At 41.9% G+C, this 144,179-nt stretch overlaps 1 protein-coding gene across 1 annotated transcript; it reads right to left on the bottom strand.

The window, feature by feature from the left end:
- Positions 1–72,815: 72,815 nt before the first annotated feature.
- EEF1AKMT3 (EEF1A lysine methyltransferase 3) lies at positions 72,816–138,300 on the bottom strand. Its single transcript, XM_044063991.1, has 2 exons — positions 138,147–138,300; positions 72,816–74,296 (listed from the first exon to the last, which is right to left on the bottom strand). The coding sequence occupies exon 2, from the start codon at positions 73,520–73,522 to the stop codon at positions 72,827–72,829; it is 696 nt and encodes a 231-aa protein (XP_043919926.1). The 5' UTR covers positions 73,523–74,296; positions 138,147–138,300; the 3' UTR covers positions 72,816–72,826.
- Positions 138,301–144,179: the final 5,879 nt, after the last annotated feature.

Raw genomic sequence — 144,179 nt, 5'->3', positions numbered from 1 at the left:
TTTGAATGGCATACCCCTAGAGATTCACTCAGAGGAGGAAGAAAAGGCTGTAGTTTATTTTGTACATCTTGGCAACTATGTTTTGAATACTGGGGATGTTCCTCAAACCTAGAAACAAGCAAATTATTTCAATGATTACAGATCGTTCACAAACATTCTGACAAACAGGCTAGCTAGATTTATTCCAGATATGATATTTCTGGATCAAATTGATTTTGTTGCTGGCTGATCTGCTTCTGATAACTTAAGTAAAATATCTGTATTAATACAAAATGCAAACAGTTCATCTTGTCAGTTTTTGCTGGCAAGCCTGGATGTGGAAAAGACATTCAACCAAGCGAACTGGAATTATCCTCTTGTACCATTAGACTTTATTACAGTCCCCTCTGGGTTTATAGTCCTGACTAAATCATTATATATTGAGTCATCTTAAAAAAATAAAGTTGGGGTGAGGTTTTCTCCTTAAATTATTCTAATCAGATATCCCAAAGACATGCTGTAGGTGGATTGGACACTAAATTGGCCCTAGGCATGAGTATGTGCGTGTGTGTGCCTTCTGTGGAAGGCTGGCAAGTCAACACCGTAAAACTCTACTGCCAATCATGAGCAGACAGGTGCTCTGCTGTGGCGACCCCTAACTGGGAAAAACTGAAAGAAAAAGAAGGGGGACAAGGCAGTGATGCTTCCTTTCTCTTCATTTTTCTGTTTTCAGCATCTGACAGTTCAACTAAACAATGTCTCTTTTAGGGGACCTTTAGTATGAGGCACTCAATATAAGATTTTTTTTCTATGTAGATGATCTCATAGTTTCTCCAAGCCAGGTGCAAACATTCAAACTATCTTTCAGGAACTACAGAAGTTTGGTAGATTGGCATGTTATAAAATTAATCTAATCAGAATGAAAGTAATCAGGGTACGCTATCAAGTTCAGCAACAGCTATTCCTTTCTTAGAAAGCTCAACCAAATGATATATTTGGGAATAAAATTAACTTTTTTTTACCTTAGCTGAGTTAGCCTATTGAGAAATTTTAGCAAGGCATATATTTTTTAATGAGATGAAAAGGTATTTACTTAGACCATATGCAAAGGACTAAGGCTTTGAAAAGTTTGTTTTGCCAATGGTGTTTAATGCAAAACAGGGTTTACCTGTCCCTCCTCACAAGCACTATGCAAATCTATTCTGTTGGTTCAGACAAGTGGTCTGCAAAGATTGTTTAGTAAGTTATCAAAGAAATGCAAAAAGCAGTGCAAACTAAATTCTTTACTAGGAATGCATTTATTGAACAAAGTGAGCTATTTGTCAAAGAAACAGACACTCTCAAAATGACTGGAGAAGTTATTGCCAGCAAAATATTTCAGTTTTGGACAGTTCAATCCTACAAAGCATCTAGGTTGCTTGGAAAGCTTCCGTAACTTAAGTTTGGGAGAAACTGATAGAGAACAGAATAAAACTACATGGCAGAGATGTATGCATAAATTTGGTATTACTGGAAATTATATTTTCTATCAACTGACACGTAGGATGTAAAAAAAGCTTATAGTTTGCATAAGAAAATAGAAGGCTTGGCCACTCTGGAATGCCTGGATAATGGTGACACAAGGTGACTCATATCCTGAGCATGGGATTAGCATAACTTTTTATAAAGTACTGACTAGTCCAAGACAAAAGGACTTCCATAAATATAAGTTAATGTACAAGAGAGAGATTTAAATAGGAAAATATATTAGGTCTGGAGTAGACTACTACTAACTTCTAGGTATACCACGGGGCTGAGAATGTTAAGGTTTTTTGGATGGTAATGCTTATTGATTTTTATATTCCCCTGACTAGCTGGAATACTTTCCAAACACAAGCAGGTGCCCGTAGAACCTTTGCACGGCCAAAAAGAACTTGAAAAAACGAAAAAGCCAGCAAGTGTTGGCAAATGCCACATCCAAAAATGGTTTATTACCATAGGGAAAATCAATTCCCCTATGTGTGTGAAATTGTAACAAACAATTTACAAGACCTTCAGACCGGTTTCGGCTCCTAAGAGCCTTCTTCAATGATACAAAAAAGAAAAAACTTTTAGGTATCAGTATACATACATATATATGGTTCAACCACACAAAAGAACCAATCAAAACATTACATTTACAATTGGTCATTAAGACCAGGTGAAAACAAAGCTCCCAGTTTAATGATCCATTTTCTTTCCTTTAAACTAAGCAATTCATTCCAATGATGTTTATCTTTGCATTTTCCTTTTATGCAGTCAATAGTAACAAATTTGAAACATGCAGATGCATGTTTCAAGCTATGTTTATAGAGTGCGTTACTGATACTGGGAGCTTTGTTTTCACCTGGTCTTAATGACCAATTGTAAATGTAATGTTTTGATTGGTTCTTTTGTGTGGTTGAACCATATATATGTATATATACTGATACCTAAAAGTTTTTTCTTTTTTGTATCATTGAAGAAGGCTCTTAGGAGCCGAAACCGGTCTGAAGGTCTTGTAAATTGTTTGTTACAATTTCACACACATAGGGGAATTGATTTTCCCTATGGTAATAAACCATTTTTAGATGTGGCATTTGCCAACACTTGCTGGCTTTTTCGTTTTTTCAAGTTATTTTTGGCCGTGCTAAGGTTCTACGGGCACCTGCTTGTGTTTGGATGTTTTTTTCCAGTTGCTGTGAACTGTTGTTGGCAGGTGCGCTACTTATGTCAAGGTTCACTATTATTGTGACTTTTTATGACTTTCAACATTATTACTTCGTGGTATTGGTTTCATACTTTGGGTTCCAGCCATCGTGTTGAAGAGCTCCATTTGATCTACATCGGGTCCGTTTTTTTCAAACAGACTGTATAGACAATTGTTTTTGTATGTTAACATCTTCTATGCCAGGCATTCATGAATATCATGAATATCACAGCATTTAAGTTATTGTATCTTGGCTGACCGTTTTTTATAAGGTTACGCTTTGTATATTACGTAACCCAACTTCCGGTTGGTTAATCGGTGAATACTGCCAGCGTTTGGAAGAGTACAACACACTCATTTGTATTATGTCCATTTTTTTTGAGCGGACGGAATGTATTTTTGTTTGCATAGTTCTGGCTTCTAATGGGGATTTGATTCGGACCAGCTATTTTTCACTGATATGGGTGTCGACACATACCAAGGTATGTTGAGGTCAGCTTATGGTTTATTGTTCTGATTGAATAATAAAAATATTTTTCTCATCAGGATATTAGTTTAATGTGATATGGCTATGTTAAAAGTTCTTGAACCTAGCTGTATTTTTTGTATTTAACAGAGTAATATTGTTCGCGTTTTGTTAAACGCCATTTTTTTGAATTTTGCATCCGTTTTTTTTCAAACGGATTCAATAGATGCTTGTTTTGACTAAGGGCTGACTATAAGTGAGTGTTTTTACATTTGTGGTCATTTTGGTATGATTGTCGACACACATATTAGTTATACTTAGGAGTATTTAATGTCTAATTTTTGAACTATTTTGTTTTTTTTTTTTTTTTTTTTTTATATATATATATTTTTGGGTATATGCTGGTTTGGATTTATTTTTAGTCCACTTTTCGAAGTGGTCTGAATGGCTATTTGTACTATTTGGGCCAGCTCTTTACAATAGCAACTACAGTTGGTCTGTTACGATATTTATACTGACATATTTTGAGGGTGTTCTCAATGAGCCTGTTGCTCACTTTGTTTGATCAAGTAATTTAATTACTTAGTGTGGCATCAGTTTATGTGATATGGTCATGGCATAATAGATGTATGTGGCTAGTTTCATTCTTGTTTGTTTTTTATTTCATGTTTGCTTTTTCATTTTTTCAGGGTCCGTTTTTTTATGCGGATTCAGGTACATGCAGTTTGCATGATCTTGATATTCAGGACAGCTATATTGCTTATATTCTGGGTTATTTTGCGTTCATATTAGATATTATTTTTGTATTGTTTTGGATGTAGTTTTATATGTTTGATTAATGGTGAATTATTATTCTAGATTAATCCGGTTTTTAGGAGGTTTTGCATTCTAATTTTTTTGATTGTTATTACTATGCAGGTTGATGCACACACATTTTGGTCCTAAACAGGGCTTTGAGGTTTATATGTTACATTTTTGATGATTATAAAAAAGGCATCATTATTGATGCTTATGGCTTTGGTTCCCAGTTACATTTTTTATTATTCAGGTTGGGTGAATATTGTTATATATTGTTAATACCATTTGGTGACACAAATCATTTGGTTTAGTCAATTATACTGAGGTTTTTGAGATATATACCACGATTTTTTGACTCATGGATTTTTTGGGAGACAACCATACCATTTTGCAATGTGTCCAAGTGTGTTATGAATATTGGTGTTGCTAATTGACACTGACACTTTATATTGTTTTTTAAAAAAAATTTTTCTTGATTTTGTTATTATATTAGGTGGTTCCAGGCTGATACATAGATATGGACATTGTTGTAACACCTTACAAGGATGGGTATTGCTTTATTGGTTTCAAAGATTGACCAATACGCAGCACGACGACTTTAGTGGGTTGTCAGTTCATCTTGGCTGTTTATTGTATTGGTTGACATATGGAATTTTGATCCACAAGACTTATACACATACCAAGTTATATTATATATTTTTTTGTTGGTATTTTTGTGTATAATGGTCTTGCTTTGGATCCATCCAATTTTTTGTGGAATTCTCATCTATGCCATATCTTTTGTGTACAGGCTGGATAATATTTGATATACATATTTGGTGTCAGTGTATGTACTAGCATATATTCAACATTGGTTTCTCTATTGAGTGATATATTTGTTCACACTTGTTGATATATTCTATTTGGTTTGGTAGTGCTTGGTTTTGAGGTTTGGAATATGTCACTTTCACCCATTATACAGGGTTTATTCTCTGACGTGGATGATTTATCTGTGTTTGGTTTGGACAAACATGGATTGTCATCCACTTCTGTGTCTGTGGGATCTGATTTGGATACACAATGTGAGTTATTTTTTGCCAGGTTGGGCAAAAATATGAAGATTGTTAGGACCAATGTGTGGCATTTGCGTTTATTCAAAGCATATCAGGAGAAACATATCACTCCACGGGGCCTTAGGGTTAAGATACAGCCTTTGGTCTCTAATATTGATGACCAACTCAGTGAGGATTGGGGTCATATTCAACAATTAGCCTCCTCTAAATTTGTGGATGCTTTAGCTAATTTTTATGAACGTAAGGTGCAAAAAGGTGTCAAAGACTTGGAAATTGTTTGTTTAGAGTCCAACAAATTTGAAGCCTGTGATTCTTTTTCTACACAGGTTAAAAAACTTACCACTGATTTGTCCAAGATGTAAGCTACCTTAAAGGACAGGAAACTTAAAAAATTTCTTAGGGATGTGGGTGATTATGAGAGGGGTAAACCATTTGATACATCTAAAAATGTTTCTTTTAGGTTACCCAGAGATGATAATAAGCATGATAAGAGATCATCCACTCCCAAAAGAAAAAGGCCAAAATCTATTCTAAAGAAAAATTTTGTTTTTTCTAGTGGTACCTCTGGTGAGGATACTTCTTCCAACACGGAAGGTGAGTTGGAAGAATATTCCAGTGAGGGGGCACCCAAGGCCAAAAGGGATAACTGTCCATACCCTCCCAATTTAGATACAGACGAGGGGGGCGGAAGCATAGGAAAAGAAACTTCCAAACAGAGTTTGGAGACATTGTTGAAAATTATGACACAACATTAACCTCTAATTCCAATGTCCATAATATCTCTTCTGTTGAACTGACTAATGGTCAACTCAGATTGTTAAACAAAGGGCTTAATTTTGTTCCTGGGTTCTTTGTTTCTGAACAATCTTTGGCCCAGGATGTGATAAATTTTTGTCGCATTTTGAATTTGAAGGTGTTTTTTGAGAATAATGTTTGTGATATATCTCAGGATTTCAAGTTTAAGAAATCCACATTCAATCCACCGATGGCACATTTAGTGGGGGTGTTTCAAAAAAATGTCCTACAGGACTTACATTGTCATCTTAAGGATCTACCTGTCTCTTATAATAATTTGTCTACTGAAGAAATACATAGTTTGGATAAGCTTGTTAACAATAAAGATTTGGTCATCATTCAAGCTGATAAGGGTGGAGCAGTGGTGGTATTGGATAAGGCTATGTATGACAATGAGGCTTTGAGGCAATTGGGTGACAAAGAATATTATAGACAGATGCCTTTGGATCCCTCATCTCATTTTAAGGGTCAAATTGATCAGTTTTTGACTGAGGCGGTGGAGGAGGGCATCATTACACAATCTACGAAAGAACAATTAATGGTTGTTTCACCTATGAAACAATATTTATATTTGTTACCCAAGATCCATAAAGATGTTACTAATCCACCAGGTTGGCCCATTGTATCTGGACATGGGTCTCTCACTGAACCATTGTCTGAATATTTAACCCAATACTTGAAACCATTATTGGTATTTATTAGAGCTAGAATCCAAGATACCACCCAATTCTTGGATATTATTAACAACACCCAACTTGAATCACATTGGCTATTATGCACTCTGGACATCACCTCTCTTTATACCAACATTCCACATTGGGCAGGTCTACAGGCATTGGACTATTGGTTGACTAGATCAGGTTTATATCGACCAGGTTTTAACACATTCTTGGTATGTCTTACTGAGCTTGTTTTGTCCAGTAATGTTTTTTATTTCCAAAAGAATTGCTATTGGCAAATTAAAGGTACTGCTATGGGTGCATCTTTTGCACCCATATATGCAGATCTTTTCATGGCATATATAGAAGAAATTATGATTTATGATTATAATCATAATATCTATATGTGCGAGATGGACATTTGGCGTCGGTATCTGGATGATTGTTGGTTGTTGTGGAAAGCTGATGAACTTTATCTTATGGAGTTTCTTGAATATCTCAATAACAATATTTGGGGAATAGAATTCAAGTTGACTTATACATCTAGGATAGTATTTCTTGATGTTGAAGTTACTAGAAATGATGACAATACTTTATCAACTAGGATGTTTAGAAAATTCCCTGAATTTGATTCATTACTACATGCTACCAGCTTCCACCCACAACATATCATCCAGAACATACCCAAATCTCAGTTTATAAGAGCTAGAAGAATCTGTTCTAGTCAGCAGTCCTTTGTTGAGGCCCGGGATGATTTGGTACATAGATTCATCAGGAGGGGTTATCGTCCAGGTTCTGTGCATTTAACCAAAAGATGGGCATCCAACTTAAACAGAGAAGATTTATTATCATATAGAGATAGGAACAAACATTTAAACTCACAGACCCTGCGTTTGGTGACCACATATGGACGTAACACACAGGGCTTTAAAAACATCATATATAGACATTGGAATGTGCTTAAAGCTGATCCAAAATTGAACTCTTTTCTTCCAGAGAGATGTTCTTTTTCATTTAGAAGGGGACAGACCATTGGCTCTAAATTCAGTCATTATAAGAGAGTGGGTTCTGATTCTTTTGCTTCTGTCCAGTTGTCCCTTTTAGGTAAACGCATTGTTGGGTGCTCACCTTGTGGGCATTGTTCTTTCTGTATTAGGGTTTCACATACTTGTGAATTTAGTAGTAAAAATACTTCACAAGTCTTTGACATCAAATTTTGGGCCAATTGTAGTACTGAATGGGTCATCTATTTGGTGACCTGTAATTGTTCTGCTTTCTATGTTGGAAAGACTTCCAGGTCTTTTCGTCTTAGAATTTGTGAACACTTGAGTGATATCAAAAATAAACGTATCAGTAACGCACTCTATAAACATAGCTTGAAACATGCATCTGCATGTTTCAAATTTGTTACTATTGACTGCATAAAAGGAAAATGCAAAGATAAACATCATTGGAATGAATTGCTTAGTTTAAAGGAGAGAAAATGGATCATTAAACTGGGAGCTTTGTTTTCACCTGGTCTTAATGACCAATTGTAAATGTAATGTTTTGATTGGTTCTTTTGTGTGGTTGAACCATATATATGTATGTATACTGATACCTAAAAGTTTTTTCTTTTTTGTATCATTGAAGAAGGCTCTTAGGAGCCGAAACCGGTCTGAAGGTCTTGTAAATTGTTTGTTACAATTTCACACACATAGGGGAATTGATTTTCCCTACGGTAATAAACCATTTTTGGATGTGGCATTTGCCAACACTTGCTGGCTTTTTCGTTTTTTCTAGCTGGAATACTTGTCATAACTTTTGGCCATTGCTGGAGATATTATGGGAAGAAACTTGCTGACTGGATGCTTGTTCTCATAGGCTGCTCAGCCTGACTTTATATAAACAAGACTTACAAGTACAACATGCTTTCACCAAATCAGAGTGAAGTAACTCGTGCTGTTGTAACTTGCATGTGATATTTCTTCACTGGGTAAATCGGGCAGGACTTTGCTTGTTCTCTTCAGTGGCAAAAAATACATTACTCATAAATGGAAGCAGAGAAGTCCTTCTAATAGGAAGGTCCTTAATGAAGTCAAGAAGGACTGTTATAACCTTGATGTGTCTACGGAAGATCTAAGTCTAAAGGAGAAAACATTAAATAAATAAATGTCTTGGACTATATACAATCAATAATATATTTTGTATTTAAAAATGTCATTGTGATAGTGTAAAAGAATATGTGTAATATGTCTGCTATATTTTTAAACTTGTGGAACACTGGGTGGACCTCGTTTCTTTTTATTATTGTTGGTGGACTAGTTTTACAACTGAGGTCTAGATTAGATAATTGTAGGCATCCTTTCATTACAATCCCTATTACAGAGACACCATTTAAAAGTACTGCTGTGGACATTATTGGGCCATTAGTAAAAGCAAGCAATGGGTTTCAATACATTCTAGCTATTATGGACTATGCAACTAGCATCTGAGGCTATTCACTTCATAAGGTTAATACAAGATCTACAGATAGGGAGCTATTTTTATTTACCCCTGGCACCTAAGAAACCACTCTCTGACCACGTGACTCCATTTATGTCTAGAATAATGAAAGTGCTCGGCCAATATTTTAAGGTCAAACATAATTAAATACCCCAGTACACCACCCCCGGATAAATGGATTATTTGATCATTTCAATTGAACATTTAAGTCCATGCTGAGAAAAATTACTAAGGAAAATGGCAAAAACTGGGAGCAGTTAATACCATACCTCCTGTTCACCATTTTAGAAATGCCACAATCTTCAACAAGGCTCAGTCCTTTTGAGTTATTATATAGCAGGCACTCTCACAGACTGTGATATACTGCCAGAGAAGTCTTGGAAGAAAACATTATTTAAAAGTGTCATGGAGCACTATTTCAAGTTACAAGATAAGATGAAAGTGGTGATGCCCATAGTCTGAGAACTCTTGGAAAGATGCAAAGCCACACAAGGGGTGTAAAATAGAAATGCAAGAGCCAGGGAATTTAAAGCTGGAGATAAGGTGCTAGTTTTAGTCCCCTCAACAGAAAATATTATTTGGAGGATAAAAAGAATGGTTCATTTAACTAATGGAAAAACTAAATGAGATAAACTACAGAGTTAGGCAGACTGGCAAGAGAAGACCAGAATAGATATACCATATCAACATTCAGAAGTAATGCAAGAAAGGACAAACCCCTGTATATAGTTTAGTAGCAGAGACAAACAACTATAGTGAAGAAAGAAAACTAGTCTCAGCACTTCAGTTCAGATAAATAGTTCACTCTTTAAGCCACAAAAAACAAGAAATAAAAGTTACTGTTAAGGAACAAGGAAGTGTTTTAGAGCTGCCAGGCAGAACACATTTGATTCAACACCATATCCAAACCACTCCAGGAGACAATGTTAATGCAAAACCTTTATAAAATACCAGAGTCTCAAAGAAAGGCAGTACAACAGGAGGCACACAAGATGCTTAAGATGGGAGTAATAGGAGATTCAAACAGTGAATAGAACAACCCTATAGTATCAGTCCCCAAACTCTATGGAATCATCAGATTCTGTAATTATGTTAGGAAGCTGAACAGCATCCCAACATTCAGTAGATACCCAATACTTTGAGAGATGAATGCATTAGAAAGGTTGTGCAGGGCAAAGTTCCTGACTACACTAGACCTCATTAAGGTGTATTGGCAACTCCCTCTAACAATTGAAGATGAAGGAAAATGACTTTTTTAACTTCCAAAGGATTAAAGTATACTGTCCTTTTGGGGTTGCATGTTGCTCCTGCAACCTTTCAGCAACTTATAGACTAAGTCCTAAAGCTCCATGGTTAATATACTGCTGCCTACTTGAAGGAAGTCATCACCTACTATGAGAATTGCCACTACCTTCTGATCACAATATAAGCTGTATTTGATGTTTTAAAATAAGCTGGGACAATGTGTAATGCTCACAAGAGCACAACAGGCATGACAAAGGTTAAACACCTAAGATACCTAAAAGGAAAATGGACCATTAAAACCCAATAAGAAAAGGTGGGACTAAAGAAAATATTGGCATATACTGGAGACTAAGAAACAAGTGAGGGTGTTCTTGGGATTAGTTAAATTTGCAACAAAACATTCCCAGTCACAGAACTTCCAAGGGAAAAAGGCCCTCAAAGTAAAGTGGTCAGTGGAAGCCAAGGCTGATTTGAAGTAGTTAAAGAAAACAGAACCTGTGTCAGCATCTCCTAATTTTGGCAAACAGGTTATAGTGACCCATCAGAAATGGTCATAGGGGGAAGTGCTACAACAGAATGTTGATGGGGAGCATCCATTGTGTTTTCTAAGCTGCAAACTAAGCAAGGCAGAAGCTAAGAATTCTCACCTGAGAGAGAAAGCCTAGCTATTATAGGTTCATAGGTAGGTACTAGGCTATCGGCCCGAGGGCCTACGTAAGCCTAGCCAACAAGGTTCCCTGGCTTACGCCACCCAAGAAAGTTATTTTCCTGTGCCACTGTCGAGCAAAGACACAGAAGTGATCCCCGGGGTGTATTTCCTATTTCCCATCCACTCATCAATCTTTTTCTTGAAGAGTGCTACTGAAGAACTTTGCTTGACATAGATGGGTAGCCTGTTACAGAGTATGGGAAGTCTCTGGGACAGGAATCTATCCCTCCAGCATGTCCTGTTTATTGTGGTGACAAGGTTTAGATCCCTAGAGCATGTAGCTTGGAGGGATTGGGATTTCTTTAGGTATAGCATGTCCAACAGCTCTGGGTTTGACACAGCTTTATATGTTAGGCACAAATCACCTTGGAGTAGGCGATATGCTATGGAGTAAAGCTGGAGTTTTTTGAGATGGTCAGTGTAGGGCATCTGTTTGAGGCCAGTAATCCTCTTTGTGAGGTACTTCTGTGGCCTTTCCAGCTGCTGCAGATGTCTTGTGAGGTACATTCCAAAAGGGGCATTGTACTCTATAATGGGTCTAATGAGTGTCGAGTAGAGGGGAACAATGACTTCTTTTTTCCTGGATGAGAACCCTTTTATGATGAGGTGTGCCACGTAGAAGGACTTCCTGACTACTGTGGCGATGTGACTATCAAAGGACAGACTACTGTCCACCTGGGTCCCAAGATCTCATCACACATTCGGTGTTAAGTAGACTGCTGTCTATGTAATAGTTCATGGGTACAGAGTTTTTTCCAAAGGGGATGACAATGCACTTTTTGGCATTGAGCTTGAGGCCATGTCTCTGACACCAGGCATCTGTCTTAGCGAGGCCCTTCTGTAGGATTTCCACATCATTTGGAGACTTGACTATGACTCCTAGTTTGCAGTCATCTGTGAACTTCGTTAGCCAGAGGCCTTCTGTGTTAGCCTGTACTTCACAGAAGTAGATACCAAACAGGAGTGGTCCCAGGACTTAACCCTGCGGTACTCCACTTGTCACTGGTTTGAGGTCAGATTTGGAGTTTGCAACTTTCACAGTGTGGGTTCTGTCAGTGAGCCAGTTGGCAACCCATCTTGTGACATAGGGATTTATACCTAGTTTAGCGAGTTTAGCTATAATTCCAGAATGGGGGTTGGTGTTGAAAGCCTTGGCGAGGTCAAGATAGGCTGTGTGAACCACCTTACCCTCATATGCGGCTTTGGTGACTGCCTCAAAGAAGTTGATCAGATTATAATTCCCAGGATCAGTATTGGCTCCCCCTTTGTGGAGTGGGATAACTGTTGTTGTATGCCATTCAGTGGGCACAAAGCCTGATGTGAGGCTATGATTGAACATGGTGCTTAGGTGGGGAGCCAGTTCATTCTGAAGTTTGTGTAAAATGCAGTCTGGGATGTTGTCCAGTCCCATTGATGCTGTGTTTTTGGCTTTAGAGAGTGCAGCTTTTACCTGTGTAGTTGTGATTACAGGGACTCTGTCTTCTTCCTGTATAGATATGTGCCCTTTAGGGGGTAAAGTTAGCACTGAACCTATCTGCCAGGATGTTGGCAATATCAGTTGGTTCTGTAATTTTTGTGCCATTGTACTGTAACTCAGAGCAGATATGGGTGTTGCCATTGAGATTCTTGACATAGCTATAGAATGCTTTGTGGTTGTCCTTAGAATCAGTGGCAATTTTTTCGTAGTTAGCTTTGGAGGATCTTACTGAGGCTGACCAGGGAGCTCCTCCACTCATGGGATTTTACTCTCTTTTGCAACAATTTCATCCTTCTGTTGTACAGTTTGTTTATGGCAGGGGACCACCAGATTGGCTTCCTTTTTTGGAGGATAGTGTCTTGGTTCTGTTTGGGATAGCACAATCCATGCACTATTGTAAGTGCTTATAGAGTGCATTTGTGTAGGATTCAGCAGTCGTAACTGTATTGTCCATCTGCATGGGTGTCATGAAGTTCACGTCTTCTGTCTTAAGAAGCATGAAGTTGGCTTTGGAGAATTTTTTTACCGTGGTTTCCTTAATGGGGTCTGGGGGCGGGATGTGGATATTAAGGGGGATTAGCTTATGGTCAGATCGGACCAACGAGGAGTTGACTTCAGGTGTGGAACATCGGTCACTCATGTTGGTAATGACTAGGTCTAGGATATTGTTGCCCCTGGTGGGGGTGTGGATAAGTTGATCCAGGGCATTGGAGTTTATGAATTCCAGAAAGTGTTGTGTGAAGGAGTTGGTACACGAGTAGTTTTCCCAGTTAATGGTGGGGTATTTGAAATCGCCCATTATTAGGGTGTTTGGTTGAACCCTAATATTTTCCAGTACATCAAGAAAAGAGGAGTGGGAATCCTGGGGCATGGTGGGGGATCTGTAGCAAGCTACAATTTGGATTGCAGTTTTGCCCAGAGTTAGTTGCACTTGGATAACTTTGGATGCATTATGCTGAGCAACTAGCCTGGAGGTGTGGATATCCTTAATGAATATGGACACAAGGCCGAAAAGTGTGGTATGAGTTATAGACTGGTAGTGCAGGGGTGCTCTCTGGAGCCTTGAACCAGGTGTCAGTCACTGCACAGATATCAATGTTCTCCATTTTAAGGAGTGCCTCCAGTGAGTGCATTTTGAAATTTAGACTTCTAGCATTGAGTAGTATTACCCTCAGTTTTTGCTTGCCTGTTCCTGTTATGGTGGTGAATTTGTCATTTGAACCTTGCCTAAAAAAGGCACTATAGGGGTGGCAAGAGTCTTAGCCAGTATCTGGAATCCCAGGGGTGACAGGTGCACGCCATCTATGGCAAAGCATCATGGTCTGTCGACCATGTCATCCCAAGCAGACAGATGCTGGATCCCCTTAGAATGACACCAGAAGCTTAGCCAATTGTTGAAGTCAATCTTTTTGTCCTTGTACTGTGGTATCATTCTGGGTGATTGCAGAATGCTACTCAGGGCTAGGGTCATACCTGCCTGGGCTGCAAAATCAGAGAGCTCTTCCATATCTCTTTTTATGTAGTCCAGGGAGGTATGTCTCAGGTCATTCACACCAACATGGACAATGACAGAGTCATATTGTCATATTTGTACTTGTTGTGGAGTGACTTGAGTGCGTGGGTTATGTGGCGGATCCTGGCACCTGATAGGCAGCTGACAATAACCTTCTCCTTGTTTAGCCTGGTGAGTGGGACATCAGTGTGCCTGACTATAGAGTCACCTATGACTAGTGTATTGGATACGTTGTTTTGCCTTATTGGCTGTGGTTGAGTGGCATACTGAGTCTGTGGGCTATGTGCCATTTGGGTTGTGTTGGGGGGGGTGGAAGTTCCTTGCGTTTCTGCTTTGGAGGTCTCTGTTGCTTGGGAAGATTATTACTGAGAGCCTCTGTGAATGTTTTTGTGTTTCTATGTGTGTATTTTGGTGGTGTAGATTTAGTGAGACTATGTGATAACTGTGGTGTGGTGCAAGTGTTTACCTTCTCCTCTTGAATGTCAAGTTCAGTCTTCATTATGGAACTCATTAACAAAGACATTGGGAACCTCCAAACACTTGACCTGACCCAGTTCGGCTTTGTTAAGGGCAGATCATGCCTACTAAACCTGGTTGACTTCTTCGAGACAGTCACCAAGGCCATAGATGAGGGGAAGGTGGTTCACAAAGCCTACCTTGACCTCGCCAAGGCTTTTGACACCATTCCCCACTCGAGAATTATAGAAAAACTCACCAGCCTGAACATAAACCCCAATGTCACGAGATGGGTTGCCAACTGGCTTACAGACAGAACTCTCACAGTAAGAATAGCGGGCTCCAGGTCCGACTCTAAACCAGTCACAAGTGGTGTCCCACAAGGCTCGGTCCTGGGACCCCTACTGTTCAGCATATACTTCTCAGAAGTACAGGCAAACACAGGAGGACTATGGCTAACCAAGTTCGCTGATGACTGCAAACTGGGAGCCATAACTGACTCTCTGGCTGACATGGACATTCTCCAAATGGGCCTTACTGAGACGGACACCTGGTGTCAAAGTCATGGTCTCAAGCTAAATGCCAAAAAATGCATAGTCATCCCTTTTGGGAAAAACAAAACACCCATGAATTACCACATAGATGGCAGTCCCCTTAATACAAAAGAGGTAATAAGAGAGCTGGGGACCCAGGTAGATAGTAATCTCTCCTTTGACAATCATATTACCAAAGTAGTTAGGAAATCCTTCTATGTAGCCCATCTAATTACTAAAGGGTTTGCATCTAGAAATAAAGAGGTTATAGTGCCCCTCTACTCATCACTCATCATAGAGTACAATGCCCCATTTGGGATGTACCTCACAAGACACTTCCAACAGTTGGAAAGACCACAAAAGTACCTCACCAAGAGGATTCTTGGCCTCAAACATATGTCCTATGCAGCCCGACTGGAAAAACTCCGGTTGTACTCAGTGGCATATCGCTTACTCAGAGGTGATCTCTGCCTGACTTACAAAGCCGTGTCCAACTCAGAATTGATGGACATGCTCCACCTAAAGAAATCCAAGTCACTGCGAGCCACTCGTTCTAGTGAGCTAAACTTTGCCACAACAATATGCTAGAGGATAGATTCCTGTCACAGAGACTCCCCATGCTTTGGAACAAAATTCCTAACTACATTAGGCAGAGCCCCTCACTAACACTTTTCAAGAAAAACTTTGACGAGTGGATGGGTAACAGAAAATACACCCCTGGGATCACTTTATTGGCTCTTCTTGACAGAGACTCAATTAATTAATCAATGGGGCGGTGAAAGCTGACACACTCTGGCTAGGCGTATAAATGCCCTCGGGCAGATAGCCTAGTACCTACCTATGAGCCTATCTCTAATGTAAAGGATATGAAACTGGATGAATTAACAGCTAACAAAATTCAAACAAATTAAGAAAAGCTCCTAAATGGAAAAAAAAAACAGTCCCAAAAGCAGTATCTAACTTTTGGCTAAAGGTATTAACATATTTACACAAAGATTTAGACCTGAGTAAGAATTACTTGTATGTCCCTCCCAGAGCACGCAGCAACCTGGTTAACAACAGGAAAAATGAAACTACTGCTTAAGAGTGAACTTGCAAACCATCCTAAGAACTATATACTGATAACCTGCCTTCCAACCTACAAACTGATGACAATATACAAATTATATACTAGAAATGATGGTGACAAAGTTTATAGTCATTTAAAAAAACATATATGGCAACAGAACAAAAAGGTAATACAAGAAAGTCATGTGGAACAAAGATCATTTGTTGCTAAACAAGCCATAATAATTGTAAAAAGGGGAAAAACTCTTAAGTATGACGGATACACTGCAAAAAATAAACAGTATTCCACATTCATTGATAATGGAATGCTTACAGGTGTAGAAGATATACCTGAAATTGATCAGGTACATTGCAGTGACTACAAAACAGTAACAACTGGCAATTCACTCTGCAGAATTACTATCCCAGATATAAAAAATTCAAAGGGAGATATTCCAAGGCAATTCATTGTTAATGCAGTTGTTTTGTTTTACCTTTAATCCATTAAAATGTTTACTTAACAGAATAGGTTATGTTTACAGTTTAACTCAGAAAACAACCTTGTTTAAAGATATCTCATCTACTTTTTGTAATTGATTTAAAACTATATAGTTCATCAGATAAGGAGCTTAAATGAACAACTACAAATGGTTAATTTTTTCTCAGGTGATATAAGAATTAAATTTGGCTTGATAAAATGTGCAAAAGCAACATTTTAAAAAAGGAAAGCTGCAGCACCAAGAAAATAACTTGGGATAGGAAAGTGACATAAAGGAACTTGAACAGAAGACAGTATATAAATATATGGGAATACATGAAGGGTAAGTAATAAAACATTTGCAAATGAAAATAAAACTCAGTAAGGAATACATCTGAAGTTGAAAGTTATTACTGAAAATTGCAATAACATCAAGAAATAAAGTCAAAGCTATACATCAGTTTGCCCTCTCTGTTCTAACTTATAGCTGTGGAGTGTGTGACTGGTCCCAAAAGATATTGAATCAGTTGGTCACAAAAACAAGAAAACTGCTTCATGCTTATCAAATAATATATAAAAAAACAGTGTATACCAATATTACATAGACCCTCACTTTGAAGGCGGTATGGTCCTCCTCGAAGTTGACTACATGTACAGATCTGCAGTTGTGGGACTGCACACCTATCTGCTGACATCATCAGCATTAGGAAAATAAGTCTAAGATGACATCTGCTTAGTTTAGCAGAAGAATTTTGCAATACAGTGGGGATGGAAATCAAACCAGAAGTAAGGCAAAAATCAAGACAGCTGATGAAAAATGCCAAAAAACAAAAAAAAAGCGTATACGGATATAAGAAAAAGGATCAGGTGGGAAGGAAAGAAAACTGAAAAATCCATATGAAGGGGCAATTCTGAACACATTACAGATGCTAAGAAGAGCACTCTTGGCTAACATCAAAGACTGAAACAATACTAATTTCATATACTGTAACCATACCCCGAATTAGGAATGGGGCCCATTCCATTCATAGTATAGAAACCCAAACCACTTAGAGAAATTAAATTGTGAATTGCTGGCATCACATAGCTAATCATCTCCTTGTGCAGGCTGGGCATCAGCTGGTGACAGCTCAGTTATGAGCATGCTCACTTCTACTGCAGACAATGCTATGAACTACACCCTTGCTAAAAATTCAGCTCTGCCTACAGAAATCCCACTTAGGCTCATAGGTGTGTACTAGGCTAATGGCCCTGGAGCTTTTACAAGCCTAGCCCATAGGATTATCCTGGCATCGTGCCACCCAACCTTAGTTCCTAGTGCCTCTGTCGAGAAGAGCCACTGGAGTGATCTCCGGGGTAAATTTTATATTTCCCATCCACAAATCAAAATTTCTCTTGAAGAGGGCCAGTGAGGTGCTTTGCTTGACATGCATGGGAAGTCTATTCCACAGCATGGGCAGTCTCTGGGTTATGAACCTGTCCCGCCAACATGTTCTGTTGATTGTAGTAATGAGGTTGAGGTCTCCGGAGTGTGTGGTGTGTAGGGATTGGGATTTCTTTAGATGTAGCATTTCTAACAGAGCTGGGTCAGACATGGCTTTGTAAGTCAAGTAGAGACCGCCCCTAAGTAGGCGATATGAGACAGACAATAGTTGGAGTTTTTTTAGTCTGTCCATATAGGACAAGTGTTTAAGGCCTAGGATCCTCTTTGTGAGGTACTTTTGTGGCCTCTCCAGTTATTGCAGGTGTCTAGTGAGGTACATGTCAAATGGGGCATTGTACTAGATGATTGGCCTAATGAGGGAAGAGTAGAGGGAGACAATGACCTCTTTCTTCCTGGATGCAAAAAGTACAGTTGTGTACACTTACCATAAATGTAGATGTTCGAGAGTATTCACTGTTGCAGTCCTCACATATGGGTTATCCGGCTCCCGGTAGCCCTCAGTCGGCCCGAATACCAGAGTCCTTGGTATATGACGTCGGCTGCCACCGGTTGTAAAACTGATGTTGGAATGTCAGGTATAAAGGGAGGCTGCCGATGCCATTTCCTCAGTTTTTCTTGCCTTAATTGTCAGGAGCCCCCAAAAGAAGGCTAACCCAGGAAGGTAGCACCCTGGACACATGTCATACAAAAAAATAAAAATATATAATCTGTGCCTTAGGAAAAAAGGGGGAAGGGAGGGTGGGAAACCAGGACTGCAACAGTGAATACACTCCAACATCTACATTTATGGTAAGTGTACACAACTATACTATGTTCTTCGTGTTTCACTGTTGCAGTCCTCACATATGGGCTGATTCCCAAAGCCCAGGAAAAAGACAAAAAGGGTGAAGGAAGGATCACAGATTAAGGGTTGGTAAGAAGGCCCTGCAAAACTGCAGAGGCAAAACCAGCCCTGGATTTTGAAAACAAAGGTAGATTGCAATGCTTTGTGAAAGTATGGACAGAAGACCAAGTAGCTGCACTACTTCTACACTGTCCTTAGTAGGCACACCTCTCAGAAAGGCTGCAGAGGTAGGGGCTGCTCAAGTAGAATGGGTCCTAATACCCTGAAGGGGAACCATTCCATGCTGCAGGTAACAAAAGTGAATACAATGAGCAATCCATTTGGAGATGTTTTGAAATAGCTTTACCCTGAGCCCCAGGAGCAAAACTAACCAACTGTTCAGATTTTTGAAAGGATTTAGTTCTAAGTAAAATCTCAGCTGTCCGTGCACATCAAGAGAGTGCAGAATCCTTTCCCCTTTATTTTGGGGATTGTTGAAAAATGTAGGCAGGTGAATATATTGGTTAAGGGTTAAACTGGAAACTACCTTAGACATAAAGGAGGGATTAGTTCTCAGAGAAACACGATCTGATTGAAAAATAATGAAAGGTTCTACTGCATTAAGGCTTGCAGCTCAGATACCCTTCTAGCTGAAGTAATAGCTAAAAGGAAAGCAGTCTTCCAGGATAGAAACTTCAAATCTGCAGAGGCAGCTGCTTCAAGGGGAGGCAGAGTAAGTTTTTCCAGGACAAAATTAAGATCCCAAGCAGGAGTAGGAGCTCTTCTGGGAGATCTAAGATTACTAGCTCCCCACAGGAACTGTTTCATCAAGGGGTGAGAAAAAATGGGTTGCTCAAAAGAACAATGGGCCGAAATTGCGGAAGCGTGAATTTTGATTGAAGAAAAGGAAAGTCCACCATTAAGCAGTCCTGCTAGGTAGTCAAGAATGAGGGAAAGAGAAGGATGAGAAGAGTCTTCTCCTTTAGCCTGCATCCAAGAGCAAAATCTCTTCCATTTATCCGCATAAGATTTTCTGGTGCTAGGCTCCTGGCCTCATGAAGAACTTCAATTACCTTTTGGGAAAGATTTAAAGTATTAGCCAGGCAGTTAAATGCAGAGTTTGAAGATGAGGATGAAGGAACTTTCCCCCTCCCTGAACCAAGAGATCTGGTACCAGGGGAAGATGCCAAGGCTGAGCCTGTGAAAGGCTGAGAAGGAGGGGATACCAATGCTGCCTGGGCCAATCTGGTGCTATCAGAATAGCCTTTGTTTTTTTGTCCCTTATCTTTAGCAGCACTCTGGGAAGAAGACGCAGAAGAGGGAATGCATAAACTGAGATGTGTCCATGGGAAGGACAACATATCCACCCTCCAAGATTTTCTGTGAAATTCCCTGGTGCAGAAGGTTGGAAGGAGATGACTGGTGTGAGAGGAGAAAAGATCCACTTGTGGGGTGCCCCAATGATGAGTGATGAAATGGAAAATATCCTTGTTTAGTTGCCACTCGTGAGGATCTAGAACATGTCTGCTCAAATGATCCGCCAAGGAGTTTACCCTCCCTGGAAGATACTGGGCTATTAGATGTAAGCCCATGGATGTTGCTATGGACCATAGTCTCATGCTTTTCTGCACAAGGGGGTAAGAGCGAGTCCCTCCCTGCTTGTTGATGTACCACATGACTGTGGTATTGTCTGTCCTGATCAGCAGAGTTCCAGGGTAGAGTAGGTTCTTGAAAGTCAGCAAGGCCTGCTGCACTACCATCAATTCTTTTAAGTTTATGTACAGATGAATCTGCTGGCTGCTCCAAGTCCCCTGTATGCCCCTGCCTTCCAGATGAGCCCCCCATGCAACATCTGAGGTGTCTGTGGTGAGAGTCTGTCTGGCAGGTGGTGGGCGGAAAGGCAGACCCTTGTTCTGAGAACAGGCTGTCGCCCACCAGAGGAACTCCATTTGTAGACAGGGAATCAGGGAAGAATCAAGTCTAAGTCCTGTGTGTGTTGACACCAAAGATTCTTGAGGTACCATTGAAGTTTTCTCATATGCAGCTATGCATATGGGTTCATCAAAATACATGAAGCCATGAACCCCAGTGCTTGCAGGAATTGCCTTGCAGAGAGCTGGGTCATGCTTGCCAAGTTCATGAAGTAAGCCAAAAGATCTTCTTGCTTCTGTTCAGGGAGGAATACCACCTGGGAGGCTGTATTCAGACTCATTCCCATGAAAACAATCTCCCTTGTAGGAACCAAGTTTGACCTCTTTTCGTTGAGAGTGTAACCCAAAGAGGTGAGTGTGTTCTTCATGAAATCCAAATCCTTTTCTATTTGCTCTGGGGAGTTTGCTTGAAAGAGACAGTCATCCAGGTAAGGATAAATTTGAACACGTCTCTGCCTGCAAACAGCAATGGCTGGAGCCAGGCACTTGGTAAAATTCTGGGAGCAGTAGATAAGCCAAAGGGCAATGCAGGGAATTGAAAGTGTCCCAGCTCTGCAGTGAAGTAACTGCCTGCACCTTTCCCTTATTGGGATGTGCAAATAAGCCTCCTTGAGATCTAAAGTTACCAGCCATGAATCCTTGCCAGCACTGGTAGTAACTGTTGACGGGTGAGCATCTTGAATTTGGGAATCACCAGAAAAGTGTTTAGAATAGACAGATCCATAACAGGTCGCCATGTGCCCCCTTTCTTGGGTACCAGAAAAAGTGTTTAATTAAAATCTAGGCTTGCATGATTTGCATGAACTGGCTCTATAGCCCCCATAGTCAGTAAATAAGAAATTTAAGTTTCTACCTCTGTCCTGAGAGTTCTGGGTATGTTTGGGTACCCTTGTAAAACAGGGAAGGTGTGAAAGTAAAACTTGTAACCTTGGTTTACTATATTGAGCACCCATTTGTCATCTGTGATGGTAGACCATACCTCTGCGAACCTGGCTAACCTTCCCCCCCAAAGGAAACCCAGGGCCCACAGAGGTAGGCGCAAGAAGGTCGGAGTCACTGAAAATGTTTGCATTAGGAAGCTGGCTTAGAACTCCCCAATTTAGCAGAAGAAGAATGCCATTGTTTAGCCCTTTGAGGGACAGAAGCCTGTCCTCTGGAAGATCTGAAACCCCTAGGCCTAGAGCAACCCTGCTTGCCAGGATCAGGGAAAGACCAATTCTTGGAAGGATAATGCCTACTAAACCGGGGAGGCTGAACCTGAAGGAAATATTTTACAGCTTGCATAGATTTTGCCTTATCCTCCAACTTCTTCAGTACCTCCTCAACCTTATTACCAAAAAGATTGTCCTTGTGCAAAGGACCATCCAGCAATTTAGATTTAACAGGCTCAGAAAGAGGCTGCTCCCTGAGCCAAGCATGCCTTCTAATTACAGAACCAGTGGCTGCTGCTCTGCAGGAAGCCTCCAAAGTGTCAAAACCGCAATGAAGTGAATGCTTATTAACTAAAGTGACATAATTCAGTAAGGCTTGTAAATCTTTGTTCTCCGTCATGGAAGGAATACCTCCAAGTTTAGCCTTAAGTATACTGCTGATACTTAAGCATGTGAAAAAGACAGTTCATGGATCTAATGGCACAGGGTTTTTAGCAATAGTAGCCTTAACACCCTTGGAGCCTTGAGAAATAATTTCTGGATCAGCAGTAGGGTTTTGAAAAAGGAATTGATGAGATTCAGGAACCCTATAATACCTATCTGGTTTTCTGGGGGCAGGAGGAACAGAATTAGGAGTTAAAGAATTTTGCATGAAAACATCATCCACAACTTACAAAACTGGAGGTATAGCCAGAGGCTTATGCTGTGGCAAATCTAAAAATTCCCTGATTCTTTTATTAGACTGTGGAAAATCCTGACATTCCCATTTAAAATGTTACCTAAGAGTATACAAAGTATCCCCAAAGGAAACATCTTCTCGAGGGGAATCAGAAAGGATAGAGTCCTCAGCATCAGAATCCTCAAAGCCAGAAAAAAGTTGAGAATTTCCTTTTTCACCTGCAGACATACTGGAAATCTCAGAATCTGAGACAGGCAAAACATCAGGAGATAATTCCCTAGCCCTCTTTGAAGGGGGGAGATAAGAGCCCCTAATCAGGAAAAGAAGATCACCAGCCATCTTTACCAACTGGGACTAAGGCACAGGAGGGGAGGCCGACGCCTGCTTGTGAGTAGGTTTATGGCTGGAAGGTTTACTAGCAATCTGGAGGCCTAGCAACTGCAGAAGTCTGAACTAAGGTAGTCTGTCTGGTTCTGGTCTCATGTCGAAAAGAAGAGGCGTCAGAAGCTGGTGCCTGCAAAACGTCTCCAGACCCATCTGAGGCGGTGACAGGCGGACGGTCTGAAGATGAAATAGCAGCCTGTGGCATGGAGGACTCCATAAAGGTCTCGGCAGAGGCTTGCAGCTGAAAATCTGCTGACTGCAGGGGCTGTGAAAGCACCTCACTGACTAACGCTGTACTGACAACCAATTTCACTGGTGTGTCATCAGCAGATTTAACCCTAGGTCTGTCGTGGTCCTTGTCTTTGCGTTTCCTAGATATATCCGAAGTCGGGAGACCAAAAGCCGCCATACCGACGAACTTAGGCCAGACTCCGAAATTATTATACAAAATCTTAGCTCTACAGTGAATGGTACATGGGTTAAAGGAAGCACTGAGATCACAGTTAGGGATGTCGTGCTCAAGGCCCAAACAAGTTATACAATAGGAATGGAAATCAGGGTGCAAAATCTGTTTTTCACAGGCAAGACAGTTATTAACTTTATCTGACATTCATTAAAGCAAGAAAAGAGGATCCCCAACGGGGTACTTATCTGAAGGCGTCTTCAACTTGGTAGTTGGAAAGCAAAATGAAGGTAAATGGCTGACCAGCACTAGTGCGAATTGCATCTGCTTCGGGCTCCATGGCAAGAAAGACTGAGGAAATGGCGTAGGCTGCCTCCCTTTATACCTGATGTTCGACTTCAGTTTTACAACCAGCGGCAGCTGACATCATATACCAAGGACTCTGGTATTCCGGCCGACTGAGGGCTACCGGGAGCCGGATAACCCATATGTGAGGACTGCAACAGTGAAACACGAAGAACATCCCTTAGTAATGAGATGTGCCACATAGAAGGACTTTCTGGCTACAATGGCAATGTGGTGGTCAAAAGGAAGGTTGCTTTTAGCCTGCGTTCCCAGATCTCTTGTAATGCCTTCTGTGTTCAGTGGACTGCCATCAATGTGGTAATTCAAGGGAATTGGGTTTTTCCCAAAGGGGATGAAGACACATTTTTTGGCATTGAGCTTAAAGCCATGGTTCTGACACCAGACATTGGTCTCATTGAGGCCTTTCTGTAGGACGTCAACACCACTTGCAATCATCTGTGAACTTTGTCAGCCAGAGTCCCTTCATGTTGGCCTGGACTTCAGAGAAGTGGATACCAAACAGGAGAAGACCCAGGACCGAACCCTGTGAGACTCCACTCATGACTGGTTGGCAGTCTGACTTGGAGACAGCTACTTTCACACTGTGGGTTCTATCTGTGAACCAGTTTGCAACCCACCTAGTTATATAGGGGTTGATGCCTAGCTTAGTAAGTTTTTCTACGATTCCGGAGTGGGGAATGGTATCAAAGGGCTTCGCCAGATCAAGGTAGGCTGTATGAACCACCTTACCTTCATCCACAGCTTTGGTGACGGACTCAAAAAAGTTGAGCAAGTTGAGCAGGCATGATCTACCCTTCATAGAACCAAACTGTGCAGGATCCAGAGTTTGGAGCTTCCCTATATTCTTGTTTATTAGGTCCATGATGATGCGTTCCATAGCTTTACATATCAGGCTCATCAGACTAATGGGGTGATAGTTCCTGGGGTCTGTAGTCACTCCTCCTTTGTGGAGAGGGATGACTGTAGAAGTGCGCCATTTGGTAGGGATAAAGCCTGAGGTGAGGCTGTGATTGACAGGGCACACAAGTGAGGTGCCAGTTCACTCTGTAGTTCATGTAGAACACAGTCAGGGATACTGTCAGGTCCCATAGAAGCTTTATTTTTGGCCTTGAACAGTGCTGTTTTAACCTGTGCAGCAGTAATACTGGGTGCCTGGCAATCTACTGGTATTGTGATTGGTCCTTTCAGGGGGGGAGAGGGATAAAGTTAGCACTGAATCTGTATGCCAGTATATTTGCAATATCTGTTGGCTTGGTATAGGAGGTACCATTGTGCAGTAGCTCAGAGCAAATCTGGGTATTGCCATGGAGATTCTTTACATAACTATAGAAGGCCTTGTGGTTGTCTTTACTATCTGCTGCAATTCTGTTTTCATAGCTAGCTTTACAGGATTTGATAAGGGATCTCAACCTTTTGTTGAGGCTGATAAGCGAGTTTTTCCAATCTTGGGACTTCACCTTATTCCGCATCAGTTTCCTTCTTCTGTTATAGAGTTTGTTTATGGCAGGGGACCACCAGATTGGCTTCTTTTTTTTGAGGAGTGCATCTTAGTTCTATTGGGTATGGCAAGATCCATGCATTTGTGTACGTGTTCGTACAGTGCACTGATGTATGAGTTGGCAGTCATGCAACTATTCTCCATTTGCATGGGTGCCGTGAAGTTAGCCACCTCTGTTTTTAGGAGCCCAAATTTAGCTTTGGAGATGTTTTTCATGGTGGTTACCTTTGTTGGGGGGTGGGTGGGTGGGAGGGATGTGGATTTCCAAGGTGATTAGCTTGTGATCGAATCTAATGAATCTAATCATTGGTGTGATTAATTCATGTGCATAATTGAATGGCTATTTAAGGGTTTAATTTATTGCTTAAAACTTGTTTATTCTGATGAAGACTTGTTTGTGGTCGAAAACGTACATATTGGTCTGGCGTTATTGTGACTTTTAATAAAGAAACCTTCTCCTGGTTTCCGACCTTTATTTGGATCCTCCTGGCAAGTCTAAAGTATAACATGGTTTATGGGACTCACCTTTGGTGAATGAACTTTTACAAGTATTTCACTTTTCCCTTATTACACAATATTTTTAAAATAATTTTTAACATTTGTTTATAATGTGTGTTATTTATTTATTTATTCATCAAACATTTTTATTTTGCTTTGCAAGGTTTAAAATATGTTTTAACATGTTAGGGTTTAACCACCTTTTTACATTCTTGGTTAGTAGCACTGAATTTCATTGGTGTGATTAATTCATGTGCATAATTGAATGGCTATTTAAGGGTTTAATTTATTGCTTAAAACTTATTTATTCTGATGACTTGTTTGTGGTCTAAAACGTTACATATTGGTCTGGCGTTATTGTGACTTTTAATAAAGAAACCTTCTCCTGGTTTCTGACCTTTATTTGGATCCTCCTGGCAAGTCTAAAGTATTGGTTTTGATATAGGAGGTACCATTGTGCAGTAGCTCAGAGCAAATCTGGGTATTGCCATGGAGATTCTTTACATAACTATAGAAGGCCTTGTGGTTGTCTTTACTATCTGCTGCAATTCTGTTTTCATAGCTAGCTTTACAGGATTTGACGAGGGATCTCAACCTTTTGTTGAGGCTGATAAGTGAGTTTTTCCAATCTTGGGACTTCACCTTATTCTACATCAGTTTCCTCCTTCTGTTATAGAGTTTGTTTATGGCAGGGGACCACCAGATTGGCTTCCTTTTTTGAGGAGAGCATCTTAGTTCTATTGGGTATGGCAAGATCCATGCATTTGTGTATGTGTTCGTACAGTGCACTGATGTATGAGTTGGCAGTCATGCAACTATTCTCCATTTGCATGGGTGCCGTGAAGTTAGCCACCTCTGTTTTTAGGAGCCCAAATTTAGCTTTGGATATGTTTTTCATTGTGGTTACCTTTGTTGGGGGTGGGGGGGGGTGTGGATTTCCAAGGTGATTAGCTTGAGATCAAATCTAACCAGGGAGAAGTTTACTATTTGTGTAGAGCAACGGTTACCCATGTTAGCAATGACCAGGTCAAGGATGTTGCTACCTCTTGTGGGGGTAAGAATGAGCTGGTCCAGGGCATTGGAATTAATGAATTCCAGAAAGCATTGGGCAAGTGTACTGGTACATGAGTGGTTTTCCCAGTTAATGGAGGGGTAGTTGAAATTACCCAGTATGAGTGTTAGGTTGGACCCAAATATTCTCCAGGGTGCTTAGGAATGTGGAGTGTGAATCTTGGGACATTGTTGGGGACCTATAGCAGGCTACGACCTGAATCGCTGTCTTACCCAATGTTAGCTGCACCTGAAGTATCTCAGATGCGTTATGTCTGGAGGTGTGCACATCCTTTATGAATATGGAAACATCACCACCTTTGGAGCTTTGGTTCAAGTTCTGGAGCCAAAAGGTGTGGAATGAGTTGTAGCCTGGTAGTGCAGGGGTGCTTTGTGCTACCTTGAACTAGGTCTGTTACAGCACAAATGCCGATGTTCTCCATTTTAAGGAGTACTTCGAGTGAGTGCATTTTGAGATTTAGACTTCTAGTGTTGAGCAGCATGACCCTCAAATTGCATTTGTTTGTAGCTGTTATGGTGGTAATTTGGTCTTTAGAACACCTCCTAAAAAAGGCACTATAGGGGTGGCAAGAGCCTTGGCCAGTATCCGTAAGCTCAGGGGTGACAGATGCAGGTCATCTTTGGCAAAGCATTGAGGTCTGTCAATCATGTCATACCAGGCAGACAGATACCAAATCCCCTTAGAATGGCACCAGAAACTTAGCCAATTGTTGAATTTAATCATGTTCTGCTTGTACTGTGGTATCATTCTGGGTGATGGTAAGATGCTGCTCAGGGCTACATAATCCGAGAGCTCCTCCATGTCTCTTTTCATGTAGTCCAGGGAAGTACGTCTCAGGTCATTCACATCCACATGTACAATGACAGAGTCATATTTGTACCTGTTGTTGAGGGGCCTGAGTGCGTGCGTTATGTGGTGGATACTGGCGCCTGACAGGCAGCTGTTACTTTCTCCTTACTCAACCTAGTGAGTGGGACTTCAGTGTGCCTCACTATCAAGTCACCTATGACTAGTGTGTTGGGCAGTTTTGCCTCAGGGGCTTTGGTTGAGTGGCACACTGTTTAGAAGAGTTATGTGTCTCGTGATTAGTGTTGTGGTGGTTGAGTGCGTTTCTGCCTTGGAGGTCTCTGCTGTTTGGTTAGATTTTTAATGAGAGCCTCCGTGAAGGTGGGTGTGTGGTTTTTGTTTTTATGTGAAGGCAGTGCTGGTGTGTGTTCTGGAGGGCTATGTGTTCCATGTGGTGTGGTGCATGTGTGACCTTCTCTTCTTGACCAGCTATTCCGGTCTTGGCTGTAGAGTGTGTGGCTTCCAATTTGGATAAATAAGTGCATCTATCACAAGTCTGAGTGTTGGGGGATAAGAGGAGAGGGTTGTCAGTGTACATGAGGCAGTTGCGACATTGCCTCAGGATGCCCAAGTTCACCAGGTTAATAGGAGAAAGCACAGGGAACTGACCTTTAGACATGTCTGGAGGGGTGAGCATTAATAAGTACTGGAGCTGTTTCCTTGCAGAACATTTAGTGCTGGTAGCACTTTTGTGTACTACAATAATTGCTACAAGAAGTCTGGTAAAGTACTAAACTAACAAGCTAGTAAAAGTGCAGGAGAGGAGAGAACTAGCAGACCTAAGGGAAAAAATTGAAGAGCAGACTTTGGCACTGCTCAGAAGCTTACAAACAGTCCTGGATACAGCAAATCTGTATCTGGACTAGATTAGTTACAGGAAAGGTGGGAAACAAGCACAAACATGGGCTTTTAAACCAGAAAGTTGAAAGAGATGGAAAAACTGCCCAAATGGTCAAACTACAAACCACTTTTAATTCCTTATAAGTATGCAGCATCCTTCTGCTATATTAGAGCATTGTGTACAAGGTACTGAATGCATATGATTGCTTGTGCACTTTTTAATTTGCACATGGTATCTACGGGTTCATAAGTATATAATATGCTAAAGACCACCGGGGCCTTTATAATTTCTGGGTATATGCTTTATGCCTGTTGCTTGTTGAGGTAGGCTCTGACCCCTCTAACCCTAACAAGGATGATATGGTTATTAGAAAATAAAAGCATATGCTCTTCTGATTCTGGTCCCCATTTCTTCAAATCTTGTACAGTACAGTTTTAAGAACACAATATAAATGTAGATGTTGAAGTACATTCACTGTTACAGTTATCTGTGGCATATCCTGCCTGCAAGTTGCAAGTGCCCAACTTCCACAACTTTACCTTCCAACAAAGGCTTTGGCTGACTCCCTTCTAGTCTCATGTAAGAAAAAAAAGTATGTGAATAGTTTTGATTTAAAGTAGTATCCATTATTAGTTTTGACATGGAAGATCTGGTGTAATGAGACAGTCTGTTCTGATGCAAAACCCAAAAAAATGTTCACCGCACATCAGCACTTGTAAATGAAATCCTTTTGAGAAATGTGAAAGCCACGAAGAACAGTGTTGTCCCAGATAAAATGTGTAGGGGGCTCAAGCAGCTGTCTCAAAGAGGGACTAGGGTTAGCTTTTGTGAAACAAAGTTAAGATCCCATGGTAGAAAGATGTAATTTCTTAGTGGGTCTAAGATACAGTATCCTTTTCAGAAATTGTTTCACTGATACTCCTAAATACAAGGAGGGTCCACTGCAAGGCAGACTGTAATGAGAGTGTGCAGACCTTTAAAGAACCATAAAAGAGGCAAGTCTTGGAAAGAACTACTAGTCCAGGGCCAGTAACACATATGGTGTGTTCGGGTCTTGGTCCCAGGACAGACACTAGAGGAAGAATTGTTTCTATTTTGTTAGGTAGCATTTCCTTTTGTTTGGTTTCCTAGCCTTCCTTGCAGTACTAAGCATGTCCTTTGAATACATGTACCTGGTTGAGATTAAAGTCAAACTGTAGCTGCCAACCCTAGAGTGGTCAGATTGGGCTGCAAAAGGGACCCTTTGTTCTGAGTTGAGGAGGTCCTTATGCTAAGACAAGTATTGGTCTTTCCCTTGTTAGGCTTAAGAAGGTAACAGAACCAGTGGTATCTGGTCCAAGAAGGAGCTCTCAAGATGGCTTCTGGTCTGTCCTTTTTGATATTTTGTAATTCTTTGAGGATCACAGGTACAGGAGGGAAAGTGCTTAGAAACTGTCCTGCCATTTGGGAAAGAAGGCATTTATCTTCTGTTCAGCTAGAGATGCAGTCCTAGAGACAGCTGCCTGTACTGTGGTGAGTCAAAAAGTCTACTTCTAGACCACTCTAATCTTTGGCCAGAGCCAAGAAAATATTTCTACTTGACATGCCTTTGTGTGGTTCTACAATATGCTCAGTCTACCACTAAGTTTTCTTTGGTGGGAATGCATGCTGCTGAAAGGATCATGCCTGCCTCTCGGGCAATATTCTTTACTTATACTGCCAGTCTGCACAGTATGTAGGACTGGATTCCTCTCTGTTTCTTGATTTACCATGTCCCTGTGGTATAGCGTGTAAGAGTTTAAAGGACGCCTTTTACCCATGTCTGCCTGAATGGTCTTAGAAACAGTATCACAACCATTTTTTCTTCTTTCTTTCACATCTGGCTTTCCTTATGCCTTATGTTTTGATCTAATGTGCCCTGCAATTTCTGTGGCCTCACAGTCTCCCCAAGCTAGATTGGAGGAATATGTGGTCAGGTTCTGGGTAGTTTGTGGTGATCTGTAGGGCATCCCCACACTTTGGTGTAGCTGCCCTATCTGTTCCTTAGATACCAGTGTAATTTCCTCATATACAATCAGGTCACCCTCAGAATGCAAGAAACAATGTTGCCCGGCACTCTAAGAAATTCACTTGCTGTTATTACTTCCTTCTCCAGGACATTCTGCAATAAGAGGGTCAAAAATATGAAAGCTTTCTGAAGGTTTTGGTTCAACGGAACCATAGGAAGTTTCTTTGTTATGGTTAAACTGAGCTTTCTCATATTGATGGGAGAGTCCACACTCCCTGAGGAAATTCAGGGTAAAGGCCAGAGCCTTGTGAATCTCCTCTAGGGAATCTGTTTGAGGAACAGTTGTCCAGGTATGGGCAAATGTGGAAGCCCTTTGTCTTGCAAAAGGCTATTACTAGAGCCAGGGATTTGGTTAAGAACATGAGTGTAGCAGACAAGCCAAAAGGCAAGAATTTAATTGGTAATACTGTCTCCCCTACTATGAAAAGTTGAAACTTTCTGTGGACCCTGGCAATGCAAATATGCAGATTGGCACCTTTCAGGTCCACAGGGACTATGAATGCTTGAGGGGGAAAAATGGGGAGGCCTTGAAAGTCCAACCTCTGCAGCTATGGAATGACAATGAATTTGTTTAATCTTGCTAGATCTTCTATGGATCTCCATGTGCCTTTTTTATTTCTGGGCATGAGGATTAGGTAAAAGTCTTTTTTTTTCTTCTGACTTGGGTAGCCTCGTTATGGCTCCCTGATCTACTTTCAGTTAATCTCCTGGTATGGATGGTATGCCCCTGCACTTTTGGAGACTTAGAAACTGTGGTCTATAACTCTGCTGCGGAATCTTCATAACCCACTGGTCCTGGGCTATGTTTTTCCAACGCTGTACAAAAAAAGCTAGCAATTCTCCAATCAGATCTGGAGAAGGGAAGGTAAGTAGCTAGCCTGAGTAATGACTGATCACTATGAGAGTCATGGCTCAGGTGGCTCCCCGGCTTCTTCAATGGTTTCACATTATTTTCCAAGCCTGTCCTTTTTCCCTTTATCAGTCTTATTTGTGACCTGTACTGGGAACAAAAAAAAAGAAGTCATGTACTCACCATAATGTTCCATCAGAGTAGTTCTTTTTCATTGGTCTTCAACCTGTGGGTACCGGAACCATATGCACAATTTAAACCCAAATCATCATGGTTCTGATTCCACTCGTTTGGATTTACACGATTACCACGAGTTTCCTCAGTTGTTGCGTTCCAACTTTGCTGACAACGCCGATGAACAGAACACACGTAATTCCAGCAACAGGGCTGAAGGAACTGGTGCGCAAGGTGACTTTTCAAATTCTTCTCGTAATTTTAATTACAGTGACTTTATTAAGAAGAATTACACAATAAATTCCAACCATTCGGATGTTAATGTTCAGGACAAAGGTTCTAGGACTTATAAGGAGAGTTTGGATTTCTTACAATTTTATATGGACAAATATAAACGCTTGGGTTGTGACAATGTTTTTTTGAAAGAATGTTTAAACAGAAATATAGTTCCTAAGGGCTTGCGAGTTTGCAAGTTTCCGAATCGTGTGGTTGAAGGTTCTACTTTTCACACTGAACTTATTAAAATTTTTGACAAGTGTGGTTTGGAGGTTGTAGAGGCTATTGTTACTGAGAATGAGAGAATGAGGGTAACATTGCTGGACAAAATGGAAGCTGTTAATTCCAACATTATTCAGGACCTCTTGTTTAATGTAGAGTCAGAAAAATCTTTGTATTTCAATATTTTTAAACAAATTGATTTGGATTGTCACAACAATATGAAGCGTAAACAAGGAAAACTAAAAAGGGATATCAGGGAATACGAGGAGGGTACAGCATATCCTAAACCCAGGACTTTTAATGTTGATACTAATGAACGATACATAGGTACACACAACAGGTCTAGGGCACATCCATATGTTCCAGATGAAGCCTTCTATGATGATTTCCCTGCAATTGATCAAAATGACCCTTTAGATCTCCCTCCCCCTCCCTTATGGAGGTCCAACAGGATACGGAAGAAGAAACCAGTATATTACAACAACTATTACAATCACAGGGGAAATCCCAGATATTAGTCAATCATAATCAAAATGTAGGTAGTGAAATTGTTCAGAAAGGTAATATTTTAGAGTATAAGAACTATAACATTTTCAATTACAGTGTGGTACCCATTACTTTAGGTCACTTTGAATTATTTAGTAAAGGTTTTAAATTTATTCCTGTAAGGAAAGCGAGTACTGCTAAATCCCTTGTAGATATGAAGTTATTTTTAAGAAAGAAAAATTTGGCTTTGATGTTTGCAGGTTCTGACAATATATCTGCACAACCAGTTTTTAAGAAAAAAAGTACTTTCAACCCCCAGTTGCATCCACAGCTTAAGAATTTGGAGTTAATATTGGAGAGGGAGATTAGAAATACTATTAATGTACATAGGGTTAATTCTAACCTATCCAAAAATGAAAAATTATTATTGAATGAACTGATGAACAACAAAGCTGTGAGAATTATACAACCTGACAAAGGGGGTGGAACTGTGCTTATGGACTACATTTTGTATGAATCAAAAATGAAATATATGTTGTCCAATGATAGTAAATATTCTAAATCATTGTTAAATAAAAAATCAGAATTCAATACACAGGAGGTTCAGATTCAAAAGTTTACTAGTGTACACCAGGAGGCAAAAAACCATACAAGTACAGAATTTTGTCTGACATGATGTAGGAAGTACAGAATATTTTATAGTGTTTGCATTCAAGTTATGCCCACCTTACTGACGTGGTTAGTCACAAGGCATCTACATCACTTTTACTAACAGTATTCTATTCATCTAATAATGCTGATGCAGTACATTTAAAAAAAACTTTTCCTTTAGATACAATACGGCCTTGCTATCCAGCTGGTCAGTCATAATGTCTTTCTGTAAAGTTACTTCTTAAAGGTCTCATATCAGTTCGAATACAATAGCAGCTTCAGTCTTTTAATGCATGTCTTTGTTCTGTTACACTTTCTCACACAGCTGTGTTTTTATCTTACAAGGGCAAGTTACTCCATCAGGAAAGGAAGATTTCATTATTTACAAGGACAAGTTATCTTATCAGGAAGGAGCGGAAGATTTACACATTTAATTTCCTGACCCAGCAGATAATCACTTATGAAAAGAATAAACATTAAAACTTGCTAAGCTAGCATTCTGTCAGGGTCAGGGATCAGCTTTTGCTTCAAGCCACACTGCAGTTTCAAAACTACTTCACATTTAGACATGAATTAATTTTACTACTATATGATTAATAGAATAAAATGCATTAAATACTACTTTACTTTCAAACTAGCATTTCTCATGTATTCAAATACACATTTTTCTAACATTTTCCCCTATTAATACTTTTTATTCTATTTTGAAGTATGCATAGTGTTATTTCATCTCCTAGCCTTTTCCGCTCTGGATTTTCAGCTAGGTGAGTCATTTAATCTATACTTCAGAAAAAGCATCATCTGAAATCAATCTTTCAATTTCAATATCTTGGTAGAAAGTTTCAGTAACAGATACATCAACGAAATCTTTGATTAATCTTTTCATGCAGGGAATTCCACAGCAAACACATGCTGCTATTAGGAGTATACCCACACAAATAGCAATTAGAATGTTCATTAGGATGGAACCCCACCCCCCAAACAGATTCTGGAAAAAGTCCATCAGTGGGTTTGGGCCTGGTTCAGTCATGGCTGATACTTGCTGAATTACCTCTAGGTGATTATTTATCTCGTGGCGATTGTCAGGGATGAAAGCACAGCCTTCTTCTTTGATAAGCGCGTACGTACCACCTCTCGCCGCTAGGGTGAAGTCAAGAGCCATCCAATTTTGTAGCACAACAGTTCTCATTGCATTCAGTTCATCAGTCACCAATTCTAGGGTGGAAAAAGTTGCATTACTCATTACTTCGAGAAGTTTCGACAACTTCCTCAGCTCCCAAATCGATTTGACTGCTCCATAGGCTGGTAATATTCCTGCCCAGGATATAACACTGTCACTCAAGTCCATATGAGTCAATTCACTTTTGTCTTTTACTGAATTATGGTCTTTTTCAACCAGCTTCGATCTTCCCAACTGGATTCACAGGTTTCTTAACTGGACCTTCAGATTTTCGAGCTGTTTCTCTTACGTTCCGTATCTTACCTAAAGGTAATTCTGCAGTATGTCTTATTGCTGAAACCAGATAACCCAAAAAACAACTGCCGGACCAATTCTTAGGTAACCATTTATATGCCTTTTTCCCCACAAATAAAATAACAGTTTTCTACTTTAGTACTAATACGCATTAGCCCTGCATGAAACATTTTTTGATCTATAACTGACAATTGTTTAAACAAAACTGGATTTTTTTGAATGTCACTCATAGTCATTTTCAATGAGTTTAAATATGAGTCATAATTAGTATTGCAAAAAGTATTGCCATTACTATTCTTAATATAACATCGGTAAGATATGGTTATATTGCAATTGCTCCAGCCTACCTGGAGGGTGTCATTTTTGTAGAAACATACAACTCCTTTTTGTGTGACAGGTAAAAATAAAGCTATTTTGTCCTGTGATCTCACAGTTCCTGTGTCGAAAAGTAAATTCTCCCAAGTCTCATTTACCCCCAAAGGGACAGCGGACATTATGAGTCCTCCATATGCTGTTGGTATAGCTGTACAAACCCAGCAATTTGAAATGTTCATAGTCTCTGCATACACATGTTTCATGGCCAGGTATGTGTTAAAATTTGGATGCCAGTCTATAGACGTTTCATCACACCTTCCCACTTTCACTTGTGTGGTTGTGTGTAGGATGAACCACAGCAAGAGGAAAATTGTCACAATTACAGTTAATAAATGTACACACAACAAAATGATTATGCAACATCTCTGGGGTTGATCTAAACTTCTATTCGCTTTGTTTTTGGCCATCTCGGTCTGGTTGTGTATCAGTCTCAAAGTTTTTATCAAGTTGAAAGTTCTTTACCGGTTTACAATGTGTCAAATGAACCCAGGACTTCCTCTCAGCTACTCTGACTGCAGTAGGTGTTGCCAACAGAACCTGGTACGGACTTTCCCACTTTGGACTCGCCCAGTTTTTCCTTTTCATCACTTTCAGCCAAACCCACGATCCTGGGGCCAAGACTGCTTCCACCGGTCTGGTCTGTTCCTTATCTGAAAAAGAGTTAAACTGCAAAACAGATTTATTCCTTAACAATTTCTTCATATATTCTGCTAACGAACTGTCAGCCTCTTGCTCTGCAGGCATGAGAGCTTTCCACTGAGGCACATAATATGCTCTCCCAAAAACCATTTCGAAGGGAGTCAAACCCTTTACATTTGGAACCGTTCTCATACTCAGCAATGCTAAAGGCAGACAGTATATCCAATTCTTTTGGGTCTCCTCTACTAGCTTCCTAAGTTTATTTTTTAGGGTACCATTGTACCTTTCCACCAGTCCTGCTGACTGTGGGTGGTAGGCACAATGGTTCTTTAAGGGGATACCAAAAAATCTCCCAAGCTGGTGAATCGTTTGATTCACAAAATGTGTGCCGTTGTCACTATAAATCCTTTCCGGAATGCCAAATCTAGGGATTACTTCTTTTATCAGGGCTTTCGCCACTGTTTCTGCATCCGGGTTTTTGGTTGGAAAAGCTTCTACCCATTTAGAAAACATGTCTACAATAACTAAACAAAACTTCTTCCCTTCACATTTATTCAATTCTATGAAATCCATGCAAATAGTATGGAATGGGTATGGTGGTATAGGAAAACTTCCTTGCTTGGTTTTAAATGCTCCTTGTGCATGGTGCTTGTTACAAGTATGACAAGCTGCACAAAATTTTTTTGTGTAGTTTATGTATCCATATGTTTGGAGTATTCGATTTACTAACTGTACCATCCCCCCTGTTGAGACATGGCTCTGCCCATGGCTCAACAAAGCTGCATATCTAAATAAATTAGACGGCAATATTGTTTTTTTTCTCTTTGAAATGTACAGTCCATTCTCAAGAATTGCACCTCGTTTTACCCATTTTTGTTTTTCTGCTTTTGTAGTAAGCATCTGCATTGTTTTTAACATGTCTAAATCTAAAATCTCAGAGGGTTGTAATTCCTCATTCAAAAATAAAGTTTCTGAGTCTGAGGCTGCTTGCTTTGCAGCCGCATCAGCTCGTGCATTGCCTTTTGAAATCTTATCCTGTTGTTTTGTATGAGCTACACATTTACAAATAGCTACTTTGGTAGGTAACTGAATAGATTCTAATAGCTCCAAAATAAATTGCGCATGATTAATAGGTTTTCCACTGGATGTTATCATTCCTCTATTTTTCCATTGTTGTGCAAATACATGTACTGTAGAAAAAGCATACTGACTGTCAGTATATATGTTTACACACTTGTTTTCTGCTAAAGTACATGCTCTCGTCAAAGCTATTAACTCTGCTGCTTGTGCAGATAAGTTGTGTGGTAAGGATTGAGCTTCTAAAATTTCAGTGTCTGTAACTACTGCATATCCCACCAGATTCTTCCCTGTAGGACCCCTTCTGCATGAGCCATCCATGTAATATGTCACCTCGGCATTATCCAAGGGCATATCTGTAAGATCTTGTCTAGGTAAAGCTAACTGTTCAATTTCCTGCAGGCAGCTGTGTGGTGTGCCCTCCGCAGGAGTTGGAAGTAATGTTGACGGATTCAATGTCGTACATCATTCAATTGTCATATGAGGTTGGCTCAGCAGTATAGTCATACATGAAAGATGTCTAGCAGGAGAAAGGTATGCCATTTTCTCTTGCAGTAAAATTATTGCAACTGCATGAGGCACTCTCAATGTGAGAGGGTGGAATAACACCACTGAGGCCGAAGCCTGCACTGCCTTTGCGGCTGCAACTACTGCTTGTACACAGTGAGGCAAAGATCACACCACTGGGTCTAACTGTGATGAATAGTAGGCTATGGGGCGTTGCTTGTCCCCATGTTGTTGCGTCAATACTGACGTCATATACCCTTGCTTACAATCTACGGTCTGAAAGAATCGTTTGTGATCATTTGAAAGTCCTAAAACTTATGAAGAAGCTATCAACTGCTTCAACCTGCAGAAAGCTGTTTCTGCTTCAGTTGTCCATTGCAAGAAATCTATGCTGCCATTGGTGTCTTATATATCAAATCAGTCAGTGGAGCAGATTCTAAAGCATAATTTGGTATCCAGCTCCGACAAAAATTAGTTGTAACTAAGAAAGACATCATTTCTTTCTTGGTTGTTGGTTTGAGTGCTTGCAAAATCGCTGTTTTTCTTTCCTCATCTGGTATTCTACCTTCATTGGATATTACATATCCCAAGTATCTAACTTGTTTTCTCCAAAGTTGTAACTTACTTTTGTTTAATTTGTGCCCTTGTATTGCTAAAAATTTCAATAATGCTACAGTATCCTCCCTGCACTGCTGCTGGGTGGGGGCTGCTAGCAAGATGTCATCTACATAAAGTAGAATTTGACTACCTCCCAGTGGGGTAAATCCTGCCAGGTTGCTAGCCATTTCTTGTGCAAAAATTGTTGGGCTCTCACAATATCCCTGTGGTAGTCGAGTATATGTATACCTTTTACCCTGAAATGTAAATGCAAACCAATATTGACTATCAGGATGTATAGGTATTGAAAAGAAAGCATTGCTAATATCTACCACAGAGAAATACTTCTGTTGCGGTTCTAAATCATTTAACAAGGTATGTGGGTCTGGCACCGTAGGTGCTCTAGGTATTACTGCATTATTTACAGCTTGTAAATCTTGTACCATCCGCCATTCCCCGTTTGCTTTTTAACAGGAAATAGGGGTGTATTACATGGTGAATCAGGAGATTCTACCAGTACTCCTTCTTTGAGTAATGCTGCTATTATAGGCTTAATTCCTATTTCTGCAGCCTTTCTCAAAGGGTATTGTCTTTTCTGTGGTCTGAAAGCTGACTTTGGGGTAATTGTAACTGGTCCTGCTGTTCGAATAAGTTCTACATCTGACTTGCCTGTTGACCAAAGAGTTGTTGGAATTTCACATAAGGCCTTTTCTTCTTCTTCTAATAAAAATGCTAATCAGCTGTCCTCGCTAGATTGCAAGTGTACAGCTGGATGTGTCTGTGTCAACCAATTCAGTTTTTGTATCACTTGTTCTGACAGTTCTAAATCAGTCTGTTTCTCCCATCTTGTTACTTTTTCTCCTAAATCTGCCCATTTAACACTTTTATTCTTTGTCAAGCTGACATGTGGCAACCGATTTGATTTATACAATGCAAGGAATTCTTGAGGTAATGCACAGCTGACTACACTGTTCCCTTTAGTATCCCAGTACAAAGTACGCAAAACCAATCTAGTTGCACGATTTCTGAACAATTCTTGCTCATATTCTCTATCAGGTCCTGGTGTGCTACAGTAGTATAGAGTACAGTGTAACAAATGCTGTCGATCAGTGTCAAGGGAGGGGGCTTTACTGATGGCTATGTTCATCAGTTCCTCGGTTACTGCCCCTGGACCAGTCATGACTAGGTCCGGGCTGTACCAATAAAAGGTTTCACCCTCCGATCGCACTACAAAGGTATCCATTTGTCTCTGTGCCTCCATACCTTGTACAGTTGGAACTACTGCTATGCCAAATATCTGCATAAGGTCCCTGCCCAATAGGTTTACTGGACACTTTGCAGACACAACTATTTTACTTCTCTGGGTCATACCTGAAACAGGGTCAGTTATTGCTATATCATGGGAAAGTGGTTCCCTGTATAGCTGTCCATTTGCTGCTTTTACTAATATATAATCAGGTGATTCAGAGTGTTCTGGTAACTTAGAAGGATGTATCAAAGTCTGTGGCGCTCCTGAGTCACACAGGAATTTGACTTCCCTTCACTCCACCAGAAATGTCACTTCCGGTTTTGTATCTGCTAGGTAGAGCTCCAGGCTCAACAATGCTAAATCTAAAATTTCATTTCCATTTTCGTCTAAGTCAATTTGTACTTCCTCTGTCCCTTCTACTACATTTACATTTGCTTTCTGTTTATTAACTTTTCCTGATGATTTCTGACTTTTACTTGATGTATCCTCACTATCATATAGTCAGTCCTCTTCTCCTTTATCTTCCGTCGTTGCTTTCTTATTTTGTTTACAGTCCCTAGCTAGATGCCCTTTCTTTCCGCACTTGAAGCATTCACCTCTCTTTTTCCTTTCTTCAAAATCTTCTGATCATTTATCAAACTGTTTGTTTCCCTGGGCATTCTTTTTTCTTGCCCTTTTTACCCGACTGTAATATAAATACTTCAGCTCCGTCTTCAGCAGTGAAGACTTGCGCCTTCTTTTTCTTTTTGCTATTAAAATGTCTCTCAGCATGTCTAGCGTATTCGAGTAAGGCTTGTAGCCTCCCTGTTCGATGATCTATCATATGCTTCGTAATGAAGCTACTAATAGGTGAAATGCAACCTTTCAAAAATGCATTTTTTAATTGTTGTTCATATGGGGAATCATTCGTTTGGTTCTCAGGAACCGACATACCGCTATGATTATTAAAACATTCTAATAATCTAGCATAATATCCATCTATTGTCTCATTTTCCTGTTGCATGCATTGATTAATGCAAGTCCAGTGTGCTCTAGGTTTCCATTTCTCAGAGATTCGGTCTGTCAGACCTTTTACTCTGTTGTCTAATTCTGCGTCGCTATGTGGGAGTGGCCTAAGTTCTGCATTACGAGGATTTCAGGTGCCACAAATCATGTGCCAATCTGGACCTATAATTTGTCTTACTACTTTTTCTATTTCTTCCCCATTCAAGTGGTAACTTAACCTCATGCCTTGTAAATCTTCTAAAAATTTCGTAAAATTAACTTTCGGATGGGGGATTCCCTCAGTAGCCTTCTGGATGTCTTCCGGTGTCCATGGTCTATATACGAAGAGTGTTGGGTCTTGCCCTTCCTGTCCTGCTTGAGGATTTGGAACTTCTATAAGTGGGCATATTTCTTCCTCACTCTCATCCTGTAGATTCCTCTCTATCTGGTATGATTCTGTGTCCCTATGTGTTTTACGTGTTCGAGACCTAGTCTCAATAGGATCTCTAACAAATGGTTGTGGTCTTACTGAAACTTCAGGATAACGCGGAGGTGGACCAGCCTGTCCACTCGCTTCATATCCTGAAAAGGGTAAGGGAGGGGGCAAGGGAGGAGGAGGAGCTGTAGCTATTACCAAGTTATTATCCTCTTTGTCTAAAAATAATGTTTTTGAATTTTTAAGCTTCTGTTCTCTACGATTTGCTTCCTCAATCCACCTGTGTGCTTGAGGTATGACTAGTTGGCGTTGCTTTTTTGCCTGACCTCCTGCATCAGATTTAAGCTGTTTAAGGAGTTTAACTAGTGAAAGTTTATCTAGTTTACCATCAAATTCATATTTGTTAACCCATTTCGTATAATACCTAACATTATCAGCACACTGTAATTGCATGTATTTTGCGTCTTCGGTTAGGGGCGGATCTCGCGAGGTTTTAGTGCACTGATTACCCATTTCAAAGAAAATGTTACGTAACCCTTTTTTTATCACGTGATGTCAATTTCTTAGTTCCTGTTTACAGTTTATCTAGAATAACTATCTACCTTATTCTGTTACCCTGATCTATGACAAAATATACAGTACTTCCTTTTGTCCCTGATCTGCAAAAACAAATCTTGACAACAATATACTGTAACCTAGTCCCTGATCTAAAACAGAAAAAAGGCAAATTCTTCCTACCTGAGCCTCCTGGTTTTGAAAAAATGTTCAAATTCCGCTCTTCGGCCACAGATCAGAAAAGTGGCCAGCCTCTTTACACACGACAATTCAGTCGGAGGTCTTTTCATTCAAGAAGAACCATTTCGGTAACTTCTCCTGCGCAGTATTCAACCACCGATACACTCTGATCTGCAGCTTACCAAGGGAATTCCGTCTCGAAAGGACCAAACTGTTAAATAAAAAATCAGAATTCAATACACAGGAGGTTCAGATTCAAAAGTTTACTAGTGTACACCAGGAGGCAAAAAAACATACAAGTACAGAATTTTGTCTGACATGATGCAGGAAGTACAGAATATTTTATAGTGTTTGCATTCAAGTTATGCCCACCTTACTGACGTGGTTAGTCACAAGGCATCTACATCACTTTTACTAACAGTATTCTATTCATCTAATAATGCTGATGCAGTACATTTAAAAACAACTTTTCCTTTAGATACAATATGGCCTTGCTATCCAGCTGGTCAGTCATAATGTCTTTCTGTAAAGTTACTTCGAAGTTACTTGTATCAGTTCGAATACAATAGCAGCTTCAGTCTTTTAATGCATGCCTTTGTTCTGTTACACTTTCTCACACAGCTGTGTTTTTATCTTACAAGGGCAAGTTACTCCATCAGGAAAGGAAGATTTCATTATTTACAAGGACAAGTTATCTTATCAGGAAGGAGCGGAAGATTTACACATTTAATTTCCTGACCCAGCAGATAAACACTTATGAAAAGCATAAACATTAAAACTTGCTAAGCTAGCATTCTGTCAGGGTCAGGGATCAGCTTTTGCTTCAAGCCACACTGCAGTTTCAAAACTACTTCACATTTAGACATGAATTAATTTTACTACTATATGATTAATAGAATAAAATGCATTAAATACTACTTTGCTTTCAAACTAGCATTTCTCATGTATTCAAATACACATTTTTCTAACAATCATCTTTGAATGAAGTTAATATAGCTTATTCTAAAATTAATGTTCTTTTAAATGATTTGTTGTTAGAAGGATCTATTGACTTAGACATTTATAATTTTTTGTTTAACAAATATCCCAGGACACCATCAGTATTTGGCATTCCAAAGGTCCACAAGGACCCCGTGGATCCACCCTTAAGACTCATTGTTTCCTCTGAGGGTTCCATTACTACCTCTCTAGCAAAATATGTAGATGTTAAGTTGAAAACACTCTCAAGTGAGGGAGTTACTGTTTTAAAGGATTCCTGGGACTTTCTTAGGCAGGTAAAACCTGAATTATTTCATCCTAATATACTTTTCATAACTTTGGATATTGTTGACCTATTTGGTTGTATTCCTCATGAAATTGGTTTATTATGGCTTGAGGAAAGTATGAGAGATAGTGGTAAATTTAGTTCGCAGGACTTTACGACATGCCTGTTATTAATGGAAATGGTTCTTAAGAACAATTTTATGTTCTTTGAAGGGGAATTTTATAAGCAAGAAAGAGGGGTTGCTATGGGGGCAAAATATGCCCCCACTTATGCAAATATAGTTTTGTCTAGGTGGGAAAAATTATTTGTCACTGATTCAGAGTTTTCCAATTGTTGGTGTTTTTACAAACGCTTTCTTGATGACATTTGTATTTTTTGGAATTATTCTCAAGAAAGATTTTTTGAACTTCTTTCCTATTTGAAAGGTACCACAGTATTTTTGGACTTTACCTACCATTTTGATACTCAACAACGGATTTATTTGGATATTTCTTTGACTAAATTAGATCATTCCTTTTCTTCCAAAGTCAGTAGAAAAGGAACCTTTTCCAACTCATATCTCCACTTCAATAGTGGGCATCCGTTCTTTCAAAAAAAAAAAACATACTCAAAGGACAGTAAGTTAGAATAAGTTGTATGACTTCCGAAGATACTGAATTTTTAAAGGAATGTGACTTTGTTACCCAAATGTTCAGAGACCGATGTTACCCTGAAAATCTGATTTGTGAAGTTAGTAAAGAAGTGAATGAAGGTAGGAAAGAGAGGTTTGCCCCCATTTTGGGTTGTGATGAAGGACCTAACTCTTGTCATAATTCTAATACTTCTACTAATGATTGGGATGAGACATACGTTATGGATTTTACAGGTGATTCAGGGTATATAAAACAAACCGTCTCTAGAGAATGGGAATGTTTTAAACAAATATCAGAACTCAAACAAATTCATAGTCAACCCTTAAAATTTACTTATAGAAGGGATACTAACTTTAGGTTATTTGAGTTTGGAGGTGGTTCAAGGTACATCTAAAAGATTGGGGACCTTTAAATGTGGTTCATGTTCCCAATGTTCACATATTAATGCTTTCAGTATCTATATTCCTAGCAGGAACAAACACATTAAAAGCTATTCTTTTTCTAACTGTAACACCAATGGTGTGGTTTATTTAGCTCTTTGCTCAATCTGTGGATCATTTTATGTTGGTAAAACAGAGAGAAAGCTCAAATTAAGAATATATGAACACTTTTATGAAATTAGTAAGCATAACATGAACAATGCACTTTTTAAACATATTTTAACTTGCCCACAAGCCTCCTTTATTTTTTTCGTAATCGAAACAGTGGCTAGAGAAATTAGCGGGGGAATGTGGGAGACTAAACTTGAATATAGAGAGTTATTACGGCAAATTATATTGGAAGCCAATAGAAACCCCGGTTTAAATGATATGATATCTATCCTTCCAGTTTTAAAATTAAGGAGTGCTAAACTATAAACTTCCACTAGAGGGTAGCATAGGATTATAAATGGTTTAAAATGACCTTCAAAATGTTTTTAATTAAATTTTATGGGTACAAAACAGATTTTATATTAAACATCTATTTTATGGTAAAGATTTTAGTATTTAAATATAAACTTTTATTTTTACAAACTTGTGTATTATTGTTGTTGAAGTGACACGGAAATTATATTTGAAAAGTTTTTAACTTTTAATTAATTCACATTTTTAATTGAATCATTGATTTGTTTAATTGTTATGAATTCATTGGTGCATTCATGCAAACAAATGTATTTATTGTAATGTTACCTAGGCTTGGTGTTTGCTATCTGATGAAGATTTTCAAAAACGTACTTTCTGTGTGTAAAGCATTTGTATCAAGCGTTTCTTGTGTGTCCAGTGCTTTTGGAACATTAAATATTTTATTTTTGACTGCAGTCTCGGTCTGGACCCTCATTTGGTTCTCTACAGCGAACGTTTTTGTGTGCTTCTTTAATGGTTTCACATTATTTTCCAAGCCTGTCCTTTTTCCCTTTATCAGTCTTATTTGTGAACTGTACTGGGAACAAAAAAAAGAAGTTATGTACTCACCATAATGTTCCATCAGAGTAGTTCTTTTTCATTTGTCTTCAACCTGTGGGTACCGGAGCCATATCGGATCCGAGCCGGCAAGTTCACTAGCATCTGCTTTGAGCTCCAAGCCCCTCCCCTTACCCATAATACACCTCAAGTACCTTCCAACCCCCAGATCGAGTTTGCTGCCACTTATACTGAGAACCCAACCTGTAAAATCACTTTACGTACCTAAAACTTCAGCCAAACAGGCTGTCCATATGGTAAGGCCAGGGGGATGGTTGAAGACAAATGAAGTAGAACTACTCAGATGGAACGTTATGGTGAGTACATAACTTCTTTATCTGACGTAGTTTACTTTATTTGATCTTCAACCTGTGGGACAGAGTCCCCAGCTACTAAACTCCTGGGTGGCCCTCATGGAAGGATATTCTGGAGCACCACGGAACCAAAGGATGCTCTCCTTCTAGAAAATAAATCCAATTTGTAGTGAGAAATAAAGGTTTGAGATAAGGACCAAGTAGCTGCAGAACAAATATAATCCAATAAGACTCTCAACCAAAAGGTCGCAGAAGTAGCCATTGACCAAGTTGAATGAGCTTTCACCTGATCTGGAGGAGACAAACCTTTATCCTTATAGACCTGAAGGATGCACAAGGAAATCCACCTACTGATAGTGACCTTAGAGATAGGTTTACCCAAAAAGGGTTTAGAGAAGGACACAAACAAGTGATCAGATTTACGAAAGGTTCTAGTCCTGTGTAAATAAAATTGTAATGGTCTATGAACATCCAACAAGTGGAGTCTGTATTCCATTTTGTTAGCAAAATTTGGAAAAAATAGGTAAATTAATGGTATGATTGATGTTAACTTGTGATGTCACCTTGGGAAGAAAGGGCGGATTGGAATGAAGGGAAACCCTGTCCTTATGGAAAATCATGTATGGAACTTTAATAGACAACGCTTGCAGTTCTATAACCCTTTTAGCAGAGGTGATAGCCACTAGAAACGTTTTCCAAGACAAAAACTTTCCGTGGTTGCTGTAGGTTCAAATGGCTTCACGACCAAAGCTTGAAGAACCATAGTAAGGTCCCATGGGGGAACAGGATCCTTGACCGGGGGACATAATAGGAAACTACCTTTAATAAAGGCTTTACACAGTCTGGAAGAGGCTAGAGAAGCAGAATTCTCACCCACATGAAAATGAGAGATGGCAGCTAAATGAACTTTGATAGTAAAAGAACTTGCTCCTTGTCAAAAATATTTGCTAAAAAATTGAAAATAGCAGGAACAGGAGCCGTAAAAAGGTCTAAACTCCTTTGAGAAGCCCAAAAGGAAAAATGTTTCCATTTGCTACGGTAAATCTTCCTGGTGAAGACTTATGAGCTGCCACCAGAATAGACCTGACTAAAGAGGATAATCCAGGAGTCCTAGCAATTAGGGGAACTGGAGCAGCCAAGCAGTGAGCTTCAAACTGTCCAGGCTCGGATGAGGAACCCTCAAGGGGTGTGAAATAAGATCCTGAATGGGATCCAAGATTCAAGGTGGAGCCAGAAGATGAGACTAAAGGAAGGGAAACCATACCTGGCGAGGCCAAAACTGGGCAATGAGGATCACTTTGCTCCCCAGTCGACAAGCTTTCTGTAGAAACTTCGAATTAAGAGGTACTGGAGGGTAGGCATACAGAAGACCAGGAGGCCAAGCATGGACTAGAGCATCTCTGGGGGATTCCCCCGGCTGGGAGTTCAGAAGAACTCCTCACTGCACTTCGCGTTGGAAGGAGATGCAAAGAGATCGCAGCAAGGCTGATCCCACTCCCAAAAGATCTGCTCCTCTCCTGAAGGATTCAGAGACCACTCGTAAGGCATCAGTATAGTCCGACTTAACCTGTCCGCCAGGATGTTGGACTATCCAGGAATGTGCCTTGCTATCAGAAAGCGACCGGTGGAGATCGCCCATTCCCAAACTCTCATGGCCTTGCGACAGAGGGGTTAAGATCTGGTCTCTCCTTGTTTGTTGACATACCAGACCACTGACATGTTGTCTGACTGAACTGCAGTGGTTCCCAGAAGAAGAAAGGCATGAAGAGCCTGTAACACCTAAAGGACTGCCCTCATCTCCAGAATGTTTATATGCAAACTGGTCTCGACAGGGGACCACAAGCCTTGGACTGTCCTGCCCAAACAATGCCCCCCCCACCCAAGTTAGGAGGCATCCGTGGTCACTGTGGCTTGGACATGGGCTGGAACAAAAGGTTGTCCCGCCAGGATTTCCAGAGAGTACATCCACCAAAGAAGGGACGACCTGCAGACTCGACTGAGGTGTGTTGGATAAGATAATGGAAGATCCAACAGGGACCATTGCACTGCTAGAGTCAACTGTAGTACTCGCATGTGTAACTGGGCACATGGAAGAAGCATTATGGTGTCTGCCATAGAACCTAGGGCCCTCAAAACAGATTCTGCCGATGGAAGGTGAGAATGGTAGATCAGGGAAACATGCATCCTCAGGTTTTGAACTCTGTCCATGGTCAGGAAGATTTTGCACTGTAGAGTGTCTATCCATGCTCAATGTAGTCTATCACCTGAACAGGATCCAGAAGAGATTTGGATGCGTTGATTGTAATCCCCAAGTGAAGTGCAAGCTTTAGGAAATGATCCCTGGTTTGACAAAGTAGATGCGTGGTGGGAGCAGTGAGGAGCCAATCGTTCAGGTATGGGTAGACCTGAATCCCCTGAAGCCTCAGGTTAGCTGCTACTACTGCCATCACTTTGCTGAACACGCTGGGGGCTGTGGTAAGACCAAAGGGTAGGGCTCGAAATTGGTAATGATTGACTCCTAGATGGAAGCGGAGGAACCTCCCGGAGCTTCTGTGCATCTTTATGTGATAGGAGGCATCCTGGAGGTCTAATGAGCACATCCAGTTGCTCTCTTACAGGTACGGCATGATGGACTGTAAGGTGACCATCTGGAATTTTTCTTTGGCAATGGACAGGTTCAGGGTAGATGGGCCCAGAATGGGCCTTAAGTCCCCAATTTTGTTTGGCACCAAAAAGAACCTGGAGTAGATACCCAATCTGGACTGATCTGGGGGAACGGGTTTGATGGCTTGGTTCTCTAGCAGCTTGGAAATTTCCAGTGCTGCTGCCTCCCTTTGCATGGATGAGATGTCCGTGAGGTGTTTGAGAGGTTTGGGAGGAACCACAGAAGGGAGTGAGTATCCTCTGAATATAATCTGAATCACCCAGCGGTCTGATGTTACAGACTCCCATGCCACTAGGTGCAATGACAATCGACCCCCAACTGCCTCCAGAGTACAGCAGTCGGGGAACCCCTGAGGGTTACTGCCCTGGCCTGTCCGAGAATGGTTCTCAAGACCCAAAATTCCTTGGACCCCCTCTGCCTCTGGACTGGTATCTATTCTGTGCCCCTCTGCCTCCGAGGGAAGAAGAGCCCTGAGTGTCCTGGGAATACTGAGACTTCTGGAACCACATCTTCTTTTGCCCTCACAGATTCCGGGAAAAGGATCTTTGTGAGTTCGAGAAGCGGATCCCGACGGCAGACAGTGTCTTCCCATCTTTCTCACTCTGGACCAAGGTCTCTTTGACGGTCTTACCAAAAAGGGTAGAGCCGTCGTTGGCAAGACACCTTGAAAGGTTCCGAGAACTGACAATCTGAGCTAGGCGTTGCGCCTCATGGTCACGCTGGACCCAGCTGCCCTAGCCGCTCCTTCAGTAGCATGTGAAAGGAGTCGGATGGACGTGTTGGAAACTGCTTTTAAATTGGCCATTCTCGCAGAGAACATGTCTCTGTCTTCCTGCGACATGGACTTAGGGGGAGACTCAGCCAGTTTCTTCATCAGGTCACGCTGTAATCTAGTAACATTTGCCAGGTAGTTCAGCAACCTGATGGAAAAAGTCACTGACGTATAAACCTGCTTCCCTAAGCGGTCCATCATCCTAGACTCTCACTCAGGGGGATGAACCGAGGAACTCTTCTGGGCGACTTCCTTTTTAGTGGCTGCTGTTACCACCATAGTGTCTACAGGGGAGCCTTTGTTCCACGCTGGTCTATCCGAGGGAGGACTCAAGATTTTGTCTGGATGTTTCGGGATTGGTTCCACTGTGTCCGGCTCCTTCCAGGCCCTTGAGGTGATCAGGTCCACCAGGGGATCTGCGGGAGGGGACATCCAGGAAGTAGATGGGCCCATGCCAAAAGCCTCCAGGAACACGGATTCGTCAGAGGAAGGTTTGGGGGTGGACCAACTTCCCCACTGGCGTAGGATTTCCATGATGTCTCCAAAGGAGACATTCTCGGGAGGTGATCTGAGGGAACTTTCCCAATCATCCAAATCTGTGTCCTTGGTGAGGGACTCAGGGGAGTCCAAGTGACTCTTCTTACACGTATGCTTGTGAGGCACATCTCCGGTGGGGCTCTCTGGGGGGAACTCGCAAGCCACTTGTTCCTCAGGGGGAACCGCCTGGGACTCCTCAAGCATGGGCTGTCCCTCTGGTAAAATGATGGGATTCATAGACAAGGCCAAGGGAGTAAGGGCAGAGTCTGAGGAAATAGTCAAGGGTCTTGATCCAGTGGAGAGAACCCTTTCCACCATATCGAACGCCAAGGGAGAATGAGCCTCCTGGGCCACCAATAAGGAAACTGCTCTCCCCGGATGCGATGTGAGAATCAGAGCCAGGCCCGAAGAGGATGGAGCTCCAAGGGGGAGGGACTTGACCCGACAATGTCGGAGCTGATGGAAAAAGCTCCACTCCCTCAGATCCGATGGGAGAATCAGATCGGGGCCTGAAGTGGCCGAAACTCCAAGGGGGGGCTTGACCTGACAACATCGGAGCCGATGGAAAACGTTCCACTCCCTCAGATTTGACACCCAGGCTCCGGCTCCAAGAATCCCTTGGATCTGAACTGGTCGGATCCGACACGCTCCAGACAGCTGCTGGCATCGATCAGACAGGTACTGTCGGCACCAACCCCCTGACTAAGGGTATCCTTGGATCCATGTACTCTGAACCTAGTGGATGGATCAGAGAAGGAGATATTGGCATGAAGAAAGGAAGTGAGCCCCCCTCCAGAGGGAGAGGGGGCTGGCAAAACTCCCATCTGGATTTGAGTACGAATGAACCTCCACATCATTTTATCCATGTTGACTTCAGAAAGGCTTCAGGTGGACCATGATGAGGCCACAGACTCTGACCTGGCGGGTAGAAGAACTGAGGCCCTAGATGGTGGTCGTGGCTCCTCCGGCTCTGGGGAAAATCTTGGAGATCAGAGCTGAGGGGAGTCACAGATCCTAGACTGACTCTTGGTAGGAGTAGAAGCAGAAAGGTCCGGGGACCTCTTACACTTTTCTGACCTGTGCTCTCTCTCCTTCTCTCTCTCTTTTCTGCACTCCACTTCCACAGGCTTCTAAGCTTCTAAGAAATGGGAGGTTGAGTCTCAGCCTGGGAGGGAGGAGAAGGAAGGACAAGAGAGTAAGGAGAGGTGGCCACGGCAGCCACTGTAACCAAAGCAGTAGAAGAGGCAGCTGCCTCAGTAATGGGTAGAAGGCCAACTTAGCCCATCTATCCTTCATAGTGCGAGGGTTAAAACCCACACAAATGGTACAATCTGTACTTAAATGTGCTACACCCAAGCACATAACGCAGAGTGTGGCCATTGGCTGGTGACAATTTGTGGCCACACTCAGTGCACCTCTTAAAGACTGGCTTGGGGTCAGCCATGTCTCTTACAGACAAAAAGCACACACAAACAAGAGAAAGAAAATGAAAAGACAAACTATTTCCTACTCAGACCCACACACCACACACTCAAAGGCACACATAATGCTGAGGGGGGAGGGAAAGCAACAAACTCTAACACTAAAAACTACAGAGAAACCCTAAAACACGATGCACCAGCAAGGGGAGGAGGAGAGGGGAACCTAAACTAACAGCTAACACTCAACCAACTATCAAAAAAACTGCTAACTTATCAAATAACCCAACTCACAAACTCGGAGCTCAGGATCACGATGCTTCTGGCAAGCCGTGGCAAATGAGATCTGGGGGTTGGAAGGTAGTGGAGGTGTATTATGGGTAAGGGGAGGAGCTTGGAGCTCAGAGCAGATGCTAGTAAACTTGCCGGCTCAGATCCGATATGGATCCAGTACCCACAGGTTGAAGATCAAATTAAGTAAACTACTTCAGATCAAATATTCGGTGGGATAATTTCTGCTGAACTTGATGCCTAGGAGTGAAAAAGCCATTTGAGTGGCTGCATGATTTTGCTCCTCTTCCAGTCTTTTGGACAGCATTAGCATGACTGAAGAGGAAGTTTTTATCTAAAGGGGCAATGATGAGCTCTGTCTACATGTTCTGGTAGAGAGCAAGTCCTCAGCTAGGCATCTGTCCAAATAATTCTCATAGCTGCTGCTCTTCAAGATCATCTACAGTTCTTGGAGTGCTTGGGAACCTGGAATGAAAGGTCACCCAAGTCAAGCCTACTTCAGATCATTATCATAGATCCCGTCTACCTTGGTCCTCCCCTTTTCCAGTAGAATTTCCAGATAAGGTAAACATGAGAGTCTGCCAGTTAAAGGCACTGAAATCTCAAGTATTAGACATGCACACACGAGTCAAGATTCTAATCTTTCTTATTGGATATATAAATCCTGGATAGATTTGTAGAGGATCTCTTGCTATAATCCAAAGATACCACTGCTAGAACACACAAGGGGTCCTTTGGCTCCACTGGTGCATTAACAAACACAACTTCCGGGGCACCCATAACTACAGAAACAGCAAGTGCCCTCAGACAGACCCACAAAAATTATGCAACTGAAATGGGCCGCTGCTAAACTCCTTTGAATCCCACTGCAGCCCCTCCTCCATTTCATAAAGGGAGTCTTAAAAGGAGAAATCCTCTGGAGGTAAAGTGGAGCAAAAGATGTCCCTGGTGTCAGATTCATAGGTAGGTACTTACCATAACTTTAGATGTATGGGATCCATCTCGCCTACATTCTGTACTGATGGGTTCGGAGCTGATCCTCGGCTCCGACTCGGCACGCTATACTATAGAACAAAGTCTCTTATTGGCTGAGCTATCCCACATCCCAGGATCCACCACCACTGCTTCCCCAGATCTTGTTTGTCCGCACACATGCACACACACATAGACTGCTGATATAATATTGCCAGGTGTTTCAAGATGAAACAGCTGAACTCAAACCGTCCGGTCTCTTCTGATCTCCAAGGCAGGGGGAAGGAGGGTGGGTTATTAGAATGTGGCGAGATGGATCCCATACATCTAAAGTTATGGTAAGTACATAACTAAAAGATGTAATGTGATCCTATCTCGCCTACATTCTGTACTGATGGGACAGCGTCCCTAGCACCCTATTCCTGGGTGGCTCACTGGAAAACACTCCTGAGAACTGTGGAACCGAAGGAAGCTCGCCCCCGAGATGCCACGTCCAATTTGTAATGAGAAATGAAGGTATGAGGAGAAGACCACGTAGCCACAGCACAAATGTCACTAATGGCAAGCTTTCACTGTAGCTGTAAGCTCTTTATTAGAAATGAAGTAAGTATGACTGATACAGTCTCTGATCCACTTGGCAATAGTGACTTTCGTGATGGCTTTGCCCAATTTATTGTCCGAAAAGGACACAAACAACTGATCTGTTTTCCGTGCTTGGTGCGTCCTATCCAAATAGAAGCGTAACTGTCTGTGAACATCCAAGGTGTGAAAGATGTATTCCGCTCTGTTTGAGTACTTTGGGAAGAAAACTGGAAGTTCCAATGATTGTTGCAGACAAAAACCTAGAACAAACCTTAGGAACAAAGGATGGGTTCGGTCTGAGGGATACTCTATCTTTGTGAAAAAACAGGTATGGTGGTTTGACACATAGGGCTTGAAGTTCTGAAACTCTCCTGGCTGATGTAATTGCAACTAGTAAAGCAGTCTTCCAAGAAAGAAACTTTAAGTCACAAGTTGCTGCCGGTTCAAAGGGGGAAGAGGTCAAAGCACCTAACACCACATTAAGATCCCACGGTGGAGCGGGATGAGATATCGGGGGCCGTAGCAGCCCAGCACCTTTCATGAATGCTTTACACAACTTGTTGCTCATCAAAGGTGGTTCTATGCTCTCATGAAAATTGGAAATAGCTGCCAATTGAACCTTGATGGTAGAGACCGAAGAACCTTGACTGAACCGAGAAGCTAAAAACTTCAGAACCTCTGACACCGGGACTGTTATGGGGTCTAATCCCCGGAGTTGGGCCCAAATAGCAAATCTCTTCCATTTGCTGCTATACATTTTCTTAGTAGAAGTCTTGTGGGCCGAGGACAAGATATGTATGACTTCCGGGTCCAAAGCATGGTTCCTGACTATGGTCGGAAGAGGAGGAGCCAAGCTTTTAACTTCAACGAGTGGAGGGACTGATGAAGCTGTCCCGACTGATGGGTCAAGAGATCCGGAACTTGGTCCAGGAACCATGGACCGTCCAGTGCATATTTCCGAAGAAAGGGAAACCAGACTTGACGAGGCCAGTATGGGGCAACTAGAATCATTTTGCTCTCCAAGCGAATCGCCTTCTGGATCACCTTGGGAAGAAGGGGAACCAGTGGAAAGGCGTATAGCAGACCGGTGGGCCAAGCTCGGACTAGGGCATCCTTGGGGATCTCCCCCGGAACTGGGGTGAGAGAGAAGAACTGTTGGCATTTCGTGTTGAGGGGGGTTGCAAAAAGGTCACAACAAGGAGTTCCCCAACTTCTGAAAATCTGAGTTGCCACTCTGTCGTTCAGAGACCACTCGTGAGGAGAGAGAATAGTTCTGCTCAGTCTGTCGGCTATCCCACTGGATCTCCCTGGAATGTGTGTTGCCATCAGAAAACGTTTGGTTGCAATCGCCCAATCCCATACCTTCATGGCCTCTCTGCAAAGGGGGTAGGATCTGGTCCCTCCCTGCTTGTTCAGGTACCAGACTACTGACATGTTGTCGGACTGAATGGCAATCATGCCCTGGGGGAGGTAACTGTGTAGTGCTTGCAGCGAAAGAAGCACCACCCTCATTTCTAGTATGTTGATGTGAAGGAGACTCTCGGAGTGCCACTTGCCTTGGACTGACCTGCCCAGGTAATGTCCCCCCCACCCCGTCTGGGAGGCGTCCGTAGTCAATGTGGCCACTGGAGGTGGTGGAACAAAAGGTCGCCCCTGATCCAGGTTGGAGGAAAGAAGCCACCAACGAAGGTCCTGTTTGCACGTCTCTGTGATCAGAATGTGGTGACTGAGAGGGAGATCCTGATAAGACCACTGGACTGACAGGAGCCACTGGAGAATCCTCATATGTAACCTTGCCAAGGGGACTAGGAGAACGGTGGCTGACATGGAACCTAACAGTTGTAGGACCATCCTGGCTGGGGCTCGATGTTTGAGCAGCAAGGCCCGAACTTGAGACTGTAGTGTTTCTATCCTCTCTGTAGGAAGATAGACCCGCATTTGCTTTGAGTCTATCTCTACTCCGATAAACCGAATGCGCTGAGATGGCAGCAACACGGACTTTGTCCAATTGAAGGTGATTCCTAGGGAGTTGCCTAGAGATATGGTGGCTGCTAGGTTTTGCAAGAGTAGACGCCTGGAGGTGGCAGTTAGGAGCCAGTCGTCTAGGTATGGAAACACCTGGAATCTTAGACTTCTCAGGTGAGCAGTCACCACCACCAAACATTTGGTGAACACCCTGGGGGCTGTGGTGAGACCAAAGGGCAGTGCACGGAACTAGAAATGACTGTCTCCCAGGCTGAAGCGCAAGTGTCTCCTGGATGCCTGATCTATCAGGATGTGATAATATGCATCCTTGAGATCTACGGAGCACATCCAAACACCTTTCTCCAGCAGCGGGAGAATGGATTGCAAGGTGACCATCCGGAACTTGGACTTCTTCACTGATCGATTTAGCTTGCTGAGATCCAAAATGGGCCTCAAGTCCCCGGTCTTTTTTGGCACCAAAAAGAATCTTGAGCAAGTCCCTAATCCGTTCTGGCCTGCGGGGACATGTTGGATGACTCCTTTTTGAAGCAGCTTTGAGATTTCGATGGCTGCAAGATCCCGTTGACTGGGTGGCGGGTCCGGGATTTTTTGGGATGGAGGGAGGGGTAGAGAAAAGGGGATGGTGTAACCTCCGGCGATGATTCGGAGCACCCATCGGTCCTGAGTGATACTCTCCCAGGCCTTTAGGTGCTTCGAAAAACGACCCCCGACTGGCTCCAGAGCTGCACAGTCGGGCAATCCTTCAGGGATGCTGGAAGGTTGAGGAGCCACAAAAGGACTCGCGGTCTCCAGTGTTGCGGGGGCCTCCGCCGCCTCTGGGACGGCGTCTTCCTGAAAAATTTCCCCCTCCTCTGCCTCTAGAAGGGGGATTTCTCTGCTGTAAAGAGTAAGGCTTTTGAGATTTACGGAACCACATTTTCCCCCCTCTTCTAGCCTTGGGATAAGGCCTGAAGGGAATGGAAAACTGTGCCCCTACGGCAGTTAAAGTCTTACCCTCTTGTTCACAGCGAGTCAAGGTGTCCTTTACCTTGGGTCCAAACAGAGAGGACCCATCAAAGGGAGCGTCGGCAAAGGAAGACTTGAAGGCTTCCGCAAAATGACACAGGCGAAGCCAGGCTTGTCTCCGTAGAGCAACACCTGTTCCCGCCGCTCTGCTCGCCCCCTCGGCTGCATATGAAATGAGCCTCATGGACGAGTTCGACAACGATGATAGGGTAGCCAGCTGACAGCTAACCGTCTGGGCCAACTGCTCAGGTAAGTTACCAGAGAGGGTATCTGAAAGTTCCTTGACCAGATCCCTCTGAAGTCTTGTGAAGTGCGTCAGATAATTCAGAGACCTTAAAGTAAAGGTTGCTGAAGTAAGGGTGCGCTTTCCGTACTGATCCATGCTCCTGGACTCTTTATTAGGAGGATGGATGGACGTTGAAGCCTCTGCCACATCTTGTTGGGTAGCAGATGCCACCACCAGGGCATCTACAGCCACACCTTTGGAGAGAAAATCCTTTTCGGGGGGGCTGAAAAAAATTTATTGGGGCGAGCTGGCACCGGTTCCACGGAATCTGGGTGTTCCCACGCCCTTCGAGAGATCAAATCCAGAAGCTCGAAGGGCGGAGACACCCAGGAGGCGGAGGGCTGAGCCCCGAAGGCCTTGAGGAATACCGACTCCTCAGCGGAAGGGGGTTTGGACTGCCAGTCGCCTCGTTGCTTCAGGATTTCCAAAATGTCCGCAAAGGAGACATCATCCGAGGACGACTTGGGGGACCCCTCCGCATCATCGAGGTCGGTGTCCGAGGTGAGAGACTCGTCAGGGAAGTCGACGTGCTTCCTCTTGCACTGTCTCTTCCTCGGAGGTTCCTCCGAAGATGCTTCGGGGGAACCTTCAGGAAGGAGGGAACCCCTGATGGGGGTGGCCTCAGGCCCCAGGGCTCCGCTGTCTTGAGACAGGGGGACTACAAAGGAACCAGTCTCCGTGCCAAGGGAAGGTGACGGTGAGACTGTGGAGGTGGCCAAAGAAGATTTGGCCAAAGCACTCCTCATGGCCCTGAAGGCGGGACCCCCAGAGTCCTGGGAAGGTCCAACCCCCGTGGCCACAACAGTAGACGGCACTCCCGTAGCAGACGCACCGAGAGGGAGGCTAGGAACCGAAAACATCGGTCCCGAAGCGTCACCCCCGGGGCCGACAGAGGAGGTCCGTGTACCGAACTCCGACCCGAAGGTCGAGGTTGGAGTAGGGGTCGGAGCCGACCCGAAAACCTCCACCGGCTCCACCAGCACCGACTCCAATGGTGCCGAGGCTGTTGGAGGAGGAACCAAGACAACAGGGTGGGCAACCGGCTCCGGAGCTGACTGGGCTGGAGCCGAAACCAACTTTTGGAAGACCGGAGACTGAAACAGCCTTTGAAGCACCCTGTCTATGTCCGAATCTGACATTCTCGAAGACCGAGAAGAGATCGAACGAGTTCGAGTCGACTTCTCCACCGGTTCCGAAGGACTGGGGGGCCGACTCCGAATAGTCTCGATAAATATCGGTGCCGAGGGAGACTCCACAACCATTGCAATTTCCCTCGGAGCCGAAGTGGACTTCGGCGCCGAAGGGGAAGAGTCTGAGCGGGCAACTCTCATTGGCTCCGAAGACAGTGGAGCCGATGAAGGTGACCCGCCTCTCGAAGCTCTAGCCGTCTGCTCCGAAGCCAGAGGAGTCGAGGCTGGAGGCATCGAGGCAGACCGTTCCGCCCTCAGCTCCGAAGTCCGTGGAGCCGATGGAGAAGCCTGCCGAGATTTTTTTGAAGCCGGTTCAGACGGGCTGGTCAGAGCCGACGATTTCTTCTTCTTTGAAGGTGAAGAGGAAGAAGATAAAGCCTCCTCAAAAGAAGGGGTGATAAGCCCTTTTAAAATCAATTTGTTTTTCCTCTCTTGGAGGACTCGGGAGGAAAAAGCGTGACAAACGCTACATGACTCCTGAAGATGCTTAGGGCCTAAGCAATAAACGCACAGAGAGTGATCGTCCGTGATGGACATTTTGTAATTGCATTTAGAGCATTTTTTAAATCCTGAGGGTCTGTGCTCTTTTGACATGTTGACAGTATCACTACCACAGAAAAAGTCTTTAACAAAATTCTAGTTCAAAGAAAAAAACGTAACTGAGGACAAGACCCCTCTAACAGAAATGGGATTACTTGACCAAAAAACTAACTACAGTACCACAAAAGACTCACACTAAGTAAATTCAACACACGCGAGGGCAAGGCCCCTCTAACTTAAACGGGAACCTTTCCCTCAAACTGAAGCGAATTCACCACAAAAAACACACAATCTCACAGTCACAACAACAAAAGCTGTTAGAACAGCTTTTGGGTAATTAGCCAAAAATTCCTGACAGAAAATTTGAAGAAATAAGCACTTAGCTCAGCCAAGTCCGAGACCATGTCTAAGCTGTAGAAGCGGCAAACGAGATCTGGGGAAGCAGTGGTGGTGCATCCTGGGATGTGGGATAGCTCAGCCAATAAGAGACTTCGTTCTATAGTATAGCGTGCCGAGTCGGAGCCGAGGATCAGCTCCGAACCCATCAGTACAGAATGTAGGCGAGATAGGATCACATTACATCTGACCAACAGAAGCAGGTTCAGCAGCTGCAGACTCTGAATCCTCCAAGTGAAGTTCTACCCTTTTTTTTTTTTTTTTTTTTTAATGGATGGGGCCCCTGGCATCTCTGGTAACATGGGAAATGCATGGGGCTTAGGTTCTACTCAACCTAGGATAACACAAGCTGGCAGGCACAGATTTAGTTGCTCAGTGCTTCACACCTCAATGACTTAATGTGATTCACCTTGACGTCTTGGAACCCAACTGCATGACCAAAACCACCATTCAGTCTCTAGGAACATTCTTACAAACAGTGAGGGGACTTTGTTCTCACCTTCAGAATTAATAATCTGAGACTCTCATCTCCAAAGCCCTCTCATTATTAGAAGAAGCATCAATATCTTCAGGTTAGGAAGACACATTTACAGTTGAAAGACAGTTTGCACAGAGGCTGCAGCAGAGGTCTCAGCAGAAACTAACTCTGAACACAGAGGCAGTGAAAAACAGTGCTCAGAGCCACTGGACCTAGTGAAGATGATGTCATTCTATGGATTACCCGCAGTCTCCTGATGTTTCTCCCCATGAGACTTATGGAAGTACTTACAACTTGGAGGCAGGCAACTGGAGGCTTTGGCCAATGCCACAGAGTGAACCAGCCATGCACCCTCTTTTGAGTTGCAAACTCCTGAAGAGATCCTGCTCTCATCTTGTCACCAGAGTGAAACTGAAAGAATGCATACAGGTGTCCACATCATGCTTCGGGCCAATGGAAAACAGATGGTGGGAGTGGTAATCTTTACGGAAAATTTATTTCCTGCAGTTCACACAATTATTAACCTTAAGGTTTCAGTTTTTTACCACAAGTCTTGAGCAACTAGTACAAAAATATACTGTATCGCAAGAAAATTCCCCTACAGTGTACTTATCTTTCCTCTGTAAATAGACCAACTGACAAGACTGCTGATATTGAAGTCATGCAACTGTAATGAACTACATGGCAATAAGGCTCTAACGATGACATTAGCTGACATCCATCTTATACCACTGACTTCATTATATGACAGTTGGATAGATATGGCCAAAACCTTTGGGAGAAGGTATAGCTGTAGCAGTAGATACAGTTCTGTAAGTAAGTTGGGCTGCTGAGGTGCCTGCAAGCAGGATATCCTACATTTGGTGAATGTAGCAGTGAATGTAGTATGATGAACTGTGAAATTTAAGAGTGTTTGAGAACATGGCTCTGTTTTATACTGCAGCAATAAACTAGGGTTACCACCTGTCCCTCTTTGGGCAGTTCTGTCCCACGAAAAAAACCCTAAAAAAATGGCAAATGTCCTGAGATTTTAGGACAAAAAACATATAAGTTTAACAGTCGCATAAAAAGTCATTTTGTATCTGAAACACCAAAATGTTACATGAAATAGCATAAGCAACTCAAATGTTACAAGAATAACCTTTTTATTTAGGCACAAAAGTGAAACTCTGACCTTTTCATTGCCCGTACGTAAGTTTTGTCCTGCAAAATCTCACTTTTCGACAAAAAAGTCCCATTTTAGGCATTTGAAAAGGTGGCAACCCTACAAGGAACCGATATTATAATAAACTGGTATTCTGAAGCAAAGAACCTGTAGCAGTTGTGCTTTACCTGTAGTTTATCTGATAGAGAATAAATATGCAGTTCACATGTTTTAAGTTTATTAGTTCCTCTTATAAATTAATAGCTTTTTAGCAGATCAACTTAAACATTTCTGATTCTTTTCAGATTGTTAAAATGTATCAAGTCAACTATATCTGTTTTAGTTATAGTGATACACAGGACTTTGCAGTTTAAGATGAATGCTTGATATGCCTTACTCGGACAAAGTTAATGCACACCTCCAAAGGAACTGGACTGAAAATTATATATTTTCATCCAGCCTTAAATGGGTTTTATATTTATTCAAAAGAAGTTAAAAACGTGTTTAACATTTATTCTGTCACTCATAGGCTGGGATTCAGATACATTACTGCCATTGGCAAGCCCTTTTTACAGCTGGCAGTAGCCATTTCCGATTCTGAGGCAGCCCTACAGCATTACTTTACTTTGAAGCAGTGCAGCACTCTGGAGGGGAGGGGGGAATGTTAGAGGCAGCCCTACTACTTTACTTTGAGGGGGTGCTGTTTCTCTGACCTACCTCAAATGGTAATGAAGCACTGCAGTAGAGAAACATACATTTATTAGCCATTTAATTTCCCCTGGAAATGCCCGTGGCAAGTGCTTTATGCAGCAGAGCAATCCACAGAACCATTCAGCTGCATAAATCCTTACACACAATGTTAGTTAATTCAGCCAAAAGTTCAGAGTCATCCATTACGCTCAGTGGGAAAGACTGTGTTAATAAGTGCTGGAAGTTTAGTAGATAGTGTTGGGGTGTGGACAATAGTATGCAATGCTATAAGTGGTGCAAAAAAAGCGTCTCTCTCTGCCTGGGTGGTCACAGAAGGGGGTTAGTTAGGGGACAGGTAAGGTAGGCATATGCATGTTCGATGTATGGTAGGTGTGTGTGAGTGGGGAGCTGCCATACCTCTGAAATCATCCCCGACCAATGAGCAATTTCTGCAACACTGGGAAAGGGAAGACACTAGACATTATTTCATAGTACCCTAATCCAATTAAAAATTAACATAACTCAGGTTTCGCAGCAAAAAGCATATTATGGAAACAAAGTAAGAAACTCCAGTGCCTGACATTACTGACTGACTGAAACAGTCCACAGTGTCCATGACATTCAGGGGCAGTGCTCAGAACTTCTGGACAAAACTGGGGGGAGGGGGGCAGTATATAGCAGGGAGTCTTTCTACACATTACTCTAATTCACTAAAAGTTAAAAGAAAACAGGTGTGTGTTCAGATGCATTTACAAAACAAGACTGAGACTCTAATGCCTGGCATCAATGAGTGTAATTATTCATGATTTACAAGGGACAGTGACAAATCGAGGACATTGTGTAAACTTGAAGACAGGTATGTGGTATAAATGTGTGTGTGTGTGTGTGTGTGTGTGTGGGGGGGTTCTGTATTAATGTGATGCACTGGAGAATAACATGCTGATAAATACATCAAAAACTAAGCATATGATATTTGGGAGACATAAATTAAAAGGTGACTATTTAATACAGCACACGGTGATTGAAGCTGTGCATTCATTTAAGGACTTGGGTATATTGGTAGATCCAGCTTTGCGTTTTTCTAATCATATTAACCAATTGGTTAAAGACAGTTATAAAACTATAGGATGCATTAAAAAAAACTTAAGCTGTAGGAAATCAGAAATGAAGAAGTGATTGTTTGTTAGTTACATTAAAACCCAAACTTGAGTACAGAATAACAATATGGAAACTTTATAAGCAAGCATGCATGAGTAAATTGGAAAGAGTACAGCTGAAATATGCCAAGGGCATCCATGGATGTGAAAATTTTTATTATGAAAGACTAAAATATCTGAACTTGTACAGTGTGTCGTATAAATATTTAAGAGGAGACCTTATTCAGGTATATAGGGCACCTGGAGACAACTACTTCTAGGAATGCTTGGGTTATCAAAAAGAAGTAGACAATCATCAGACAACCTATGTAAAAAGGTTCAACAGGAATGAGAAGTGTACTAATTGGTTCCCTGAGAGAGTAGCTGATGTAAGATTAGACTACCAAATTACATTAAAAGCAAGCACTAGTTTAGATATTTTAAGAACAGGCTGGACACATTAACTGTTATGGTATATACTGGCAGGCTAGAAGGGCATTATTATCCATGCTTGAAATATTTGTATGTATGCATCATCCGCCAGCAGTGATTACTGCAAGAGCAGGAGAAAAAAGGCCTGTTAGTGCTTGCGGTCAATGAGTGATTCATAGACATGCAAACTATCTGATAATGATGTACCTCTGAATCTCTGGTTTCCAAGATTGGGCTAAAAAGGCCCTTGTTGCCAGACTGAGCCTATTTCTAAATCCTGGCTATGATGTGTGTATGTTTATATGCTTGTGTGTATACAACCCAGCAGCCATCAAATTTTGATATCACTGCAAGCATGTACAGGCAAACATTGCTCTATATTTGTACAGAATGATAAAGTACTTAAGTTAATAAAAGTACAAAGAACCTCAATTTGTTTCAGTCATTTTACTTACAAATTACACATAAAATACATAATAAAGTATGCACTCTTTTTATTGTGTGCACCATGAAACATAATTTAAGGCACAGATATTTAGCAGCTTTTGTTAACCAAGATAAATTCTTATCAGCAATCAGCCAATCTTAAGAAGGTAATCTGTACTGTTTTTAATTTGAATGATGCAATCTAGGCATGTACAGTTGTTGGCCAAATATAATAAGCTTCATGAAAATTAATACAAATTATATTTCTACTGCAACTGTTGGGAATAAATTAGTGAACTTTCGAAATGCATACCTAAATGGCATGATTATTCAAAAATACTAACCAAGAACAGCATCCAGAGTTTCTGAGCAGCAAAAGTACAACTGCACTTACCCTAACACTTTACTACTGACATAAATCTGTGCACATAAAGGTATGAAAAGACACACTGCAGGAAATTAAGAGAGTGACTGAAACAATTACATTTTTCTAACAGAAAAAGTGACAAAAAAGGAACTTAGCCAGCCTGCTTACATGCTTTCATAGAAATAAAATGAATTATACTTTGTTAATGAAAACAGGATCCATGATTATTGCCCCCTTTTTTCATGCGAGCTACTAATTTGGCTTTGACATTATTACCTTGCATATTATAAATGAAAATTATTTTGATAGCTTATTAAAAATTAATGAATCACTTCAAATACAAATGCTTTTGTGACTTTGAAACTGCAAAAATATATACTGTATTGTGTAACGTAAACACTGCCACTAAAAAAACACTAGCATACCACATTCTGTATGCAGTTATGTAGTTTTCTTTGGCACAAGTTACTCTATAATTTAAACCTTAATTACAGTTGTAAAATCAGACCAAGTAGTGCGATTACTCACAGCTTACTCAACAAATCAAAACTCAAACACATTTTTATAATAAGACTCTAGGTTCTGCCCATCAATGAAGCTGGATAGGTTAAAATAATAAAAAACTTACTAACAGATGGAAAGAAATGGTATTTAGCCCTGTGCCACCTATGACAACAGCTCTGTCCTCTGTTAGCTTAAATGAGCTTTAGAATCCAAAATGACAAAGCAACACAAAATATGCACTGCAACTTTATACAAAAAAAAAACACTTGGGCTAAAATCACAATTAGTTTAAGTACACAGAAATCTAGGAGACAGTGATATAAATGTGTTCAAATGTACACTAACAAAGTATACACAAACTACAAACAGATTTTATGCATAAATGATAAAACTGTGTTCATAGGTTCATAGTTCATAGTTCAGTACTAAGCTAACTGCCCTTGCGAGCCATTTTAAGCCTAGCCAATTACCCCTTGTGAGACTCAAACCCTGCACCTTGTGTTTGTAAGGCAAACACCTTAGCCATTAAGCCACCCTCCCAACCCCCAAAACTCTTTCCAGTGGTGAGAATCAAACCATGCACCTTCTGGTTGAAAGGCATACACCGTAACCACTGTACCATTTGGCCTTTCAGGTGTTTAAGTTATATTCCCTTTTTAAAACACTGCGAGCTTGTGCTTAACAGTAGTAATAGAAAATATAAAAGATGCTCATACAATAAAAAATTTACAAAATGTAATTAAAATGTCCTGCCATTATGTTCATTTGGGACAGACAAACCAAAATAATCATTCTGAAGTCCTGCACTCAAGTAATTCCTCTCAAATAAATAGTGCTCCAATTTTCAAAAGGTACTGCAATCAAGGGAGAGAAGAAAAAAATAATTCAGTCTTGCATTTTTGCACCTTTACTCCCTGGCTTGACTTGCTCCATGCTGGTGCACCCACTTTCTTCTGTGCAGTTCATGCAAACCTCCGCAAACAAATGTGAGTTGTCTATAAATTACTGCAACTTAAAATTGGTGTTAAGATTCCAAACACATATTACTCTATCTGTACTGTAAGACAAAAGATTTACAGATGCAAGATCTGTAACAATGCCTCTTAGCTGAATATAACAAAATACATATACTCCAGTAAATGGCAAAGTCGTCTGTTGTTTTCTGCAAACACAGACGTGCACCTAGCACTGTTCACAACTCTATTAGCACTCCAGAAAGCAACTCTTTCCATCAATTATTACAGAAAAGAAATATCTGTGCGCTCTTTCTTTTGTTACTGTAACTCAAACCTTAATAGTTATAACACTTAACATCTTACAGAGACAATTAAGAACTCTAATGCTACTTTCTCAGGTTTTGAGTACTATCCCATGTACTGGAAAGCACGCTGAGGTAGCACAGAGCACCAAGAATTCAATGAATTAGTCATTGCATGGTCTGGCACAGAAACAGACCATGGCTATATTTTCTTTTCAGTGAGCTTGATAAGCCTGTCCATCAAGGCCAGAACTCCTCAGTAATGGATTACCAACAAGCCATACAGCTGCAGGAAGCGAGATACTGGAAACTGAGAAATCAAGACATTAGTGAATTTGATGAACCAGTCCTGTCACAAGCAAGACTTGGCAATCTAACGGGCTACATGAAGTGCAGAAATAAAGTGTAAAAGCTGCAACTATGACACATCCTCATTGCATAGCTTACAACCCCCCATGCTGCCTCACCTGCACAAATACTACGTGTGTATAACAAAAGCAGGTGATGTCCCATACAACAGGTATATTATCAAGATAGGTGATGTCCAGATATTGTAAGTGTAACAAACATGCAGGAAAACACCTCAGCATATGACAGCACTCAAGTGAACAGAATCCTGCTGTGTAACTAGGCAAAATGGTGCAACTGTACACATTCATAATGGGTATGGCAGTGAGGCATACCTGGATATGTGCAGGGGTGAAAACCAGCACTGACGTAGACATAAAGACAAATAAGTAACAGTTGTGTATACACAGCTGGGTTATGGCATGTACAATATGGATGGCGATATAGGAAGGAAAAACATGAACACCCCACACAATTACATGAATAACAAGCCCATGGCAGGTCGACAAAATGTATGCCACTAGTCAAGCAAGACAAAGATCTATCTAGGAACTCAACAGTGCTGTAGGGTTTCTGTTGTTATGGCAGCACACTGGCCAGGCTATCCATCTGGGATTTTGTATTCCTGTGAAAAAGGATGATGCTAGCCCAAGGTGGAGATCCAGATACTTCCACATCCATTGCATTCTACTTCACCTATATTAAGTGGAGCATCCTGCCTGCAGATGAGCGCAGCTTCTCCAAGATGATCTTCATTATGCCGATGTTCTACTTTATTTTGTCTCACCAACAAGCCCTGGTTTAGCACAGCAACTGCAAGCTGTGGGGGAGGGGGGAGGCCTGTACTTATTTTCCCATCTGTTTTTCTGCCATTTGCGGAAAGGACAGTTTTCAGCGAACCACTTACAAACAATCTTGACGCTCTTTGCAGGAGTAAAATACTACCTCTACGGTGAGTGGCACTTCTGAGGGACACATTCCAGGCTGTGAACTTTTTACCTAACTATGTAAAGAGCCATACACTTGTGACAGGTTAAATCTGTGGATCTCCTGCCACACAATTTGACCAAGTTGCATGTGCTACCATTTGGCAGAGACGCCTAGGACATGCATTTTTTTACAGCCCCCTGCTCAAAGTCTTGCTTGGTTAGTCTGGGAAAAAGGTGATGTCCTTGCCATTAGCCATCACCTTCAGGGCCACTTACCTGGTTCTATCCACCACCTCCATTCTTTGGGTTAGGAAGACGCAAGCCAGAGAATGACAATGTAGGCATTCTACTGTACTGTTGTATGGACTGCGTAAAGCTGTAGGCGTGGAGGAGAAAGTCCAGAATATACTATCTATTTTCCAGGATCTTGTCATTTTCATGGCTTTAGGTTATCCCCAAGACATCTGATGTCATCACTCCTGAGTGGCAGGATCTTGAGGGCTGTTGTGCTGATTGAAAGTTCCTGAAGCTTAACTCGTAGGTCTTTCACTGACCACTCCATGCCACCATCACCCTGTGTATGCTTTACTTTGGGCTGCAGGGCTTATCCTTTGACAGACATACTGCAACCTTCATGGCCGATGTAGTTATGTCTGCAGCTGACCTGTGTGAAGTGAATGCAGCCTCAAATATGTTGGCCACTGTCTGGGCAAATGGTAATGTACAACGGCTTGGTGAATACTGTATGTTCTGCAGCAGTTATTGTGTTTCTTATGCTGTCAGACAGGTGACACTCTTCCTTTACTGTGTGTAGTTTCCTTCTAAACAAAGTATCAGTGTTTTTTGCCATCAGACAGCTTCTCCCTATAACATGGATAGTCTGTGACATGTAGCTGGGGTTTCCCTCCTTTGGAAGGAATGGTGCTATACTCCTGTCCCAACTATACTGCTGCTTTTTGTTGAGCCAAGCAGGCAGTGTATTCAGTGAACTCCACACTTATGTTTCCTCAAGCCAATAACTCCCTTTGCAGGCAAGCCCTGTAATTTGTCGAAAGGTAGACAAGGGTTGTCCATTACCTGTAGCACACACACACACATGCCTCTTAGCTGAATATAACAAAATACATATACTCCAGTAAATGGCAAAGTCGTCTGTTGTTTTCTGCAAACACAGACGTGCACCTAGCACTGTTCACAACTCTATTAGCACTCCAGAAAGCAACTCTTTCCATCAATTATTACAGAAAAGAAATACCTGTGCGCTCTTTCTTTTGTTACTGTAACTCAAACCTTAATAGTTATAACACTTAACATCTTACAGAGACAATTAAGAACTCTAATGCTACTTTCTCAGGTTTTGAGTACTATCCCATGTACTGGAAAGCACGCTGAGGTAGCACAGAGCACCAAGAATTCAATGAATTAGTCATTGCATGGTCTGGCACAGAAACAGACCATGGCTATATTTTCTTTTCAGTGAGCTTGATAAGCCTGTCCATCAAGGCCAGAACTCCTCAGTAATGGATTACCAACAAGCCATACAGCTGCAGGAAGCGAGATACTGGAAACTGAGAAATCAAGACATTAGTGAATTTGATGAACCAGTCCTGTCACAAGCAAGACTTGGCAATCTAACGGGCTACATGAAGTGCAGAAATAAAGTGTAAAAGCTGCAACTATGACACATCCTCATTGCATAGCTTACAACCCCCCATGCTGCCTCACCTGCACAAATACTACGTGTGTATAACAAAAGCAGGTGATGTCCCATACAACAGGTATATTATCAAGATAGGTGATGTCCAGATATTGTAAGTGTAACAAACATGCAGGAAAACACCTCAGCATATGACAGCACTCAAGTGAACAGAATCCTGCTGTGTAACTAGGCAAAATGGTGCAACTGTACACATTCATAATGGGTATGGCAGTGAGGCATACCTGGATATGTGCAGGGGTGAAAACCAGCACTGACGTAGACATAAAGACAAATAAGTAACAGTTGTGTATACACAGCTGGGTTATGGCATGTACAATATGGATGGCGATATAGGAAGGAAAAACATGAACACCCCACACAATTACATGAATAACAAGCCCATGGCAGGTCGACAAAATGTATGCCACTAGTCAAGCAAGACAAAGATCTATCTAGGAACTCAACAGTGCTGTAGGGTTTCTGTTGTTATGGCAGCACACTGGCCAGGCTATCCATCTGGGATTTTGTATTCCTGTGAAAAAGGATGATGCTAGCCCAAGGTGGAGATCCAGATACTTCCACATCCATTGCATTCTACTTCACCTATATTAAGTGGAGCATCCTGCCTGCAGATGAGCGCAGCTTCTCCAAGATGATCTTCATTATGCCGATGTTCTACTTTATTTTGTCTCACCAACAAGCCCTGGTTTAGCACAGCAACTGCAAGCTGTGGGGGAGGGGGGGGGCAGGTCTGTACTTATTTTCCCATCTGTTTTTCTGCCATTTGCCGAAAGCACAGTTTTCAGCGAACCACTTACAAACAATCTTGACGCTCTTTGCAGGGAGTAAAATACTACCTCTATGGTGAGTGGCACTTCTGAGGGACACATTCCAGGCTGTGAACTTTTTACCTAACTATGTAAAGAGCCATACACTTGTGACAGGTTAAATCTGTGGATCTCCTGCCACACAATTTGACCAAGTTGCATGTGCTACCATTTGGCAGAGACGCCTAGGACATGCATTTTTTACAGCCTCCTGCTCAAAGTCTTGCTTGGTTAGTCTGGGAAAAAAGGTGATGTCCTTGCCATTAGCCATCACCTTCAGGGCCACTTACCTGGTTCTATCCACCACCTCCATTCTTTGGGTTAGGAAGACGCAAGCCAGAGAATGACAATGTAGGCATTCTACTGTACTGTTGTATGGACTGCGTAAAGCTGTAGGCGTGGAGGAGAAAGTCCAGAATATACTATCTATTTTCCAGGATCTTGTCATTTTTCATGGCTTTAGGTTATCCCCGCACATCTGATGTCATCACTCCTGAGTGGCAGGATCTTGAGGGCTGTTGTGCTGATTGAAAGTTCCTGAAGCTTAACTCGTAGGTCTTTCACTGACCACTCCATGCCACCATCACCCTGTGTATGCTTTACTTTGGGCTGCAGGGCTTATCCTTTGACAGACATACTGCAACCTTCATGGCCGATGTAGTTATGTCTGCAGCTGACCTGTGTGAAGTGAATGCAGCCTCAAATATGTTGGCCACTGTCTGGGCAAATGGTAATGTACAACGGCTTGGTGAATACTGTATGTTCTGCAGCAGTTATTGTGTTTCTTATGCTGTCAGACAGGTGACACTCTTCCTTTACTGTGTGTAGTTTCCTTCTAAACAAAGTATCAGTGTTTTTTGCCATCAGACAGCTTCTCCCTATAACATGGATAGTCTGTGACATGTAGCTGGGGTTTCCCTCCTTTGGAAGGAATGGTGCTATACTCCTGTCCCAACTATACTGCTGCTTTTTGTTGAGCCAAGCAGGCAGTGTATTCAGTGAACTCCACACTTATGTTTCCTCAAGCCAATAACTCCCTTTGCAGGCAAGCCCTGTAATTTGTCGAAAGGTAGACAAGGGTTGTCCATTACCTGTAGCACACACACACACATCCCTGCCAGTGCAATGCCTGGGTATGTAACTTGTCATTTAACCCCCCTGCCAAATATCATTTGGCCAGTACTTGTCCCTCATGTGACTTACGTATCCCTGTGGGGCATCTGTTTGTTTGTATTATTCAGGCTGGTAAACACTCTGCAGGGTGTGGTTCATGGCTTAAGTTTTATTTTGACAATACTGTGCTTAAATACAGAAAAGTTGTATTGTAGACACACCCACGTCTTTACCACGAATCACCAAATATAATGTATCACTCTTGATACACTGGAAGGTCGACACTGCAGGCATAATAGTGATAGATACCCTGCCTCCTTTCCTCATTTCTATTTTGTTACCTCTGCTAGGAAGACTCAGGTTGACTTCTGCAGCTGCCATAAATCTGTAGTTGCTAAACTAATTTCAGGCAACTGGCATCACCAAGACTTGGACAAAAAAATCAGACAAAGATACTATAATCAATGTCCTTCAGACTGGTCCAGATTAGTTCTGTCAGGGAAATAAGGTTTACTGGTGTCAACCACTGTCTATCTAATGATGCAATGGGGCATGACGGCACTGATCTTTCAATCAAGCAAGAGTCCATAGTTCTCTGTTTTTTCCTCATTACACACCCATTATATGCAAAATTAAACTATGTGAATTAAATTCCACTCTACAGATAACTCCCATTCAGCAAGTGGGAAGAGTATCTTTACAATATCATAACATACACAATACCGATATTCTCTTCCCCAAGGAAGAGATTTCAATTACATCCATTCAGAACTTTTTAGACCACTTATTTTACTTTAAAATAAAGAATGAAAAAATACAACTGTTAGTAAAGCTGCTGGGATGCAAGAGTAAAATAAAGAGTGGGAAAATAGTTAAAACTAGATTATTTTAAGGGAATAACACAGTAGTGTATAAAAAGACAAAATGGCACTGATGAATGAAATTATTTATAAATCCCTGAGATGCAAAAACACTTATGCTTACAAAAAATTCTCAGTCGGACACCTATTACATTGTCAAACTTTTACAAGTTCAAATGCCATATGGTCGAACTCATATGTTCAAACTTGTAAAAGTTTGAAAATGTAAAAAAATAAAAATAAAAAAAAAATTACCTGACGGTCGTATGAAGGGGGGGCAAGTTCCCCTGCACCGCCCACTCCCCCCGCTCTTGAAATATCAACTCCAGGATCGCACTTCAATGCAGTACGGCGCAGAAAGGGAAGATTTCCCTTTACTGCAGTGTACTGCGATCTCAGAGTTGGTATACTTAAAGAGCTGGTTGTGTGGGGGGTGCAGGGGGGCTTGACCCTCTGCTTACAACCGTCAGTTAAAAAAAAAAGAAAAAAAAATTAAGTTTTCGAACTTTTACAAGTTCGAACATATGAGTTTGACCATATGGCGTTCGAACTTGTTAAAGTTTGACAATGTAATATGAACCCTTCTCAGTCAATATAACTGTCTTGACCTTGGCTTTCAGGTTTTTGCCAATTCAGACCGTCTATCATCAGATATCTGCTAAAGAGCACATAAATGTTAATTATGGTGATTGGATATTGATGGAAATTATGGCAACTTAGACTGTGCATCCTAGTAGTTAGATGGATAACTTGGGACTGGGATTAGGACCAGTGTAAGCTCCTTAATGGCCTACACTGCGAAGTGCCATCACAGGTTGGAGTAAAAAACAAGTATAAAAGGTCAACTACACCTTAAACACAACATTCTCTTCATATGGTGCATCTCACCCCCAGTAAAATAATCCCTATAATACCACACACAAACAAAGCATGATTCATCTGTTTCTTCTAATCTCTGGCGTTTCAGTGTACAATATGTCAACTTGAAGAAATGTCACAACACTGTTTTTAGGAATTTGTCTGGTTGGCTTTTATTACTAGCCATTACATGGTACATTTCTATAAAGAAAAGGACAATATAACAAGATGCTTGTGACCTCTCCCTTCTCTCTTACTAGGTGCATAAACAATAACTATGTGGGGTTCATATCTCTATTACTGTATACGGTCATTCAGTGCTATCTTCCTCTCCCTCCAGATATGGCCATAAACTTACTGAGTGTTTTGGGATTCAGACCTTTTAATGTGTGCAATGTCAGAAAGCGGCTGAGACTGAAATGTCAGCAAATCTGGTACTATTGACAGAGTAAATGAATGAAAACTAGTCCCTGCAATTAACTTACTTCTAGTGTTACAAAAATATTATTTAATGGACTGCTGCTGCAAAAAAGAGATGGCAGTACACATAATTTCAGTTCTGTATCAAACACTTTTTCCCCAGTAATTCTCTCCCATTCATTTTATTTTCCACATTTTAACCAAGCTGTAATGAGACATTTCTTCAAGTGCAAAACAGTACTTGTATTACATGTTTTGTAAACCCAAGAATAATCTGGTACTATTGACAGAGTAAATGAATGAAAACTAGTCCCTGCAATTAACTTACTTCTAGTGTTACAAAAATATTATTTAATGGACTGCTGCTGCAAAAAAGAGATGGCAGTACACATAATTTCAGTTCTGTATCAAACACTTTTTCCCCAGTAATTCTCTCCCATTCATTTTATTTTCCACATTTTAACCAAGCTGTAATGAGACATTTCTTCAAGTGCAAAACAGTACTTGTATTACATGTTTTGTAAACCCAAGAATACTTTAGATACAAGAAACCACCCAGCAGTATCAGGCTCAGCTGCTGGTACTACACAAACAGCTTTGCCTCTCCATACTCTAGACCTGGTGGAAGGGAAAGATGGTACTGTGAATGACAGCTCAGAAGGACTTGAAACTTATTTGTTAACCAGGTAACTCACTAGGCATGGTGGCCTTTTAAGAGGTGACTCATATACACTTTCTGATTAAGTGACTTGCTCAGAATTACATCTCTAGCAAATGCGGACTGTATAGATCAAACCCAGGACACTGACTGAAGCTCATTAGCAACATTTACCTTTAACCTTTTGCAATAAAGTGCAAGACACAGAGTTCTCAGACACTCAATAAGTTATGATCTTAGTGGGAAAGGAAGGGGTCTACAAATATCATTGTGAGGAATTCTCCTGGGCTAAAAAACTTAAAATGTGATGGCTTACATGAGCTATGAGGCAGAAAATCAACTACTTAAAGACAGTATCATGAGATTTCATCTGATCCCATCAAGTTGCGCACTGAAGAAGCAGAGCAGCATAAAACTGCAACAAAGGGGGGGGGGGGCAAGTCAGGCTTCATTTCTGTGTGTCCGTATAGGCATTATTTAAAGGCAGAAAAACAGATTCTGAGAAGACGAAACATAACAGGGTACAACTTCTTTAAAGTATAACTAAGTAGCTGAACAAAAAGGTCAAATTACAATGTGTTTAAAATACAATTAAGAGAAATCAGAGTGCCAATGTAAGAGAGAGACTCTAAAGGAAATAACCTAGCTGAAAAACAATATCACATCTGTAAAACCACTCCCCGTCATTTTCAAGAAAAACAAACTTGAAAAACAGTAATAACTACTCACAGTATGGCAGGGACTACAGGACCGCATAGAATGTCATTATGATATTTAAAAATTTTTGTGTCTTTCGGCTTTTCCCTGTTAGGGGTCGCCACAGTGGAACTCCGGTCCGCTAATGATTGGTAGTTGATTTTTACATGCCGAGTTACCAGCCTTGACGCACAACCTTCAATGAAGGTACGCCCATTCACGCATGTCTCCACGCAGAAGACGCTCTAGCTGAGAATCGAACCGGACAGCGTCTTACTGTGAAGCGACAACGCTACCTCAGCACCATATTTAAAAATATGCTTTTTATTTTCAGTTTCTGACCAAAGTCAGCTTTTAATTCCTAGTGAAGCTAGTTCACTGGGCTGAGGAAGTGGGCTACAAAGAATTGGTCAATGACAACAATGGTGGAAAATACGTATTTTTAAAAATAATTTTTAGGTCAAAAGCAGTCTAGATTTGAATCATAATAACCACCGCATATAAAATTTACACCATAATTTGGTTTTGTTCATTTCCTTAATAAAATAACATATAAAACCAGTATAAAAATATTCTATATGTTATCCCTTAAAAGTTGCCTTATATATGTTGATATTCTGTTCTTCATTTCTGTAAACAATCTCAGAATTAAAATGTTCTGGAAGCAGCTCTTCAAAGAATGTTACTGTCCCATGTTCTTTTCGCATCTTGGAAGAGAGGTAGATAGTAGAAGTACAGGTGCAAAAATGCTTCAGTGTCTGAATTAGCAACGCGTATGTCTCTACAAGGTAAACAATGTCTGCTCCCAAAATGAAGTCATAATCACAGGGAAAGTCTTCTTGATCATAACCCCAGGACAGTCTGCATACCTTTGCACGGGTACAGCATGTTGATGGGACATTGGCCAGTACATTGCCTTGTATCTGCTTCAAGGTATGAGGGAGATCTGTAATGGTTACCTCTCCACCAAGCAACACAGCTAGGATTCCCACTATGCCTGTGCCTGCTCCAAGCTCAATAACTTTCTTCCCAATGAAACTCATCTTCTGCCTTTCAAAATAAGAACAAAGGTTTAGGGCAGCTTCCCACACAGAAGCTGCTACACCAAGGCTTGCCCCATAACTTTGAGTGATTCGCAGCTGCTGGCCACAGAAGCAGTAATTGCTTTCCTCTGTGTACAAATCTGTAAAGATGCTATCCACCTCCTGAGGAAAAACATCATCCTCTTCTTCAGGTAGTTGTGTATGAACACTTGAACGGAGTTGATCTGCAGCCATTGCATTACTACCACTCACAAACAAGAAGGTTGGTATCGGCAACTATGACAATGACTACTTACTCATATTGTTTCAGTATGTATCAAACAACCAAAACGATGACCGCTATGAATGAATGGTAAACTCTAAGAGCAGACACATTTTCACTATAATGGGGTGTGTCTAAGAGAAGAATCTCTAAAATTTTAAAAGCATCTGATACAAAGGAGCAAAGATAACATGCAGTGAAAACAGTTTTCCTTCCAGAAGACGACTTGCAAGCACCCACCAGTTTGAGAAAGGATCACAAAGAAGCCCATTTTCCACTTAGAATTCCTCCGACATAACAAAGGACACTAAAGACAATCGTTGTTTAAAAAAATTCAAGGAAAAAGACAAGCAAGCTTAATACTGCAGTTAAAACTGCAGCTGTCAAAGTACTGGATGTGAAGTTGCTTTAATTACCAATCCATAAACATGTTTTGGCTTTACAATGTGCTCCCATTGGAATATCTGCTTATTCGATTGCCACCAAAAGGGGGGACTGGCATTTCTGATAGCAACAATTTCTTTGCTCAGCTGGCAGTCAAACTACTGTTGGTTCTTCTGCTTGCAGTTATACTCTGGTCAAGTCCATAAAATATTATAGAAAAGTTCTTCTCAGCACAATAAAATAGAAAACTGTTATTGCCACATATGCATGTTTCCTTGAAAAGGTTCAAAAATGTTAAAGAAATTAATCCAAGAAGAAACTCAGGAGGGTATTTTCGAGGTTTTATGTACTCTACTCCAGACCTAAAAATAAAAGAAAGCCCATTAGTTTCACATAATGGTTGGGATAAAAAACACATTATTTTAAGACTTAATGACAGCTTAGGACTTAGCATCACTCTCCTCTGTTTCAAAATTTTAAAACAACTCGTCTATAATGGCCAACATGTTATTTACTTACATCCTGTGACCTAGCTGGTCCACTGCTGTATGAATCACAACACAAAACATACAAGGAACAGCTGTCAACAAAAGAACACATGCAAGCAATGTAAAAGAATGACAGGAAACCAAGCTATAAAATGGGATAAACTGCCTTACAAAGGAGACAGAGATTAAAAACTTAAACTAAGACACAACCATTAAACTAAAGCTACACAGCCTCACACTTGTCAAAATTAAACGAATGAAAGTGAAAGAACATACAGGCAGAGGAAAAAATTACTAGGGAGCAAGAGATTCTTTTGAGGGTTTGGGTAGCAGGTCTCACAATACTGACAACTTAGTGGCACAATATTTCATTAAGACAATCAACACTTACTGAGACGTACAATGCAGTCTTTAAGGACTGTCTTAAAAAAACACCTTACAAGATGGGCATGTTAAAAGTTAGGTGTGAATTCCACTGTTGGAGAACAATGGCTAGTGATTTCTCTTCCACCTTTAATTTAAGGAATGGACGATGTACTAAGGTCACTTACAGGTCAGAGTGGAAAAGTAACCCCACTGAATCATAGTAGAATGAAAAGTATGGGTAGAAGAAACCGTAAAATGGGTTAAAAGACCACTTGAATAAAGAAATATAAAAAATACAGCTTTCCGTGCTTGCAGGACAGCCACCTCAGAGAAGCAATCAACAATGACAGAACTTACTGGAAGCCATTTTAAACCTCAACCAAATTCTCAGAGGTTCTCTTCAGCTGGAGGATGGAACCAGGTGAGAAAAAGTAACGACAGTGATGGATACTACTCTCTTCCTTTACCAGTGCTAAATGGCAGGAAAGTTCACTCAAAACATCACTACACTGTGACTTGCACAATTATGGTCACAACAATTACAACTAAAGAGGTTATGGTTCTAAATCAAGATACATGTCTAATGAAATTGAACCACTGGAAAAATAAATAGCATCTGTGACCTCAGGTGAAGGGGCAAGCCAACCCAATAATCCACATGCAGGGTGCCAACACCTTCTTCACCCCTTAGTTAACATAACCTACTTCCAGGTTGCACAACCTCAGAATAAGTTATACAGTTTCACTGAAACAGGACCTCACTTAAGAGGGTCTTGATGACACAAGCATCTATTGTCAAGGAAGCCTGAAGTCCAGTTTAACTTACTCATTCATTCATTCATTCATCTTCTGATAACCAGCTTTATCCTTCACAGGGTTTCTAGGGGCATCAATGTTCCCAGAGCAGCCAATGTGACAGATGTTTTGAATTTCCTATCCCACTTCGTAAAGTATGAACAATGAAGATGCCTAAAGATCAGCAGTGACTTTCTGCCTGTATCTCTTCCACATGATAAATATGTCTCACAACTTGACAAGTTATCATCAGCCCTGTTTTATAATGCACTGATTAGTTACGTAGACCATGATAAGTTCTCATTCACAATGGGCCTACAAATCATTAACCATTATGTAAACAGTAAGGATCTTGATATGGATCATTGGAAACCTGCTCCATATTAGGAGAATCAGACATATACTTTGGTCAAGTCCGTAAAATACTATAGAAAATACCTATATTTTAACATTTAACTTCATCTCAAAGTTAAAGAATACATATTTTATTTTGAAAATTTCACCAATGTGCTCATAGTATACCTCAGAAGTCTTGCTGAAGCATCTACAATAAAAATTTTAAAGAAAACTTGCTTTGCTCCAGCTAAATCAAACTATATTCAAACTGCTAAGGAACTGTAAAACTGCAAGCTTACCAAATTAAGAGACTATGAGTCTACATTAGGAAAGTACAGTTTTGTAAATAAACTTACCATAACAGTTGATGTTCAAATGATCACTGCTGCAGTAGCCTTAGCTGTATATATATGTTATATCATGCCCAGGATATAACAGTCGGCCAACTTGAAAAGCTTCAGGGCACCTTCCACGCTCCCAAACTGCCAAGCAGCTTGAGAGGAGCTGACTAAAAGACATGTATGTATGTGCGCCAAGCCCTTCAGAGCTTACCTGCTGAAAGATAGAGTGAGGTTGAGCCCTGAAAGGACAATGCTAGGAAGAACAAACAATACACAAGCACATCCTTTTATAAAAAATACACCAAAAAAACAAGGGGACGGAGGGAGGGAGAAGCTACTGCAGAAGTGATAACTCAAATATTTACTGTTATGGTAAGTTAACTTACACAAATGTACTATGCTCGTCTTGTTGATCTCTGCTGCAGTAAACGTAGCTATAAACATACACTGCCCTAGCTTACTACATTTGGGAGGTGGAAAGAGAGGAGTCCAGGAGCCCCTGGAGAATGGCCTTTGTAAAGCCTGATGTAGACCTAGAGAAGGACTCTAGCTTATAGTGCTTTATAAATGTATGCACAAAGGACCAAATTGCTGCTTATAGAATACTTCTAGAACCCAACCATTTCCAAAAAGCCACAGATGAAGCCAAGGCCCTGGCAGACTGGGCCTTGAATCTGCCTGGAATAGTTTTGCTCTGGTGAGTATAACAAAAGCTAATAGACTTAGACAACCATTTGGAAATAAAGTGTTTTTACACAGGTTGTCCCTTCTTTTTACCTTTACAAGAAAATAATCGATCTGAAGAACTGAAAGATTAAGTTCTGTACAGGTAGTACATGAGTTAGCTTTGGATGTTCAAGGTACGGGGTATCCTCTCTGTGTCGTTTTTGGGTTCAGGAAAGAAAACGGGGAGATAGACAGTTTGGCTTAAAGTAAACACTGATATCACTTTAGGCATAAGAGAAGTAGTTCTCAAAGAAACCCTGTCCCTGTGGAAAATGAGGAAGCGATTGCTCATCAATAGAGCTTGCAACTGAGATACTCTTCCTGCAGAGGTTAAAGAAATTAATAAAACTGTTTTCCATGTTAAGAACCTCAACTTAGCCAGGTTAGCTACTTCAAATGGAGCAAGCATTAGTTTCTCTAACACAAAATTAAGATCCCAAGGAAAGACCACCGGTTTACTTGGTGGCCTTTTATGCAAAACCCTCTCAAACACATTTTGACATGAGACTGGATTGAAAGTGGAGGATCCATGGGCAGATAGGCTGAAAAGGCTGGCAAATGCAGAAATGTCACAGGACAGTAACTCACACAAATATTGTAAAACCATAGAACAAGTCCTGAATGGGTGCTGGTTATGTTGCTGGTACCAACTAGAAAATCTTTTCCATTAGCTAATATATGATTTGCTAGTAGTAGGTTTTCTTACCTCCATTACCACCTTCAGCACGTCCACAGTAAAGAGAAGCCTAAAATAAATTAATTCCCTATCACCTAGGCAGTCAAGTGAAGTTGATTGGTTTCATGGTTTATCAAACAACCTTGTTCTTGTGCGAGTAGATCCAGTCTGTGAAGAATCTTGTGGTAATTGCCCATGGCCATTTCCAAAAGAAGTGAGAACCATCATGGTTGCCTGGGACAGAAAGGAGTCATCAAAATGATTTTGGAGGATTCCTTCTGAATCTTCAAAAGTGTTCTGGATATTAGTGGAAAGAGTGGAAAAGCATCTAGGTACATACTGTCCAAGGAAAAGAAAAGGCTTCTGACTTTCAGCCCTTCTTGCCAGAAGCAGAATCTTGCCTGCTGACTGTTCAGAGAGGAGGCAAAGAGATCTACTTGAGGATGTCCCCACAGATGGATCAAATCTTAGAAAACACCCTAATCTAGTTTACATTTGTGAGAGTCTGTCATTGTCCTGCTCAGCTTGTTTGCCACAAATTATACTCTGACAGAATGTAGCATGCATGTAGAGTGAGATTGTTCTGTGAAGCTATATCCAAAGCTAACAGCTGGTCTGCACAGGGGTTATCATCATACATACACTAAATACACTGAGTAGTGAGGGACTTGAATAGAAAACAATTAAACTATTTTTAAAGCAGTTTTCCTCACAAGAAGAAATTGCAGACAAAACATTCCTCATATTTTCACAATTAGTCACAAGAAGTGTTAGGGGGCGGCCACGGTGGTGCAGCGGTTAGCGTTGCTGCCACACAGCAAGAGGTTCTCCGGTTCGATTCTCGGCTGGGGTGCCTTCTGTGCAGAGTCTGTATGTTCTCCCTGTGGTCGCGTGGGTTTCCTCCGGGTTCTCCGGTTTCCTCCCACATCCCAAAGACATGCTGTAGGTGGATTGGATACTCTGAATTGGCCCTAGGTGTGAGTGTGTGCGTGTGCCTTCTGTGGAAGATTTGATGCCGGGCTGACAACTAGACACCGTAAAACTCCACTGCCAATCATGAGCGGACAGATGATCCACTGTGGCGACCCCTAACCAGGAAAAGCCAGAAGAAGAAGTCACAAGAAGTGTTAACATACCAGCCTGACACTTCATAATTTTGAAAATCAAAGTTGTAGAAGCCTTTTCCTGTACTTGAAAAATTTCCCATCCTTATCAGAAATAGAAAGATTGGAATTAAATATGTTTAGCAACAGAAGGATTAACTAAAATCATTGCTGATGGATCAGGTTTGGGAAGAATGGATAAAAACTTAAAAGATTAAGAAACTTTATAACATCCTATTTGCTTTCTGGCTTGTCAGAAAAATTGTAGGCAGTAACACACACACCATCCAAGGCAGACAAAACTGGAGGAATTTAGGAAGGTTCTGGAAATTCCTTCTGTACAGCTCATAACAGTTTCTGAAGGACTAAGAAACCTCACTGGCATCCTCCTGAAAACACCGTCACATTCTAAAATAGTCTCAGAGACTCCGAGAAAGAGAAACTCAGACAGGGAGAATCAAATATTGAGCTATCCTCTTGAGTTTGAATCCGAATTTTGAGAAGAAAACCCTGTATCTGATCTTTCATCCTCCTGTCCAGATTCAGAATCTTGAATTTCTTCAGGAAATGAAGTATTCTTCTTTCTTTTACTAGAAACTACCTTACAAGAAGGATCAATAGCCTGAATCAAACCCAGTCACACCCAGTAAACTACTTCTATTTAAGGACATGAGGAATAGATACATGCTTAGTTTTCTGCTTCCTTTTGACAAGAAAAATGGGGCCAATAGTATAATTACTTGGCAGCAGCAGTTGTACGTGATAAAAATAATAAAGTAAACAAGTACTTTTTTTTAGTTTTAAGAAATGTAAGCATTACAATGTAAAAAGAAAACTTAGACATGTTGTTGTCCAACCTAATATGCTGTAATTTTTGTTGGGGTGGGGTATAAAATTGCACTAATTATAATATAGGTAGAATTGAGATGCATTCTCTTACTTTTGTATTGGTAAATTACTGGATTAATGCCCTGGGTTAATCTAAAACCAATTTTTTGTGTGCGCGAGCATGCAAGTTTGAAAAATATAAAATCACTGTGACTGCAATGAGAAGTTTTTATTTAATAAATGTCCAGTGTGAGTTGAGAAGTCTGCAACTGAGGACAGACAAATTCTGTTCTTGGGTTTGCATGGAGACAAACTGACTGCAGGTACAGGCAATAAATCTTGAGAGGTCTGGGCACTGTTAGCCGAGGGAAATGTAAAATTAAAAGGTACAAGGGCAAGCAGCTCAGTAAAAACTTGAAGTTTGAAATTATCACAAGTAAGAAATAGCATTTGCTAGAACCGTGTGTAACTTAGTTTTACTTAACGATTGCCAGTGCACGTTTTCTTAAGGCTAAAGTTTGATGCTTTCTGAAAGCATGCAAGCTGTTTTTCAAATCAGGGAGAGGAACAGAGACAAGAAAAGGAAAGACAGGAATTAGTGTAATTAGAAGCATGGGCTGTACCATAACATAGTTATAAATTAAGTGCCAACAAATGAATTGGTTTAGCAATACCCATATTTATGGGGACACAATAAAATACAGCATTTAGAAGTACGGATTAAAAAGGCTTCTGTTATGGCAGCGAAGGATAAGTGGGAAGAGACCAAACAAAAGATAATAGAAAACCTGCGAAAATGGAAGCTCTTGTTTATGGATATGGATAGCAAGATATAAGAAGTGAAAATGTTTTTAGTCCCTTTAGTTTTATATATAGGTCAGGCATATTTTTATCAACAAAATTAAACGTTGTGGGCAATAAAGAGTTGAAGGAATGTGTCTGGGAGGGGAAGAGGGCAAGGGTCAAGTGTGTTAAAGCAGTCCTTCCAATAGAAAGTACAGTTGTGTAAAATCTTACCATAAAAGTAGATGTGCTTGCCTTCACTGCAGCAGTATTCATCACATATGGGATTCCCTGCTGTGGAAGCATGATGTCCAGCCAGTCTACCAGCCCACCATTGCTTTAAGGTACATTGAACGTCACCTAAATGCTCCTCACTTAGCGTACGGCATAAACATGATGTTCAGGTTTACCATCCTCAGAGATGACTGCCCCAGTAGTAACACCAGTCCAAGGAAAACCAAAGACAACCTGCACATCCAGGAAAGAAAAAGACTAAGGGGATGGAGGAAGGAAGTGAATACTGCAGCGGTGAAGGCAAGGACATCTACCATTATGGTAAGATTTTACACAACTGTACTATGTCCTTACATTCACCGATGCAGTATTCATTACATATGGGACAGTGCCAAAGCTCAAGAAGAAACTTGGGAGGAGGAAGCAGCAGTAGAGCCTTCTAAGAAACCATGAAGAATGGCATTAGCAAAACCAGCTCGAGCTCTGGAGATACCATCCGACTTGTAATGTTTGGTAAAAGTTGCTGCCTCAAGAATAAAATTAATGTCTAAGCCCTTGGAAAAAAGCACCAGAAGAAGCCACAGCTCTAGCAGAATGAGCCTTTACTGAAGAAGGAAGGCTCTTGCTATGAAAAGTGTAACAAAAAGAAATAGCCTTTGAAATCCAAGTAGAAATAGTTTGCTTGAAAACAGCTAATCCTAAAGACCTAGGATGAAAGGAAACAGCTGATCAGATTTTCTAACAGATTTAATCTTACCCAAATAAAATCTGATATTTCTGTGCTTATCCAAAGTATGCAGCACCCTCTCACTGTCAGATTGTGGCGAGGGGAAAAAAGTAGGCAAATTAACACACTGATTAAGTGACAACTCATTAGCCACCTTAGGCATAAAAGAAAGATTAGTAAGCAACAACACCCTGCCCTCAGAAAATGGATGTAGGTAAACAGACTGACAGAAAAAGAAGTTATGTCTTACCATAACGTTCCATCTGTATTGTTGATCTTCGTTCAGTCATTACACCTAGGTTATCGGTTTCGACCTCGGAACCAAGCCGGCCATCTTCCAAGCTCGCGACAGCCACAAACTCTCGAGCTAAACTCTTACCCACAATTCCCCTCTCCCTGTTATCCCAGATTGAGTTTGCAAGTCAAAGGAAGTAGAGGCTACCTCTGGCCAAAGAGCCTAATAGAACCGGATGATGAGATCCACTATAAACCTCAGGAGGGAGGATCGTAATGACTGAACGAGGATCAACAATACAGATGGAATGTTATGCAAGACATAACGTCTTTATCCGATACTGTTAATCCTCGTTCATTCCTTACGCCTGGGATAGAGTCCCCAGCTACCTTTATTCCTGGGAGGCTCTCATGGAAGGACATTCCTTAGCACCGTTGAACCAAAGGACGCTCTTCCTCTGGAGGCCAAATCCAATTTGTAATGGCTGATGAAGGTATGGGGTCTAGCCCAAGCTGCAGCTGCACAAATGTCAGGTAAAGAAGCTCTACCATGAAAGGCAGCAGAGGTTGTGATCGACCTAGTGGAATGAGCCCTAACGGCTGTAGTCAGAGGGATATCGTGAGTTTTGTAAATAAATGTTACACAGTCTTTTAACCATTTAGCCAATGTGACCTTAGAAACAGCACATCCAAGTCTAGGACCAGAATAGGCCAGGAACAGCTGATCTGATTTCCGAGAAGACTTAGTTCTGTCCAGATAGAAACTAAGCTGCCTGTAAATGTCAAGGGTATGTAGGAAATACTCTCCTCTGTTTGAATGATTGGGAAAGAAAACTGGCAAGTCAATGGAATGGTTAATGGACATTTCAGAGATCACTTTTGGCAGGAAGGAAGGATTAGTTCTCAGTGACGCTCTATATTTATGAAAGATTAATAAGGCTGCTTGATGCATAGAGCTTAAAGTTCAGAGAAACGTCTGGCAGAAGTAATGGCGACCAAGAACAAAGTTTTCCAAGAAAGAAATTTGAGGTCGCATGAAAAAGCTGGTTCAAAAGGAGCCGTAGTCAACGCTTGCAGGACTAAAGACAGATCCCATGGCTGGCTAGGTTCTCTAAAATGTGGTTTCAAATGATTTACGCCTTTTAGAAAAGTCTTGCATAATTTGTGTGACATAAGAGAAGGGTCATGGACATCATTGTGAAAATTAGAAATTGCAGCCAAATGAACTTGAATGGTAGAAGCAGATAGGCCGGATTGGAATAAACTAGACTGGTACACTCCAGTACTACCAGCACTGGTGCTGAAAAAGGATCTCTCTTTTTTTCCTTCAGCCAAATGGTAAACCTTTTCCACTTGCTGAGATAAGTAGCTTCTGGTGGAAGACTTATGAGACGCACTAAGAATGTCACGTACTGGGGAAGAAAGATCAGTCTGCCTGGCAATCACTGGAAGTGGAGGAGCCAAGCAGTGAGCTTCAGGCTGTTCAGGTTGGGGTGAATCAGGTTCTGCGGATGGGAGATCAAATCCGGAGTTGGATCGAGAATCCATGGTTGATCTAGCAGGTGAGGCCATAAGAAGGGGAACCAAATTTGCCGAGGCCAATATGGCACAATGAGGATTATCTTGCTCTTCAACCGGCGGGCTTTCTTCAGGAACTGGGGAATGAGAGGAAGAGAGGAAGAGGGGAAAGGCATAAAGCAGACCTGAGGGCCAATCGTGGACTAAAGCATTCCTGGGTGACTGTCCCCGAGGGGGAATCAGGGCGAAGTGATTGCTGCACTTGTAGTTGGTTGGAGATGCAAAAAGGCAGCAGCAAGGGAAACCCCAGCTGTTGAAAATCTCCACCACTATAAGAGGATTCATAGACCACTCATGTGGTTGAGGAATGCACCTGCTCAATCTGTCTGCTATCACATTGGAACTCCCGGGGATGTGTGTTGCTAAAAGAAAGCGGTTGGTAGCCATCGCCCATTGCCATGTCCTCATGGCCTCCCGACAAAGTGGGTAGGATTTGGTACCGCCTTGTTTGTTGATGTACCAGACAACAGCCATGTTGTCCGATTGTATTGCAATAGTCCCTGACGGAAGGAGGGGATGAAATGCTTGCAACGCTAGAAGCACCACCCTCAGTTCTAGGACATTTATATGCAGAGGAGACTCTAGGTCTGACCACGTGCCTTGGACTGTCTTCCCCTGAAAAAGCCCCCCCCCCAACCCATCAGGGAGGCATCCGTGTTCACTGTGGCTTTGGGCTGTTGGGGTGTGAAGGGGCGAGACCACTGTGACGGGTTCTACGACATTTACCAAATTAAGTCTTGTTTGCATCTCTCAGTCACCCCAATCTGAGATGAGACAGGAAACTGAAAAGGCTACCACTGGGTGAGTAGTAACCATTGTAAAAGTCTCATGTGAAACCTCGCGAGGGGGACAATAGTGATGGAAGCTGCCATGGAACCAACATCTGGAGAACAGAATGTGCTGTTGATCTTTCCCTTGAGAGGATGGGTATGAGTTGTCGTTTTATCCTTAAGATTCTGCGCTCTGGAATCGATGCCGTGCAGTTCTTCATATTCAACAGGACCCCAATGAATTCTATGGATTGGGATGGGGATAGGTTGGATTTTTGCCAGTTTATAGTTATAACTAAAATTTCTGCGGTGTGAAGAGAGTATGCCAAGGCTTTTTCCAATAGATGTCTGGTGGGAGCAGTGATGAGCCAATCATCTAGGTATGGAAACACCCCGAATCCTTGCAGTCGCAGATGAGCTGTGACAACTGCCATGCACTTGGTGAACACTCTGGGGGCTGTAGAGAGTCTAAAGGGCAGTACTCGGAACTGGTAATGACTGGCTACCACACGGAAGCGAAGGAATCTTCTCGATGGTCTGTCCACCTTTATGTGGTAGTACACACCATGAAGATCTATAGAGCACACCCAAATCGCCTGCCTCCAATAATGGGAGGACAGACTGTATTGTGACCATCCGGAATTTCTGAACTTCTACGAATTTGTTTAGCACAGTGAGATCCAAAATTGATCTCCAGTCCATGGTCTTTTTTGGCACTAAAAATAGTCTTGAGTAGAATAGAATCCGGATTCTATCTGGTCTGGTGGGACTATTTGGATGACTCTTTCTGAGCAGCTTTGAAATCTCTAATGCTGCTTCTACCTTCTGACTGGGTGGAACGTCGGGTAAGCTCCTTAGTGGGGCGGGACAAAGATCGAAGGGAACATGATAACCTCTGGTTATTATCTCTCGTACCAAAGAATCGGTGGTAATGGTTAGCCAGGCAGAAGGGTACACGGCCCCCCAACCACTTCCAGAGGAAAGCAGTTGGGCCGCTCTTCAGGAGCGCTAGTAGGACTGGCCAGAGAAAGAATCCCTGGAACCCTGGTTACGCGGACCTCCTCTGCCCCGAAAGGGGCACCTTCCATATGAGTTTCCCCCTCTGCCTCTAGGGGAAAACTCGACTCATGTGTCATGGAAAGAACCCTGAGACTTTTTGTGCCACATCTTCCCACTCTTCTGGTTTTTGGAGAAAGCCGGTTGAGGGGAAGAATTGCGGACACCCACGGCAGAAAGTGTCTTACCATCCTGTTCACACCTAGCCAGTGTGTCTTTAGCCTTAGGTCCAAACAACGAAGAGACTTCAATGGGAATGTTCAAAAAGGAAGCTTTGAAAGGTTTCGCAAAATCACACAAGCGCATCCAGGCATGCCATCTCATGACTATGCCTGCACTTGCTGCTCTAGCTGCTCCTTCTGATGTGTGAGAAATCAGACACATGGAGGAGTCAAAAATTGATTCAAGGGTGGCTAACTGTGAGGCCACTTTGTCCCGGACCTCATCAGATAACGCTCTGGCCAATGTTTCAAAGAGCTCAGAAATGAAGTCTCTTTGAAGCCTGGTAAAATGTGCCATATAATTCAGGGACCTGACAGCAAAGGTCGCTGATGCAAAGGTACGCTTCCCTAATCTGTCCAGCTCCTGGGACTCTTTGTTGGGTGGGTAGACAGTCTGGCTTTCTTCCGCCAGATCCTTCTTTGTTGCGACCGCTACCACCAAGGCATCTACAGGAAGACCTTTAGACCAGTGAGGCTCACTATCTGGAGGGGACAGGATTTTATCTGGCCTATGGGAAATGGCATCAACAGCGTCAGAAGTCTTCCATCCACGCTGCACGTCGAGTCGGACAAAGTCGTCAGCAGGTGGAGTAACCCAAGACGTAGGGGGCCGGGCACGAATGGCCTGCAGGAACACAGACTCTTCAGAGGTCGGGTTAGTGGGCCGCCAATCACCTCTCTGCTTAAGAATTTCGAGGATATCTCCAAAGGATACCTCAGACGGTGACCAAGGGGACTCTTCCCCATCATCAAAGTCTATGTCTTCCATGAGGAACTCTTCTGGGGAGTCCATGTGCTTCCTCTTACATGAACTCTTGCGATGAACTTCCTCAGGGGGAGAATCTGGAGAAGACATCATAAAAGGGGCCTCCAGTGGGAGTGTGTCCTGAAGCCCTTGTACCCGGTGTCCACCAGAGGTGTTTTGTGTAAATTGTGGTCCAGAGGAGGACAGGGACACCGATAGCACAGGATCGCCAACAGACGCAAGAGCTTTCTCCATGAGTTGGAAGGCTGGTCCACCAGAGGAAGTCGCACCCCGCTGAAGCAAATCAGCCCGCCGACTCAGAATCCCTGGATGGCTGTGAAAAACAGGGGTACGTATGTCACAGCTAGCATCCAGAGCAGTGACAAGTCTCTCCTGCCACAAATGCAACTGCGACTCCTTAGTGAGGTCTATGAAAGGAGCCGAAGTGAGGGAAGTCTGTGCTACAACAGGGGGCTTCAAAGGCAATGAAGGAGGAGAATAAGTAGGAGTCCTTGGAGAAGGGTGATCACCTCCAAAGGAAGAATAGTTCCTGGAGGGTTGGATACCTCTGGCCAAAAGCAACTGATCCACAAGACACACCACATCATGTTCAGAGAGGCTTCTAGTGGATCTCACAGACATAGCTGAAGGGGAGTCAGGTCTATCCAAGGGTGCAGGAAACTCTGTGCCCACAAAGGGGTCTTTGGACGGTGCTAAAATAGGCGACTGCACCGAAAACAACGGAGTCATTAAGGCTTGTACTACTGGTGTCTGCACCGAGGAAATCTTCGGTGCCGAAGATAAGGTCTGCACTGACGAGGTCGGTGCTGAAGTGATAGTTGGCACCATGGTAGTTGCCGAAACAGTCTGTGTGAAAAATTAGGTGGTTGGTACAGAGAGAATAGTCGTTGCCATGAAAATAGTCGGAGTCGAAGCAGGAGCGGACATCGGAACAGTCATCTATGCTGGAAAGGTCTGCATTGGGGAAAAGTTCGGTGCTGGTAAGGTAGTCTGAACCGAGGGGCCCCGCGGTTCCGATGAGGTACAGGGCACAAAACTCGGTGCTGAAGTAACGAGTGGTGCCGAAGATCTAGTCACCGAAAGCCTCGGGGCCGAGGAAATCAAATCCGAACTAGAAAGTTTGGCCTTCTTAGGTCTCAATTCCTGGTTGTCTCCAGCAGGAGACGACGGGAGAGACTTGGCCTTCTTGTGTTCATCTCTTTTCTTATGGGAACTAGGAGGGGTTGAAGCCTCCGACCCAGAAATAGCCTCTGAAAAGGAAGATTTAAGTAGTCCCTTTAAAATCAGTTTATTTTTCCTGTCCACCAAAGTCCTGTTAGAAAAATTACCACAAATCCTGCAAGGCAGGTACAGTCAAGTGAGGCACACCCAAACACTAAACACATAACGCATGTGCATCAGAAATAGGCAATTTATGCCCACAATCCACACATCTTTTAAATCCCAGACCACCTTTTTTCTCTGCCATGATAGGAGGAAGAAAGGAAGGAAGAAGGTACCAACAATGGTACGAGAAATACCCGAAGGTAAAGCAAGAAAGATTTTACCAACAATGGTAAAGGAGTTACCTCATGGTAAGAGGAAAGAAGGGCTAGAAAAACAAAAAAACAAACAAAAAAAAGAGTTGCTAGATGCGATAGGGTAAGAGATAACCATTTAACAAAATTAGAACAGAGAATAACTGCAACACAATAATGTATTATCAAAAAAGTTTACTTAGCTCAAGAGAAGTGGCTTGACATGACTGAATGGCGACGCGCCAAATGAAATCTGGGGTAACAGGGAGAGGGGAATTGTAGGTAAGATTTAGCTCAAGAGTTTGTGGCTGTTGCGAGCTTGGAAGATGGCCGGCTCAGTTCCGAGGTCGGAACCGATAACCCAGGCGTAAGGAATGAATGAGGATTAACAATATCAGATACAGCATTCAGACTGGTGGCAAAGAAGTTCTGTGGATAGTACACCTGAACATTACCTTTATGCCCTACGCTACACAAGGAGCATTTAGGTGACATTCAACGTACCTTAAAGCAATGGTAGACTTTTGTGAACTGGTCAGATGTTGGGCTTTCAAGGTGGGGAATCCCATACATGATGAATACTGCAGCGGTGAATGTATGGACATCAAGGTGGTTTAGGATTACCTGAACTGAAGGGCTATTTTAGAGCTACACAGTTAAGGCTCAAGCACAACAAAAGCAGAAAGCCAGAATTCAAGTTGGAAATGGAAGATGATGATGCAATGGGGGGGGGGGTCAAGAAATAAGGAGAGAGAGTGGGGATTATGGATAGAGATCCCTTCGCAGAATAACAACAGCCATACAGAATATTATATTCATAAAGTAGCAGAAAGTATTCTAAGAACTAAGTCAACATGAGAATGAAGAAAGGAAATTTTGCAGATAGTGAAGTCTGCAATTATGGGTACAAATAACAGGCAAGAGGGGGCTGGAATTTACTGGAGAAAACTGGCAAAGGAACCAAGGTATTAGGAGCAAATAAGAGAGGGAACAGTAATACAATAGGGAGAGGCTAAAACGATACTTGGACTGCAGACTAAAGACTGCCTTACATATCAGGGATTGATATCAAGAGTATATACAAATAGGAAGGGATAGGACAATCCTAAGTGAAATACCTACTCTAATAGAGTTTTTAGATGAATCTAGAACAGATGCTGCTGTTAAAAAGTAATAATAAGTACAGCATATAAAATGTTGCATGATAACTATTGGAATCAATCAAAGGAGTTCAGAAAAGTTTGGGAAGAGACATTAGATAAGCAATTTATAACATAGTAAAAAGCACTATGCCAGCCCCACAAAGTAAAATACACACAATTTCTTCACCACAAGATGGTCTTCATTTACTTTAAGCAACTTTTAATAAAAGTGCAATTCTGTTTAAAATGACGTTACAGTCTCGTGACAGTCTTCAAACACAAACTCCTAGCTTCAAAACAACTTTCCTAAACAGGAAAGTATAAATGATAAGCAACATTACTAAATGGAAGATTCTTCCCCCCACAGGGAACTTACCTGCCTAATAAAGAAACTGAACGGTCAATCCTCGAAAGCCTTACACAAGCTCACACTCTGGCACCAGTAAAGCTCTGAAGGGCTTGGTTCCCAAACTTGTTTTTAGTTAACTACGCTCGAGTGACCTGACAGTTTGGGTGCATGCAGGGTGACTTAAGCTTGGTAAGCTGGCCAGCTGTTGTATCTAGGCTGTAACCCATACAGCTAAAACTACTGCAGCAGTAATCAATATGATGCACACTGTATGTGATAAACAGGGAAACAGATACTTACTGAGTGGGTCACTTAAATAAAATTTCAATCTAAAACACTTAAATCTGCAATGGGGAGACATTTGCTGATGGAACCCCAAAGTGACATGGGTACACCACAAGTAAAGGAGAGGAGTGGACAGGGGGTAGCCTGTGCTATAGGACTGCAGCCCCTGTAAAAACAAAATACAAATCAGTAAAAACAAATTAATCGTGAGTCCCGGAACTCTGCGCATGTGTACTTGGAGTTCCGGGAACTCACAACTCCAGACTGACTGCTGTGTCAGCAGTCCGGACAGGGGGAAAGGCATCTTGCCCCGCAGATGCCCAGCAGTCTGTGCGGTGATGACTGCATAGCACAGAACAACTCCGGACTGCATCGTCCGCAGGCTGGAGCCTGCTCTCAGTCCTCCCGTGAGAGTACGTGTTTGAGCCTTCTTCTCGCGGGGAAACCAGCCCGGCCGTGTTTGCAACTTGCCATCAGCTTTTGTTTTATTGGATCTAAAGTCCGCGGGAAACTTTGAATGGGACTGGAAACCAGCTCATCAGATCTAAGGTCCGCGGGACACTTTGAATGGGAATAGAAACCAGTGCATAAGGTAAGGTGTGTGTGTATATGTATGTATGGATTGTATACATGAGTTCATGTGTCTGTGAGCTTATGTTGAATATGTAAAACAGACTACACCGTACTGAGAATGTCCTCTTTGGCGAAGATACAGGCATTTTATTTGTAGATGAAACAATGAAATATAAAGTTGTTTGCTAGCAGCAACCTCTTCATTAGTTCCAGATCTCTTTAATGTGGAATTTTATAGATGACTTTTACTTCTGCAGAGATTGCGCATATTTACTGATACTGGTGGATTGTAGAAGTTTGAGTACACTTTTATGATGGAAATGTTCTCAGTTGGACAGTTTTGTCATTATTGGTGCATGCATTTTGTTTCATTGTTTACTGGAAAAATGTTCAAAACAATACATTTAAAACACCCTCTAACAACTGTACTGTATTATACAAGGAATATAATTTAATACAATCAGGAAGGTGTATCACACAACACATGTTCATAGGTAGGTACTAGGCTATCTGCCCGAGGGCATTTATAAGCCTAGCCAGAGTGTATCGGCTTTCGCTGCCCCATTGATTAATTAACTGAGCCACTGTCAAGCAGAGCCAATGAAGTGATCCAAGGGGCGTACTTTCTGTTACCCATCCACTCGTCAAGGCTACTCTTGAAGAGGGTTAGTGAGGGGCTCTGCCTAATGTAGTTAGGAATTTTAACTGTTAACACCACAAAGTCCAGTGGCTTACCGACGAAGTTGACTCACAGCAGTTGCAAACAGCAGGTTTTAAAAAACGCAACTTTAATGACCAGGCAAAAAACAAAAAGACTAAGCATTAAAGAATGCTTTCGCCAAACACATAGGCATCATCAGAGTCTTGGTTTACAAAGGAACACCATTGTGTGCACTGTTATAAATATCCCCCTACACATCCCAATAGGATACAGCAAACCCCTCCCACCCTTCAAGTTAAAAATACAGACAACAAATGCTTCTTAATTTAAAAATCATCCTTACATCAAATTTCATAAAAATAAAAATAAATAAATATTAAACCTCCATTTTATTCCACTCTTTTACCAGTTTTTAAGAACTAAAAACCACATAACATCATGATGTTTTTTGCCTGGTCATTAAAGTTGCGTTTTTTAAAACCTGCTGTTTGCAACTGCTGTGAGTCAACTTCGTCGGTAAGCCACTGGACTTTGTGGTGTTAACAGTTTTTATCGGTCTCTGCCCTGGCGGGTGTTTGTGCTGTCTACTTTTAGTTAGGAATTTTGTTCCAAAGCATGGGGAGTCTCTGTGACAGGAATCTATCCCTCCAGCATGTTCTATTTATTGTTGTGGCAAGGTTTAGCTCACTAGAGCGCGTGGCTCGCAGTGACTTGGATTTCTTTAGGTGGAGCATGTCCATCAATTTTGAGTTGGACATGGCTTTGTAAGTCAGGCAGAGATCACCTCCGAGTAAGCGATATACCACTGAGTACAGCCGGAGTTTTTCAGTCGGACTGCATAGGACATATGTTTGAGGCCAGTAATCCTCTTGGTGAGGTGCTTTTGTGGTCTTTCAAGCTGTTGGAAGTGTCTTGTGAGGTACATCCCAAATGGGGCATTGTACTCTATGATGGGTCTGATGAGTGACGAGTAGAGGGGCACTATAACTTCTTTATTTCTAGATGCGAACCCCTTAGTAATTAGATGGGCCACATAGAAGGATTTCCTAACTACTTTGGCAATATGATTGTCAAAGGGGAGACTACTATCTACCTGGGTCCCAAGATCTCTTATTATCTCTTCTGTATTAAGGGGGCTGCCGCCTATGTGGTAATTCGTGGGTGTTTTGTTTTTCCCAAACGGGATGACTATGCATTTCTTGGCATTTAGCTTGAGGCCATGACTTTGACACCAGGTGTCTGTCTCAGTAAGGCCTTTTTGGAAGATGTCCGTGTCAGCCGGAGAGTCAATTATGGCTCCCAGTTTGTAGTCATCTGCGAACTTGGTTAACCCTAGTCCTCCTGTGTTTGCCTGTACTTCTGAGAAATATATGCCGAACAGTAGGGGTCCCAGAACAGAGCCTTGCGGGACACCACTTTTGACTGGTTTAGAGTCAGACCTGGAGCCTGCTATTCTTACTGTGTGAGTTCTGTCTGTAAGCCAGTTGGCAACCCATCTTGTGACGTAGGGGTTAATGTTCAGGCTGGTGAGTTTTTCTACAATACCCGAGTGAGGAATGGTGTTGAATGCCTTGGCGAGATCAAGGTAGGCTGTATGAACCACCTTTCCCTCGTCTATGGCCTTGGTAACTCTCTCAAAGAAGTCAACCAGGTTTAGTAGGCATGATCTGCCCTTAACAAAGCCGAACTGGGTCGGGTCAAGTGTTTGGAGGTTCCCAATGTCTTTGTTAATGAGTTCCATAATGATGCGCTCTATAGCCTTGCAGACCAGGCTAGTCAGGCTTATGGGGCGATAGTTACCAGGGTCGGTTGTGGCTCCTCCTTTGTGGAGCAGAATAACCATTGCTGTGCACCATTCTATGGGCACGTAGCCTGTGGAGAGGCTGAGGTTGAACAGTGTGTTTAGGTGGGGGGTTAGTTCATTCTGTAGTTCGTGCAAGATGCAGCCTGGGACACCATCTGGCCCCATTGATGCTGTGTTTTTGGCTTTTGAAAGGGCTGTTTTCACCTGTGCTTCTGTGATTTCCGGGGCACTACACTTTTCCGGTATTGTTGTGGGCACTTTTGAAGGTGAGAGGGAGGTGAAGTTTGCACTGAATCTATCTGCCAGTATGTTGGCAATATCAGTAGGGTCAGTATATTTTGTGCTATTTTGCACTATCTCAGAGCATATCTGTAAGTTGCCACTTAGATTTTTGACATAGCTAAAGAAGGCGTTGTGGTTATCTTTCGAGTCCTTGGCTATTTTTCTTTCAAAGTTAGCCTTGGATGATTTTATGAGGGACCTTAGTTTCTTACTGATACTGATCAGGGATGTCTTTCCTTCTTGAGATTTGCTTTTTTTCTGAACTAGTTTCCTCCTTTTGTTGTACAACCTGTTTATGGCAGGGGTCCACCTGACTGGTATCCTTCTCTTAGGGGAGTGAGTCTTGGTTTTGCTATGGATGGCACAATCCATGCATACTTGTAGGTGCTCGTACAGTGCAATTGTAAAGGATTCTGCATCTTGGGCAGTGTTATCCTTTAGCGTGTCTTAAGTAAGGTGAAGTTTGCTTTAGAAAAGTTTTTCACTGTGGTTTCCTTGGTTGGGGGTGGTGGTGGGGTGTGGACATCCAGGGTGATTAGTTTATGGTCTGATCTAACCAGTGACAGGTTGACCTCCAGTACGGAGCACCTGTCGCCCATGTTGGTGATGACCAGGTCCAACATGTTGTGGCCTCTGGTAGGGGAGTTCACCAGCTGATCCAGGGCACTTGAGTTGATAAATTCCAGGAAGTGCTGAGCCTGGGAGTTTGTACTCTAGTAATTTTCCCAGTTAATGGTAGGGTAATTGAAATCTCCCAAGATCAGGGTGTTCGGTAGGACCTTCATGTTTTCCAGTGTCTCCAGAAAGGCTGAGTGGTGGCCCTGGGTCACGGAGGGTGATCTGTAGCAGGCTACAATTTGCAATGCAGAATTGCCCGATCTTAGTTGCACATGGATGATCTCAGAGGTATCATGCTGCGCTACTAACCTGGAGATGTGGGTATCCTTGATGAATATGGATACACCCCCTCCTTTTGTGTTTCGGTCCGTTTTCTGTGGCCGAAATGTGTGGTATGAGTTGTAGCCCAGTAGTGCTGGAATGCTCTCTGGAGCCTTGAACCAGGTTTCAATTACTGCACAGATGTCGATGTTCTCCATACTTAGGAGTGCTTCAAGGGCATGCATTTTGAGATTTAAACTCCTGGTGTTGAGTAGCATAACCCTCAGTTATTTACTTGTGCTGTTTATGGAGGTGAGTTTGAATTTTGAGCCTTGCCTAAAAAAGGCACTATGGGGGCAGCAAGAGCCTTAGCCAGTATTCGAAAGCCAAGGGGTTACAGGTGCAAGCAGTCTCTTGTGAAGCAACGCAGCTTGTCGAGCATGTCATCCCAGGCTGACAGACACTGGCTCCCCTTTGAATGACACCAGAGGCTTAGCCAATTGTTGAAATTGATCATTTTTCTTTATACTGAGGTATCATTTTTGGTGAGGGCAGGATGCTACTCAGGGTCAGGGTCATACTCGCCTGGGCTACATGATCAGAGAGCTCTTCCATGTCTCTTTTCATGTAGTCTAGGGAGGTATGGCTCAGGTCGTTCACACCAACATGAACAATGACAGAGTCATATTTGTACTTGTTCTGGAGTGACCTGAGTGCTTGTGTTATGTGGCGGATTCTGGCTCCCGACAGGCAGCTAACAGTAACCTTCTCCTTGTCCAGCCTAGTGAGTGGGGGGTCAGTGTGCCTGACTATTGAGTCACCTATTACTAGTGTGTTAGGTATGTTACTTTGCCTTAAGGGCTGTGATTGTGCGGCACATTGATTTTGTGTTTTATGTGTTGTCTGGTTTGTGACGGGAGGTGCAGGTTTTGTGGGTGTCTGTTTTGGAGCTCTCTGATGCTTTTGCAGGTTTTTATTTAGAGCCACCGAGTATGATTTTGTGTATTTATGTGTATCTTTTGCCAGTGTTGGTTTAGTAGGTCTATGTGAGGCTGGAGGTCTTGGGTGGAGATACCTTAGCCTCCAGTTTGGCTGTATAATTGCATCTCTCACATATGTCCAATAATCAATGCTAGGTGCTGAAATGGTTCCTCCAAAGGCACACACAAGAGAAGCAAAAAACAGAAGAATCCTGGAAGAACACCGCTGGATGCTTCAAGTAGTAAAAATAAGAACTTTTAATAAAAGCTGGTACAAAACAGATAAGCGCTTTCGGGTTGGTAGCCCTTCATCAGATGAATAACAGACATCAAAACTCACAATTTAAACAAAACATCTTCCAATCAGCATCTAGTAAAAAACCCGCCTATTTTTCAAGGTGGGTTTCACTGGGATGACATCATTAAGACCCGGCCCCCTGTGGGCCATCAGCTGTATAATCCATCTAGACTCAATTAATTCAGTTAATTGTTTGATGTCTCCACCCCTTCTACCCAAACTAACATTAACTATAGCCCTAAAGCTAAAATTGTGTGTGGGATTATCTTGAATATGTCTAAAGAGGGCATTGTGCTGATCACTGTTCCTAATGGCAGATAAATGCTGTAGGATCCTGACCTTAAACATATTGTTGGTTTTGCCCACATAAAAACAAGGGCAAGAACCACAACTGGCCAGATAAACAATGTCCTTTGTTCTACATGTAGCCCTGGCTTTTAAAGAAAAGATTCTACCTGAGACAGGATGCAGAAAAGTATTGTCCTTATTGATAAAGGCGCAGGCCTTACAGGTGCCACGAGGTACAGTGCCTGCTTGTGACTTAAAACTCAGTTTTTTGGAATGATACTCTCCACATAACAGATCTTTTAAGCTCTTGTTCTTCCTGTATGCAATACAAGGGCTAGATCCTACTAAACCCCTAATCCTATCATCACTTACTAGAATGTTCCAGTTCTTTTTAACAATCTCACCTATATCATTAATGTTACTACTATATGTGAACATTACTTTAGGTTTAAGAATATTGGTGCCATTCTTAGAAGTTACATTATGTTCATCTATGGGACGATGCATCCAAGGTCTATACACATGTTTCCTCTTGTGTTTACTACCTTCAACAACCTTGTTCACCATATCTCCCCTATAACCTCTTTCTTCAAAGTAACCTCTCAATTTGCTCATTTCCCCTTCGAAACAGGAATCCTCAGTACATACTCGAGATCCTGCCTAGTTGTCCTTCCACAATGTTGGGGAATGTATACCGTGGATGCATGCTATCAAATGAAAGGAGAGTATTCTTCCAACACTCCTTCCTATATATACCAGTGGAGAAACCTGTTTCAGTTTGTTCTATGGTGACATCCAAAAAATCTAACTGAGTATAGGAGGTACTTTTAGTAAATCTGAAAAACGTAGTGGTGGAATGTAGGAAAGATATAAACTCATCCAAGCGAGCTGGCTCCCCCTCCCACAAAATAAACACATCGTCCACAAACCTCTTATATGGCTTGATGGACGGTAGCCAGATTGTGTTGTTGAAAATATATTGATTTTCCCAAAAGGAAAGCACTAAATTAGCATATGTATTGTCACATGGTGTGCCCATGGCGACACCCTGTGCCTGTCTGTACAGTTGTTGTAAACCCAAAAAGATGTTATTCTCTAGTACCACAGTAAGCATAGTCTTCACAAGATCTACCTGTGAATCATTAGCTCCTCTATCCTTCAATAAACTGCCAACTGCTGATATTCCATACTGGTTATTTATGACCGTAAATAGGCTCTGTACATCCAGAGTAACCATTAAATAATGAGTCCTGGGTGTACCTCTATCTATCTCCCCCAAAGCCTTTAAAAAATATCCAGTGTCCCTTAGAACATTACTCATACTATCCACATATGGTCTTAATATTGTTTCTAGCCATATGGAAATGTTCTCGGTCACCCATTTTCGGCCCGACACTATGGGGCGTAGAGGTGGTTCTATCAGGGATTTGTGTATTTTCGGTAACCCTTTGAAAAGAGGCGTTACCACCCCTTCAACCTTAAGAAACCTGTACAAACCTTCATCTATTACCATATCATGCAGTAAGAGCTCTAAACTATTATGGACTTTGTCAACCAAATTTTTAACCATAACAGGGTTTAATATTAACATATGTGGAACCATCCGATAACAGCTCTGCTATCTTACTCTGATAGTAACTAGTATCTAAACCACTACTACGCCCCCTTTATCAGCCATTTTTATAGTAATCTCATTATTATCAATTAATCCATGTAATGCTTTTCTCTGTTCTACTGTCAAATTATAATACTTATTATTGTGTCCCTTATGAAAATACTCCAAAAGGTCCCGCTCACAAGCATTAATAAACAAGTTCATGGAAGGAGTAAAAGGGGGCATATAGCTACTAGGTTGTCTCAACGTTAAATCATTGGTATTGATTGCACCAAACAAATTATGTAGGGCTATACTCCTACAATAAACCATAAGGTCCATCACGATCTCGTGATAAACACTGTCCCTACTAGGAACAAACGAAAGCCCCTTATTAAGCACATAGAGCTCATCTGTAGTCAAACAATAAGTAGATATATTAAAAACAATATTAGTGTCAACATACCGAGTCATTCCACAGTCCTTCTTTTCTTTTGTGGGTCCCTGCCTTCGCTCAATGAGCGTTTCCAGGACCCCTTCTTCTTGACAGGGACAGGCAACACATTCAAAAAATGCCGTTCCGCTGACAAATTTTTCGGTCTAGCCCCCAAACGACTACTGTCCGCTGGTAAATCTACTCCAGGAGCAGACAGTTCGTTCATGGAAACCACAGAAACAACGTTGGACGGCTCTGCTAAACAATCAGAAACAACGTTGGACGGCTCTGCTAAACAATCAAATGTTCCAATAGGTTTTTCTATGTCTTTGACCGTGGTGGTAGAAATTGTGGAGCCTAAAGTAACGTGCGTTGAACCCAAACCTGGAGTGGTCTCCAACGAACGCGTGATGTCAGCAGCGTCTTGTGCGTCGACTCGTAGCTCACCGGTACTTGTCACAGAACTACTAACATTGTTAGATGCTCGTTCCTTCTCACAAAACTGTGTATTGGAAGGTGAAATATAGCTAGATTTGGGTGTTAACTTAGATGAATAGCTTGCTGTGGTATGGCTTTGCGCCGCCGGAGCAAACCTAGACCTAGGCCAGACAAAGATGTTACCATTGGAGAAATCTGCATGATCTCTCCTTAGTTTACTTATTTTTAATGTCTGTAACTTAGCGTCATTCTCTGAAAGAGATTTGTACACCCCTTCCAAATGCTCCTTATAAGTAGCACCTATGAAGTCACTGCTCAATTTATTCTGCAAGTTCTCTGTCTCCTGTTTGAGCGCTATTATTTCTGGTGCAAAAAATCCATTCAACAGTTCCATGTACTGAAAACTCGTCTTAATGTTTATGAGCTGCCATTTTGCCAATAATTCTGGGTATCGTTCCCCTTGTGTCGGCATGCACAGCACCCTCATGCCCCGGGGAACAATACCATATTGCAAACACACTTCTAGATGATAGGTTTGCCATTGAAGGCGCTGTAGTCTCCCCATTTTATAATTAAAATCCCTCAAAAGTTCATCAAAATTCTTATCCACCAAAACAGGAGAGGAGGTACTTAAACCATGATCTTTCAAAGTCACAAACCCCAAGTTTAACAAGGGGTTTTTTACATGTATAAAGTTATTATAAGTCTTGCCTTGGTTAACCTCTAACATAGAGGTCCCTCCTTGATTTCCAGAAGAAGATTCTTTAGCTGCATCCATAACGGTTCAACACCAATAAGCACAAAAAAGAAGAAATAAGTCCAATAATCAGTGCTAGGTGCTGAAATGGTTCCTCCAAAGGCACACACAAGCGAAGCAAAAAACAGAAGAATCCTGGAAGAACACCGCTGGATGCTTCAAGTAGTAAAAATAAGAATTTTTAATAAAAGCTGGTACAAAACAGATAAGCGCTTTCGGGTTGGTAGCCCTTCATCAGATGAATAACAGACATCAAAACTCACAATTTAAACAAAACATCTTCCAATCAGCATCTAGTAAAAAACCTGCCTATTTTTCAAGGTGGGTTTCACTGGGATGACATCATTAAGACCCGGCCCCCTGTGGGCCATCAGCTGTATAATCCATCTAGACTCAATTAATTCAGTTAATTGTTTGATGTCTCCACCCCTTCTACCCAAACTAACATTAACTATAGCACTAAAGCTAAAATTGTGTGTGGGATTATCTTGAATATGTCTAAAGAGGGCATTGTGCTGATCACTGTTCCTAATGGCAGATAAATGCTGTAGGATCCTGACCTTAAACATATTGTTGGTTTTGCCCACATAAAAACAAGGGCAAGAACCACAATTGGCCAGATAAACAATGTCCTTTGTTCTACATGTAGCCCTGGCTTTTAAAGAAAAGATTCTACCTGAGACAGGATGCAGAAAAGTATTGTCCTTATTGATAAAGGCGCAGGCCTTACAGGTACCACAAGGTACAGTGCCTGCTTGTGACTTAATCTCTCACATATGTTAGTGTTATGTGGTAGGAGGAGAGGGCAGTCTGTGTACATGAGGCAGTTGTAACATTGCCTCAGGATAGCCAGATTCACCAGCTAGACTGGAGAGTACACCTGAAGTTGCCCTTTGGTCATGCCTGAATAGGAGGGTGAGCTGCTTAGTCGCTTGGTTGGAGAGGGGTGGATAAAGAGCCTTGCCCTGCTGGGGAGTCAAGTGTTGGGGTACATTAGTGCTTGCTATTGGGTCTGAACAAGTGCTGGACTGTAGGATGCTTTTTGAGTGCTTAGGTTGAGAGACTAGTTTCAAGTGAAAAACTGAAGAGGAGACTTAGTGGAGCCAGGAATAATTTAACCCTAGCTAACCGGTGCTGCCCAGCGTACAAAACCATGCAACGCGTTTTTTAAACTACTAACTTCTGGGCTGGAACCACTCCTCCAAGGACAGATGGCTGCTCAAAGTTGCCCTCTCTCACAGGTGAACAGAGAAACTTCCCTCTATCCAAGTAAGGTATGGGCAACTCAGAAACTTGTAACACAGCTCTGAATTCAGCACTAGCCTGAAAACTGGACTATACTAACTTAGAAAGGCGGGAAACAAGACATTTATTTATTTTTTTTAAAATATAAGGCAAAAACAGTAAAAAGTACACTTAAACAGCTTTAAACAACTACAAGTGATCAGAAAAGGCTATCACACTTCCGTGTGTAGCCTACAACAGTTAAACAATTTATTTAAACAAAAACAACTTAAAAGTGCAGGCAGTCAAATAAGTACAATAGGTCAAAAAAACAAGCTTTTAAATCACAATAAGTGCTGGAAAATCAACGTTTAGGCGGAAAACAGTTAAGTACAGCAAGAAAATACAGAAAACTGATAATCAGTCCAAAGTCTCTCTTTTAAGCTAGAAGGCTTATATCAGTTTAAGGCTTTCTAGTGCTTTCCAGTAGGTTAGTTACAGGAAAGATGGGAAACAAGCGCAGATGTGGTCTTTTAAACCAGAAAGATGAAAGAGACGGACAGCTTCCCGAATGGTCAATAAACTACAATTCCTGGGCCAAGAACCACTCCTCTTGTAGTAGACAGGCTACCTAGTACTTACCACTCCCACTGATAAGCTAGAAGGCTGCACTCCAACACAAGGGCTTGGGGGGCTCAGAAGATTACAAACAGTCCTGGATAGAGCAAATCTGTACCTGGACTAGACTAGTTACGAGAAAGGTGGGGATCAGGCACAAACACGGGCTTTAAAACTAGAACGTTGAGAGAGATGGGAAAAAAACTGCCCAAACGGCCAAAAATCTACAATTTCTGGGCCAGAACCACTCCTCTTGTGGTAGATAGGCTACCTAGTGCTTACCACTCCCACTAATGAGCTAGAAGGCTTCCATCCAACACAGAAAGGCTTGGGGGGGGGGGTTCAGGAGCTTACAAACAGACCTGATACAGCAAGTCTGCATCTGGACTAGATAAGTTGCAGGAAATAAGCTAGGATTTTTTTTTCTTTTTTCACAGAGAAGCAGCTAAAACAGCAGTAAATACAATTCAAATGCAGTGCAGGCTAGCACACCAATATCAATATTACGGCAAATACAGTTTAATTAAATGCAATTAAATGACTAAAAAACAAGTGCAGAAGGCATTAAATTAGAAGGCTACTAACAGGCAATAATAAGTGCAGAGTGAGAACAACTGAACAGATAGCCCACAGAACAGCAACTAAGACAGTTACAGTAAGGGCAGCTGAATATATATATATATATATATATATATATATATATATATATATATATATATATATTTTTTTTTTTTTGAGGGAGGGAACATAGCAGGATTAAGAGGCTACAGGGATTGTCCTTCTCAAATGCTCTCTTTGTACACATTAGGAGTGCCTATGATCTCACTGCACTCAGTTGACTGAGCAAATGAGATAGGTCCAGAAGGAGTATCCAAATACAAACTTACAAGAGGGGTGGGCAGTTTCAAAGCCACCAAGACAAGAACAGGGAGGGTGCGTTGGTAAAGACACAAAAGACAGAAACAATCCAGCACCACTATAAATAATAGGCAAGTGTATAAAGTGGCAAAATATGTACTTATCAGTTTGAAATAAATTCCAGCTCTGCACAGCAAGTCTATCAGCTTTCCAACAGTTCACCAATGTCTTGTATGCAAGGGGCCTATCATTTGAAAACAGCCCAAAGTTAATCATTATACTAGCCAAATGTATTTTCTTTGAATGTGGATTTCAATGCTGTTTCAATGAATGTGAGTTTCAAGGGTAGATAAGTTTTAATGCTAACTCTGGTTTCATTGTTAGACTGCATTGCATTGTTTAGCAGATGTCTTAGTGTTTGTGCTGTAAAATGCAAAATGAAAATTTCAAATGAAATCCAAATCATCGTAGAAGTAAAGCAGTATGCACATTACAGTGTTTATGGTAAATGGGATGAAATAGCCAAGTAATGGGAAATTGGAATAGCTGCAGGGGAGGTGGGCTCCATTCGACCATGATTTTGTGAGGGGGAAGGGCGGCAAACTCAGAGATAGCCCTGGCTGAACTATACCTCTCAACTGTCCAGATTTTCACAGAATGAAGAGATTTTTGCTTCTTATTTTTGGTTTGTTCCTCATAAAATTTGTGTTTTTCTGGCAAATCATTTAGGAATCAAGTCATTAAATAATGACAGACATTGAGTTTCAGACTTTATAATCTTCAGAAAAATGCATGCTAAAGCAAGACCTTTTATTCTATCAACTACTTTTATACAAGAGCATTATTTTAGTACTGTTTGTATGTTCCCCCAATATATTTGGCCTTATCCAGATTTCCTACGATAACAGGTTGAGAGGTACGTGCAAATAAATTACTTTATAGAATTAGGCATACCCAAACCTTTCAACTGTCCACGATTTTGGCTCAAATTATTGCTCTACCTCTAATAATCCCTCCACAAAATGGCAATTTTGGAAGAAACCGTGGAGGGTTTACAACTAATAAATAAATGTAATAATCAGAGTTATAGATTACTTTTATTTCAGAAATGCATGCAGACATTACACAAGCACTCGGGTCACTCCACGGCAAGTACAAAAATGACACAGTCATTGTCCATGCTGGTGTGAACGACCTGAGACGTACCTCCCTGGACTACATGAAAAGAGACATAGAGGAGCTCTCTGATTATGTAGCCCAGGCAGGTATGACCCTGACCCTGAGCAGTATCCTTCCTTCACCAAGAATGATGCCACAATACAGAGACAAGATGATCAGCTTTAACAATTGGCTTAATGTCTGGTGTCATTCAAAGGGGATCCAGTGTCTGTCTGCCTGGGATGACATGCTTGACAAGCCACGCTGCTTCGCAAGGGACGGCTTGCACCTGTCACCCTGGGATTCCGGATATTGGCTAAGGCTCTTGCCACCCCATAGTGCCTTTTTAGGCAAGGCTCAAATTCTAAACCTACCACCCTAGAAAACAAAAATGGGAAGAAACTGAGGGTAATGCTGCTCAATGCCAGAAGTCTAAATCTCAAAATGCACGCACTCGAGGCCCTTCTCAGTATGGAGAACATCGATGTCTGTGCTGTAACTGAAACCTGGTTCAAGGCTCCTGAGAGCACCCCGGCACTATTAGGTTTCACCTCATATCATGCGGCCCCAAAACCCGGACCACACCACAAAAGGAGGGGGTGTATCCATATTCATAAAGGATACCCACACCTCCAGGTTGGTGGGAACGCAAGCTCGGAAACCATCCAGGTGCAACTAACCATAGGCAAAACTGCTCTACAAATTGTAGCATGCTACAGGCCACCCTCTAACTCAGGAACCCCACAGAGCCTTCCTGAAGACACTGGAGGGTATAAATGTATCTCCAAACACCATCATATTGGGTGACTTCAACTACCCGAATATAGACTGGGAACATTACTCAAGCCCTAACTTTCTAGCCCAACGGTTCCTGGAGTTCATAAATTCAAATGCCATGGAACAGCTAGTCACTGTTCCCACGAGAGGAGAAAATATACTAGATCTCATTATCACAAACATGGGGACAAAGTGCTCCACACCAGAAGTATATCCCTCATTGGTGAGATCTGATCATAAACTAATCTCACTGGAAATCCACATCCCGCCCCCACCCCAAACAAAAAGACCACAGTGAAGAACTTCTCTAAAGCAAACTTCACACTACTCAAGACTGGTGTGGTATCCTTCAAGGCCCCTGAGCCAGTGGAAACCACAACCCAAGCTGGAAGCCCTTACAAATGCCTTCTATGAACACCTCCAGGACTGCATGGATCAGGCAATCCCAAATAAAACCAAGACTCTTTCCACAAAGGGCAAACGTCCAGTCTGGTGGACCCCAGCCATTAACAAACTTTACAATAAGAGGAGAAAGCTATTACATGATAGAACAAAATCCATAAAAGGGAAGTCACCCCTGATCATTATTAGTAAAAAAATACGAGCACTCATGAAATCAACTAAGGCCAATTTTGAGAGAAAAATTGCCATGGATTCAAAGGACAATCATAAGGCCTTTTTCAGCTTTGTTAGGAACCTGGGTGGAAACTCCCAGATATGCTCAGAATTAGTCCAAAATGATACAAAAATCACTGAACCCACAGACATTGCCAACATACTGGCAGACAGGTTCAGTGCAAACTTCACCCCCTCTCCCCCCCTAAAGGAGAGATAACTATCCCAGCGGAGTGTAGCCTCCCAGACATCTCAAATGCGCAGGTGAAAGCTGCTCTCTCTAAAGTTAAAAACACAGCATCAATGGGACCGGATGGTGTCCCCGGCTGTATGCTACACGAGCTAAATGAGGAATTAAACCCACACACAAGGCAGCTGTTTAATCTCAGCCTTACCACAGGATATGTGCCCAAGGAGTGGCGTACGGCAACTGTGGTCCCACTCCACAAAGGCGGTGCCTCTACGGACCCTGGTAATTACCGCCCCATAAGCTTAACAAGTCTAGTCTGCAAAGCTATGGAGAGGATCATAATGGAGCTCATAAACAAAGATATAGGGGACTTGCAGACATTGGACCCGACCCAGTTTGGCTTCGTCAAGGGAAGATCATGCCTTTTGAACTTGGTCGACTTCTTCGAAACAGTCACCAAGGCCATTGATAAGGGAAAGGCAGTCCATACAGCCTACCTTGACCTTGAAAAGGCTTTCGACACAATACCCCACTCGGGTATTGTAGAAAAACTTACCAGCTTAAATGTAAACCCATATGTCACAAGATGGGTTGCAAACTGGCTTAAGGACAGAACCCACAGGGTTAGAGTTGCTGGTGCTATGTCAGACTCCAAGCCGGTCACAAGTGGTGTCCCACAGGGCTCGGTCCTTGGCTCCCTATTGTTCGGCATCTACCTCTCAGAAGTACAGGCCAACATGGGAGGACTTTGGCTGACAAAGTTTGCAGACGACTGCAAACTGGGCGCCATAGTGGAAAGTGCTTCGGACACGGATATCCTTCAGAAGGGACTCACGGAAACAGATAGCTGGTGCCAGAGCCATGGCCTGAAGTTAAACGCCAAAAAATGTATAGTCATACCCTTCGGGAAAAACAAGGTAACCCCAAGCTACCATATAGGTGGCAATCCAATAAGCACAGAAGAGGTTATCAGGGACCTGGGGACCCAGGTTGACAGTGGCCTTTCTTTTGACACTCATGTTGCTAAAGTGGTTAGAAAGACCTTCTACATTGCCCACCTGATCATGAAGGGATTCACATCCAGATCTAGTGAGGTCATTGTTCCCCTATACTCTTCACTTATCAGACCAATGATCGAGTACAATGCCCCATTCGGGATGTATCTCACCCGACATCTGCAGCAATTGGAGAGACCCCAAAAGTTCCTCAACAAAAGGATAAAGGGACTCCAAAATCTGTCATATGCTGCCAGGTTGAAGAAACTCCAGCTCTATTCAGTCGCATACCGTCTGCTCAGAGGTGACATGTGCCTGACATACAAGGCCATGTCCAACCCGGAATTAATGGACATGCTCCACCTCAAAAAATCCAAATCCACCAAAACCACTAGAGCAAGCGACTTAAACCTTAGCACGGATATAAATAGGATGTGCTGGAGGGATAGATTTATCACTCAGAGACTCCCTATGCTGTGGAATAAAATCCCGGTCCATGTGAGGCAGAGCACCTCGCTGGCTCTGTTCAAGAGAAATCTTGACCTGTGGATGGGAGATCGTAGGTTTACCCCGGGAATCATCTCTGTGTCACTGCTGGACAGAGGCACAACAAACTAATGGGCACAGCATTTTTTCATATAAGGGGTGGCGTAAGCCACAAAAATTTGGGCTAGGCTTATATAGCCTAGTATAAACCTATGAACCTATTTGTTTACTTTATCAGCTGCTCAAGTTAACAGTTCTAATACTAAAAAAAAGTGCCCTTTCTTTGACAGGTTCCCAGCTGTATTGTGTGGTTACTTTATATTTTTGCATCACATTTTTGGTCTATTTTTCATAAAATTGTGGTTTTCTGGCAAATTACAGACCAATCATTAAAGATTGAAGTTAGAAAATAATGACAGACATTTGAGTTTCAGATTTCATACCCTTCAGAAAATGCATACTAATGCAAGACGTACTATTCTATTAGAAAGTTTATAAGAGCAATATTTAAATATTGTCCTTATTTTTGGGCCTTTGTCCCACTTATATGTATGGCTTTGTCCAGATTTTTTGCTCTGAGGTTGACAGGTATGACAAATGTGTCAGTGCCATCACAGTCAACCAGAGACATTTCAAATTGTGACATACTTGTTGCACCCCACTCCTCCCTGTAGTGACTGGATGTGTCAAGCAAGTCAAAGAGCAATTATGCAGTGCAAGTGTGCAGAATATCCCGCCATCCAAGGTAGACACAAGTACTACAGTGGCTTTTCACCTGTCCTTGCTTGATTTTGCAGAATGTTATGGTTTTCTGTTATATTTTTATAGTTGATTTATGCTTCTTATTCAGAAAATGCATGCTGTTGAAGTGCCCGGTTGCCCTTTGTTTAAGTAGCAATGCTTTAATGACCATCAGATAAGCTTGTCTGAGATTGTAAGATGCAAGTAGGCTTTAATAAGCATACTGTTAAAGAATTACCAACATTGAAAGCCTTTTTGTTGTTGCCATGCAGAGAATATTTACATAATTAGATAACGTATAAACCTTAGGTATTGAAATGCACATGACAAGTACTTGTAATAAAGGGCAGTACTGCAGTATTTTCAGAAGCTCATTACATTTGTTGGAGACTTGCAGGCTTTACCCGTAAACTAAACAGAATGCCAATCATGTGTGGTCCATAACCTGTGCAGTAATCCTTTAAGCAATGTATCTTGAGCTTGTTTCTTGTTTGCTGTTCATTTTTTTACTTTGATCATGTTTTCCCCATGAAACAAGTAGATAGTTGTCAGGCAGCAGGTCTTTTTTGGATAAGAAACATTTTTACAAGTGGGGGTATCACAGAGATTGCTACTTTCAGCATGTTACTTGGTACTTTTATAAAGCTGAATATAAACTATAATTAGAACTGTAGTGCAAGGAGAAGTGGTTTGAGTGGACTGCTGTTTGTTTTTTTTTAATACTTTATTTTAACTGGCATTCCAGTAATGTATTTAAAAAGTAATTTATTTTTTCATGCCACACAACCTTTTTGTTTCCATCTAGATATTAAGTAACCTGTCATGTAGCCAATGCACTGAAATGTTTTTTTGTCTTGATTGGACTCTCATAATGATGGTTTGGCACCCAGGGCAGCTTATTTCAAGTTCCACTTGTGGTTTTGAACATAGCCACACCCCTTTCTAGTTGGCCACACCCCTTCTCATTGGTCCCACCCATTCATCTGTTTCCTGCAGCCCCCCCCCCTTGATTTGAAGTCACCAGCTGCTACTGGGAGTGGAGTAGAACATCTGTACGGTGACCACCTGTGAGTAAATACACACTTGGTAAAAACATTTATTGCTAATGGAAGGTGAGATCTCACTTTGTGTCCTTGCAGTTATTGTGGAAGTAAAAGAGTTTAGAGGACAAAGTTTCCTGCTTAAACAATATGAAGGGATTTCCCAAAAGAAAAACAAAGTTAAACTTCTTGTTTTGAACAGAAGCGAAATTCAAAATAATGGCTGTTGCACACCTTCACCTCTAAAAATGACATGCTCAGCATTTTTCTAAACTTTTTTTTATATCAGAGAGCTGGAGCTAATTAGAGACAATAACATCCTTAACCTAGACTTATCAAGTGAGCTTCATCCTGTACCAAACCACACATCTCATCAACCCCAGTCAAAGCTTTCCACAAATCAATGAAAATAAAACAAACTATATACCAGCCTCCTGGTGAAACAAAATTAAAAAAAAAATCACATAAACCACCAAAAAATGAGGTACCGCAAGGAGCCCCATACAAAAGGACTTTAATCTTCACAGAAATCCACAAAAAAATTGCTAAAAATCCACAGTGTTGCTCAGGTTAAGCTCTTTCGACCTTCAAAAAGGCCTTCATCAGAACTAAAGAAAACCTGTAATCTAAACCTGTTTTAAACCCTATCTAATTAAATACTGGCCAATCAACAAGTGTACTTCATCAAAGACTGTTACAGCTGAATGCAATAAGTCTCTCCAAGGCTGTATTTATTTTACAGCTGAATTTTCTTCTGCCATATTCCAGTCTATGTATTGTGTTAGGGACCCAAGCTGACAATCTCTTCTTCTGTTATCTGGAAAGCCTTCTACTTAGCACACACAGTCCACAGATGTTCATAGGTTCATACTAGGCTATCTGCCCGAGGGCATTTATAAGCCTAGCCCATTGTTTTGTGGCTTACGCCACCCCTTTAGTATGGGGAACTATACCCATTATTTTGCTGTGCCTCTGTCGAGCAGTGACACTGAGGTAATTCCTGGGGTATATCTGCGATCTCCCATCCATTGGTCAAGATTTCTCTTGAACAAGGCCAGCGAGGTGCTCTGCCTCACATGTACCGGGATTTTGTTCCACAGCATAGGGAGTCTTTGGGTGATGAATCTATCCCTCCAGCACGTCCTATTAATAGCCGTGTCGAGGTTTAAGTCTCCGCCCTTGTGGCTCTGATGGATCTAGATTTTTGAGGTGAAGCATATTCATCAAATCTGGGTTTGACATGGCCTTGTATGTTAGGCAAAAGTCACCTCTGAGCAAGCGGTGGCGACTGAATAGAGCTGGAGTTCTTTCAGTCGGGCAGCATAGGACAGATTTTTGAGACCCTTTATCCTTTTGGTGAGGAACTTTTGTGGCCTCTCCAGCTGCTGCAAGTGTCGGGTCAGATACATTCGAATGGGGCATTGTACTCAATCATTGGTCTGATGAGTGATGAGTAAAGGGAGACTATGACCTCCCTTGATCTAGATGAGAATCCCTTCATGATAAGGTGGGCAATGTAGAAGGACTTCCTAACTACTTTAGCTACATGGGTGTCGAATGACAGACTACTATCAACCTGGGTCCCCAGGTCCCTGATAACTTCTTCTGTGCTCAGTGGATTGCCACCTATTTGGTAGCTAGGGGTAACCTTGTTTTTCGAAGGGTATGACTATGCATTTTTGGCATTTAACTTTAGGCGTGGCTCTGGCACCAGTTATCCGTTTCTGTGAGACCCTTCTGAAGGATATCTGTGTCAGATGTGTTTTCTACTATGGCGCCCAGTTTGCAGTCATCTGCAAACTTTGTCAGCCATAACCCTCCTGTGTTTGCTTGTACTTGGAAAAGTAGATGCCAAACAAGAGTGGGCCCAGGACTGAGCCCTGTGGGACACCACTTGTGACAGGCTTTGAGTCTGACATGGCGCCAGCAACTCTGACCCTGTGGGTTCTGTCACTCAGCCAGTTTGCAACCCATCTTGTGATGTATGGGTTAACATTTAAGCTGATGAGTTTTTCAATGATACCCGAGTGGGGTATTGTATCGAAGGCCTTAGCCAGATCGAGGTAGGCTGTATGGACTGCCTTTCCCTCATCAATGGCTTTGGTGACTGTTTCAAAAAGTCAACCAAGTTTAAAAGGCATGATCTGCCTTTGACAAAGCCAAACTGGGTTGGATCCAAAGTCTGCAAATTCCCTATGTCTTTATTTATGAGGTCCATTATGATCCTCTCCATGGCTTTGCAGATAAGGCTTGTCAAGCTAATGGGCGGTAATTTCCAGGGTCTGTGGAGGCACCGCCTTTGTGAAGTGGGACCACAGTTGCAGTGCGCCACTCCTGGGTGCGTATCCAGAGGTAAGACTTTGATTAAACAGCTGTCCTAGCTGTGGGTTTAATTCCTCATTGAGTTCGTGGAGCACACAGCCGGGGACACCATCGGGTCCCATGGATGCTGTGTTTTTGCTTTGGAGAGAGCAGTTCTCACTTGGGCGCTGGAGATGTTTGGGGGCTGCACTCATTTGGTATAGATATCTCTCGTTTTGGGGGGGGGGGAGAAGTTTGCACTGAACCTGTCAGCCAGTATGTTGGCAATGTCTGTAGGATCAGTAATCTTCACATCACTTTGAACTAGTTCTGAGCATATCTGGGAGTTTCCTCCTAGGTTTCTAACATAGCTAAAGAAGGCCTTATGATTGTCTTTTGAGTCTTTAGCTATTTTTCTCTCGAAATTTGCTTTGGATGATTTTATGAGAGCTCTTAGTTTTTACTTATAGTGATCAAGGGTGTCTTACCTTTTAAGGATTTTGCTCTATCTTGTAGTAGCTTCCTCCTTTTGTTGTAGAGTTTGTTTATGGCTGGGGTCCACCAGACTGGACGCTTGCCTTTGGTACAAAGAGTCTTTGTTTTGCTTGGGATTGCCTTATCCATGCAGTCCTGCAGGTGCTGGTAGAAGGCGTTTGTAAGTGATTCAGCGGCTTGAGTATTGTTTTCCGCCGCTCGGGGCCTGAAAGGAGACCACACTAGTCTTTAGAAGTGTGAAGTCGGCTTTTGAGAAGTTCTTTACTGTGGTCTTTTTATTTCAGGTGGGGTGGGATGAGGACCTCCAGCGAGATTAGTTTGTGATCTGATCTCACCAGTGAGGGGTATACTTCGGTGTTGAACATTGTGCTCCCATGTTCGTGATGATGAGATCAAGTATGTTATCTCCTCTTGTGGGGATGGTGACTAGTTGTTCCATGGCATTTGAGTTTATGAATTCCAGGAACTTTTGGGCTAGGGTGTTTGGGCTTGAGTAGTGTTCCCAGTCTATATTAGGGTAATTGAAGTCACCTAGTATGATGGTGTTTGGTGATACATTTATCCCTCTAGTGTTTTCAGGAAGGCCATGTGAGTTTCCTGAGTTTGTGAGGGTGGCCTGTAACATGCTACAATTTGCAGAGCAGTCTTGCCTATGGTTAATTGCACCTGGATGGTCTCCGATGCATCGTGCGTTGCCACCAGTCTTGAGGTGTGGGTGTCCTTGATGAATATGGATACCCTCCTTTCTTGGTATTGTCCGGATTTTGGGGCCGGAACGCATGATATGAGGTAAAACCTGATAGCGCTGGGGTGCTCTCAGGAGCCTTGAACCAGGTTTCTGTCACAGCACAGACGTCGATGTTCTCCATACTGAGAAGGGCCTCGAGTGCGTGCATTTTGAGATTTAGACTTCTGGCATTGAGCAGCATTACCCTTAGTTTTTCCTTTTTGTGTTCTAGGGTGGTAGGTTTAGAATTTGAGCCTTGCCTAAAAAGGCACTATGGGGTGGCAAGAGCCTTTGCCAATATCCGAATCCCAGGGTGACAGGTGCAAGCCGTCCCTTGCGGCAGCGTGGCTTGTCCAGCATGTCATCCCAGGCAGACAGATACTGGATCCCCTTTGAATGACACCAGTGTTTAAGCCAATTGTTAAAGCTGATCATCTTATCTCTGTATTGTGGCATCATTCTTGGTGAAGGTAGGATACTGCTCAAGGTCAGGGTCATACCTGCCTGGGCTACATAATCAGAGAGCTCCTCAATGTCTCTTTTCATGTAGTCCAAGGAGGTATGCCTCAGGTCGTTTACACCAGCGTGGACAATGACTGAGTCATATTTGTACCTGCTGTTGAGAGACCTGAGTGCTTGCGTTATGTGGCGGATTCTAGCGCCCGACAGGCAGCTTACTGTGACCTTCTCCTTACTCAGTCTGGTGAGCGGGACATCAGTGTGTCTGACTATGGAGTCACCAATGACTAGTGTGTCTGGCATTGTGTTTGTGCCACTTCTATGCAGCACTGCTAAAACACATTATAGAGTATAATGCTCCATCTGATAGGTACCTCATGCAACATCTCAACAAACCTGAAAGGCCCCACAGGTTTCTTACAAAAAAAAAAGATCTCTGGTCTTAAGAACCTTAGTTACAGGAGACTGAAAGCCCTATTCCTGTACTGTTGTGCCTTTTAGACTTTTGAGAGGTGAACTGTGCCTCGCTTACCACACCATTAGAAATGCAGTGGTTCTTGACTTCCTACATCTCAGTAAAAACAAACAGCTCAGCCAAAACTAGAACATGAGCCCTGAATGTTCTTTAACAGACAAACGGAACACAATGGACACAGTCATCACCCACCACCTACCCTCATCCTCTGCAAGTTAAATAACACAACTATCTTCCTTAAAATTACACCTAAAAACTGGACGGGTGTTCTCAATTTTATCCTGGGACTAAATGGCCTCTCCTTCCTTGAGAAAGGAAGTAAAGTTTGAGGGATGGATATTTACAAGGCTTAGATGGTTATACAACTGAAACAGCCTTGAAATGCCAATGAATCCTATAAAGTGCTGACAGCAGCATATCGGGAACTATCTAGTGAGTACTTCAGACTTACCAAGAGTAACCTTACACCTTCAGTGGTCAGAGAAGGTTAGCAGAACGCCTCCCTGGGTCAACTGTAATCATTCTATGTGTAAATCCTGACAAATGTGAAAGTCGGCTTTTGTACAGTTCTGCATCTGCCCCTTTCCCCAAGATGGTGGGACCTAAGTTTACAATGACAGTATGAATCACAGCAGAACTGTCTGTGCCATGCCTTGAGTGGAATCTATGTTGCACTGGAGTGCCAAGTTTGTAATCAGTCACATTTTGCTTATGAAAGCATTTATCCAAGAACACTAGGTGCTACAGCAGATATACGCAGAAACTTGTTGGGGATACAAACAGAGCCCTCTTTGTGATGGGCAATAATAAAAGCAGATTTCCACAGTTTAGGTAAACGAAATTTCTTGACTGAAAATTAAGTACAGTGACTGAGTGAGCTACTGGCTTTGCAATAAATTTTAGGTAGATGGAAAGTAAACGCATTGATATAGTGGACACACTTCGTCTTCTAATTACAGAACATCCTCAATAAACCCAAGTACAAGGTTAATGATGACAGTGGGTATTTTTTATGAACTGACCACTTAAAATATTCTTTGGCAAATATTCAAAGCTGAGTGCCCCAGATTGCCACTAACAATTATGAGTAGCATTGCATTTATCTCTAAAGTATTTAAACAGAAGCCTGAATGTTCTGTTCATCATTTCAATTTGGAAATGTTGCTATAGAGTTCAGGTAGACAGAAGTGCAGCAGATCATCTGCAGCTGGTAATGAAGGCCTTTTTTTTTACTTTTTAATATATCTTTTCTGTCCATCTGCACCTAGTCAGTTTATGATGCAGTCATCATCCAGACAACTGTGAATGATTTTCTGGCTCTACCCCCCCCCCCCCCCCAACTACGCTACTTGACATCTGCACTTACAGATTTTACACCCTATTATTCCTTTCGGTTTAGGTGTTCATTCCCACATAAATTCAGTGAAGGTTAGCATACCAATGTGGCTCAGCAGAGCAATGTGCACATGACCAACCCCTATGCTGCACACCTAACTCTCCTGGAAGTGACAAAATACAGGTTGGTTGGACAGCCTCCCACAACACAGAATAGGAGAGACTTAGGGGCTTCTACTTCATCAGTAGCACTCTGGGGACGTAGTTTGATCAGTGATGCAGGACTCTGACACTGATGTCATTCTAAGGACTTTGGATTAGATGCAGGACATCTCTAAAAGAAAAACCTTGCAAAATGCATTTTACTGGAGCAATTGTGGCATATGTTCACTCTGTCACAATGTGATTACCCATGCAGTGCAGCAGGATGCCAAGAAGGAAAAGCTCCTCCTTGTCAGGGTGGTGGTAGCTGCAGGGATGCTGACACAGCAAGGATAGCCCTGGACAGGGTCCTGACACAAAAAATCCTCATGCTACTGCTTCGTTTGAAGTTTGTTAAACAAGTATTTACTACGTAATAGCCAAGGAACTTCTTTTAAATGCAAACTTACACAATTACTGTCTAGAAAATTAAGTCAAGGGAAACACTCCAACAACAAAACTGAATCCAAACACCTGAGAAATTCCTTTAAATGCAACCTTCCACCATTGTCTGGTAAAGTAAATGGAGAGGGACACTCGAAAAAACAAATGGAATCACAGCTCTCAACTTTTCATCTCCAAAAATAAGTACAGTTGTGTAAAATCTTACAATAACAGTAGATGTCCTTCTCTTCAGTGTTGCAGTATCCAAAAACAGAAGGGCTCTCCCACCCAGGGCAGCCCGATGCTTGACTGGTATACAAAAGGCTAATGATCTTGTATGTGCTATATATCATATTTATGCTCCCCGTACAGAACATATGGCATAAAACAGACATACGGAGGCAACTACCCAGAAATGAATTGCCCCAGAAGAAAACAGTCTCCATAGGACAAAAAAGTCCATGCACATCCTGAAGAAAAAAATGCAGAAGAAAAAGGGGGAGACCTTCAGCATGAAGGGAATCTAACACAAAAAAAAAACAGAAAAAAACAAGAGGGGGTTGGAGGGACGGAGCGAATACTGCAGCACTGAAGAGAAGGACATCTGTTGTTATGGTAAGATTTTACACAACTGTACTATGCCCTTCTATCACTGTTGCAGTATCCAAAAACTGAAGGCAGAGTAAAAAAGCTCAAGAAACAGAATAGGAGGTGAAAAGCTAATAACAGGCTTCAACAAACCCACATAAAACGGTTTCAGCAAAACCTGCTCTGTCCCTAGATACCATATCCAACTTATAATGCTAAGGCTCTAACAGAAGTAGACAGAGATTTGCCATAAAAAGAATAACAAACGAAAAAGGAAATGGCCTTACACATCCAGGAATAGATGGTTTGCTTAGATACAGCCAAAACCAGTCCTGGGATGAAAGGAAACAAAAAGCTGATCAGACTTACGAACGGCCTTAGTTTTATTCAAACAGTACCAGAGGTGTCTATGCAAATCCAAGGTATGCAGTACACTCTCACTAGCAGACTGAGGATCCAGTGTCTGCCTGCCTGGGATGACATGCTCGACAAGCCACGTTGCTTTGCTAGAGACGGCTTGCACCTGTCACCCTTAGGCTTTCGAATACTGGCCAAGGCTCTTGCCACCCTCATAGTGCCTTTTTAGGCAAGGCTCAAAAGACAAACCCACCGCCGTAAACAGCACAAGTAACAAAAATCTGAGGGTAATACTACTCAATGCCAGAAGTCTAAGCCACAAAATGCATGCACTCGAGGCAGTCCTCAGTATGGAGAAAATCGATACATATGCAGTAACAGAAACCTGGTTTAAGGCTCCTGAGAGCACCCCAGCACTACCAGGCTACAACTCATACCATACATTTCAACCACAGAACCCAGACCGAAATGCAAAATGAGGGGGAGCATCCATATTCATCAAGGATACCCACACCTCCAGGAGGTTACTGGCACAGCACAATGCTTCAGAGATTATCCACGTGCAACTAACAACAGGCAAAACTGCAATTCATATTCTAAGCTTGCTACAGATCACCCACCATGTCCCAGGACCCCCATTCCGCATTTGTTGAAACACTGGGTAACAAAGATCCTACCAAACACCCTAATATTGGGTGATTTCAACTACCCAAACATTAACTGGGAGAACTAAATTTCCTAGAATTTATAAATTCTGCATCTTGGGCAGTGTTATCCTTTAGCGTGTCTTAAGTAAGGTGAAGTTTGCTTTAGAAAAGTTTTTCACTGTGGTTTCCTTGGTTGGGGGTGGTGGTGGGGTGTGGACATCCAGGGTGATTAGTTTATGGTCTGATCTAACCAGTGACAGGTTGACCTCCAGTACGGAGCACCTGTCGCCCATGTTGGTGATGACCAGGTCCAACATGTTGTGGCCTCTGGTAGGGGAGTTCACCAGCTGATCCAGGGCACTTGAGTTGATAAATTCCAGGAAGTGCTGAGCCTGGGAGTTTGTACTCTAGTAATTTTCCCAGTTAATGGTAGGTAATTGAAATCTCCCAAGATCAGGGTGTTTGGTAGGACCTTCATGTTTTCCAGTGTCTCCAGAAAGGCGGAGTGGTGGCCCTGGGTCATGGAGGGTGATCTGTAGCAGGCTACAATTTGCATTGCAGAATTGCCCGATCTTAGTTGCACATGGATGATCTCAGAGGTATCATGCTGCGCTACTAACCTGGAGATGTGGGTATCCTTGATGAATATGGATACACCCCCTCCTTTTGTGTTTCGGTCCGTTTTCTGTGGCCGAAATGTGTGGTATGAGTTGTAACCCAGTAGTGCTGGAATGCTCTCTGGAGCCTTGAACCAGGTTTCAATTACTGCACAGATGTCGATGTTCTCCATACTTAGGAGTGCTTCAAGGGCATGCATTTTGAGATTTAAACTCCTGGTGTTGAGTAGCATAACCCTCAGTTATTTACTTGTGCTGTTTATGGAGGTGAGTTTGAATTTTGAGCCTTGCCTAAAAAAGGCACTATGAGGGCAGCAAGAGCCTTGGCCAGTATTCGAAAGCCAAGGGGTTACAGGTGCAAGCAGTCTCTTGTGAAGCAACGCAGCTTGTCGAGCATGTCATCCCAGGCTGACAGACACTGGCTCCCCTTTGAATGACACCAGAGGCTTAGCCAATTGTTGAAATTGATCACTTTTCTTTATACTGAGGTATCATTTTTGGTGAGGGCAGGATGCTACTCAGGGTCAGGGTCATACTCGCCTGGGCTACATGATCAGAGAGCTCTTCCATGTCTCTTTTCATGTAGTCTAGGGAGGTATGGCTCAGGTCATTCACACCAACATGAACAATGACAGAGTCATATTTGTACTTGTTCTGGAGTGACCTGAGTGCTTGTGTTATGTGGCGGATTCTGGCTCCCGACAGGCAGCTAACAGTAACCTTCTCCTTGTCCAGCCTAGTGAGTGGGGGGTCAGTGTGCCTGACTATTGAGTCACCTATTACTAGTGTGTTAGGTATGTTACTTTGCCTTAAGGGCTGTGATTGTGCGGCACATTGATTTTGTGTTTTATGTGTTGTCTGGTTTATGACGGGAGATGCAGGTTTTGTGGGTGTCTGCTTTGGAGCTCTCTGATGCTTTTGCAGGTTTTTATTTAGAGCCACAGAGTATGATTTTGTGTATTTATGTGTATCTTTTGCCAGTGTTGGTTTAGTAGGTCTATGTGAGGCTGGAGGTCTTGGGTGGAGATACCTTAGCCTCCAGTTTGGCTGTATAATTGCATCTCTCACATATGTCCAATAATCAATGCTAGGTGCTGAAATGGTTCCTCCAAAGGCACACACAAGCGAAGCAAAAAACAGAAGAATCCTGGAAGAACACAGCTGGATGCTTCAAGTAGTAAAAATAAGAACTTTTAATAAAAGCTGGTACAAAACAGATAAGCGCTTTCGGGTTGGTAGCCCTTCATCAGATGAATAACAGACATCAAAACTCACAATTTAAACAAAACATCTTCCAATCAGCATCTAGTAAAAAAACCCGCCTATTTTTCAAGGTGGGTTTCACTGGGATGACATCATTAAGACCCGGCCCCCTGTGGGCCATCAGCTGTATAATCCATCTAGACTCAATTAATTCAGTTAATTGTTTGATGTCTCCACCCCTTCTACCCAAACTAACATTAACTATAGCCCTAAAGCTAAAATTGTGTGTGGGATTATCTTGAATATGTCTAAAGAGGGCATTGTGCTGATCACTGTTCCTAATGGCAGATAAATGCTGTAGGATCCTGACCTTAAACATATTGTTGGTTTTGCCCACATAAAAACAAGGGCAAGAACCACAACTGGCCAGATAAACAATGTCCTTTGTTCTACATGTAGCCCTGGCTTTTAAAGAAAAGATTCTACCTGAGACAGGATGCAGAAAAGTATTGTCCTTATTGATAAAGACGCAGGCCTTACAGGTACCACAAGGTACAGTGCCTGCTTGTGACTTAAAACTCAGTTTTTTGGAATGATACTCTCCACATAACAGATCTTTTAAGCTCTTGTTCTTCCTGTATGCAATACAAGGGCTAGATCCTACTAAACCCCTAATCCTATCATCACTTACTAGAATGTTCCAGTTCTTTTTAACAATCTCACCTATATCATTAATGTTACTACTATATGTGAACATTACTTTAGGTTTAAGAATATTGGTGCCATTCTTAGAAGTTACATTATGTTCATCTATGGGACGATGCATCCAAGGTCTATACACATGTTTCCTCTTGTGTTTACTACCTTCAACAACCTTGTTCACCATATCTCCCCTATAACCTCTTTCTTCAAAGTAACCTCTCAATTTGCTCATTTCCTTCAAACAGGAATCCTCAGTACATACTCTTGAGATCCTGCCTAGTTGTCCTTCCACAATGTTGGGGAATGTATACCGTGGATGCATGCTATCAAATGAAAGGAGAGTATTCTTCCAACACTCCTTCCTATATATACCAGTGGAGAAACCTGTTTCAGTTTGTTCTATGGTGACATCCAAAAAATCTAACTGAGTACAGGAGGTACTTTTAGTAAATCTGAAAAACGTAGTGGTGGAATGTAGGAAAGATATAAACTCATCCAAGCGAGCTGGCTCCCCCTCCCACAAAATAAACACATCGTCCACAAACCTCTTATATGGCTTGATGGACGGTAGCCAGATTGTGTTGTTGAAAATATATTGATTTTCCCAAAAGGAAAGCACTAAATTAGCATATGTATTGGCACATGGTGTGCCCATGGCGACACCCTGTGCCTTTGTCTGTACAGTTGTTGTAAACCCAAAAAGATGTTATTCTCTAGTACCACAGTAAGCATAGTCTTCACAAGATCTACCTGTGAATCATTAGCTCCTCTATCCTTCAATAAACTGCCAACTGCTGATATTCCATACTGGTTATTTATGACCGTAAATAGGCTCTGTACATCCAGAGTAACCATTAAATAATGAGTCCTGGGTGTACCTCTATCTATCTCCCCCAAAGCCTTTAAAAAATATCCAGTGTCCCTTAGAACATTACTCATACTATCCACATATGGTCTTAATATTGTTTCTAGCCATATGGAAATGTTCTCGGTCACCCATTTTCGGCCCGACACTATGGGGCGTAGAGGTGGTTCTATCAGGGATTTGTGTATTTTCGGTAACCCTTTGAAAAGAGGCGATACCACCTTCAACCTTAAGAAACCTGTACAAACCTTCATCTATTACCATATCATGCAGTAAGAGCTCTAAACTATTATGGACTTTGTCAACCAAATTTTTAACCATAACAGGGTTTAATATTAACATATGTGGAACCATCCGATAACAGCTCTGCTATCTTACTCTGATAGTAACTAGTATCTAAACCACTACTACGCCCCCTTTATCAGCCATTTTTATAGTAATCTCATTATTATCAATTAATCCATGTAATGCTTTTCTCTGTTCTACTGTCAAATTATAATACTTATTATTGTGTCCCTTATGAAAATACTCCAAAAGGTCCCGCTCACAAGCATTAATAAACAAGTTCATGGAAGGAGTAAAAGGGGGCATATAGCTACTAGGTTGTCTCAACGTTAAATCATTGGTATTGATTGCACCAAACAAATTACGTAGGGCTATACTCCTACAATAAACCATAAGGTCCATCACGATCTCGTGATAAACACTGTCCCTACTAGGAACAAACGAAAGCCCCTTATTAAGCACGTAGAGCTCATCTGTAGTCAAACAATAAGTAGATAAATTAAAAACAATATTAGTGTCAACATACTGAGTCATTCCACAGTCCTCCTTTTCTTTTGTGGGTCCCTGCCTTCGCTCAATGAGCGTTTCCAGGACCCCCTCTTCTTGACAGGGACAGGCAACACATTCAAAAAATGCCGTTCCGCTGACAAATTTTTCGGTCTAGCCCCCAAACGACTACTGTCCGCTGGTAAATCTACTCCAGGGGCAGACAGTTCGTTCATGGAAACCACAGAAACAACGTTGCACGGCTCTGTTAAACAATCAGAAACAACGTTGGACGGTCCAGATTTTCACAGAATGAAGAGATTTTTGCTTCTTATTTTTGGTTTGTTCCTCATAAAATTTGTGTTTTTCTGGCAAATCATTTAGGAATCAAGTCATTAAATAATGACAGACATTGAGTTTCAGACTTTATAATCTTCAGAAAAATGCATGCTAAAGCAAGACCTTTTATTCTATCAACTACTTTTATACAAGAGCATTATTTTAGTACTGTTTGTATGTTCCCCCAATATATTTGGCCTTATCCAGATTTCCTACGATAACAGGTTGAGAGGTACGTGCAAATAAATTAATTTATAGAATTAGGCATACCCAAACCTTTCAACTGTCCCCGATTTTGGCTCAAATTATTGCTCTACCTCTAATAATCCCTCCACAAAATGGCAATTTTGGAAGAAACCGTGGAGGGTTTACAACTAATAAATAAATGTAATAATCAGAGTTATAGATTACTTTTATTTCAGAAATGCATGCAGACATTACACAAGCACTCGGGTCACTCCACGGCAAGTACAAATATGACACAGTCATTGTCCATGCTGGTGTGAACGACCTGAGACGTACCTCCCTGGACTACATGAAAAGAGACATAGAGGAGCTCTCTGATTATGTAGCCCAGGCAAGTATGACCCTGACCCTGAGCAGTATCCTTCCTTCACCAAGAATGATGCCACAATACAGAGACAAGATGATCAGCTTTAACAATTGGCTTAATGTCTGGTGTCATTCAAAGGGGATCCAGTGTCTGTCTGCCTGGGATGACATGCTTGACAAGCCACGCTGCTTCGCAAGGGACGGCTTGCACCTGTCACCCCTGGGATTCCGGATATTGGCTAAGGCTCTTGCCACCCCCATAGTGCCTTTTTTAGGCAAGGCTCAAATTCTAAACCTACCACCCTAGAAAACAAAAATGGGAAGAAACTGAGGGTAATGCTGCTCAATGCCAGAAGTCTAAATCTCAAAATGCACGCACTCGAGGCCCTTCTCAGTATGGAGAACATCGGTCTGTGCTGTAACCGAAACCTGGTTCAAGGCTCCTGAGAGCACCCCGGCACTATTAGGTTTTACCTCATATCATGCGGCCCCAAAACCCGGACCACACCACAAAAGGAGGGGGTGTATCCATATTCATAAAGGATACCCACACCTCCAGGTTGGTGGCAACGCAAGCTCGGAAACCATCCAGGTGCAACTAACCATAGGCAAAACTGCTCTACAAATTGTAGCATGCTACAGGCCACCCTCTCAAACTCAGGAACCCCACAGAGCCTTCCTGAAGACACTGGAGGGTATAAATGTATCTCCAAACACCATCATATTGGGTGACTTCAACTACCCGAATATAGACTGGGAACATTACTCAAGCCCTAACTTTCTAGCCCAACGGTTCCTGGAGTTCATAAATTCAAATGCCATGGAACAGCTAGTCACTGTTCCCACGAGAGGAGAAAATATACTAGATCTCATTATCACAAACATGGGGACAAAGTGCTCCACACCGGAAGTATATCCCTCATTGGTGAGATCTGATCATAAACTAATCTCACTGGAAATCCACATCCCGCCCCCACCCCAAACAAAAGACCACAGTGAAGAACTTCTCTAAAGCAAACTTCACACTACTCAAGACTGGTGTGGTATCCTTCAAGGCCCCTGAGCCAGCGGAAACCACAACCCAAGCTGCGGAAGCCCTTACAAATGCCTTCTATGAACACCTCCAGGACTGCATGGATCAGGCAATCCCAAATAAAACCAAGACTCTTTCCACAAAGGGCAAACGTCCAGTCTGGTGGACCCCAGCCATTAACAAACTTTACAATAAGAGGAGAAAGCTATTACATGATAGAACAAAATCCATAAAAGGGAAGTCACCCCTGATCATTATTAGTAAAAAAATACGAGCACTCATAAAATCAACTAAGGCCAATTTTGAGAGAAAAATTGCCATGGATTCAAAGGACAATCATAAGGCCTTTTTCAGCTTTGTTAGGAACCTGGGTGGAAACTCCCAGATATGCTCAGAATTAGTCCAAAATGATACAAAAATCACTGAACCCACAGACATTGCCAACATACTGGCAGACAGGTTCAGTGCAAACTTCACCCTCTCCCCTAAAGGAGAGATAACTATCCCAGCGGAGTGTAGCCTCCCAGACATCTCAAATGCGCAGGTGAAAGCTGCTCTCTCTAAAGTTAAAAACACAGCATCAATGGGACCGGATGGTGTCCCCGGCTGTGTGCTACATGAGCTAAATGAGGAATTAAACCCACACATAAGGCAGCTGTTTAATCTCAGCCTTACCACAGGATACGTGCCCAAGGAGTGGCGTACGGCAACTGTGGTCCCACTCCACAAAGGCGGTGCCTCTACGGACCCTGGTAATTACCGCCCCATAAGCTTAACAAGTCTAGTCTGCAAAGCTATGGAGAGGATCATAATGGAGCTCATAAACAAAGATATAGGGGACTTGCAGACATTGGACCCAACCCAGTTTGGCTTCGTCAAAGGAAGATCATGCCTTTTGAACTTGGTCGACTTCTTCGAAACAGTCACCAAGGCCATTGATGAGGGAAAGGCAGTCCATACAGCCTACCTTGACCTTGCAAAGGCTTCGACACAATACCCCACTCGGTATTGTAGAAAAACTTACCAGCTTAAATGTAAACCCATATGTCACAAGATGGGTTGCAAACTGGCTTAAGGACAGAACCCACAGGGTTAGAGTTGCTGGCGCTACGTCAGACTCCAAGCCGGTCACAAGTGGTGTCCCACAGGGCTCGGTCCTTGGCCCCCTATTGTTCGGCATCTACTTCTCAGAAGTACAGGCCAACATGGGAGGACTTTGGCTGACAAAGTTTGCAGACGACTGCAAACTGGGCGCCATAGTGGAAAGTGCTTCGGACACGGATATCCTTCAGAAGGGACTCACGGAAACAGATAGCTGGTGCCAGAGCCATGGCCTGAAGTTAAACGCCAAAAAGTGTATAGTCATACCCTTCGGGAAAAACAAGGTAACCCCAAGCTACCATATAGGTGGCAATCCAATAAGCACAGAAGAGGTTATCAGGGACCTGGGGACCCAGGTTGGCAGTGGCCTTTCTTTTGACACTCATGTCGCTAAAGTGGTTAGAAAGACCTTCTACATTGCCCACCTGATCATGAAGGGATTCACATCCAGATCTAGTGAGGTCATTGTTCCCCTATACTCTTCACTTATCAGACCAATGATCGAGTACAATGCCCCATTCGGGATGTATCTCACCCGACATCTGCAGCAATTGGAGAGACCCCAAAAGTTCCTCAACAAAAGGATAAAGGGACTCCAAAATCTGTCATATGCTGCCAGGTTGAAGAAACTCCAGCTCTATTCAGTCGCATACAGTCTGCTCAGAGGTGACATGTGCCTGACATACAAGGCCATGTCCAACCCGGAATTAATGGACATGCTCCACCTCAAAAAATCCAAATCCACCAAAACCACTAGAGCAAGCGACTTAAACCTTAGCACAGATATAAATAGGATGTGCTGGAGGGATAGATTTATCACTCAGAGACTCCCTATGCTGTGGAATAAAATCCCGGTCCATGTGAGGCAGAGCACCTCGCTGGCTCTGTTCAAGAGAAATCTTGACCTGTGGATGGGAGATCGTAGGTTTACCCCGGGAATCATCTCTGTGTCACTGCTGGACAGAGGCACAACAAACTAATGGGCACAGCATTTTTTCATATAAGGGGTGGCGTAAGCCACAAAAATTTGGGCTAGGCTTATAAATGCCTTAGGACAGATAGCCTAGTATAAACCTATGAACCTATTTGTTTACTTTATCAGCTGCTCAAGTTAACAGTTCTAATACTAAAAAAAAGTGCCCTTTCTTTGACAGGTTCCCAGCTGTATTGTGTGGCTACTTTATATTTTTGCATCACATTTTTGGTCCATTTTTCATAAAATTGTGGTTTTCTGGCAAATTACAGACCAATCATTAAAGATTGAAGTTAGAAAATAATGACAGACATTTGAGTTTCAGATTTCATACCCTTCAGAAAATGCATACTAATGCAAGATGTACTATTCTATTAGAAAGTTTATAAGAGCAATATTTAAATATTGTCCTTATTTTTGGGCCTTTGTCCCACTTATATGTATGGCTTTGTCCAGATTTTTTGCTCTGAGGTTGACAGGTATGACAAATGTGTCAGTGCCATCACAGTCAACCAGAGACATTTCAAATTGTGACATACTTGTTGCACCCCACTCCTCCCTGTAGTGACTGGATGTGTCAAGCAAGTCAAAGAGCAATTATGCAGTGCAAGTGTGCAGAATATCCCGCCATCCAAGGTAGACACAAGTACTACAGTGGCTTTTCACCTGTCCTTGCTTGATTTTGCAGAATGTTATGGTTTTCTGTTATATTTTTATAGTTGATTTATGCTTCTTATTCAGAAAATGCATGCTGTTGCAGTGCCTTGTTGCCCTTTGTTTAAGTAGCAATGCTTTAATGACCATCAGATAAGCTTGTCTGAGATTGTAAGATGCAAGTAGGCTTTAATAAGCATACTGTTAAAGAATTACCAACATTGAAAGCCTTTTTGTTGTTGCCATGCAGAGAATATTTACATAATTAGATAACGTATAAACCTTAGGTATTGAAATGCACATGACAAGTACTTGTAATAAAGGGCAGTACTGCAGTATTTTCAGAAGCTCATTACATTTGTTGGAGACTTGCAGGCTTTACCCGTAAACTAAACAGAATGCCAATCATGTGTGGTCCATAACCTGTGCAGTAATCCTTTAAGCAATGTATCTTGAGCTTGTTTCTTGTTTGCTGTTCATTTTTTTACTTTGATCATGTTTTCCCCATGAAACAAGTAGATAGTTGTCAGGCAGCAGGTCTTTTTTGGATAAGAAACATTTTTACAAGTGGGGGTATCACAGAGATTGCTACTTTCAGCATGTTACTTGGTACTTTTATAAAGCTGAATATAAACTATAATTAGAACTGTAGTGCAAGGAGAAGTGGTTTGAGTGGACTGCTGTTTTTTTTTTTAATACTTTATTTTAACTGGCATTCCAGTAATGTATTTAAAAAGTAATTTATTTTTTCATGCCACACAACCTTTTTGTTTCCATCTAGATATTATGTAACCTGTCATGTAGCCACTGCACTGAAATGTTTTTTTGTCTTGATTGGACTCTCATAATGATGGTTTGGCACCCAGGGCAGCTTATTTCAAGTTCCACTTGTGGTTTTGAACATAGCCACACCCCTTTCTAGTTGGCCACACCCCTTCTCATTGGTCCCACCCATTCATCTGTTTCCTGCAGCCCCCCCCCCCCCCTTTGATTTGAAGTCACCAGCTGCTACTGGGAGTGGAGTAGAACATCTGTACGGTGACCACCTGTGAGTAAATACACACTTGGTAAAAACATTTATTGCTAATGGAAGGTGAGATCTCACTTTGTGTCCTTGCAGTTATTGTGGAAGTAAAAGAGTTTAGAGGACAAAGTTTCCTGCTTAAACAATATAAAGGGATTTCCCAAAAGAAAAACAAAGTTAAACTTCTTGTTTTGAACAGAAGCGAAATTCAAAATAATGGCTGTTGCACACCTTCACCTCTAAAAATGACATGCTCAGCATTTTTCTAAACTTTTTTTTATATCAGAGAGCTGGAGCTAATTAGAGACAATAACATCCTTAACCTAGACTTATCAAGTGAGCTTCATCCTGTACCAAACCACACATCTCATCAACCCCAGTCAAAGCTTTCCACAAATCAATAAAAATAAAACAAACTATATACCAGCCTCCTGGTGAAACAAAATTAAAAAAAAAATCACATAAACCACCAAAAAATGAGGTACCACAAGGAGCCCCATACAAAAGGACTTTAATCTTCACAGAAATCCACAAAAAATTGCTAAAAATCCACAGTGTTGCTCAGGTTAAGCTCTTTCGACCTTCAAAAAGGCCTTCATCAGAACTAAAGAAAACCTGTAATCTAAACATGTTTTAAACCCTATCTAATTAAATACTGGCCAATCAACAAGTGTACTTCATCAAAGACTGTTACAGCTGAATGCAATAAGTCTCTCCAAGGCTGTATTTATTTTACAGCTGAATTTTCTTCTGCCATATTTCAGTCTATGTATTGTGTTAGGGACCCAAGCTGACAATCTCTTCTTCTGTTATCTGGAAAGCCTTCTACTTAGCACACACAGTCCACATATGTTACTGCCACTTCTATGCAGCACTGCTAAAACACATTATAGAGTATAATGCTCCATCTGATAGGTACCTCATGCAACATCTCAACAAACCTGAAAGGCCCCACAGGTTCCTTACAAAAAAAAAAAAGATCTCTGGTCTTAAGAACCTTAGTTACAGGAGACTGAAAGCCCTATTCCTGTACTGTTGTGCCTTTTAGACTTTTGAGAGGTGAACTGTGCCTCGCTTACCACACCATTAGAAATGCAGTGGTTCTTGACTTCCTACATCTCAGTAAAAACAAACAGCTCAGCCAAAACTAGAACATGAGTCTTGAATGTTCTTTAACAGACAAACGGAACACAATGGACACAGTCATCACCCACCACCTACCCTTTCTTTGGAATAAGCATCCTCTGCAAGTTAAATAACACAACTATCTTCCTTAAAATTACACCTAAAAACTGGACGGGTGTTCTCAATTTTATCCTGGGACTAAATGGCCTCTCCTTCCTTGAGAAAGGAAGTAAAGTTTGAGGGATGGATATTTACAAGGCTTAGATGGTTATACAACTGAAACAGCCTTGAAATGCCAATGAATCCTATAAAGTGCTGACAGCAGCATATCGGGAACTATCTAGTGAGTACTTCAGACTTACCAAGAGTAACCTTACACCTTCAGTGGTCAGAGAAGGTTAGCAGAACACCTCCCTGGGTCAACTGTAATCATTCTATGTGTAAATCCTGACAAATGTGAAAGTCGGCTTTTGTACAGTTCTGCATCTGCCCCTTTCCCCAAGATGGTGGGACCTAAGTTTACAATGACAGTATGAATCACAGCAGAACTGTCTGTGCCAAGCCTTGAGTGGAATCTATGTTGCACTGGAGTGCCAAGTTTGTAATCAGTCACATTTTGCTTATGAAAGCATTTATCCAAGAACACTAGGTGCTACAGCAGATATACGCAGAAACTTGTTGGGGATACAAACAGAGACCTCTTTGTGATGGGCAATAATAAAAGCAGATTTCCACAGTTTAGGTAAACGAAATTTCTTGACTGAAAATTAAGTACAGTGACTGAGTGAGCTACTGGCTTTGCAATAAATGTTAGGTAGATGGAAAGTAAACGCATTGATATAGTGGACACACTTCGTCTTCTAATTACAGAACATCCTCAACAAACCCAAGTACAAGGTTAATGATGACAGTGGGTATTTTTTATGAACTGACCACTTAAAATATTCTTTGGCAAATATTCAAAGCTGAGTGCCCCAGATTGCCACTAACAATTATGAGTAGCATTGCATTTATCTCTAAAGTATTTAAACAGAAGCCTGAATGTTCTGTTCATCATTTCAATTTGGAAAAGTTGCTATAGAGTTCAGGTAGACAGAAGTGCAGCAGATCATCTGCAGCTGGTAATGAAGGCCTTTTTTTTTACTTTTTAATATATCTTTTCTGTCCATCTGCACCTAGTCAGTTTATGATGCAGTCATCATCCAGACAACTGTGAATGATTTTCTGGCTCTACCCCCCCCCCCCCAACTACGCTACTTGACATCTGCACTTACAGATTTTACACCCTATTATTCCTTTCGGTTTAGGTGTTCATTCCCACATAAATTCAGTGAAGGTTAGCATACCAATGTGGCTCAGCAGAGCAATGTGCACATGACCAACCCCTATGCTGCACACCTAACTCTCCTGGAAGTGACAAAATACAGGTTGGTTGGACAGCCTCCCACAACACAGAATAGGAGAGACTTAGGGGCTTCTACTTCATCAGTAGCACTCTGGGACGTAGTTTGATCAGTGATGCAGGACTCTGACACTGATGTCATTCTAAGGACTTTGGATTAGATGCAGGACATCTCTAAAAGAAAAACCTTGCAAAATGCATTTTACTGGAGCAATTGTGGCATATGTTCACTCTGTCACAATGTGATTACCCATGCAGTGCAGCAGGATGCCAAGAAGGAAAAGCTCCTCCTTGTCAGGGTGGTGGTAGCTGCAGGGATGCTGACACAGCAAGGATAGCCCTGGACAGGGTCCTGACACAAAAATCCTCATGCTACTGCTTCGTTTGAAGTTTGTTAAACAAGTATTTACTACGTAATAGCCAAGGAACTTCTTTTAAATGCAAACTTACACAATTACTGTCTAGAAAATTAAGTCAAGGGAAACACTCCAACAACAAAACTGAATCCAAACACCTGAGAAATTCCTTTAAATGCAACCTTCCACCATTGTCTGGTAAAGTAAATGGAGAGGGACACTCGAAAAAACAAATGGAATCACAGCTCTCAACTTTTCATCTCCAAAATAAGTACAGTTGTGTAAAATCTTACAATAACAGTAGATGTCCTTCTCTTCAGTGTTGCAGTATCCAAAAACAGAAGGGCTCTCCCACCCAGGGCAGCCCGATGCTTGACTGGTATACAAAAGGCTAATGATCTTGTATGTGCTATATATCATATTTATGCTCCCCGTACAGAACATATGGCATAAAACGGACATACGGAGGCAACTACCCAGAAATGAATTGCCCCAGAAGAAAACAGTCTCCATAGGACAAAAAAGTCCATGCACATCCTGAAGAAAAAAATGCAGAAGAAAAAGGGGGAGACCTTCAGCATGAAGGGAATCTAACACAAAAAAAAAACAGAAAAAAACAAGAGGGGGTTGGAGGGACGGAGCGAATACTGCAGCACTGAAGAGAAGGACATCTGTTGTTATGGTAAGATTTTACACAACTGTACTATGCCCTTCTATCACTGTTGCAGTATCCAAAAACTGAAGGCAGAGTAAAAAAGCTCAAGAAACAGAATAGGAGGTGAAAAGCTAATAACAGGCTTCAACAAACCCACATAAAACGGTTTCAGCAAAACCTGCTCTGTCCCTAGATACCATATCCAACTTATAATGCTAAGGCTCTAACAGAAGTAGACAGAGATTTGCCATAAAAAGAATAACAAAACGAAAAAGGAAATGGCCTTACACATCCAGGAATAGATGGTTTGCTTAGATACAGCCAAAACCAGTCCTGGGATGAAAGGAAACAAAAAGCTGATCAGACTTACGAACGGCCTTAGTTTTATTCAAACAGTACCAGAGGTGTCTATGCAAATCCAAGGTATGCAGTACACTCTCACTAGCAGACAGAGGATCCAGTGTCTGCCTGCCTGGGATGACATGCTCGACAAGCCACGTTGCTTTGCTAGAGACGGCTTGCACCTGTCACCCTTAGGCTTTCGAATACTGGCCAAGGCTCTTGCCACCCTCATAGTGCCTTTTTAGGCAAGGCTCAAAAGACAAACCCACCGCCGTAAACAGCACAAGTAACAAAAATCTGAGGGTAATACTACTCAATGCCAGAAGTCTAAGCCACAAAATGCATGCACTCGAGGCAGTCCTCAGTATGGAGAAAATCGATACATATGCAGTAACAGAAACCTGGTTTAAGGCTCCTGAGAGCACCCCAGCACTACCAGGCTACAACTCATACCATACATTTCAACCACAGAACCCAGACTGAAATGCAAAATGAGGGGGAGCATCCATATTCATCAAGGATACCCACACCTCCAGGTTACTGGCACAGCACAATGCTTCAGAGATTATCCACGTGCAACTAACAACAGGCAAAACTGCAATTCATATTCTAAGCTTGCTACAGATCACCCACCATGTCCCAGGACCCCCATTCCGCATTTGTTGAAACACTGGGTAACAAAGATCCTACCAAACACCCTAATATTGGGTGATTTCAACTACCCAAACATTAACTGGGAGAACTAAATTTCCTAGAATTTATAAACTCAAACACCCTGGAACAACTGGTCAACACTCCCACCAGAGGTGACAACATATTGGACCTGGTCATCACCAAACATGGGCGACCAGTGTTTCACACTGGAGGTCAACCCCTTGCTGGTTAGATCTGACCATAAACAAATCACTTTGGATATCCACATTCCACCCCCACCCCCAGACAAGGAAACCACAGTGAAAAACTTTTCACAAGCAAACTTCACGTTACTTAAGACAGAGGTGGAAAGTTTCAAAGCCCCCCATGCTAAAGGATAACGCTGTCCAAGCTGCAAAATCATTTACTAATGAATTCTACGGGCACCTACAAGAATGCATGGATCGTGCTATCCCAAGCAAAATCAAGACTCACTCCTCCAAGAAAAGGAAACCAGTCTGGTGGACCCCTGCCATAAACAAGCTATACAATAGGAGGAGGAAACTAATACAGAAAAGAGTAAAATCCCAAGAAGGAAGACATCCCTGATCAGTATCGGCAGGAAACTACGACCCCTCATAAAATCGTCCAAGGCGAGCTTTGAAGGAATACTTGCCAAGAATTCCAAAGATAACCACAAGGCATTCTTTAGCTATGTCAAGAATCTAAGTGGCAATGTTCACATCTGCTCAGAGTTAGTGCAGAATGGCACAAAATACACTGAACCAACCGATATTGCCAACATTCTGGCAGACAGCTTCAGTGCAAACTTCACACCCCTCTCACCCACAAAAGGGCCCATAATCATACCAAAAATTGTAGAGCCCCTGAAATCGCAGACACTCAGGTTAAAACAGCCCTCTCCGAAGTCAAAAACACAGCATCAATGGGACCGGATGGTGTCCCAGGCTGCATCCTACATGAGCTCAAAGACGAACCAACACCTCACCTAAACACACTGTTCAAACTCTCCACAGGCAACGTACCCACAGAGTGGTACACAGCATCGGTTATTCCGCTCCACAAAGGTGGAGCCACAACAGACCCCGGGAACTATCGCCCTATAAGCCTGACCAGCTTGGTCTGCAAGGCTATGGAGCGCATCATCATGGAACTCAATAACAGAGACACTGGAAACCTCCAAACACTGGACCCTACCCAATTCGGCTTTGTTAAGGGCAGATCATGCCTCCTAAACCAGGTGGACTTCTTTGAGACAGTTACCAAGGCTATAGACGAGGGAAAGGTGGTCCACACAGCCTACCTAGACCTCGCAAAGGCCTTCAACACCATTCCCCATTCTGGTATTATAGACAAGCTCACCAGCCTGAACATAAACCCCTATGTCACAAGATGGGTTGCCACCTGGCTCAAGGACAGAACCCACATGATGAGAGTTGCGGGAGCTAGGTCTGACTGTAAACCGGTTATGTGGCGCTCCCCAGGGCTCAGTCCTAGGACCCCTCCTGTTCGGCATATACTTCTCAGAGGTACAGACAAGCACAGGAAGACTATGGCTGACCAAGTTCGCAGACGACTGCAAACTAGGGGCTATAACTGATTCACCGGCTGACACAGACATCCTCCAAAAGGGTCTCACTGAGACAGATACCTGGTGCCAAAATCATGGCCTCAAGATAAATGCCAAAAAGTGCATAGTTATTCCCTTTGGAAATAAAGTACCTTCAAACTACCACATAAGTGGTAGTCCCCTAAAGACGGAAAACGTAATAAGGGATCTGGGGACCCAAGTAGATAGCAATCTCTCCTTTGATAATCACATTGCCAAAGTGGTTAGAAAATCCTATGTGGCCCACCTAATGACAAAAGGGTTTGCATCCAGATCAAAAGAGGTCATTGTGCCCCTCTACTCATCACTCATCAGACCCATCATAGAGTACAACGCCCCATTTGGGATGTACCTTACAAGACATCTGCCAGCAGCTGGAAAGACCACAGAAGTACCTCACAAAGAGGATCACTGGCCTCAAACAGATGCCCTATGCAGCTCGACTGAAGAAACTCCAGCTGTACTTGGTCGCATACCACCTGCTCCGAGGTGATCTCTGCCTGACATACAAGGCCATGTCCAACCCAGAATTGATGGACACGCTCCACCTAAAGACAACCTTATCCCCTCGAGTCACACGCTCTAGGGATCTAAACCTCACCACAACAATGAATGGGATGTGCTGGAGGGATAGATTCCTATCCCAGAGACTTCCCATGCTTTGGAACAAGATTCCAATCTACATTAGGCAGAGCTCCTCACTAGCCCTCTTCAAGAGAAACCTTGATGCGTGGATGGAAACAGAAAGTTTACCCCAGGGATCACTTCAGTGGCTCTGCTGGACAGAGGCACAGGGAATTAATTGAAGGGGGTGGTGAAAGATAACACATTCTGGCTAGGCTTATAAATACCTTCGGGCAGATAGCCTAGTACCTACCTATGGGAAGGGAAAAGGGAAGGGAGTTGTACCGACTGATTTAAGGACAACTCATTAACTACCCTGGGCATAAAAGAAGGATTAGTACAAAGGGACACCCTGTCTCTGTGAAAAAACAAAAAGGTGGCATGGCTATAAGGGCCTGGAGCTTCCAAGCACAAGTGAGAGCCAGCAACAAAACAGTCTTCCATGTATAATGTTGCAAAGAAGCAGAATCTGCAGGCTCAAAAGTCCGAGACATTTTTTCCAAAACAAAATTAAGGTCCCAAGGAGGAGGAATAGGTCTTCCTGAAAGCCTAATATGCAGGACATGTTTAAGAAATTGTCTGACCTCAAAACAAGAAGACAAAGGAGGATTCATGGGCAGAAATGGCTGACAAATGGGCCTTCACAGATGAACAGGCCAGGCCACACTGGAGCAACTCACACAAAGAGAGGACCAGAGGGATCCCTACTGAAAAAGGATCCTGGTTATTAGCATGGCACCAGACAGAAAACCTTTTCCATTTAGACATAAGATTTTCTGGCTGAAGATTTCCTTTCCTCCTGTAAAACTCTGAGCACGTCCTCAAAATACAGGTGGCTGAAAGGGATCACAACCCTATCACACACACTGTCAGCTGAAGAGTGGACAAGTGAGGATGGATGAGAGACCCCTTTGTCCTGTGTGAGGAGATCCAACCGATTAACATGTGGTGATTGCCCCTGGCTAGATGCAGTAAGAGGGGGGAACCAGTGCTGTCTTGGCCAAAAGGGAGTTACTAGCAATATTTCTGGGGAGTCCATCTGAATCTTCTGCAGTCTCCTGTAAGTACAGGAAGAGAAGGGAAATAATAACAAAACATCCCCCCCAAGGAAAAGAAAGGGCCTCTGTCTTCCAAGCCAGATGGCATGTCACTCTGGAACAGAATAGAGGAAGCCGCCTGTTCAGAAGGACGGCAAAAAGATCTACCTGTGGAATACCCCACAAACACATCTTTGTGAAGCATCCATTTGTGAGCCTGTGTGTTGGACCAGTTCAGAGAATCTGCCATGTGCTCTGAAGGAATGTATACTGCATGAAGAGTTAAGTGATAACTGACAGCCACCTCTCAAGTCTGAAGAACCATCCTCCAGAGAAGGTAAGATTTCTGCTAGTTGACATACCACATCAAGTTGTCTGTGTACACCTTCAAGGGGCCTGGAGAAAACATGGGGCGAAAAAAGCTTTAAGGGTCAGAATCAGTGCTATCTCTAGAAGATATGGTCTGACTTCTGATGGAGAGCCCCACCCCATGTCTGAGGCATTGGTGAACAATTCTTGAGAAGGGACTGGAGGCTGAAAGGGTCAGCCTAGGTTAAGAGCGAACTGCTGAATCCACCACTCAAACACCTTCTTGAGACAGGGAAGGAGAGGTACAGTGAAATTCAGAGGGTGACAATGCTGCAGCCAAACTGACTTGAGGTATCGTTGAAGCTTCTGCATGTACATTCTGGCATTGGAATAGAAGAAGCCATGAATCCCAGGGCCGAAAGAAACTCCCTGGCTGGCACGGCAGTCAAAGGAAGAAGAGACTGAAAGAAGGCTGTCAATGACAAAACTTTTGGATCTGGAAGAGAGGACAAAATGGGCACTGTCCAACTCCTGTATCCCAGATACCTATGATCCTGAGAGGGAGTCAGGATGGACTTTTGGAAGTCGATAGTGAACCCTAGAGTTTGAAGAAGAGAGATAGTGAACTTCAGATAGGGAAGAGAATTTGCTTTCAGAATCAGGGAGGCCAGAAATAACCTGACAAGCCTGAACAACAAAGGCCAGAGTACACCTGGTCATGTGGGTGTGGTAATTAACACCCCTAAAGGCCAAAACAGAAGAGTGTAAACTTTCTTACCATTCCTCTTCATTGCCCTACTATCCGTATCAAAAAGCAAAGTTTGTAAAGAGGGCAGAAGCTTAGAAGGTTTGCCAGAAGAGACTGATATCACAGCAGGACCAGCAGAAGGACACAAATAAAAATTGATAATCCTCAGGAACCTTACAGAACCTAACATGTTTCTTAGGAGTAGGAAGCTGAGAATCAGGAGACTTGGAAGCAGCAATGAAAGTATTTAACAAGACAGACAACAGGAGGAACTGCTGATGGTTGAAGAGTATCCACCTGAAGCAACTCATAATATCTTCTCTAAATATCAGACACTTGAGAAGAATCCCACAAAGTATTCCATCATCCTAAAAACTGTATCCCCAAAGGACATTTCCTCAAAAGGAGACTGAGGGCTAACATACACCTCTTAATCAGAACCATAAGCAAAAGGCAAAGGCATCTGTGAAGAATAGGACAAAGACCCCTCATCAGACACTGAATCCTCACCCAAGGAATCCGGTTCCCCAAGCAGTTTAGAAGTACAGGTCCAAGGAACAGCAGGTGCTGAAACCCCTTGTGGAGGCTTTAGGACCAGCAAGGCGGAAAACAAGCCCTGAGTAAACTCTTGCCATTCCCTTTGAGGATCCTTAGGACAGAATAAGACATTTTTCAGTTTTTGTCTTTCTTGGAAAGGACATCAGCTCTAACATATAATGGAGGTTCTTACCCCCTGGCGAGATTCAATAAAAAAGCCTCAGAAGACATTGTGAGAAGACTGATCCATGCTGGCCTAGACTAATCCAACGTAGATGCCAAAAGACCTACAGAGCTATTACCTGCATCAAGAGGGATGTCCGGTGGAGGCTGGACAGCTAAAGAATCTGGCCAAAACTTCCTGATCTTCTTTCTTTCCGGGAGTATCTCTGGGTTAAAGGAGTCTGCCAAAGTACCCTGGGCTATCTGTTTAAGCAGTTGGTTTTCAAGATAAATGGCCATGGAAGACAAATGGCTTCCGAGTGTCTTAGGCACAAATGCCTTACAGATACTACAAGGGGTATGGTCGTAGGAAGCCCCAAACAAAATATACACTGTTTGTGGTTATCCTTATGGGGAATCTGTCTCCCACACTGACATTTTCCCTTCTTAGATGACATGAACTCTAGGTAACAAAATAAAATACAAGACCAAGAAAAAAAAAAAAATACAACCCCAATGGGGCTTATCTGGTGGCTAGGAATTCAGTACAGCAACAAAGCACTCATACCAATCAACTAGCAACAACGGCGTTTGAGCAGGCAGCAAAGAAGTTCTGGGTATTTGCGTCCATATGCCCTGTTTATGCACTACGTTCTTCTGTATGGGGCACATAAATGTGATGTATGGTGCACACAAGATCATTAGACTTTTGTATACTGGCCAAGAGTCTGGTTGCCCTGGGTGGGAGATCCTTACTGTTTTTAGGCACTGAAAGAGTGATATGAATGATATAGAAGGACATTACTACCTTTCACGGTGTGAAACACCTAATAACAGCTTACTAGCAACTTCCACTAGGAAGCTCCCAAAATAGTTAAAATGTGTTATGTTACAGACAGAAAGTTCTTTTGATGAATTAATGTGATTCTATACTATGTACTATGGATATTGTTTAAAAAATTCCTAACAGTGAATGTGTGACAGGCCCTTTCAATGTGGAACTCGCATGGGCTTTTTAATGACATAAAAGGAGGAACATTCCTCATAATGAGGTACACTTGAGAGGTATAAAAGGAATCCAAAAGCATAATCTAAAATGTGCACTACAAGTCCTTTAGGAGGTGGATTAACCCTTTATTATACCATGACCCCCCCAAAATGTGCACGCTGATTGGCCAGCGTGCACATTGTAAATCGAGTTATACTAATGGAAAAAGGTCCGGTCACCCGGACTTTTTTCCATTAGTATAACTCTACTGTCTCGCTATGTTAAATGGGTTTAACATAGCGAGACAGCTTTAAAATAAGCAACGGAGATCTCCGATGCTTATTTTAAAGCTGTCTCACTATGCTAAACCCATTTAACATAGCGAGACAGGTTTAAAAATAAGCAACGGAGAACGCAAGATCTCCATTGCTTTTTTGTTCGCTATGTTAAATGGGTTTAACATAGCAAGACAGTTTAAAATAAGCAACGGACATCTCCGTTGCTTATTTTAACTGTCTCGCCATGTTAAACCCATTTAACATAGCTAAAACAGTAAAAAAAGCAACGGAGATCTTGCTTTCTCCGTTTTTGCTCACAGCTCTGATGTACCGCGCAGGCGCCGCAGTACATCAGAACTGCCGCGAATGCCAGAGATCTGCGGAAGGGCAGTAAACAGGCATTATACTATGCCATTATTTAAGAAAAGTAATAGTTTCTTTTCTTAAATAATATCATGATAGCAATAACTCACTTCTGGGTGTGGGTAATGCTGTATTCACGGTTGGCTTTGTTTGGTCCCTCGGCTTCGCCCTCGACCAAACCACGCCAACCGTGGGTAATCCAGCATTACCCACACCCAGGCGGTTATTGCTATATTATACCATGATCCCCAAAACGCACGCTGATTGGCCAGCGTGTTCGTTGTAATCGAAGTTATACTAATGGAAAAGGTCCGTCGCCGGACTTTTTCCATTAGTATAACTCGTTTTGAACACTGTCTCGCTATGTTAAATGGGTTTAACATGCGAGACAGTTTAAATAAGCAACGGAGATCTCCGCTGCTTATTTTAAAGCTGTCTCGCTATGTTAAACGCATTTAACATAGCGAGACAGTGTTTTAAAGAAAGAGAAGCAAGATCTCCGTTGCTTTTTAGCTATGTTAAATGAGTTTAACATAGCGAGACAGTTTTAAAATAAGCAACGGAAATGTCCGTTGTTTATTTTAAAACTGTCTCGCTATGTTAAACTCATTTAACATAGCGAAACACTAAAAAAAAAGCAACGGAGATCTTGCTTTCCCCGTTGCTTTTGCCCACAGCTCTGATGTACTGCGCAGGCGCGCAAGTACATCAGAACTGCCGCGGATGCCAGACATCTGCGGAAGGGCAGTAAACAGGCATTATACTATGCCATTATTTAAGAAAAGTAATAGTTTCTTTTCTTAAATAATGTCATGGTATAATAGCAATAACCCACTTCTGGGTGTGGGTAATGCTAAATTTACCCACGGTTGGCTTTGTTTGGTCCCGAGGGCAACCGTGGGTAAATTTAGCATTACCCACACCCAGGAGTGGGTTATTGCTATAATAACAGTCAACATACAACAAATTCATACAGCTCAACCTCTTACAGTAAGAAATCTGGACAAAGCTATAAAAATGGGGGGACAATGTTTTAAAATATTGCTCTTATAAACTTAAAAAGTTAACAAAACAACCTTTCCATTAGCATGAATTTTCTGAAGGGTATGACGTCTGAAAATCAAATGCCTGCCATTATTTTCTGATTTCCATACTCAGTGATTTGCCAATGATTTGCAAGAAAACAGAAATGTATGGGAAACGGACCAAAAATAAGAGGCAAAAATCTGGACATTTGCGAAATATGTAGACAGTTGAGAAGTATGCATGCTGCAAGTCAGATATACACATCTGGACGGCGCACGCAGCGGTATAGAGTTGTCGCCTCACAGCAAGAGGTTCTGCAGTTCAATTCTCGGCTGGGGTGGCTTCTGTGCGGAGTCTGCAAGTCCTCCCCTGTGTTCGAGTAGGTTTTCTCCCAGGTTACAAAGACATGCATCTGGAGTGTTTCTCCTCGGGTCTCCGCTTAAAATAAACTTAGTTCGAAGTTGGACTTTCCCGGTAAACAAATGCTAAAAAAATTAAATGCATGCCTCTATGCTATTGTACACAGGTGTGCGTACCACGACAAAAGTATATGAAATTGCGATTCAAAAGAGAGAGTGTGTGGGTGTGTCGACTTCCAAAATCACATGAAAGTCAATGCCCAGTGCTGTACAAGTACTAATCAGACACAGCTGAAGCAGAGATTCATTTTCCCGAATCTGACGTTTGATTCCGTAACTCGACAAATTCAACGTTGAAAGGATTACATTTATAAAAGTAACACATTTCCAACTTAAACACACCATAGCATTGCAGTTCAAGTCACAGGTATCAACTGTCCAGTTATTTGTCTCACATTGTGGTTTTGTGGCAAATCTAAGAACTGAAATTACTAAATAATGACCGATATTTAAGATTCTGACTTACAGATTTCAGAAAACGCATGGTAACATGAAACCCTTTATTCTACAAACTGTTTACGTTTATAGAAACAACATATAAAATCTGTTGATATTTTTCAGCATTTGTTCTCCGTATTATTTTTGGCTTTCCCCAGATTCGGTGTGTTGAGAGGTACGGTCCACGTGTACATGTTAGTGTTTACGATGCCCGCGAGATGGCAACTGCGAGCTCTCTGACGTGTCCCTAAACACAACTTCGTTATAAATTAGTACTTCGCATGGCTATTTATTTATATAATACACTTTTTAATACGCAGTTACCTGGTTTGCAGCTCGTCCCTGTTGCTATGTTTACAAGAGTCTACCTGCAGACTTTTTGCCTTGGAGTCTGGCTCATATTTTAATAGTAACCGTGTCAACACTCACCAAACTGTACTTTAAAAAAGTAAGACCGAGTACTTCCGATGGGAAGTAGTGGTGGTGTGCTGCACGCAAATGGGTGCAGAAGACGTAATTGGACAAAGTGGATGGCTTTCCTAAACTATTATATGGTTAGAGGCAAACCTCTCAACTGACCACTTATATTTTTGTATCCGTTCCTTATAAAATGCGTAGTTTTCTGGCAAATCACCGTGGATTGTAGTTTTCAAATATTGTCATGCATTTTAGTTTCAGACTTCATAACCTTCAGAAAATATATGCTGTTGTTAACACAAAGCCTATTATTGTAGCAACCTTCTAAGTTTATGAGAGCAATATTAAACATGCGTCTCCATGTTGCCCTCCCCTTTATTCTAGGCTTTGTCCAAATTTTTTTTTCTCAATATATATTTTTATTATTTTGAATAACAAATGCAAATCAGGAAAAAGGTGACATTTGAATAAATCAGTAATAGTTACGCATGTAAAAAGGGAGATTCCACCTCTAAGTGTAAAAAAATACAGATTCGAAACTTAAGAATTATATATATTATATTTACAAAAGTGCTACCATAACATGTGAGAGTATAAGGAAGAACAATAAAGAAAAAGGAAAAAAAAATAAGCATACAGCCAGGTATTAATTCTTTCGGTGCTTTGTATGGAAAAAAAAAAAAAAAAAACAATTTAGTTGTGTACTAAAGAGTAAACTCAGGAAATTAATGTTTAGATTACTTAGACCATGTTGGAGTCAAACGACAATTATACAATGACTCTTCATTAATATTCCAAAACGTGCACGCTGATTGGTCAGCGTGTCCATTGTAAATCAGACTTATACTAATGGAAAAGGTCCGGTCGCCCGGACTTTTTCCATTAGTACAAGTCTTTTTTTTTTGTTATAGCAACGGAGAACGCAAGATCATTGCTTTTTAGAAAGTATCTCGCTATGTTAAAGGAGTTTAACATAGCAAGAAAGCTTAAAAAAAGCAACAGAGATCTTCCCTTTTCCGTTGCTTTTTTTAAAGCTGTCTCACTATGTTAAACGGGTTTAGCGAGACAGCTTTAAAAAAAGCAGCAGAGATCTTCCTTTCTCCTTTGCTTTTTTTAAAGCGAGACAGATTTAAAAAAAGCAACGGAGAAAGGAAGATCTCCGTTGCTTTTTTTAAAGCTGTCTCGCTATGTTAAACTCCTTTAACATAGCGAGACACTTCCTAAAAAGCAACGGAGATCTTGCTTTCTCTGTTGCTTCCACCCACAGCTCTGATGTACTGGGTAAGCATATGCATACGCAGTACATCAGAACTGCCACAGAATACCAGACAGCTGCAGAAGGGCAGCACGGAGGCATTATGCAATGCCATTATTTAAGAAAAGTAAGTATTTTTTTCTTAAATAATGTCATTGTATAATAGCAATAATCCACTTCTGAATGTGGGTAATGCTGGATTTACCCATGGTTTTCTTTGTTTGGCCACTTGGGCTTCGCCCTCGTGACCAAACCACACCAACTATGGGTAAAACCAGCATTACCCACACCCAAGCGTGGGTTACTGCTTAAGTATCTTCTCCCTCACTTTCTAATTTAAGTTTAATCTTTTAGGACATGTTCAAAGAGCAGTTTCCAGAGTTTCTGATAATAGATTAATTTATTCAGATTTCTTATAATAAGTTTTTGGGAGGGAATATATACCAACATGGGCAACTCTTGTTCCACACCAAAGGTCAATATTACCAACATGGGCAACCAGTGTTTCACACCAGAGGTCAATTCCTCGTTGGTCAGATCCGACCACAAGCTAATCACCCTAGACATCCACATTCCACCCCCCCCCCAATTAGGGAAACCACCATAAAAAATGTCTCCAAATCCAACTTCATGCTTCTTAAGACAGAAGTGGCAAACTTCAAGACACCCATGCTGACGGACAATAGAGGTACGACTGCTGAATCCTATACAAATGCACTTTATAAGCACTTAAATGAGTGCATGGATCGTGCAATCCCTAAAAGAACCAAGATGCTATCCTCCAAAAAAAGGAAGCCAATCTGGTGGTCCCCTGCCATAAACAAACTCTACAACAGAAGAATGAAACTGTTACAGGAAAAGAGTAAAATCCCATGATTGGAGGAACTCCCTGGTCAGACTCAGTAAGAAGCTGAGATCCCTCATAAAATCCTCCAAAGCTAGTTACGAAAACAAAATTGCCACTGATTCTAAAGACAACCACAAGGCATTCTATAGTTATGTCAAGAATCGCAATGGCAACACTCAGATCTGCTCTGAGTTATAGCACAATGGCACTAAATATACAGAACCAACTGGTATTGCCAACATCCTGGCAGATAGGTTTTATGCTAACTTTACCCCCCTCTCATCCCCTAAAGTGCCCATCTCTATACTGGAAGAATGCAAAGTTCCTGTAATCACGCCTACACAGGTATAAAAACACACTCTCCAAAGCCAAGAACACAGTATCCATGGGACCTGACAACATCCCAGGCTGCGTTCTACATGAACTACAGAACAAACTGGCACCCCACCTAAGTACCATGTTCAATCATAGCCTCACCTCAGGCTTTGTGCTCACTGAATGGCGCACAGCAACGATTATCCCACTCCACAAAGGGGGTGCCACCACAGACCCTGGGAACTATTGCCCCATTAGCCTGACGAGCCTGGTCTGCAAGACTATGGAACGTATCATCATGGAACTTATAAACAATGACATTGGTAATCTCCAAATTCTGGATCCTACCCAGTTCGGGTTTGTAAAAGGCAGATCATGTCTCCTAAACCTGATAGACTTCTTTGAAGTGGTCACCAAGGCCGTAGATGAGGGTAAGGTGGTTCACACAGCCTATCTAGATCTCGCCAAGGCTTTTGACACCATCCCCCACTCTGGAATTATAGATAAACTTACTAAACTAGGTATAAATCCCTATGTCACAAGATGGGTTGCCAACTGGCTCACTGTCAGAACCCACACTGTGAAAGTAGCAGACTCCAAATCCAACTTCAGAACAGTGACAAGTGGAGTACCTCAGGGTTCAGTCCTGGGTCCTCCCCTGTTTGGTATCTACTTTTCTGAAGTACAGGCTAACACAGAAAGTCATTGGCTAATGAAGTTCGCAGATGGCTGCAAACTAGGAGCCATAATCAAAACTCCTAACGATGTGGCCATCCTACAAAAGGGCCTCACTGAGACAGATGCCTAGTGTCAAAGCCATGGCCTCAAGCTCAATGCCAAAAACTGCATTGTCATCCCTTTTGGTAAAAACTCTGTACCCATGAACTACCACATAGGCAGTAGTCTACTTAACACCAAAAGTGTGATAAGAGACCTTGGGACACAGGTGGACAGTAGTCTCTCCTTTGATAATCACATCGCCACAGTAGTCAGGAAATCCTTCTACGTGGCACACCTCATCACAAAATATTTATCATCCAGGAAAAAAGAGGTCATTGTTCCCCTCTACTCATCACTCATTAGACCCATTATAGAGTACAACACCCCTTTTGGTATATACCTCACAAGACATCTACAACAACTGGAAAGGCCATAGAAATACCTCACAAAGGGGATTACCGGCCTCAAACAGATGCCCTACGCAGACCGTCTCAAAAACTCCAGCTTTACTCTGTCGCATATCGCCTACTCAGAGGTGATCTCTGCCTAACATACAAAGCTATGTCAAACCCAGAGTTGTTGGACATGCTCCACTTAAAGAAATCCCAATCCCTCTGAGCTACATGCTTTAAGGACCTAAACCTTGTCACCACAATAAACAGAACATGCTGGAGGGATAAATTCCTATCCCAGAGTCTTCCCATACTCTGGAACAAACTACCTATCTATATCAAACAAAGCTTCTCATTAGCACTCTTGAAGAAACATTTTGATGATTGGATGGGAGATAGGAAATTAATCTCGGGGATCACTTCTGTGGTCTGTTCGACAGGGGCACAGGAAAATAATTTTCTTGGGTGGCAAAAGACAGAGTACCATTTGGCTAGGCTTATATAGGCCCTAGGGCCAATACCTACCTATGAACCTATGGAATGCCATAATCCTAAATCCGGTCCAAGAAAGTTTGGTGAGATCTAAGCAGTTTTTGATTATATATAATTTAACTAAAGAACAGAGGGTAAGTAGAACATGGTATTTCAATTTGGATAAATTGAGATCAGTAATGTGCAAGACAGCGAGTTCCCAGGATAAGGCAGATTTATGATATCCCATTTTCTCTAGACGTACTTTAAGAGAGCACCAGAGATTGTGAGTGTATTTATAAAACCATAGAACATGCATAAGGTCAGCATGGGGTAATGAGCAAGACGGGGAGACTTTAGGATCAAATTTATTTAGCACCATAAGAGCATTAAAAGTGTTGTTGTTGATCATTAGCTGCATGCATATGGGTTTTTTAAAAGGAGATAACTTAATGGTAGATTTAATTGCTTTGAGTTTCTGCTCATCTGTGACTGTAGTTCCCTGTTGGTCCCAGTATTTGGAGTGTAGAAATACTGATTCATACTTAATGAGGTTCACCAGTTTATAAGTGTTGGAAAAGATTTTTTTTCTTACCAGATAATCTTTCCACGATTTCAATTAATTTAGCCACTTCTCTTTCGTTGATAAGTGTGTCCTTAGTGTCAGTATGATTTCTCTAATTTGACATAAAATAATGATATATTTATTGTTCATCTTCAGTGCTAGGTGTATATCTTGTAATTTTTTATCTTTATGTTTGAATATGTCTCAGACTGAGCACTCTTTAATTAGAGGATATTCCATGAGATTTAGCATTTTGTTATTTAACTTGATATTTGGGCTCAGATGAATTGGTTGAAGGACAAAAAAGATCTTGTCCATATTTAAAGATTTTATCAACTTCTGAAATATTTTTATTTTATGTTTTAAGGTATTGTTTAGCTTAATATTCCTGAGATTTGTTGGGGTTATAAAGGGGAGGACTTTAGGATTAAGACTGAGACCTACACATGTGAATATGTTCATGCCTGTTCACTACTATTACATATTGTTCTATTTTAAAATATCTGTTGTTCTATTTTAAAATCTCCATTGTAAAAAATACAACTTTGTCGTATTGTGGTACCCTGTAAAAACTTGGATGAGTTTAGTAATGTTGGAGTTATATAAATCTACCTATCCTAGCTATAATTAGGCTTATACCTGAAACCAGGAGTAAAGTGGATATTCCAAGCAAGGTAGGGGATAATTAATCTAGAGATGTTTAGATTAGTGTACATTAGTTTTAACTCTGACTATGTGTTAATATGGTTAAACAAAGTTATGCTTAAAAGTTACGTATTTATCTCAATGAAACATTCTAGATCCTTGCTCTCTCTGTTAACTTACCTATTCCAAGCTCTTTCAACTAGGGAGATTAGGTGGTCAGGCACAGGGTTAGTATTAAAAGAGCTAAGTGCTACCAACATGAGATTAAATCCCCACAAATATATTGCTAAAAGACTTCGACATACAAGGACAGTAAACCTTACATGGATAAATCAGAAATATATCTTAATTTTTTTTTTGAATTTTAAGGATTTGGACAATAGATTCATGGAACATGAGAGGACTACTAGATAAGAACAAGAAAAAACTACTGATGCGTATATTACTTAAATCAGAGGCTAACATATGTTTTATACAGGAAACACACATTTAGAGAAGCCTGGGGGGGAGACACAAATAGAAAATGGATAAAATCTATTATTACAGCAGGGGATGGTTCTAACTCTAGAGGTGTGGCTATCATAATCAAAAAAATCTTTTCAAGAGTCAATCATAGAACATTTGATGTAAATGGAAGATGGTGCCTCTTCACAGCCTAAAACCCCTTATTGGAAAAGCCCACCATTTTCTTAAATGTTTATGGCCCATGTGTAGGGCAGCAAGATTTCAT

Source organism: Protopterus annectens, chromosome 2.part2, assembly GCF_019279795.1.
Source record: "Protopterus annectens isolate FY-2018-M chromosome 2.part2, PAN1.0, whole genome shotgun sequence".
Lineage (NCBI taxonomy): Eukaryota > Metazoa > Chordata > Ceratodontiformes > Protopteridae > Protopterus > Protopterus annectens.
This window is presented reverse-complemented; position numbering and strand designations above follow the sequence as displayed.

Bases quoted from the DNA above. Each gene is read 5' to 3' on its own strand.
- EEF1AKMT3 (XM_044063991.1), bottom strand. From the start codon at position 73,522: ATGGCTGCAGATCAACTCCGTTCAAGTGTTCATACACAACTACCTGAA.